General features: G+C 44.9%; 3 protein-coding genes across 3 annotated transcripts; 1 reads left to right on the top strand and 2 right to left on the bottom strand.

Moving 5' to 3' along the window:
* Positions 1-17,720: 17,720 nt before the first annotated feature.
* On the bottom strand, positions 17,721-71,884 carry PRPH2 (peripherin 2). The gene is made up of 3 exons (XM_082250028.1): positions 71,080-71,884; positions 32,919-33,165; positions 17,721-18,471 (listed from the first exon to the last, which is right to left on the bottom strand). Exons 1-3 carry the CDS (start codon positions 71,658-71,660, stop codon positions 18,247-18,249), a joined length of 1,053 nt encoding a protein of 350 aa, XP_082106154.1. The 5' UTR covers positions 71,661-71,884; the 3' UTR covers positions 17,721-18,246.
* A 23,200-nt stretch (positions 71,885-95,084) lies between these two features.
* On the bottom strand, positions 95,085-96,319 carry TBCC (tubulin folding cofactor C). The gene has a single exon (XM_082248955.1). It carries the CDS (start codon positions 96,287-96,289, stop codon positions 95,333-95,335), a length of 957 nt encoding a protein of 318 aa, XP_082105081.1. The 5' UTR covers positions 96,290-96,319; the 3' UTR covers positions 95,085-95,332.
* Positions 96,320-96,402: 83 nt separating this feature from the next.
* On the top strand, positions 96,403-142,345 carry UTP25 (UTP25 small subunit processome component). Its single transcript, XM_082248863.1, has 12 exons — positions 96,403-96,559; positions 103,148-103,187; positions 104,843-105,131; positions 109,081-109,263; positions 112,099-112,187; positions 119,506-119,907; positions 121,863-122,079; positions 129,303-129,505; positions 135,359-135,541; positions 135,674-135,786; positions 137,439-137,684; positions 141,976-142,345. The coding sequence occupies exons 1-12, from the start codon at positions 96,450-96,452 to the stop codon at positions 142,220-142,222; spliced, it is 2,322 nt and encodes a 773-aa protein (XP_082104989.1). The 5' UTR covers positions 96,403-96,449; the 3' UTR covers positions 142,223-142,345.
* The last annotated feature ends 1,644 nt before the right edge of the window (positions 142,346-143,989 follow it).

Raw genomic sequence — 143,989 nt, 5'->3', positions numbered from 1 at the left:
AATATTTCATTTGCAGTGTCACCTGCTGTTGAAATCTAGTATTTGGCTGCCCTTGTCTTTTGTCAGCATATGATTGTCACGGTCACTGATTTTAAACAATACAAGTTCAAATATGTAGTGCAAGTCACCCTTCTGGATTAAATAGGGCTCCTCTACTTTGGTTTTCAGCATGGACTTTCTTTAGTCGCACAGGCCTCTGCAGATGATAGTGAGAATATAATTCACCAAGGAATTATTCAAATTTCTGTAGCCACCATAGACTATTGGAAGAAGGGCTGAAATAAATGTAATGGAGGACATCCTAGGTCTAGATTTCTCCTCACTTCCTGTTGTTTCCCTTCGTTTGTAAGTAGGAGTCGTTTGTAACCCGGGGACCGCCTGTAACACCCCAAATAATTTATATGAAGGGAATATCAGTTAAAGTGTCTCTAATAGTTCTGACTGCTTATTTTTACGAGAATGTTAAGGGGTTAATACTTTTTCTTTTAATGTGAGTATGTTTATATATGCAAAGATTGTGTAACTCCGACTGCTACAGGGCAGCCGTTCTGTGCAGAATCATCGCATATATACGTAATTCTGCACTTTTAGGTAGGGCGCGCTCCACTTCTGCTGTGATTAGTCATAGCAGAAGCTGATCAGCGGGTGCCGGCCAATGGATGTCCCCCGTCTCCTGCTGATCATCAAGGAGAGAAGCTGAACGGAGCTCTGCCCATGTAAACAAAGCAGAGCTCCATTCTAGACAGTGAGGATGTGATGGATTTCCCAAAATCCATCACATCCCTTAGTAAAAGCAGCACACACAGTACACAAAAACACTGGTTAGGAGCACATTTAACCCTTTGATCTCCCTAGATGTTTAACCCCTTCCCAGCCAGTGTCAGTACAGTGACAGTGCATATTTTTTAGCACTGATCACTGTATTAGTATCACTGGTTCCTGCAAAAGTGCCAGATTGTCCGCTGCGATATCAAAGTCCCACTAGAAGTCGCTGATCACTGCCATTACTAGTATAAAAATAAAAATTCCAGTATATATCCCATAGTTTGTAGACGCTATAACTTTTGCGCAAACCTATTAATATACGCTTATTGGGATTTTTTTCACCCAAAACATGTAGCCGAATATTTATTGGCTTAAATGTATAAAGACATTTTGATTTTTTTTTTTCATTTTTTTAATTGGATGTTTTATAGCAGAAAGTAGAAAATATTAGGGGTTTTTTTTTTGTTTCAAAATTGACTATCGTCTTTATTTATAGCGCAAAAAATAAAAACCCAGTGGTGATCAAATACCACCAAAAGAAAGCTTGATTTGTGAGATAAAAATTACATGAATTCTATTTGGGTACAGTGTTAAGTGACAGCGCAATTGTCAATTTAAGTAATTTTGTGCCACATTATAAAAAATGGCCTGGTCATGAAGGGGGGTAAATCTTCGGGAGGTCAAGTGGTTAAAGATCATTTGGGGTAGAAACAAAGGCTTGCACAAAAACGGCTTACCCATTCCACTGCAGCGCTCATGTGGAGGATTTCCATCTTATCCATGCAGATATTCGACCTTACTTGCTGAAGCACAAGAATCAGTGTCTTACTTTAGTTGACATTGTTCTGCAGGCTGAAAATTCGGTCTGACGTGTTTCCTTAGCAAATTCTGTTCTTGACGTTGTTTGGAGAGGTCTGTGGTTAACTAGAGAAAAAAAAAACACTTCTGCTCCTCCCTGTTTTGGCTGAATCCAGTACCTATATGGAGCTATATAGATAATAGAACTAAATAGGTTGTTTCTTTAGCCTTCAAAAAAGGGGCCTTTTTGTCCACTGATATCCAGTATAATCGCCTACCTTCAGCAAATCTAAGTATTGTCCTTCTTAACTGCTGAAAGGGGTCCTATTACCAACACCAAATTTGTAATTGTAGCTAATATTGGGTACCATAACTTGTCTACTCTTGCCCTAGCTTTATATATTTTAAGGTGATTTCTACAGACCCCAGAGCTCTGAATGGTACACAGTACCAGTGACTTTGTACTTCATTTAGAGTTTAGGCAAATCTACATCTTAAAATGCAGTGGGAAAAATTTGGCTTGTGGTCTATGGGGGGTAGTAGTCAATAATTGTGTGTCATGCCTGCCTGTGTAACATACATACACACAGATACTGATGTATGCGCAGGCACCTTCTGGCCACATCTATCACTTAGGCCTCTTTCACACAGGCTTTCCAAATCGGGTCCGCCTGTCAGTTTTTCAGGCATACCTGATCGGATGCTCCATGTACCTCTATGGAGCAGCAGATGTCAGAGGAGACATGTCCGATGACACCCGCTGCTATCCGATTCGATCCTTTCCGTGAAATCCAGACGGATGGAAACCCTATTTTCTATCCGTCTGGAGGATCGGATGAAAATGGACAGGAGGTCCGTTTTCATCCGATCTCCCATAGAGGAGAGCTGGGATTTGACAGGTCTGTCTCTGCAAAATAAGCGAAGATGGAGCTGCCATCCACCTGCTCAGCGGGGATCGACGAATCCATCCCCGCTGAGCAAAATGGAGTCTGCCGGGTGGAAAGTCCCGTGTGAAAGGACCCTAATTGTTTATTTACATTAGTGCCAGCTCCAGTTTTTTTTTTTTTTTATGGATTGATGACAGATTTTTTGCTTTCTGACAAATCTTATCTAGAAGATTAGCGTAAGTAGTACAGGCAGTCCCCGGGTTACAAACAAAGGTTTTGTAGGTTTGTTTTTAAAGTTTTACTAAACCCACAACAGTAAAATCAGTCTGTATATGCTGTAAGGCATGCTTGTTTTACTCACTGTGAAACCTAAGGTGTTAATCCTCCGCATTGTGTAAAAAGGCAGTTTGATCCGGCCTTCTCTGATCTTCCCCTTCTCCCACTGTCCCCAATTTATCTGCTTATAGTACAGAGCCTTGCAGGCACTCTGTACATGCTCAGTTTGGTGTGTATAGCTAGAGAGTTTTCTTCTTGGGAGGGTGCATGTGATCAGCACAAATCCAATCAGCACTGTCTAGACAGCCTGCAGCCTCATAGGACAATCGGGGGAGAATGAAAACTCCTCCTACAAGCTTTAACCAGACTGATGGCAGTCACAAGATTGCCATATACTGCTGGTGAGAAAAGGTATTTAGTTAATATTTTCGAATATAATAACATTTCCATGTTCTTGGGAGATCAGATATAGTGAATGCAGGCTCCTGGGTTTAGTAACACTTTAAGTTGAATTTGTATGCAAGTTGTGTAGTGTAACTCCAGCCAAAAAAATATATATATAGGTTTTTTTTTTTTAGATAGCATAGGGAAGAGTTAACACCCCTGTAACATTTGTTTTGCTCTCTGTGCCCCTGTTCAGAAGATTTTACCTCACTTTCTGTCCCTATGACAATTGGATTTTTGGGTTGTCGTTGAAACAAGGATTGGTGATAAACCTTCAGTAGAGACACCTTTTTCCCATGAGAACTCTCACAGGAGCGAATTTTCCTTCCTAGGGGTAGATTTCCCCTCACTTCCTATTTCTCCCTCCTTTCGTAAGTACAAGTCATTCGTAACTCGGAACTACAGCCAAGTTTGTGGACAGTTGACCATCACAACTAAATTAGCTTTTTAGAAATCCTTTTCCAAAACCATGGGCATTAAAATGACGTTGCTGCCCTCTCCCCTCCTACCCTTGGAATATTAACAGTCTTCACTCTTTTGGGGTGGATTTAAACAATATTTTGGATTATAAATATGGGAATTTGTGCCCATTCAGCCCAAAGAGCATTTGTGGGATCAGAAACTGAAGTTAGACAAGTAGACCTGGTTAAGCGATCAGTTTATTCCAAAGGTGTTCCGTAGGGTTGAGGTCAGGCTGCAGTGAAGGCCACTTGAGATCTTCCAAGATCCTCCACACCGATCTCATCAGATCTTTATGGATCTGGCTTTGTGCACAGGAGCAGTCATACTGGAATATGGGGATGCACCGATACCAGTTTTTGGAAGACTGAGTACGAGTACCGATACTTTTTTTTCAAGTACTCGCCGATACCGATTACTGATACCTGTTTTAGAGTCCTTCTCTCCAAAAGACCGCATTCACACATGTGCAGTCCGGTTATTTCTGCCCCCTCCGGTGTGACTTTGTTCAGTGGTTCATGTGTGGTTCAAGTGGGAATTGTCAAAGTGTATGACAATAGAAATCACACCTAAAACGCATTTTAAAATGGTACCAAACTCGTTTTAAAAATGCCCTGCGCCCAGCCCAGCTCTATTGAAAAGGCTGCAGGTTCACATTTCATGCCAATCGGATGGGTTTCAAAACGCATTTAATTTGCATATACGTGAACTGGGTTAAAAAGGCGGCGGTTACAGTCTATGGACTTGAAGGTATCGGTTTTAGTATCGAAGCATTTGTACAAGTACTGCTGTAATTGTTTAGTATCAGTGCAACGCTACTGGAATAGAAATGGGGGTTCCCCAAACTGTTACCATGGATTGTGAGCACACAGTTGTCTAAAATGTCTTTGTATGTTTGTAACAATACCTATTCGCTGTAAACATCTGAGCTCCGTTTTGGGGGGGGATAGCTGCATAACGTTTGACCATATAGTGGTGTGATGGCCAGCTGTCCAAAATGTTTTGGCCCTATAATACTTGTATAATGAAGTTCCGGGATCCTTGTGACCATGGGGTCATGGTTCATGAGACATTTTTGCTTTTTTTAGACAGGTAATGGCTGTAACTTTTATAATCTCGTCCCCACACCCCACCTGTGGTTTGAAATGAGGCTTTCATTAGAACGCACATCACCGAACTACCATATAGTTTACCTTTAAAACTCGTGTTTGTAGAGGTTTTGACCAGGGTAGCACACAGTACACCAATTCACTTTCTGTAGGGGCTTTTATGAGAATTAAGTATAAAAGTGTATGGGTGTTTGGTATCAATAATTTTCCCTGCTGAAAATGAATGATAAAAATCGAAATCCCCAATAGTTAAATACAAACAAAAAAAAAGGAGAAACTTATATTGCACACCAAAATAAACTCTGGATATACCACCCTGGATATACCACCATCAACACTGGTGGAATTTGACACACATGTTGGATTGCTAAATGGACAGTGTTTATATTTTGGTGTGCAATATAAGGCCCCTTTCACACAATTAGACCAATCAGGTCCACCTTTTTCAGGCGGACATTATCGGGATACCAATTCTCCTCTATGGAGAGGCGGATGTCAGCGGACATGTTTCTGCTGACCCCCGCATGGCATCCGAAACAGACGGAAGGCAATACATTCGCCTTCCGTCCAGCTGGTCGGATCGGCTGTTTGTCTTCATCCGATCTCCCCATAGAGGAGAGCGAGACTCTGACAGGTCGGTCTCAGCACAGTGAGCGTAGACGGACCTGTCATTCGCCTGCTCAGCAGGGATCAACAGAGCTAGCAGAGTCTGCCGAGCAGATCCGCCCCATGTGAAAGGGGCCTTAGCTTCGTATTTTTTATTTTTGGTATTTAAATATTGGTAATTCAGATTTTTATTATACATTTGCACTGGAGATAATTATTGATACCAGCACCCATGCACTTTTATACTTAGTTTTCCCACTTGTTTTTATAACACTGGTACATTTATGGTTTTGCAGCTGGGTATCCCTACTGATGTAGATCAATCTTTGGCGCGGTGACTTAAGTAACAGATAACTTTTATAAGAATTTTTTATTTGCTTCACAACCTTCCACCTAAATTTGGCACATTGATGATGTAGCTCTGAATGTTTTAGATAATTTGTAGTCATTCGATTGTTTGACTTGTAGACAGAGGTTCTCGTTTACTTACATTTGTTTAGCTGCGATTTCTTGCACATGTGGTGGCAGCCACTCCGTGGCTTAAAAAGAACCTGTCAATTTATTTGAAAAGAGGGAACTCTTTAAGGTGCTAAAGGGACAATGCCTCAAAGAGTATATTGTAATATACCTTATGTGTTACTGCGGCCTAATAAATCTGTGGCTGTATTCTTTAGTGGTTCCAGGCCCTTAGACAAGAGATGCATGTTTTGGGAAGGTGATAGTAAACCGATACAGTGCTCCTTGTATCTCTGAGACTGTGTAGCAATTTTCTGAAAAGGTTCCCAGCTCCACCCCCCTGACATTCATTGCAAAGGGACTTTAGCAAGAATATGAAGACCTTGAGGTGGTCAGAGTAAATCTTGGGAAATTTTGGTAGGAAGATCTTATAACTAAATTCCCTATGAGATATGGGAAAGCCACTAAGTGATTCAGACCCTCTTTCCCCAGACACCACCCAGAAGTGAAATATTAGTTCTAGGTGGGCTGACCTTTTTCCCTAATATGTCGTATCATATAGGCCTCCCCTTTTTATTTTTTTTCCATCTCTCGTTTTTTTTCTTCAGTCCATGCAATATTCGAGACGCTCCTTTCTTGAAGCATGTATTGATGTTTCATGTAGAAATTTTCATGTAAAAATATGTATGAATGGAATTCAGCCTGAAAGACTTTTAATTCTTTAATATACGTTTAAATCCTTGTAATATTTGAATGTAATATATGTATAAAAAAAACAAAGCTACACAACTTATCCAGAATAAACGCATTGGTTGTCCTTGTTTTTGGTTGTCCTCTTCTTGACCTGGCATCTGTTGAGCTTGAGACGCTGTTGACTAGCTCAGCGCTAAGGTAGCCCAGATATGTCAGTGATAAGCTGTGGATTACCTGAATACCGGTGCCAATGGCAGGTACAAGGACAGAATGGAAAGGTGATTAGGCTATTAGCACTGGGGCAATCCTGCTAACGCTTGCTCATCAGTTTCACTGATTAAAGAGTGGGCACTTTCATTGGGATGGCTATAGATTGCTGTGGGGATGATTGTTCTAAGGATACCAGCTTCCCTTTGTCTTATATGTAACGTGTGTGCTTAGAGGTTGGTCAAAGGAAGCTATGTGCCTCTGAAATTGTCATTTATCTTAGTTATACCTTGTAATTCCACCATTCTCAGAGGCTCCAGTTGTGTCTGCCCCATCATGGCACTATATGTCTGCTAAAGCATGCTATAAGCAAGGCATTTTGTAAAGTAGAGTAGGGACTGGCCTTTAAAGGGATTCATTTGCCGCAGTTGGCCAGCTTGAACATGTATTGCAAGATACGCAAACCAAAAAATCCCTGTTTTTTATGCAAAAAAATGCTGGAAATATGTAAAGGGGGGTGTAAAGCAGTATGCAAAGAGTTAACTTAGAATTGTTTTTCTGTTCAGCCTGCAAAATAAATGGAAAAAAAATGTATGTGTATGGCCAGCTTAAGTCTGTCCTAATAGAAAGACTAAAGGCCCGTACACACGTAGCGATTGTCGGCCGTAAATATTCGGCCGCCGAACGATCGGCCGATTGTCGGCTTGTTAGTATGATGCTTCCGACAACCGACAGCAAATTTTCGGCCGAACAGAATCTGGCGTGCAGACTTTAAAATTTTTGTTGGCCATCACCAGAACGGCCGATTGTTCGCCAGTCAGTACAGAAGACTGGGCATGCTCAGAAAAGAAAAAAACACACGGAAAGTTAACCATCACATGACATCACTTCTGCAGTCGGCTGTTGTTGGCCGACAAAATTCATGTGCAGTCTTTAGCACTTTTCAGCCAACAGGACAGCACCGGACAAAAGACGGCCGATCGTTCGACCGACAATAGCTACGTGTGTACGGGGCTTAAGGCAGGCCAGGTTGCAGGAAAGAAAATTACTCAATCCTGTTGAAGGGAGATTCAAGCGATTTTCTTTCCTGCAACCCGTGGTGCAGGAAGGAAAATGACATCTATGGCCTGCCTTAGTCTTTCTATTGGGACTGACTTAAGATGGCCTCCTGTGGAGCTATTGTGTTCTGGCGCGGGGAGCCTTCCCTGTCGGGAAAACTGTGATTATTGCTAGCAGCTATAGCCACTGGCAATATTCACATGTAAAAATACAACATGGTGCTTGTACCCAAGTTGATTGATTGACTTGGGTACATTCAGCCTGCCCCTACATGGTTTGAATTTCAATCGGTCCCTGCTGAACTGGCCGAGATTCAAACCATCTATTGTTGGCTTTAGGATAGGCTGAGCTTATTCTCATTAACAACAATATGCAGCAGACCAGCTTCTAAACCTGTACCACGTTGTTAGGACACACTGGGAATTAATTAATGCTGTTGCGCCACTTATCTGGCATTAATCCCTCTTCTTAATGTATTGTGCCAAATTCATCAAGCATTTGTGATACTTTTGGTTATGACAGCAACTCATGCACCAAATTCAGGTAATTCTAGAATGTGCCAAATTCAAAACAAAATACAGACAGTTTGTATCTTATGAAAGTGGAGCTTATTAAGACCCATTCTTTTTTGGCGTACAGAGAGAGAAATTGGCACAGACAGATTTTGCAAAAGTTTCTCATGCATTCTGATAGTGGCACAGCATGCGCCAAATTCAAGTACAAGTTCTAGACAAGTACAAGTTCTAGACAAGTATGAATTTGGCGCATGCTGAAAACTTTTAATATGCATGAGACACTTTTGCAAAATCTGCTCAATTCTTTATGAACTTCAGGAACAGTGTTCAAATCTAGCTTACAGCTGATAATGAGATCTGCCAGCACAGACAGGGTTCCATATGGCAAACACAACTCCTCAGCTTCCTCCTACACAAAGAGAACTTGGTAGGTTTTTTTTCGTGCTGGAGTTCAGAAATTTTTTTTTATTTAATTATCCTATGTGAATGAGAACATGTTACAAGTAAAAAGTAGGTGCTATCCAAGTTTGGCTGCAACTGTGGAAGTGCACATTTAGGCTCCATTTACCTCCTGTCCTGCCAGTCCCACCCCCAATCCTTGCTCTGTAGGAGTTCTACAAGCTTGCTGAAGAGTCACCATCTAACACTTTATGTGAGTGTTGGACACCTGGTCTCCCCGCTGAGTGATGTGGTTTCTTCCGCCATATCCGTGTCATAGCTGTGTCCTGTAATGATGTAGGGGTTGGTGGACTAATCCACAGAGTGCAGAGGGGCACCTGACACTCCCAGAAGTGAAAGAAAGTTCTTCAATAAACTTTAGTGCTTCGAGAGAGTGAAGGTTAGCTGCACAGGCAGTGGGACAGGTTAAGTATTATTATTATTATTATTATTATTTTTTTATTTATTTTTTTTTTTTTTTTACAGGCTGGGCAAATGTTACAATTTTTTTTTTTGTTCATTGACGGACACAGTTCCTGATATTCTTAACCATTGGGTTATACTGCCCCCTACAGGAGTAGGACACTAGGCAGAAAAAAGTCTGGCTACTCCCATGGGCAGTCCCAGGGGGTATGCTCCCTCTCTCTGCTATAGGCACTCTTTTTTTCTGTCTAGTCAGGGGTGAGGACCTAGCCCCTGCTGGGATCTTTGGTCCTAGCAAATTTTTTCCTTTTTAGATAGAAAATATTTTTCCTAGATTTTTCCTGAGAGATCTACAATCAACTGCCGGACTGGGCGATGGGCTGGATAATCTAAATCCAGTGGTCACCCCAGTCTGGCCAGCGAGCGGGCACAGACCTCAGCTCGCGCTAAGTCGGCCGCAACATAGCCCCACTGGACGAGCTGGCCTGTGAGTTAAACACCTTGTGAGGTCGCATACAACCCCCCATTGCGATGGAGAGGGGTTCTGTCTGGAGCGGTTCCTGGTATGGTGAGTAGCTGTCCCCCTCTCCCCCTGGAGGGTTTTGGCCCTCCTTTGCCGAATTGGCGGACCAGCTGGTACAGGGGCTGCAGTTTATCTTTGATGCCTCTTTGGATGAGGCTCCCCTAGTGGCTCGGCTCTCTGTTTTGGCAGTGGTCCTTTGGTGTGTCTTTTGGCTCAAGTGCTGGTCTGCGGACCCGATTTCTAAAAAGGCCTTGACTGATCTTCCTTTTTAAGGAGATCGCCTGTTTGGAGTTACCTTGGATGATATCATTAAAGGTCTCACACGGGGATAAGAGTACTTTTCTTCCGCAGGCTACTAAGGGCAAGGAACCTAGTCATAGACGTGGGCCTTCCTTCTCGGCTCGTAAGAAGTTTTTTCGTCCCTCAGGGTCGACTGACAAGGGCTCCAAGCCCTTCTGGGCCTCCTCTGGAGGATTCTAAACGAACCTGGTCTGGCAAGCCAAGAGCCCTGGTGCAAGACAAGTGGGTCCACAAAGTCATTCGGTCCAGCTACAAGATCGAGTTTCGCTGTTGTCCCCCGGCAAAATTCTTTCCTGCGCCTGTCCCTGGAATGCTTGCAGGGCCTGTTTGGGGTGGTACAAGACCTGTTACTTCACAGGGTGATTGTTCCGGTTCCGACTCCGGAACCTTTTTTAGAGGTTTTACTCAAACCTGTTCACAGTCCCTGATATGGTGGCTTCGTTCTTCGGTGCTTCAGCTGGGCAAATCCTTCCTCCCCTTGTATTGGACAGTGGTCACCACGGATGCCAGCTTGTCTGGCTGGGGAGACCACCTCGGCAAGCATTCTGCTCAGGGAATCTGGACGCTGGAAGAGTCCAGACTACCGATCAATGTTTTGGAACTCCGAGAGATCAGACTGTGCCTGGACCATTGGACGGATAGTCTTCAGGGGCTGTCCAGTGCGCATTCATTCGGACAACGCCACAGCCGTGACTTATGTCAATCACCAAGGGGGCACAAGAAGTGTCCTGGTGGCTCTAGAGGTAGTCGGCATTCTAAGGTGGGCAGAACAGTTTGCTCCAGCCCTCTCCACCGTACACTTTCCCGGGGTGGAAAGTTGGCAGGCGGATTACCTCAGTCGGCAGGTGTTGGACCAAGAGGAGAGTGGTACCTTCATCTGGAGGTGTTTCCTCAACTGTGTCTCCAGTGGGGTACTCCCGAGGTGGATCTGTTGGTGTCTCGGCTCAACGGAAAGGTGCAGAGGTTTGTGGCTTGGTCAAGGGATCCTCTGACGGATGTCACTGATGCGCTGGCGGCCCCGTCGGGTCAGTATCATTTGATGTACGTCTTTCCTCCTCTCAAGCCTTCTCTGCAGGATCGAGGCAGAAGTGATTACGGTCATCTTAGTGGCTCCGGACTGGCCTTCCCGAGCTTGGTACGCTATTCTGGTGCAGCTGGTCGCCGACGTCCCTTGGAAGCTTCCTCTCGGGGAGGATCTGCTCTCCCAAGGACTGATCTTCCATCCTGCTTTACAGTCGCTGGCTTTGACGGCTTGGCTGTTGAACGCCAGGTGATGAAGCATAGGGGTTTATCTGAGTCGGTGATTCCTACCCTGTTGAAAGCTAGGAAATGTACTTCTAGGAAAATCTACCATCGTACGTGGAATACGTACATTGCGTGGTGTGAGTCTCTTGGGATTCATCCTCACTCCTCGGTGGCTCGGATCGTTACCTTCCTTCAACGGAGGTTGAACAGAAATTGGCCTTGAGTACCATCAAAGGCCAGGTGTCGGCTTTGACCCTTGGCCACACACTCCCTGGCGTGTACCTTTCTTCAGGGTATCCGACAGTGGTTCCTCCGGTGCGGGCTCCGTTGTCGCCTTGGAATCTCAATTTGGTGCTTTCGGTTCTCCAGAAGCCTTCCTTTGAGAATCTCCGGGAGATTCCCCTGCTTATGCTGTCCCAGAAGGTGGCCTTTTTGGTGACTATCACCCCTGCGGGCAGGGTGTCGAAACTAGCGGCATTATCCTGCCGTTCACCTTACCTGGTGATCCACAGGGATAAGGTGGTTCTTCCCCCTGTCCGTCGCTCCTTCCAAAAGTTGTCTGTTTTTCATTTGTATGAAGACATTGTATTGCCTTCCCTGTGTCCCAGGCCTAAACATCCAAAGGAAATTGCCTTGCATACCTTGGATGTGGTCCAGGCAATTAGGGTGTACCTGGCAGCTACGGAGTCTTTCAGGAAGTCACTCTATTTGTGCTCACGGATGGACCTCTTAGAGGGTTGTCTGCTTCCTCTGCGACCATTTCCACATGGAGATGGTGATTCAGGCCTATTCTATCGGGAGTCAGGTTCCTCCTTTCCCTGTCAAGGGATACTCTACTAAGGGCGCTTAGTGCCTGATCCTCTTTGAGGGTGTATTGTTTTTTCAGGTGGGCTCCAGTTAGTTTGGTTGAGCTCCTGTTTACCTGGTTGGCTATAGTTTATGCTTGGGAATTTATTTTTTGTTATTCCAACCCCTTATGTTTTACACTGCTTTGGGACGTCCTAATGGTTATTAATACCAGGAGCTGTGTCTGTCAATGAACGAAAGAGAAAATGAGTAAAATCCATTTCTCTGATGTTCACTGACGAACACAGCACCAACCCCTCTGTGGAATTGTAATTCTCCTGACACTGCTTGTAACTAAACTAAGTGGCTATTATAGAGAGAGGGAGAATACCCCCTTGGACTGCCCATGGGCGTAGCTAGACTTTTGTTTCTGCCTCGTGTCCTACTCCTGTAGGGAACAGTATAACCCAATGGTTAAGAATATCAGGAACTGTGTCCGTCAATGAACATCAAAGAAATGGATTTTTTATTTTAGCGTCAGAGTTAATATTAAAAATGCACAGGATTGCCCATATTTTGGCTTTTACTTGGCTTTTACTTGGCTTGTATTTTTCAACTGCCTGACCCATACAGACTGGCTTCCAGCTCCTGAGTGATGGAGAAAAATAAAAGTTTGTTTATCTCTGTTACTTGATAGTCAGAAGCTGACCCCCTGCTTATTGCTGAAAAGAGCTTATATTAAATGAAACAAAGAAAAGGGGGTACATACGCAAATGCATTAAAGTGGTTGTAAACCTCAGACATGAAATATGAACAAAGAATATCCTAATTTAGTGTGTACTTGTCTTAATTAAATGCACAAAGGGTCATTTCTGGTTTCAGCTGTGTCACTTCTGACAAGTTTTCCTGACACCAAGAGAACAAAGGTGACCGGGGCGGGACCTCCAGCTGATTGACCGCCTCAGCTCTGTTGCTGTGTGAAGGGGGGGGGGGGGTTGTCTCTTTCCTCCAATTAGCTCTCAGAGCTCTCCTCCCAGAGCTCTTCACAGTGTAACTTCAGCTCTCCGCCCCCCTTTTTTTCTGACCGCTCAAGCAAGTTGTAAAAATTCGGGGCTTTGAACAGATGTAGAGAAGAGAAGTTCCTCTAGATAAACAGGTACAACTTATGTAGGATGATTTGTTTGATCTCTGTGTATCACCTGAGGATAGCTCCCTCACTGGGGATTTTGTTTTTATTTATTTTTTTTCGATCCTTTGGCCAGGTCACTGTATTCTGACAGTGGGACCCATTGCTGTTAGAATACACTGATCAGCAGCTGCATCCCCTGATCTTTAAGTGTTCCGACTTGTCTGTATGACGGAAATCAACTCAAAGATCAACTTCTGTGGAATAGGGAGGGTTTGAAATTTGAAATTCAGCCAGTCCCTAAAGATTTCCATCTTTTTGTGGCCAGTTTAAGATTGCAGAATGAAGATATTTTAAAACTGAACAAATGGCTGAATTCAATCACTGATGTAATACATATATAAGAACTGTATTTCCTGACAAAGAAATTTGTATTGTCCATCCACTCCTGAAATTTTTACACCTTTGGCGGGGCAGGAGACCTGAATTTTCCCTGTCGCAGTTCTGTAACATTTGCAGGTCATGTCCTTCCCCCCCCCAACCTGTGATTTGTTAGTGAAGGAGAAGATGCAGACTGATGAGCTCGTCTCTCTGTCACTTTGCTCTCTCCTCTTTTTAACATGTTCTTTGTTAACACGTGAGCACTGCAGCACATTTTTGGCTCATTGTGCTGCTTTTCCCGCTCTGATGTTCATGGGGTTTCAAGTGGCTGACGCCAAGTCACTCAAGCCACGTACACACGTACCGATTGTCGGCCGTAAATATTCGGCCGACGACCAATTGGCCGATTGTAGGCTTGTTAGTATGATGCTTCCGACAGCCGACAGCGCATTTTCGGACGAACAGAATCTGTCGTGCAGGCATTAAAACTTTTGTTGGCCAACACCAGAACGGCCGATTGTTCGCCAGTCAGTACAGATTTCGGCCAACAGACAGCAGATTTGCAAGACTGGGCATGCTCAGAAAAGAAAAAAGACAGGGAAAGTTAACCATCACATGACATCACTTCTGCAGTTGGCTGTTGTTGGCCGACAAAACTTGTGTGCAGTTTTCAACAGACACGACAGCCCTGGACAAAAGACGGCCGATCGTTCGGTACGTGTGTACGGGGCTTAAGACTGCTTCTATGTAAAAAAAAAATGTGATGATGTAAGAACAAATTTAGAGCTGCCCAAAAAAAGCACCATGGTGGCTTCTGTTGCCAACTTTCCCCTCTGAAAATACTTGTTACCTGGCTATCATGCTGTGACTTTTGCAATTTGCATGCTTTGTTCTATGTCCGTGTCCCAAAGTGAGGATGCCAGAGATAGCCAGGCACCTGGTGTTCCTCCGCAAATTTAGCCTGCATATTAGTCGTGAGACAGGTTTCCTTAAATTCCCATGCAACATAAAATATTCCGGGCACTTTTGGTTCAAACACAATTAAGGCCTAAGGCTGGATAGACACTATACAAATTTTGTTGTTTGATTAGATTTACCTTCAACTATGTAGTGCAAGGGTCTGCCTGATTGCATACAAATTGAAAGTGTTTGGGTTTGACCTCCATAATATATGGTTTTTAGTAAATCTTAGGGCTCTTTCACACGGGCGTTCCGATCAGATCCACCTGTCAGTTTTTTAGGCGGATCTGATCGGATGCCCCATTCAGCCCTATGGAGCAGCGGATGTCAGCGGTGACATGTCCGCTGCCATCCGCATCCGATCCTGTCCGTGAAGTCCGGACGGATGGAAACCCTATTTTCCATCCGTCCTGGGGATCGGATCGGATGAGAGCGGACAGGCGGTACGCTCTCATCCAATTCCCCATAGAGAGCAGCGGGGCTCTGACACTTCCCTCTCCGCACACAGAGCGGAGACGGAGCTGTCATCCGCCGGCTCAGCTGGGATCAGCGGATCGATCCCCGCTGAGCAAAGCACGGTCCGTGTGAAAGGGGCCTTACGGAAAAAAATCTACAGAAAATTGTACAGTGTGTATCCAGTTTAAGTTTTTAGTAAAAAAAAAAAAAAAAAAAAACATTTTCAAATCCGCACATGGCACAGTAATTAATTACTATACTATACCTTGCACTAGATAGGTATTGGTAGATTTAAAGGTGATTTTACAATCTGATTGTAATGTGTGGTGAGCTTTGGTCATGGCGCTCACCTGATTAAAGAGCACCTGTGTCGTAAAAACAATCACAATGCTGTGAGGGGGGAGGGAAGAAAACCCAAGCTTGTTTTTTCCTGTATTAGTGTATTCTGGATTTATCATGCTAAGGCCAGCTCTAGTAATTTCTCCCTTATATTTGTCTGTCAGAACATGAGGTGGGGTTTAAGTGGCACTATTGGTCAAATCAAAAGTAAACTTATCTCTGTCAGACAACTAAAAACTGCTGCTGTAATGCTTCGGAGTTCCCCTGTAACATAGCTTCATCATTTGCTGATCCTGCCAGTACAGCTGTTCTTCCACTTCCTTTAACACGCCAACCTGTCCACCAGAAGCAGCAATTAGGGCAGGTTCACAACAGAATGCAGGGCTAGAAACACGCATGCTGTGCGCATTTGCCACACCGCGATCTGCTTTGGGTGTCAATAAGCTAATAATACCCCAAACGCAGTGCGTTTGCCCGCACAAGATCACATGGTACAAAAGTGCCCCATTGTTAGTGTCAGCGGAAGGAATAGTGTCCTATTGTTGGTTTCAGTGGAAGAATTATGCCCCCTTGTTTGTGTCAATGGGAGGAATTGTGCACCCTTGGTGTCAATAGAATCAATGGTGCCCCCTCATTAGTGACCATAGAAGCATTGGTGCCCCGTCAGTGGAAGGAATAGTGTCCTATTGTTGGTTTTATTGGAAGAATTATGCCCCCTTGGTGTCAATGGGAGGAATTGTGCCCCAATGTTGGTGTCAATGGGAGGAATTGTGCACCCTTGGTGTCAATAGAAGCAATGGTGCCTCCTCATTAGTGACAATAGAAGCATTGGTGCCCCGTCAGTGGAAGGAATAGCGTCCTATTGTTGGTTTTATTGGTGTCAATGGGAGGAATTGTGCCCCCTCGTTGGTGTCAAGGAAGCAACGGTGTCCCATCGTTTGTGTCAGTGGAAGGCATGGTGCACCATCGTTGGTGTCAATGGGAGCAATGGTGACCCATTGTTGGTGTCAGTGGAAGGCGTGGTGCCCAATCTTTGACGTCCATTGATTGAATGGTGCCCCAAGGGCACAGATAAAGGCAAGCAAAGGGCCACAGCTTGGTGAACACTGAGCTACATAAAGTAAGCAGTGCTGTGCTCCTAGAATAGAAGAGAGTCGGGCTGAATGCTTCTCCACTATTTTAGAGAGGCCTTGTATTTTTTATCAAATACAAGGCTTCCTCTAATTGGTCAATGTGGAAATTGTAATGTGATCCACCTGCCTCTCCACTTCGGCCATTGGAGGATGGAGGTTGTCCTTAGCTGCCCGGCCCCATCTGACCTCTTCCATCCCTACAGCATGAAACATTCAAGAGGTAAAACTACTTCCACCAGTTATTTTGTGGTCTGTAAGAGTTCATGGACCAGTAACTATCGGAAAATAGCTTTGTTGATGGAGACCAGTCATCAATAACTGTAAAACCACACAGGTCCTCCTTTTCATCTTGCATTGCTCAGTTCTGGGTATTTTTGTATTACATTGTGCACTTTTCTCTTTTCATTTCCCATGTTATCGTAGAGCCGATCGAGCGGCTGCCTTGAATTTAGTTTGTGACACAATGTAGGGGTTGGATAAGCACAAATACAGCACAGGTTACACTGAGTTGCATCCATTCTACGTATCACTGGTACATGTTTTATTTGTGTCACTATCATCCATAAAGCTTGCAGTGTAAAGTCAGGTGAACAAACAGAATTCTTTAGTAAAGTCATATTTACATTTACTCCAAAATTCAGGCAGTGATTTTCAGCCACAAAACGGGGTCAGTACACACAAACTTGTCCGACTATGTATAAAATGATGTTTGACACAGAAAGACCTACTTGTGATGCAAGAGCCAGAATAAAGTAAATATACAAACTGTATTTATTAATCAATTAGACCTCATTCACATGGGCGCTGAGGCCCGTAGACCATATATGGGCTGTGTTTTTATGTGGCTTAAGCCTCAAGGTGCTGTGTGCAAGCAAGCCCATTCATGTCTATGGGGATGTAGTGGGTGCATGGATACAGCCGCTTGTCCCAATTTTGCAGGCATGCTAATGTGCAACTCCATACGCAGACATTGTGCGTTCGGGGCTGCTCACCTGTACCTGCAGGCCTGTCAATTTGGCGTCCCCATAGACTTGGAGGGCCTGCCTTTCAAGCAGCATTAACACACGGCCTATTGAAGGACTACGGTCGTCCTCAGTGCCCAGGTAAATGGGGCCTTGCCAGATGACAAAATGGCAGCTGGAGAAACCAATTAGCTGTGTCTAATCCTATTATTTGTTCATCTGTGTTACCCATGGGCCTCTGTGCCTCAGCTTTTAGATTTTGTTACCCAATTACAGGCAGCAATAAAATTCTAATCGAGTGTATGCACAACCCGGGTTACAGGTGTAGCCTAAACCATTTTTTTTTTTCCAGATTTTTGGAAACTAAGTGACTCAAAATAATGTTCCCATTTCTAGAATAACCAGCTATAGCTCTGTGTTCTAACAAACAAGCCTTTATCTGATATAATGTTGTACAACATCCCAGGCCGTTATGCAGTCAGTGGTATTTTAGCGCTTAACAGACCTGTAATAATTAATGTAAATGCAACTCTATACAGAAAAACCTTCTTCTGTCTCCATCTGATATAAAGGAATTCCTTTTCAGCACATTTATGGTAGCAACTTGAAGGGGAGAAAAGCTAAATAATAATGCTAGTCCAGTCCCCTTCATTGAATGAATTCTTACAAAATGTTGGGAGGTTGGGCAATTTTTAATATCATTTTTTTGGCAGAGACCCTCTTTAATTTGGATATGTGCGATTTAGAATAAGAATTGATAGTGAATGCAGCAAATACCGCTGCCCAATGGAGGGGGATGTCTGGACATTTTAGCAGATGCGCACTTTTTTTTTTTTTTTTGCGCAGCAATAAAATTCACGTTGGTAAAGATGTCTTCTCAGTCCCTGCTGGTCCTGGAGTTCAGCTGACTGTGGCGACTGATGGACCCTTGTCTCCTCCATCACCTTCCGCGTTCTCTACTTGGTTCAGCTTACCCATACTTTTCAGGAACTCCCAGAATGATGAAAAAGTCTCTTTCACGCTCTTCTCTAGCACCCAACCTTCGCTCTCACATTCGGGGTCTTCAGGGTTGTCTATGGTTTCCAGACATGTGTGCAGATACCTCAGCCCAATCATGACGGCCATCTGTGGGATGTATTACAACTCCATTAAAACTGCATTGCATATTCCTGACTAGTTCTAATTTTTAAAAATATTCTACATAAGCCATGGCACTACAGCTCCAGGAACTTCTAGATGTGCCCCAAGGGAAAATTTTACATATGTTATAAGAGCAAGTTCAGACCCACTGTATTAAATAAAGTATATCTTCTTAAAGCTGAAGTTTAGCTAAAAACAAATTCTCTACAGCTTTAGTCACATCACTTATCTCTGGTGAAGGATGCCACACGATGTGCAGGCAGACAGATTCTGGAGAACTCTTCACTGAAGGATGCCTGTCCTCTTCCTGACTCTGAACTTCTGGCACTGCAGTATTTAACAGCTTCAGGTCTTCAGGCAGAACAGCAGTGCAGATGATCTGACAGGGACATCCCCCTCCTTCCTCCTCCAATCAGCAAAGTTCTTTTATTGATTTCACAGCTTGTGACACTATCTGTGAATGGGGGAGAGAATCCCATGTTACAGGCAGTGTAACCAATGAAAGAACTTTTCTCAGTGAAGGAAAAGGTAGGTAGGGATGTGTCCCCAGGGAACAATCTCTACTGTTCTGATTGAAGACCTGAATCTGTTAACTATTGCAGCGCTGATTGTTCAGAACCAGGAAGAGGACAGACACCCCTGCTGTGAGGATTTCTCCAGGATTCAGGTGCCTGGACAAGGTAGGACATACTTCATTACAGGTAAGTGATTTGACTAAAGCTGTAGGGATTTGTTTTCTCTTTTTAGCTGAAAGCTCTTCAATCCTTTTTTCATCTTTCCTTCTATTAAATCCTCTGCCCTTGTTGTTTTAACTTTAGATAGTAAAAAAAAAAAAAATGTTTCTGCCAGTAAATACCTTCTGTAGCTCACTTCCTCTTTTATTGTCTAGACATTAGCCTTGGCCAGTGATGGAGAACCTTGGTACCCCCGATGTTTTGGAACTACATTTCCCATTAAGCTCAACTACCTTGCAGAGTACATGAGCATCATGGGAAATGTAGTTCCAAAACATCTGGGGTGCCAAGGTTCGCCATCACTGGCCTAGGCTAATGACATCATGCACAGCTCTCTCTCTCTCTCTCTCACTCTGGTGAGAGTTTGCCAGCAAGGGAGGAGGGGTGAGTTATAGGAGAGACAATGAGAGCTGCAGAACTGAAGGGGTGGATGAAGGCTGAGATAACAGGAGATTGCAGGGATCCAAGAGTATTCATCCAGAGAGGAGAGATGTGCAGACAAGCAGTGGTGTGTGTCTGTGTGTATATATATATATATATATATATATATATATATATATATATATATATATATGTAAATCCAGGAAGTGAACAGTCCTATACAATCAAGGGGGAAAAACCTGCGCTAAATATTTACAAAAACAAATGGTAAATTGGTCCTAAATATTAGCAGCTAAACACTGGACCTATAGAAATCCAAGCAAAAATGTGTATCAAAATAGTGTAGCGCTAATAACAACTAAAACAATAAATGTATCACATTGGTCATGAGTGCAGTGATGAAAACAAGACCAAAAAACAGAAAGTCCATAGGGGTCATGAATCCCAAAAATGGATAGTAGATGAAAGGTTGTAATCCAAAAGATTGAGTCCCAAGGTATGGTGAGCAGGAGGAAGACACCCGTGGTAGGTAAATGAGAAATGGCTGCTTACCAGAGGAAGTGGGCCCCCAACTTAATGGACAGGCCACAAAGGCTATGGCAAAACCACTCAGAATATACTCTTGCCTCCACACATATAGGATTATGGACATGGATCAAATACTCTTGTAACCAATCTCGACATCCAAAGGTACAACACAATGCAGCAGTAAACCAGCAGTACAGCTCCGGTATTAAGTGTTAACCATATAGGAAGGAAGATAAAGGGAGACCATAGCGTAATCCAGCATTGACAATCAAAAGAGTTTATTTAAAGGTTCCACTTACATCAGTGTACACAAATGCAGGCAGACTGCTTTAAAATTGCGGCGTCCCGCGGAAGTATAGTGAGCCGGCGTTGAGAGGGGCGTGACGAATGTGGTGTCTGGTACCGCCCGACCGGTTTCGTCAGATTAGACGTTGTCTGGGGCGTGGTTACCGGGCACCACCATCACGCCTATAAATCCCCTAGTCATCCGACACTTCCGCTCTCTCGGCCAATCACTATTAACTGAGGGCGGAAGTGACGCAATAGCACCTCAACACTTGCGGGCGGAAGTGACAGAGTAACCAAAGCAGTTTATTAAACACAGGAAGTGTCGACTTAGAAATACCAAACAAGAGATATTATGCCAAAAAGCAATATTGGACATCTAGTATCCACATCTAATGAGCCCAGGAAACATCCTATAACGCACTATGATATAAAATAGGCAATGTTAGGATATATTTCATAAAATTAAGTGATTAATAAAGGGCTCCATCTAGTGGTCAAATAGACCATTACTAATAAATTATTGTTAGATAGCAATCATAAAGGACATAGTATAAGGTGCATATTGCAGCACTCCCTATTTAACATAATAAACCACACACGATAAATATATTAAATCCATAAGAGCTTGAAAAGGAGCTTGAAAAGGATTAATGAGAACAATGGATAGAGAGTATATATAAAACCAATAAAACAATTGTAGGATACATAGTATAAAATGCATGATGCTGTGCTCTCTAATAACATGATAAACCAGACACTATAAATATTATAAAAAATCCATATTAGTTAATCGAAATAAGAACATGGAATAAGAACCATAAATATATAAAACCATTGATCATAATATATTAGTAGGCAATCTAAAAAGTGCATAATCTTAAAAAGTACATATTCCCCTCGAAGTAAAATTAGCTGTTGATGAAACAATTGATGTCCCATTCAACATTAAGCCCGAAGGGAACATACGTTTTGAGAATATAGATCCAACGTGTTTCAGCACGAGATAGTTCAATCTTAACATTAGCTCCTCGCCAATTAGGAACATAGCGGTCAAATGCTACGAACGGAGTATTGCGAGGGTGGCACAAGTCAAAGTGTTTCGTTCCCGTGTTGGAAAATACGCAGATGAATTCCTCCAACCATTAGTGTCACAAATACCATCTTATCTTAAGGACACCACCCATGTTCTTAATATTATTAAAGATGTGACATGGAAAGAGGGTATGATTATGGCTACGGCCGATGTAATGTCTTTGTACACTATTATTCCCCATCAATTAGGAATTGAAGCTGTACAACATTACCTTAACACCCTCAGTGGCCTAGACATCGAACAAATAACATTCATTTTAAACATTTTAAACTTTGCTATGACTCACAATTTTTTTTGGTTTAATAATATTTATTACTTACAATGTCGTGGTGTGGCCATGGGGGCAAAGTTTGCCCCCAGTCTGGCCAATTTATTCATGGCCAGATGGGAGGAGGATGTCATCTATAGGGACCGACCGCCACAGCTGGTTCTGTGGGGCAGGTATATAGATGACATCCTCCTCCTCTGGGATGGAGATCCAAATTCTCTAGATTCCTTTATGTCTAATCTCAACATTAACGACAGAGGAATCAAACTAGATTGCACTAGTAGTACCACAAACATCAGTTTCTTGGATTTAAACTTGATGTTGATGGTGACAGGTTGGTCACATCCACATACTTTAAAAAGACGGACCGCAACAGCTTCATCCCTGTTGACAGCTGTCATCATAAGTCTTGGTTGCAGGCTGTCCCCAAGGGACAGTTTATGAGACTGCGACGAAACTGCACTCATCTTGATGGTTACCTCTCGCAAGCCTCGCAATTGAAGACCAAGTTCCTTGATAGAGGCTATCAACAGGATTTTTTGGATAAAACTATCAGGGAAGTCGCTGATATGGAAAGATCCGTTTTGTTGGCCCCAAGTGTAAAAACTAATCATGAAAACAAACCTTTTAAAAATTGTTTTGTCACTTCATTCAGCACGCAACATTATGCGATTAAAAAAATCATACAGAAACATTGGGCTGTAATTAAAAATGATAGGATTTTGGGCCCTGCCCTTCCCGAACAACCCAATGTCATTTTCAGAGGAGCCCCTTCTTTACGACATCAGGTGGCTCACAATGTTATTGAAAGACCTCAGAAACCCCTATTCTTTCCGGAATTTAAAGGCTTTTATCCTTGCAAGAAATGTAACATCTGCTCTCTCAATGTATTTAAAGGCAGAAAGATAGAAAAGATTAGATCTCAGGTTACCAGAAGAGAATATTCTATCAATTCTTTTATTACCTGTTCGACACCGAATGTTGTCTACATGCTCCAATGTAAGTGTGGAAAACAATACATTGGTCGCACTCTGCGCACCATGCAAATACGCATAAGGGAGCATGTAGCCAACATTTGAAAGGGTTTCCCAGGCCATAGTGTCTCGAAACACTTTGACTTGTGCTACCGTAAGGACCCTCGCAATACTCTGTTCGTAGCATTTGACCGCTATGTTCCTAATTGGCGAGGAGCTAATGTTAAGAGAGAACTATCTCGTGCTGAAACACGTTGGATCTATATTCTCAAAACTTATGTTCCCTTCGGGCTTAATGTTGAATGGGACATCAATTGTTTCATCAACAACAGCTAATTTTACTTTCGGTGGATATGTACTTTTTAAGATTATGCACTTTTTAGATTGCCTATTAATATATTATGATCAATGGTTTTATATATTTATGGTTCTTATTCCATGTTCTTATTTCGATTAATTAATATGGATTTTTTATAATATTTATAGTGTCTGGTTTATCATGTTATTAGAGAGCACAGCATCATGCATTTTATACTATGTATCCTACAATTGTTTTATTGGTTTTATATATACTCTCTATCCATTGTTCTCATTAATCCTTTTCAAGCTCCTTTTCAAGCTCTTATGGATTTAATATATTTATCGTGTGTGGTTTATTATGTTAAATAGGGAGTGCCGCAATATGCCCCTTATACTATGTCCTTTATGATTGCTATCTAACAATAATTTATTACTAATGGTCTTTTTGACCACTAGATGGAGCCCTTTATTAATCACTTAATTTTTGGAAATATATCCTAACATTGCCTATTTTATATCATAATGCGTTATAGGATGTTTCCAGGGCTCATTAGATGTGGATACTAGATGTCCAATATTGCTTTTTGGCATAATATCTCTTGTTTGGTATTTCTAAGTCGACACTTCCTGTGTTTAATAAACTGCTTTGGTTACTCTGTCACTTCCGCCCGCAAGTGTTGAGGTGCTATTGCGTCACTTCCGCCCTCAGTTAATAGTGATTGGCCGAGAGAGCGGAAGTGTCGGATGACTAGGGGATGTATAGGCGTGATGGTGGTGCACTGTAACCACGCCCCAGACGATGTCACATCTGACGAAACCGGTCGGGCGGTACCGGACACCACGTTCGTCACGCCCCTCTCAACGCTGGCTCACTATACTTCCACGGGACGCCACGATTTTAAAGCAGTCTGCCTGCATTTGTCTACACTGATGTAAGTGGAACCTTTAAATAAACTCTTTTGATTGTCAATGCTGGATTACGCTATGGTCTCCCTTTATCTTCCTTCTTATATGGTTAACACTTAATACCGGAGCTGTACTGCTGCTTTATTGCTGCATTGTGTTGTACCTTTGGATGTCGAGATTGGTTACAAGCGTATTTGATCCATGTCCATATCCCTATGTGTGTGGAGGCAAGAGTATATTGATATTCTGAGTGGTTTTGCCATAGCCTTTGTGGCCTGTCCATTAAGTTGGGGGCCCACTTCCTCTGGTAAGCAGCCATTTCTCATTTACCTACCACGGGTGTCTTCCTCCTGCTCACCATACCTTAGGACTCAATCTTTTGGATTACAACCTTTCATCTACTATCCATTTTTGGGATTCATGACCCCTATGGACTTTCTGTTTTTTGGTCTTGTTTTCATCACTGCACTCATGACCAATGTGATACATTTATTGTTTTAGTTGTTATTAGCGCTACACGATTTTAATACACACAAGTGAACAGTCATGCCCACAGTTAAAATGGTTGCCGCCTGACTTTGTGGAGGGAGATTTCTGCAGCATATTTGGCAAGTACAGAATTACAGTATATATACAAAATAATATAAAAAGTTGTTGGAGGGAAGCTTCAGAATGGCAAAGATGTTTTCATTACAAACTATGTGAGCAGGGAAAGGGTAGGGACACCTCTGCTATTTTGCTTTGTGGGGCTTAGATTGGAAACTGAGGATTTTCTCACAGTGGAAGTGCACCACAGTTCTATCTATGGCCACCCTCTTCTATCAGACACTGTTGCCAGCTGGTACACAATGTGCAGTGAGTTTCCCATTTCTGGCGCTGTGTTACAGGACGTGACCTGGTTACCTGTTGAACTGTTGTTTCGTCAAGACGTAATGTTATACTGCTGAGATCACAAGTAAACCTTTGCCGCTTCCCATATCACATGCAACTGTTACCGTTCTCTGTTCAAATACAACTGAATATTTCAGGTGGAGTGCCATTAATCTCTATTGGGTACCAGCACTGGGTTCTGCCTACAGACCTATGAAAAATATGGAAGCTGCTATTGGTGGCTTGCTTTTGTAGGTACCTGCTCCAGATTTCCTATCCCCCTTTTTTCTTCAATATTAGGTAAGTCAATGACATTTGGTATGCACTTGCTTGTTCTGCTTCAGTGATGCAGAAGGATGGGCGCCCAGGAACATGACATTAAAAATATATATCAGTTATGGCAGCTGCCATATTTCTGCCCTGACAGGCTTTGCAACTGAACTTTGGGCACAAAACTTTAACTAAAATATATTATTCAAAAGCCACAAACAATATAAATCCACTTTTTGCTGCACCAAATGCCTTTTCAAACACAAAGTAACAATGACATCATCCCTGTGCTTTACAGCCTGTGCAGAGCAAAGCTGTGGGAGGGACCACCCACTACAGGCTGTCTGCAGGAAATGACAGGAGGGGGTGGAACCAAGACCAGCCATCCTGCACAAGAAGAGAGAGCACCAGTGACCGGTCTTTATTACAGGAAGCTCCTGCACAGAAGGAAAGTGAATTCCTGCACAGATCTGGAAGAAATACACAAAGCACACCAAGATTCCAGTATGAATACACATTAGACAATACTTGCATTCAGAAAAAAGCAACGCATTGTACTAATCAAGTAAAGTTGAATCCTCTGACCTGGGTTCAAAGTGCATTTCGAATGGAGGTAAACCATACCTCCCAACTTTTTGAGATTGGAAAGAGGGACACCTATTAGAAAAAGTATGTAGGCATGGGACACACACCCTAAAGGTGAATTATACAAAAAAAAATTAGTTAAACCCACAAGTGTTTTTTTTGTTTTGTTTTTTTGTTGTTTTTTTTTTACCGCTACTAATACTTTATACTGGCTTTTGAAATTTACAAATGCAGCAATTTAGAAATTGGATGAAAGGTTTAGCACCTTTAGCGGGACAAAAAGTGCATTTTAGTTACAACTATAAAGATCAGCCCAAAATGAGGGACAAATGAGGAGGAAAGAGGGACAGAGGGACTTTGTTCCAAATCAGGGACAGTTCCTCGAAATCAGAAACAGTTGGGAGCTATGGGTAAGAGATGCACCCACGGAGCACAGACTACTCGTTCAGCACTTTAGTTTTTTTTAATGAAAACTTTTCTGTACTACACCAATCCACCCCCTTCCCTTTTGTCTTTCAACTGTTGATCCTGGAACATGTCTGCTTGTGATGCTGGAACACCCACTTGCTGCCTTGCACAGAAAACCTAATGTAAAAAAAAAAAGCCTCACTAAGAAGCTTCTTTCAGACACCAGGCTTTGACGTTTGAAAAGTGGAAATGCAGGAAGCAAAAAGCGAGAGATAGAGAGACATACCTTGATGGCATACCTTGTAACTTTTAGAACTTTAAGAGCCTGAGATTGGGAAGCTACTGGGACTATGGCAGACTGTCAGGATAACAGCAGCGACTTTAGTATTCCATAAGGGGTTGATAGGCATGCACTTAGTGTACCAGGACAACCTGGGGTTGCAATATAATGCATGTGCAATTGTTACAATATGTGGGCATCAAAAGGATAATTGTGGCAATAGATGGGAAATAACGGGAACTGGAGCCCAGAAGCCCACAATTCAAAAAACATTACAAATCTCTGAAATTTAGTGCAACAAGAATCCAGAGTGCACCTCACAGGGTCTCCTGTGAAGCCTGTGTTGTATAAATGCCTTCAAACCAAGAATTAATTCTCCAACTTGGGTATATTTATTAAATACAGGGTTTTCCATGTTGCTGGTTCATTCTACCAAGCAGGCTGGCTGACCAAATACATGCCCATTAACACAACATCTACTTTATAACAATGACCACAGGTTCCTTAAGTGTCCATTCACACTATGTCGGATCCGACTTCAGGGCGCCCTGTGTGATAAAATGAATGTCTATGCAAGTCGCTCCAGGTCGCCCCGAAGTAGTACAGGACCCTTTTTCTAAGTCGGAGCGACTTGTGTCACTCCTATTAGAACCGGTCCTTTACTACACTATGGGACGCGACGGTGCGTGACTTGTCAGGCTGACCAAGTCGCCTGACAAGTCGTACCAGTGTGAACGGAGACCTAAGCCCCGTACACACGCGTCGAAAATCGGCAGGGAATTTTCGTCCGACGACCGATCTGCCGATTTTCGGCTTGTTAGTATGATGCTTCCGACAACCAACTCCGACTTTTCAGCCGAAAAAAATCTGGTGTGCAGACTATTAAATTTTTGTTGGCCGTCAACACAACGGCCGATTTTCGTGCAGTCAGTACAGATTTCGGCAGGGAAAAATCTTATGAGCAAGTCTGGGCATGCTCAGAGAAGAAAGAACACAAAGAAAGCAACCCAACACATGACATCACTTCTGAAGTAGAATTTTGTTGGGCAAGAAAATTAGTGTGCAGTCTAGGCACATTCCAACCAACAAAACACCACTCTGGACAAAAGACGGACGACCGGTCGGCCGATAATCGTTGCGTGTGTACGAGGCTTAAAGGACAAGTTCACTTTTAAATAAATAAATTCACCTTTTTTTTTTTTTTTTTGCAGGTAAAAGAAATGTGCATTTACTATTTTTTTTTTTTTGCATGAGCCTGGAAAGCATTGCAGATGGCTGGTGCAATGCAGGACTCCTGCAGACTGTCAGTGTGTGCTGTCTGCCTGTACAACGTACATCGTATGGGCAGGCAGTTTCACACTGAAAAATCAATGGACTACCACAGCACTCAACAGCGTCTTGCTAGTTCATTGAGAACTACAAGTCGACAGCCGCAAAGGCTGTTACCTTATAAAGGTTAATACACGGCGATAAGAGATACCGGCAAGTTGTCGGCCACTGTGAAACACCGCTGTGTACCTCTTATCGCTGTGTATTAACCTTTTTTTAAAGTATTTCCCTATTGTTTTAAATAAACATCATTTCTTTATCCTTGACGGTATTCACTATGGGATTTTGTTTATTTATCTATTTTTGAGCATATGGATTCCCACACCTGCAGTTTGCCTTTCCATCCATGACATCCATCTGCCCGTTCTGAGCGGATCTCACCATTATTTATGATCTTGGAATTCGGTAAGAGGCGCATGTTGGTGGTGGCTGGTGATGGTGATTTCCATTCTTGATCTTCAATCTTATCACATCGTTATTATTGATTTTCTCCAACTCATTGAACTTTATATGGATTTGCACATTCTATAGATTTATTTTGAAGTGTTTTGCACATTATTTTTAGTCATTAATTAGCGCATTGTGAGCGCGTCAGCGCTGCTTTATTTTGTTTCACCTAACTACTTGGTTTTGATATTTGCATTTTCCATTTTTCAGTGTTTGCGCATCAATTATCAATCAGCGCGTAGTGAGCGCATGAGCTGCTTTATTTTGTTTCACTTAATTCCTTGACTGGTATCACAGTTTTATAAGTGGCTGCTTTCCTATTCTTATTTTTTGAGTGTGGATATTCCTATTTTTATAAAGGAGAAGTACAGCCAAAGCTCGCTTGGCTGTACTTCTCCTGTGGATCACAAGAGGTTCATTCTGCACTCCTGTGACCCATTCTTAGCAGACAGCTGATGTCCCAGAGCCGGTCCAGGCTGGGGAAAGATCAGAAACCAATATGGTCGGGATTTTCCCACATGCCTGGACTGGCTCAGCCTCTAAGCGAGCTGCTGAGAGCCTGAATCGGCCGCTCCCTCCCCTTCCCCCTCCATGGCCCAGCGCTCCAGTGAGCGTGTGGGGGGGGAGGGGGCAGACCAGAAAGCCAGTCACCAGCTCTCTGCTCAATGAGCACTGAGAATCAAGCGATCTGCGGTTTTTGATCACTCAGATCTCAGTCTTCGAGCCGGCGGGGGACAGATGAAGCATCCACCTAGGTAAGTGTGATTCAAGAAAAAAAGAACATTTCCATATTTCTCTTTTAAACCCTAGTAATTAACTTCTCTTATTTGCTCCTTTAAATATACAATGGAAAGTGTTTTGTTATATCTGTTTAAAAAGTACAAAGAAAAGAAAAACAAACCTGTTGATCCTGCCACAAATCTTGTAAGCTAATAAATTCCTGAGCTCCTTGCCTGTGCTGACAATTATTGACTACATTGTTCCAAGCTGTCCCTGTGTACTACAAAACACCTCCCCCTATGTTATGGAGAAGAGAAGATGTGGAAGTGTTCTGTAGTCCAGTCCTAAGGCGACAACGCTGTCCCTCCCTAGATACAATATGGTGAGTGAACGTTGTCACCATAAGACAAGAAATGTTTTATTGGCAGGATCACGCAGGTGATATTAAAGCAAAAGAAAGTCTGCAAAAAAGGAAAACAAATGCAGCTACCGCATCTAAGGAGTGGGTAGCTACAATATATTTTTAATGTGCATAAAGAAGCCAAGGAAATTGGAAAATCTCCAAAAGGCATCACATTACAGATTAGACATTCTTATAATATGTCAACAAAAGTTAGATTTTATTTCCATCATTTACACTTTCAAAATAACAGAAAACAAAAAAATGGCGTCTGCAAAAGTTTGGGCACCCTGCAGAGTTAATATCTTGTACTGCCCCCTTTGGCAAGTATCACAGCTTGTAAACAATTTTTGTAGCCAGCCAAGAGTCTTTCAATTCTTGTTTGAGGTATCTTTGCCCATTCTTCCTTACAAAAGTCTTCCAGTTCTTTGAGATTTCTGGGCTGTCTGTCACGCACTGCTGAAAAAAATCTGCTGAAATTTGATTGAATCCATTTTTCCTTCTACTCATGAGATGTTCTCTGTGTCACTGGCTGCAATACAACCCCAAAGCATGATTGATCCACCCCCATGCTTAACAGTTGGACAGAGGTTCTTTTCATTAAATTCTGTGCCCCTTTTTCTCCAAACATACCTTTGCTCATTCCGGCCAAAAAGTTCAATTTTAACATCATCGGTCCACAGAACTTGTTTCCAAAATGCATCAGGCTTGTCTATATGTTCATTTGCAAAGTTCAAACGCTGATTTTTGTGGTGAGGACGTAGAAGAGGTTTTCTTCTGATGACTCTTCCATGAAGACCATATTTGTACAAGTATCTCTTTATAGTGGAATAGTGTACCACAACTCCAGTGTCTGCCAGATCTTTCTGGAGGGATCGTGCAGTCAAATGTGGGTTTTGAATTGTTTTTCTCACAATCCTGCGAGCTGTTCTGTCTGATATTTTTCTTGGTCTTCCAGATCTTGCTTTAACTTCCACTGTTCCTGATGACTGCCATTTCTTAATTACATTCCGAACAGAGGATATTGACATCTGAAAACTATTTTCTTTCTTCTTATAGTCTTTTCCAGCTTTGTGAGTGTCAACTATTTTCAGTTTCAGTTTTCTAGACAACTGCTTAGAAGATCCCATGGTGCTGATTGTTGGGGCAAGGTCAGATGAGTCTGGGCATTTAAAACCTTTGAGATTGACATCACCTGGTCTTCCCAGACGATGATGGAGAACAATCCATGACACTGGCAGGTCTCAGCCTTGCAAAGGGGGCAGTGCATGCTATAAATTCTGCAGGGTGCCCAAACTTTTGCAGATGCCATTTTTTTATTTTCTGTCATTTTGAAAGTGTCAATGATGGAAATAAAATCTAACTTTTGTTGACATATTATAAGAATGTCTTATCTGTAATTTGATGCCTTTTGGAGATTTTTTCATCTTTCCTTGGCTTCTTTATGCACATTAATACAAATTTTTACCTGGGGTGCCCAAACTTTCAATCACCACTGTATACGTGATCCTGCACTTTCAGGTAGCAGGCGCGATCAGCTGATCAGCAGGTCCCGCCGACCCGATGTCCCCCAGCACTTACTGATCATTCTGTACACAGGCAAAACGTCAGTCTGTCTATGTAAACAAGGCAGATCGTCATTCTGTCAGTACAGAAGGCATGTGTCCTGTCTTCCTGTAAAGCAGAAACACAGATTCATGCCTTCCACTAGTAAAAGCACCTCCCCCACCACACTGAAACATTAGCTAGGCTCAAAGTTAACCCTTTGATCGCCCCTGGTGTTAACCCCTTCCCTGCCAGTGTCATTAGTACAGTGACAGTACATATGTTTAGCAAGGATCACTGTAATAAGGTCACTGGTTCCCAAAAAAGTGTCAGTTAGTGTCCAATTTATCCGCCACAATAAGTCACTGGTTGGCGCAATTACCGGTTAAAAAAATAAATAAAATAAAAATATCCCATAGTTTGTAGACTCTAACTTTTGTGCAAGCTAATCAATATTCACTTATTGGGATTTTTTTATTAACCAAAAATATGTAGCAGAATACATATAGGCTTAAATTGATGAAGAAATTTGAATTTTTACAATTTTTTCATTGGATATGTTCTATAGTAGATAATAAAACTTTTTTCAAACGTTTTTCAAAATTGTCAGTCTTTATTTGTTAATAGCAGAAAAAATAAAAAACGCAAATATCACCAAAAGAAAGCTCTTTTTGAGAAAAAGGACATACATGTTAGTGTCAGTTGCCTTTGAAGTGTCCTCTAGCTTTAGTTATCTTTTTGGAATAATGCTGTGATTTGTAGATCCCTGTTTTTTGTCCCCTTAATTCCTTACCTCTTCTACCCCATTGTCCATCATAAAGTAGAGAAAACTATAATAGGAGTTATGGCACCACCTTGTATTGGAAGTGGGCTGTGCGGGCAGCTTCATACTGGAGGCCCCAAGATATAATAGAAGTCAGGCAGGGATTCAAGTTGCTTTAGTGTGGACTGACGCTTTAAAATGTGGTATTGATTAGTTACAATGGTGTGTCGGAACTGTTTTATATGACTAATAAAGAAGATCCTTTCTAATGAAAGATAATTAAAAAACACACCCACACGTGTACAGTACTTGGCCGTCCAGTCTGACTCGTTTGGGTCACTGGTGTCTTTATGGTCTGAAGATCTGATAACTTCAAGTCAATATTACTCCTGAGTGGAACCAAGATACTGGTTGCATGAATGCAGAGAAGTGGTGGAAGGGGTTGGGATTGTAGAATATTAGACTCATATGGAACAATGGTTTGGCAAAACCTCTACCTCCTTTTTGGGTCCTAATAGACCAGGGGCATATCTGGGCACACACATTATAATATTCAGAGGCTCGTAGAGTACCATGATAATCACTTTATTTTACCTAAACAAAAATGTATTGGTCTAAAAAGTGTAATGTCACATCATTATTACAAAATAATCAACAGATGGGGTGAAATTGTATTGTGTGTCTACTCAGTGCCGGGAGAAGATCATTTAGTGCCCAGTGCAAAAATGCCAAATTGCACCCCCCATCTCCCTTCATTATGTGCGAGCTTATAAGGAGGAGGAGGGGAGAGAGAGCACAGCCTGCACCTCCTCCTCTCCTCACCGCTTCCAATGCTGGGCTGACAGAAGTAGTGATGCCATTGTCACTACTCCTTTCAGCCTTATAGAAGAAAGAAACTTGAGGTGCCCTCATCCCCCACAATACATGCTTTGGCCAGGGCAGCCGTCCCTTCTGCCCACCCCTTGTCCTGGCCCTTATGTCTACTGTATAATGGATAGAATGTATCATATTCATCTATCAAAGGAGACCCAGGCACATGCCCTGGGTGTCAGGGTCTAGCAACGCTTCTGCATGACAGTACCCACCTCTTCTACTAAGCTTCCAGAGGTTTTCTTGCAACCAATCTCCCTGCCCCTACGCCAAACTGTTGGGTTGAGGCTTTCTTTTTCCAAAGAATAATGTTAATGTATTGCATATTCCAGTACATGTGGAGCATAAAAGAAGCAAATTCTCATCATTTCAGACCAAGGTCAATGTTTTACTTAAAGGAATATCCCGAAAAGTATAAGGAAAGGAAAAATAGCAAACCAGGAGATTCTGTTTTTGAGTGCTATTGTTATTACCTCCATGATCCAGACGAGAAGCACAAGGGCCCCCATTGAACTTATCATGCTGGTGTAGTAAGTGAGAAGAGCTTCCCTGCAGCCCCGGGTCCACAAATTGAGCTCCTCCGTCTGGTGGTCGTAGCTGTAGTGGGCGGAGTTATTGGTCATCTGGTACTGGATGCACGGCCTGGGAGAGTTGGGGTTGCAGCAGCTGAAAGGGACTCCGTCAATCAGGTATTTTCCATCCACATTACTTTTGATCCGGCTGCATTGAAAAACGTGAAAGTTAAATGATTACCCAGAAATCAGCGGCATGCCTAAATATTGTCCAATATAACCACTATTCACCAGCACTAGGATCTATAAGACACGCACCAGCTGCTCTATTCAAACATCCAAATTTAGTGCTCAAAAATGATAAATTACCATATACACAGTGCTAAAATGTGCCTTATTCAGAAACCAATAAATATCATACAACATCAAATATATTAAAGTGTCAATGCATTAATAAAGTGTCAATGCAGAGAATATTTTAAAACTGTTCTGTGCTGTGTAGATATCCTCCAATAATATCATTCCATTTTTTATCCTTTCCTGTGCTTATCATCTGTGATTCTCCACCACCATACCAGAGAACCAGCGGATGAAACCTGCCAGGGCCACTTCCACTCTTAACGTAGAAATATAAGCAAAACTTTTTTTTTTTTCATTTTGGATAGAGTAAGGGAGATTTCCCTTCATTTCCTGTCCCATAGTCAAACAGAAAGTGAGAGGAAATCTCTGCAAATTAGGATATTCCTTGGAGACCCCCATATCACCAGAACTAGTGTCCCCATTGGAAGATTTTCCCTCTATTACTTTTCTAGGATTTTCTTTTACTTTTCTTTCAATGATAACGGCAAACAGGGCAAATAGCAAGGATGAATCTCCCTTATGGGGGCACAGACTGCAATAAAAATTGGAAAGTGTTCTAATCCCTCTCCACTCTATCCAAAACTTAGTAAATATACCAGAGCTACCCACCACATATATTCCCCAGTGTTACCCACAACCCCAGACATAAACAGAAAAACAGAAAAATTAGAGATGCTGACCGCTCTAGCAAAGTGCAAATCTCTCCATGATTAAGTCTGTTGAAGCCAGACCCGGATTAGCCAACCAGCTGCCCCACACCTTTTTGAATTCAGATGGGTTGCCCCTGTGCTGGTATATACGTTTTTAAAACATGTAACATGTTGCTCACCTGACCAAGCCCCATTTTAGATGTAGGAGGGTCAGATGAGGTCCAGTGTAGAAGTCTACGGGCCTGGAATAAAGCCCTTGCTGCCGCCCTCCTCAAAAATGTATCCTGAATAACAGTATCAAGTATGCCCAACACAGTTTTTAGGTACCATTGGAACAGATACCTGTTGTGCTGTAATATTTTCCTGAAACCACTGTACTCCAATAGCGGTGAAGCTTCGGACATCTCCATAGCAGATGAATCAGGTCTCCTACATCACTTTCACACCTGCTGCATAGATAGTTTGGGTGTAGACCCATACTGTGGAGCCTAAGCGGGGTACGCTAAACCCTAAGGAGTATATAAAGCTGAGATACTCATGAAATATTCAATGAACATAACCGGACAGTTTCTAGGGCCTCTTCCCATTGCTCCCCTGGTATCTCCCCAACATCTTTTTCCCATTTATCGCAAGCCTAACTAGGAAACTTCTCCAAATACACTCCCAAAAGGGTGGCATAACAGTTAGAGATAAAACCTTTAGTGGAGCTAGATTGTTGTATAAGAGAAAAGACTGGGGTGAGCGAGAACGCTAGTTTCTCTATTGACCTCTGGGCCAATATAGCGTGTTTCAGCTGCATATAATAAAACTCTAATTGTGCAAAAGATAACAGTACGCCATGGTTAAAAATATGTTTGAGATGTGTCACTCCAAGAACTTGCCACTTGGCGGCATACTGTAATTTGAAGTTCTGTAACTGGTATAACCTAACACTTTTTGCAACTGTTTGGCTTTTTCCCATATCTTTTGAAGAAGTCTATAAGTTGGATATTGTTTATTGGTTTTGGAGAAAAGTTGTGCTTCCAATCCCTCCGCTAACGTGGGTACCCCGCTAAACTGTAGCATTGTGGTCAATGTGGAGTTATACGTTTTCCTAGTTAGTCCTCCCACCATATATCAGAGCTGAGGCGCTAAATAATATAGCCACGGATTCAGGAGAGCCAACCCTCCCACATCCTTGGACTTTTCCAGCTGCTCCAATTTGATCCTGGCTGCACCTCCCTTCCATAGCAGGGTCCTAAACATAGAATTAACAATATTAAAATATTTTCAAGGGAACCACTATTGGGGAATTGTGAAGGTGGTATAGTAACTGTGGCATTAAGATAATTTTGATCAAATTCGCTCACCTGGCAACAGAGAGCCACATTGTTTTCCATATCTTGACCTTATCTCTAAATATCACCAGTAACGGGAGGATGTTCAAACGGCAAAATTCTAACGGCAGTGAGGATATTACTACTCCCAGGTATTTTAAGGAAGTTATTACAGGTACCAGACAGTAGGTTCCCGTTTGGGGGTGTGCACCTTGATCTAATGGCAGGAGGCGGATTTGGACCAGTTTTTTGTGAGCCTGGACTGGAGAATCGCCCAAAATCTGTAATAATTGACATGATGGTTTTGAGGGGGGGTATCAGTGTCCCCAGGAGCGGCGAGAGGGGGCAACCCTGCCTGGTACCCCTTCCCAAGCGGAAACTGTCAGATATTTTCCCTCCCTCTCTAATAGATGCCTGCAGCTGACAGTATAGCAAACGCACCCAGGATAGAAACTTGGGACCAAACCCAAACGTCTGCAGTACTGCCCATAAATATCCCCATTTAACGCTGTCAAATGCCTTATTGGCATCTAGGGACAGCAGGGCCCTATCACCCTCGTTGTTTGCTGGAGTTTGTATAATGACATACAGCCTCCTGAGGTTAACAACCACCGACTTATTTGGCATAAAACTTGCCTGGTCATCATGGTTAATACTGGTTATGACAGTGTTCACTCTCCTAGCAATAACCTTCGCCAGTAGTTTGACGTCCGCTTGGAGAAGTGAAATGGGCCTGTAGGAATTCAGCTCTCTAGCCGGCTTATCTGATTTGAAAAGCAGTCATGAAGAGAGGTAACCTTTGTCTAAGTCTGGCTTCATTATACCTCTAGTAACCTGGGCAATAATACGGCAGAGTAGGTCTGGTACACCTCCATTGACAACCTGTCGCCCCCAGGGGCCTTGGAAGTAAGAAACAGGCCAACCGCCTCCTGTAGTTCATCCGGAGTGAGGGGATCTTCTAGACTAAGCCTTTGGGATTCCAAAAGCTGGGTTAAAGATACCATTTGTAATTAGCAGTGCAAATCCAGTGTAAAAGACACCTTGGAAGCATATACGTTAGTATAAAAACTGAGCAGCTTGGCCATAACACCATCCTGTGTATTGACCATTCGGCCGTTCGGTAATTTAAGAGCCCCAAATGTGGGGACCAAAAGGCATACACTGACAATTTTGGCTAGAAGTCTGCCGGTCTGTTCCCCCTCCTCTTAAAAAGTCACCCTAGAGATAAAACGTTTTCTCTCTGCCTTCAAATTATTCTCTTTAGTCAAGGCATCCTGGGCAGGGAGCCAAGAAGCCTTTAAATATACAGTGGGATTAGATATATACTCCTCCTCCAACCTACGAGTGTGCTGGGTCAGCTGTTCCTCATGGGCTTTTGTAGTAGACTTAATACTCTTTTTAGTAGAAATAAAGACACCCATGAGGAAGCACCTAAATGCATCCCATCGGACTAGGCCATCATCATGCAAGGCGTTATCGCCAAAGAAGTGTTCAATTTGAGGTTGAATGTTATTTCCCATGGGAAGTAATTTCAACCAAATGGTGTTTAACCGCCAAGGGGCTCTCAAAAGACTGACCTGCAATTTAGCCTTGATCCATACCACAAAAGGAGAATGGTCAGAGACTCCTCTATGTGAGGTATTCTATTTTGTTCACTAGGGAAAAAGCAGATGCGGAGCCCACACATAGGTCTATGCGTGAGAGGGAGGAATGTGTTTTAGAGAAGCATGAAAATTGAATCGTAGTGGGATACTTTATACGCCACATATCTATGGAATCGTAGTGGGATACTTTATACGCCACATATCTATCCAGCCCAGTTCCATAAGGAAGCGGAAGAGAGCTTTGCCCCTGGGTAAGGCTGTTAAAACGGATGGAGGGTGCCTATCCAATTTCAGGCCCAGGACACCGTTAGTGTCCATTCACACTAGTCCGACTTGTCAGGCGACTTGGTCAGCCTGACAAGTCACACACTTTTGAGGTCCATTGACTGGTACAGGAGCTGTTCTAATAGGAGAGACACAAGTCGCTCCGACTTAGAAAAAGGGTCCTGTACTACTTCGGGGCGACCTGGAGCAATTTGCATAGACATTCATTTTATGAAATGACTATCAAATATGGAGACAATCCATAAGTAAAAATGGGGATTTAGTCCCACCATATGGCCATATCGTGCTCAAGCCCACCACTATGTCAAAGTACCCCATTATCAGTGGGTCCTACACTTTCCATAAAAAAGGGGTGAATCCAGCCTCTCTAACCCTTGGAGACAACACTCCTTGCTGGGATAGATGTGCTAATGCTCTACAAGAGACTACTCCTATATCTACTTGATAGTGGACACTGATAGAGTACAGGTGTGTGTGGGGGTGGGATGCTCAACCTCAGAAGTCTGGTTAGACAGAATACATAATAAACAAGCAAAAAATTGGGGAAGCAAGCCCTGAACATGTATATCTAAAGCCGGTGCAGCTATGGACCAAGCAACATGTATATTAAAAAAGAATAGCGCACACATGCAAAAGAAATGACTATCAAATATGGAGACAATCCATAAATAAAAATGGGGATTTAGTCCCACCATATGGCCATATCGTGCTCAAGCCCACCACTACGTCAAAGTACCCCATTATCAGTGGGTCCTACACTATCCATAAAAAAGGGGTGAATCCAGCCTTTCTAACCCTTGGAGACAACACTCCTTGCTGGGATAGATGTGCTAATGCACTACAAGAGACTACTCCTATATCTACTTGATAGTGGACACTGATAGAGTACAGGTGTGTGTGGGGGGTGGGATGCTCAACCCACTGATAATGGGGTACTTTGACGTAGTGGTGGGCTTGAGCACGATATGTTGCTTGGTCCATAGCTGCACCGGCTTTAGATATACATGTTTAGGGCTTGCTCCCCCAATTTTTTGCTTGTTTATTATTCATTTTATGAAGTCCGTGCAAGTCGCGCCGAAGTCGCGCTGCACGCGACTTCACAGGTCGCCCCCTAAGTCGGAGTGACGTAGTGTGAACCGAGCCTTAAAAGTCTCCCAGCACATAGACAGGGACATCGGGTTTAGTAAGCGTGAAAGATACCAGGTCTCGCAACACTACAGAGGAGAGCAGAGGAGGAATATATATTACCGCTAATATACATGTGACAGTATACAGTCTGCAATATAAGAATACACAACGCCCCTCCGAGTCAATGTGCGATTAAAATTCCTGGAAGTCAAGGGATTTGTGTACCAGAACACTGACCCCCCCCCCCCCTAGAATAGGATGTGTGAAGTTTTGCCTTTAGTTATACTTTAAGCCAGGATGCATCTACTTCTTGCCAAAAAATATCAGCTCACATAGAGAGTTCCATGGAAAGAACAAGAAAGGCCTCTAAAACCCTTTTATCTCTTTTTTTTAAACTTCTTCTTTAAAATCCCATAAAGCAAAGCCCACTCGCATTGCAAAGTTCATTTCCCTGCAGAGATGCCAACTCCACAAACAGCCTGTGGGAGTGTCTCCCTATTCAGACTTTTAATGTGGGTGTACCAACGTCATTTCAGGGAGTAACATGCGGGATGACGTCACTCTTTTATGTGCACGGTTCACACCTCTGGATTGCAGTGGTGTGTGGGAACAGTGCGCTGAGAAAAAGTACTGCATGCAGTACTGTTCTTCAGAGTAGCGCAGTCCAATGCAATCCACTGCCTTGCACCGTGTGCCTCGCAATTGAATTTTATGAGATGTCTTTGTGACATCTCAATAAAGTTCTTTAAAAAAAAAAAAAAGGAAAAAGAGCGATGCGTCAAGCTCAGTGCATCATTACTGTGCTGATCTCGGCTCCACTACACCGGCACCGCACACCAGCTGCTGCATTGCAATGCAGCAGCAGGTGTGAACAAGCCCTCGATGAAGTGAAATCTTACCATGTAAGATAATTTGCTTTGGATTATTCAACTTTAATGCCCCATACACACGTGCAGATTATCTGCAGACTTTTGTCTGCAGACTTACCAAAACCATATAATATGAGGTCAAACCTAAACACTTTCAATTTGTATGCAATCCGGCAGGCCCTTGCACTACATAGAAAAGGTAAGTCTGCAGACAAAAGTCTGCAGATAATCTGCACGTGTGTATGGGGTATAAGACCCAGAACATGCTAGCGACCAATGATGTCAAATCTGCACCCTTGTTCTGTATTTCGCTCTGCCGCTGGGCTAAACGCTGCTGAATCTCACTCACTAGCGATAGGAGCGGAATCTCACTGTTTCAACTACAGACAAAGTGATCGCGTTCGGCACAATCAGTTAGCCTGTTAGTGATCCTGCTGGTGATTTCCTCAATCTGACATCCTCCTAATATTAGTTAAAGTACAACTAATGTTCTGCTGCCACAAACTGTGAGCAGGCAGGATTTTATTGCATGCAATGTCTCTTCTGCGATAAAATGCACCCGCTCGCTGTCTTCTCTGGCATGTAAACTGAGCTACGTACGCACAGCTCAGATTACATCACTGGCACGGTCCCTGTTTGCTGGGGTGACTGACTCTTGCGCATGTGCAGGAGTGATGTCACCCCACACGACCATTGAAGCCAGCTGAAGACCAGCACCCAGCAGGCAATTCCTGCGCCGGTGAAAGACGGGGACTATTGAAGGAAAGGTACATTTAGCTCAACTTTAAAGTACAAACTATGCAGCAATATATTCAAAAATAAAACATGTTTGACAAAAAAATTCTTTAAGTATATAAACAGTAAGAAAGCGAGGCCAGAACACATTGGCCCCATAAAAGATGACAAAGGAAATATGGCCACAGAGGACAGAGAAAAGGAAGTGTTAAATCACTTCTTCTCTTCAGTCTTCACAAAAGAATTGGGGGGCTACACTAACCCAGCTTGTAAGGCCAAACTAAACAACACACCTCAGGAAATACCGTCATGGCTAACAGAAGATTGACTTAGAACTAAACTAGAGAAACTCAACATAAATAAATCACTGGGACCGGATGGCTTGCACCCGAGGGTTCTTAAAGAGCTCAGCCAGGTGATTGCCAGACCATTATTCTTGATCTTTAAGGATAGTTTACGGACGGGTATGGTGCCAGCTGATTGGAAAAAAGCCAACGTGGTACCAATATTTAAGAAAGGGCAGAGATATATCCCGGGTAAATTTAGGTCGGTCAAGCTAACATCTGTAGTCTGCAAGATTTTGGAGGGGATGTTAAGAGACCACATACAAGACTTTAGTAATGAAAACGGTATTATTAGTAGTAATCAGCATGGATTCATGAAAAATCATTCTTGCCAAACCAATCTATTAACCTTCTATGATGAAGTGAGTTGCCACCTAGATAAAGGTAAGCCTGTGGATGTGGTGTATCTGGACTTTGCAAAGGCCTTTGACACCATTCCCCACAAATGCTTACTGTTCAAACTAAGGAAGGTAGGTATGGACCATAAGGTGAGTACCTGGATAGAGAACTGGCTCCAGGGGAGAGTCCAGAGGGTGGTGATTAATAGGGTGTACTCGGATTTGGCGGGTGTGGAAAGTGGGGTCCCCCAGGGTTCTGTCCTGGGACCAATCCTGTTTAATTTATTCATAAATGATCTAGAGGAGGGGATATTGAGTACAATCTCAGTATTTGCGGATGATACTAAACTAAGCATGCCAATATCTTCTATGCAGGATGTGGAAACCTTACAAGCGGACCTCAACAAAATAATGGGGTGGGCAACTACATGGCAGATGAGGTTTAATGTTCAAAAATGTAAAGTAATGCACCTGGGTGCCAGAAACCAGAAAGCAAGCTACTCACTGGGGGGGGGGGGGGGACCTCTGGGTGAGTCTAGGATGGAAAAGGACCTGGGGGTACTGGTAGACAACAGGCTTGGCAGTGGCATGCAATGCCAAAGCCAACAGAATACTGGGATGTATAAAAAAGGGGATTCACTCCAGAAATAAAGAGATTATTCTCCCACTATACAAGACTCTGGTCCGGCCACATCTGGAGTATGCTGTCCAGTTCTGGGCACCGGTCCTCAGGAAGGATGTGCTGGAACTGGAGAAAGTCCAGAGAAGGGCAACAAAAATGATTAGGGGAATGGAGGACATCAGCTATGAGGAAAGACTACAAGCACTGAACTTATTCTCTCTGGAGAAGAGACGCTTGAGAGGGGATATGATATCAATGTACAAGTACTGTACTGGCGACCCTAGCATAGGGAACAAACTATTCAGAGAAAGGAAATACAATAAGACACGTGGCCACTCACTAAAACTAGAGGAAAGGCGGTTTAACCTTAAAATACGTAGGGGGTTCTTCACTGTAAGAGCAGTAAGGATGTGGAATTCTCTTCCACAAGCAGTCGTATCAGCAGGGAGCATTGATAGTTTCAAAAAACTATTAGATGGGCACCTTAAAGACCTCAACATACAGGGGTATACAATGTACGGTTAACAGCAAACACACACAACCTCACTAACTATGTAACTATGTGACTATGTAACAAAAAGAAAAAACTCTGAGATGGCTAATAAATACATGTATGTGCAGACTGGTCATTGGAGACAACGAGCAGAAGAGTGTGTGTGCACTTGGCTGTGTGTGAAAATACCTGGTATCTTGCAGCAGGATAATCAGAGGGAGACCCATGTTAGATCTATACTCAGTGACCCCCTACAAGGGCAGTGTTACATATAAAAGCTGTTTTACCTGCCAAATGATTTGTATTTCTGTCCATCCAGTCCTAAGATTTACACATCTCTACCACACAGCAAAGCCCTGTCTGGCAGGGGGACCTAATTTTTCTCCACCACAGTTAAAGTGGTTTCAAAGTCTAATGCATTGTTTGTATTAAGGTAAAAAATGTTTGGGTATCAGTATCGCCCACTCCCCCCCCCCCCCCAGTACTTACCTCACTCAATCCAGCGATGTGCCCATCTACAGCGGCTCTCTCCTCTCACTTCCTGGTCTCACAAGCTTTGCTGAGGTAGCAGGAGCCGACGGCTGTCAAATCTTGTGATGAGGGAGCAGGATAGTGCATGGACACAGACAGCGGGGCTCGGGATTGAGCACATAGGTGTACCATGATAGGAAGTGGCTTCCAATAGTGGCACACCAAGAAGAGGAGGAACCAGAAGCGCTGGTGGGGAACAAGAGAAGATGAGGTTCAGGGCCGCTCTGTGCAATTCCATTGCACAAGGCATGTAAGTATAAACCTGTTTGCATAGGTGTGTGTAGCCTATTGCATTAGGGTGTGCATCTTAAACTCAAATACACATGGGCAGTAGAGCAGTGGATGGTATCAGTAGAGCAGTGGACGGTGTCAGTAGAACAGTAGACGGTGTCGGTATGGCAGAGGTTGGTGTCAGTAAAGCAGTATACGGTGTCAGTAGAGCAGTGGACGGTATCAGTAGAGCAGTGGATGGTATCAGTGGAGCAGTGGACGTTATCAGTACAGCAGTGGATGGTATCAGTAGAGCAGTGGACGGTGTCAGTAGAGCAGTGGACGGTGTCAGTAGAGCAGTGGACGGTATCAGTAGAGCAGTAGACGGTGTCAGTAGAGCAGTGGACGGTATCAGTAGACGGTATCAGTAGAGCAGTGGACGGTGTCAGTAGAGCAGTGGACGGTATCAGTAGACGGTATCAGTAGAGCAGTGGACGGTATCAGTAGAGCAGTGGACGGTGTCAGTGAAGCAGTGGACGGTATCAGTAGAGCAGTGGACAGTGTCAGTAGAGCAGTGGACGGTATCAGTAGAGCAGTGGACGGTGTAGGTAGCAGGAGCCGACGGCTGTCAAATCTTGTGATGAGGGAGCAGGATAGTGCATGGACACAGACAGCGGGGCTCGGGATTGAGCACATAGGTGTACCATGATAGGAAGTGGCTTCCAATAGTGGCACACCAAGAAGAGGAGGAACCAGAAGCACTGGTGGGGAACAAGAGAAGATGAGGTTCAGGGCCGCTCTGTGCAATTCCATTGCACAAGGCATGTAAGTATAAACCTGTTTGCATAGGTGTGTGTAGCCTATTGCATTAGGGTGTGCATCTTAAACTCAAATACACATGGGCAGTAGAGCAGTGGATGGTATCAGTAGAACAGTGGACGGTGTCAGTAGGGCAGTGGACGGTATCAGTAGACAGTATCAGTAGAGCAGTGGACGGTGTCAGTGAAGCAGTGGACTGTATCAGTAGAGCAGTGGACGGTGTCAGTGAAGCAGTGAACGGTATAAGTAGAGCAGTGGACGGTGTCAGTAAAGCAGTGGACGGTGTCAGTAGAGCAGTGTATGGTGTTGGTAGAGCAGTGGGCGGTATCAGTAGAGCAGTGGGCGGTATCAGTAGAGCAGTGGACGGTGTCAGTGAAGCAGTGGACGGTATCAGTAGAGCAGTGGACGGTGTCGGTATGGCAGAGGTTGGTGTCAGTAAAGCAGTGGACGGTGTCAGTAGAGCAGTGGACGGTATCAGTAGAGCAGTGGATGGTATCAGTGGAGCAGTGGACGGTATCAGTAGAGCAGTGGATGGTATCAGTAAAGCAGTGGACGGTGTCAGTAGAGCAGTGGACGGTGTCAGTAGAGCAGTGGACAGTGTCAGTAGACGGTGTCAGTAGAGCAGTGGACGGTATCAGTAGACGGTATCAGTAGAGCAGTGGACGGTATCAGTAGGGCAGTGGACGGTGTCAGTGAAGCAGTGGACGGTATCATTAGAGCAGTGGACAGTGTCAGTAGAGCAGTGGATGGTATCAGTAGAGCAGTGGACGGTGTCAGTGAAGCAGTGGACGGTGTCAGTAGAGCAGTGGATGGTATCAGAAGAGCAGTAGACAGTGTCAGTAGGGCAGAGGTTGGTGTCAGTAGAGCAGTGGACGGTGTCAGTAGGGCAGTGGACGGTATCAGTGGACGGTGTCAGTAGAGCAGTGGACGGTGTCAGTGAAGCAGTGGATGGTATCAGTAGAGCAGTGGACGGTGTCAGTAGAGCAGTGGACGGTATCAGAAGAGCAGTAGACAGTGTCAGTAGGGCAGAGGTTGGTGTCAGTAGAGCAGTGGACGGTGTCAGTAGGGCAGTGGATGGTATCAGTAGACAGTATCAGTAGAGCAGTGGACGGTGTCAGTGAAGCAGTGGACGGTATCAGTAGAGCAGTGGACGGTGTCAGTGAAGCAGTGGACGGTATCAGTAGAGCAGTGGACGGTGTCAGTAAAGCAGTGGACGGTGTCAGTAGAGCAGTGGACCGTGTCAGTAGAGCAGTGGATGGTGTCAGTAGAGCAGTGGGTGGTATCAGTAAAGCAGTGGGCGGTATCAGTAGAGCAGTGGGCGGTATCAGTAGAGCAGTGGACGGTGTCAGTGAAGCAGTGGACAGTATCAGTAGAGCAGTGGATGGTGTCAGTAGAACAGAAGATGGTGTCGGTAGGGCAGAGGTTGGTGTCAGTAAAGCAGTGGACGGTGTCAGTAGAGCAGTGGACGGTATCAGAAGAGCAGAGGACGGTATCAGTAGAGCAGTGGACGGTATCAGTAGAGCAGTGGATGGTATCAGTAAAGCAGTGGACGGTGTCAGTAGAGCAGTGGACGGTGTCAGTAGAGCAGTGGACGGTATCAGTAGAGCAGTGGACGGTATCAGTAGAGCAGTGGACGGTGTCAGTAGAGCAGTGGACGGTATCAGTAGACGGTATCAGTAGAGCAGTAGACAGTGTCGGTAGAGCAGTGGACGGTGTCAGTAGGGCAGTGGACGGTATCAGTAGGGCAGTGGACGGTATCAGTAGACGGTATCAGTAGAGCAGTCGTACGGTGTCAGTAGAGCAGTGGATGGTGTCAGTAGAGCAGTGGATGGTGTCAGTAGAGCAGTGGACGGTATCAGTAGAGCAGTGGACGGTATCAGTAGAGCAGTGGACAGTGTCAGTAGAGCAGTGGACAGTGTCAGTAGAGCAGTGGACGGTGTCAGTAGAGCAGTGGACGGTATCAGTAGACGGTATCAGTAGAGCAGTGGACGGTATCAGTAGAGCAGTGGACGGTATCAGTAGAGCAGTGGACGGTGTCAGTAGGGCAGTGGATGGTGTCAGTAGGGCAGTGGACGGTATCAGTAAACGGTATCAGTAGAGCAGTGGACAGTGTCAGTAGAGCAGTGGACGGTATCAGTAGAGCAGTGGACGGTATCAGTAGAGCAGTGGACGGTATCAGTAGACGGTATCAGTAGAGCAGTGGACGGTATCAGTAGAGCAGTAGACAGTGTCGGAAGGGCAGAGGTTGGTGTCAGTAGAGCAGTGGACGGTGTCAGTAGGGCAGTGGACGGTATCAGTAGTCAGTGGACGGTGTCAGTAGAGCAGTGGACGGTGTCAGTAGAGCAGTGGACGGTGTCAGTAGAGCAGTGGACGGTATCAGTAGAGCAGTGGATGGTCAGTAGAGCAGTGGATGGTGTCAGTAGAGCAGCAGATGTTGTCAGTAGAGCAGTGGACGGTGTCAGTGAAGCAGTGGACGGTGTCAGTAGAGCAGTGGACGGTGTCAGTAAAGCAGTGGATGGTATCAGTAGAGCAGCAGATGTTGTCAGTAGAGCTATGGACATATCAGTAGGGCAGGGGCTGCTGTCAGTCAATAGAGCAGTTTACAGTGTCAGTAGGGCAGTGGACTTTGTCAGCAGGACAGAGATTGGTGTCAGTAATTCTAATTTTTATAATTTCATTTTTTTTTTTTTCAATTACATTTTTTTAATTATTTTTTACAATCTAATTTTTATTAATTATTTTTTACAATATCATTATTATTATTAATTATTATTATTCTTTTTTTATAATTTGTTAGGGGCCTCATTGGGGGCTTTGGTGAAATAGCAGGGGTCTAAACAGACCCCTGATGTCTCAATTTTTACAGACAGAGAAAGGGACTGAGGACAGAGATTCCCCAGTCTCTTTCTCTGTAGCCCCAGCTGCCGGGGGGGGGGGGGGGGGAGCAACATCGCTGAGGGTGATTAGGGTGTGCCTAGGCACATTGGCACACCCTGTGCACAGGCATACGCCTGTTTGTTTTTTTGTTTTTTAATTTGAGTTTACAATACCTTTAAGTAACACTAACAGGTTTGTCCTTCCCCCACGCTGAGACTGGACAGTGAAAGAAAAGCAACAGACTGATAAGCTCACTTCTCTGTCACTCTGCTCACTACTCCTAAAAGCACCGCTGGATAACTGAGGCCATTCACAAAAGGCCTTTCTATTTGCGGTGCAACACAATAGACCATAAATTGCTGCTGCAGCGGGCTTTGCTAGTGCACCAGAATGCATGTTAGTGCGTTAGCACACATTGTGATGCATTTGGGAAGCCATTCACAATGAAGGACACTGCAGGACACTGCAGCACACCAATTCATGGTATAGTAGCCCAGTAGTGTTAATGGGCCCTGATTGGTTCTTGTGCTGCCTGATAACGGAAGCTATTATACAGTTAGGAATTGACCTTATATGTGACTCTTGACTATTGCTGAAAAGACACATTTGTGGTAAATGAAGCAATGTAAAGGGAGGAAATATAAATCATTTATACATAAAGTGACATTCTCTCAGCCTCACCCTCTGCAGAGGTTTTCCAGCTTAGGGGAAAACAATCTAAAAACCACCAGAGTGACCATCACTGGAACAGGTCAACCAAGCAAGTAACCCTTCACACATACACACGGCAGCCACCACCAAGTGTTTAATCCATCGTTGGAGTTCTGTTGCAACCAATAAAAAAATATCTATCACTCGCTACCACACCCAGAGGGGAATGTAACGGAGTTTACACTATGCTAGCTTCTTCAGAGGCAGAGTTATTAATTTTAAGGTTGAGTATTCAGAAATTCAACTTCGATTTCTAAATAAAAACAGTGTGAGAAACATTAAGATATTACAAAGCAGACACGAGCAACAATAACATAAATGGGTTTAAAAGTGAAAAAATACTTAAATAAGTAAAATAAAATAAAGTGGAGCTTTACTCTGCAAATTGGTTTGAGGACCATGGCTGTGCACCTCTCCACAATTATAACACAGTGTGTTTTTTTGGGGGGGGGGTGGGGTATTTCTTTTTTTTTTTATTTAATTTTTCTAGGCAGCTTTACCTTCACTGCCATTCTTGTCATATACCCATGAGGCCGCAGGAGCCCATTCACAGATTGGCTGGCTGTTTGAACCCGGAAGATGCAGCCAACTGAAGAGAACCAAGATGATGACATGGGACACCGGCTGTCACATCACAAGTTGCAAGAGTCACTGGTCCTCTTAATGTGACTTTCGGGAATTTTTAATTTTTCTGATAATGAAACAAAACCTCACAGCTGAAGTGTTCTATTTTGCCCAGCAGATACTCCCTCTATGCCAACTATCCTGGGTTTAACTATGTTTTCATATGGCAAGTTTTCACAATCCAAAAAAACAGAAGAATGAAATTATGATTAGTTAGGCACCAAACTTGATATAAGGTCTACGATTAATCTTTCACCTATGAGGTCTAATGTATCTTAGCTTTCTGAACCTTGTAATATAGGTGTACTTGGTGTCAAATCTTATTCTGTTGATAGCACTCTGATGAGCTTCATATTCAGAAAACACTTACAAGCCATTGATTTAACAAGTTTCAGTTTACATTTTCAGTAGTTGTCTGACACAGGTAAACCTCTGCTGCACCTTCTAAAAGTATAACTTACTACAAAGTTACAGTGTTGCAGTCGGATCACCTAGGGAGAGGAGACCAAGGAAAGCTTTTATCCTGAATCATCTCAATGTAGGCAAAGTAGAATTCTTCTACTTACAACTAGCTGTTGGCTGCTGCTCCCCCTCCCCAGCTGTTACATCATCATGCTCTCAGGACAGCTATTAGCACAGCTCCAAAGAAAGTATGTTGTTGGAGCAGAGGTTATGTCCAGGGTAGGAGCAGCAGTAAGTGCAATGACACTTAAGGATCCATTCACATGGGCTGCAGGCTCTACTGACTCTTCGAATAGACGTGTAGTAGATTGCTTTTTCAAAGCTGGTTTAGAGCTGGTTACAGGCACTCCGGATGAGGATGGTACCTGAACTTCCTCTAATGTGGCCATTCCGGGCAACTCAAACACCACATAACTTACAGGTTCCAGGGTCCTCAAGGCACCAACCCAGGAAGCTACATGTTGTGCCACGTTAGGCCTATCATACAAATGAATAGCTGTATGTGGGAGTCTTGTAAACTCTGATGCTACCTTGTATCTGCGTTTAACTACACACGCAAGTCCAATGTACTGTATTTCCCAAACTTCCTTTTTGGGAAATATGCCAGATCCACATGCGCAGCTAAACACCAATGCAAAGAAGCATCTGCATTTACAAGAGTACGGCTGAGTACATCCATCCATCACTTGTATGGCAGGCTGTATATGGAACATGGGACTCCCGGGGCACAGAAATGCACCAGGAAATTTACACTCGGCATTTGAAATGCCTATACGTCTGTGTGCATGAACCCTGATTCTTTATAGACTAGCATGTAGGCAGGGGCAGTTTCTCTTCCCTCCAAAAGGTGGTGCTTCACAACTGTACAGATTCAGCGAAGGCTTGGAGAAACATTGTCTCTCTATAGACTCCATAGGTGTCTCAGAGGAAGCAGCTGTCTGATTGGATGCTTCAACTCATGATGACCTTTGGTGGCCATCTTAGCTGGGGCAGTCCTAATAAATAGTAGTGCCCTGCTGGGTTTGGTGCTTTTCGTGTGAGTGCTGGATGGGTACAAAATAATAGTCCAGTATTTTAGAAAATATATATCACTATAAATGGTGGAAATGAAATATGCAGTTATGGGGGATGTTGCTCTGTATCTCTTTGGATGGTGGTCAGATAGATGGGTGGTATGGGTACAAGATTGCATTATAATGTAAGTTGTCAGCTCAATCGGTTTGGCTCAGACTACAACTTTGGATTTAAGTCGAATTGATCTCCAATGTTGTATTACAATTTTGTTCCCATCCAAACCCACAGATCTGATAGCCTATGTTGTATTACGATTCTGTTCCCATCTTTCTGACTGCCATACAAATAATTTGAGAACATTGTCCAAGCAATCAATAACTATATATTCCTATGGATCGCTGTATGTTCTTTTTGTTCTTCAGCCCATAGAAAGGGAGCGCTTTAATTTGCTGAAATGCATTGGCTGTATGTGTTTTATCTGGCTACCAAAAGGGATTGGATCTTAACCACCAAGTCGTATGACTTTCAATGCAACTTGTTCCACCAATTTCTGAATAACCCGTACCCACACTGGTAACTACAGAAGTTGAGCAGCCATGTGATCCAACAGGTCTCACACTGAACTGCCATCTGAACCTCACTTTACTGAGCTCAGACCCTGGCAGGGCTGACTGGTAACTTTTGGCCCAGGGGGCAAGTACAAACCAGAAGCCCATGGTGCAGCAACTTGGCCCTCCTCCAACTCTCCCTTTTCCTGGCCTCCTTCTGATCCCCCACTTCGGGTGCTTTCTACTCACTGGCCGAACTCATGGCTGGCCAGGGGAGGAGAGTCTCCAGTGGGGCATGGAACTGGCCTCTGCTCAGACACAGTTTGCACCATCCATGGTGTGGGGGGGGAGACCTGCGCTCTGTCCTTGTCTTCATCCCGCACTCAGTAAGTTAGCGGTGGGGAATTTTTACTTCTCTTCACCAGAAATCCTTTAGGCATGTCTGTGGCAGAAGTGGGGCAGCCTTTTTATGGGGCATCAGAGCGGAGTGATGCCTGCAGCTAGAGGCGTCACCCCCTGGTACCGGCATCCATAGCCGACGGTCGGCTGAATGGTAATGACAACCGATGCGGCTGGGAAGCCGCTCGGCTGTCATTACAAGGAGCGGGAGGGGACTACCCCCCCCTCCCGCTGCCTTCCGCGGCTCGCCCGGGTCTCCTGTCCCAGCGGTAGACCAGGGAAACCAGCCTGCACGGCCGCCGAAGACCCAATCAAAGCCACATTTGGCTCTGATCGGGTCTCCATGTAAAAACCCATAAGTGATGTCATGAGTGACATCACTACCGGGTACTGTCTGGCGCCAGATTTAAAAAAATTACAGCATTCAAAACAGCCAAACTTGGCGTTTTATAATGCATTTAAGTGCAGAGGAGGGGTTTGAGGTATTTTAGACCCCCAGATCCCTCCACAAGAGTACCTGTAAAGTAAAAAAAACATTTTTAAATGTACAAAAATATCGGCCAATATCGGCCGATATGCAATGACCAAAATATCGGTATCGGCAATGAAAAAACGATATCGGTCGATCACTACTATTTACCCTAAGGTCTGTAAAGAAGACACGCAGCCATACTGCATAAGAGGTTCTTTACTTTTAGAGCGGTGAAGTTGTGGCACTTCCTTCCACAGTTGGTGGTGTCAGTGGAGAATGTAGACAAATTCAGAAACCTTTAGACGTGTTTCTTGCAAATGAAGAATATGGAAGATGGGAGTGACATAAACATACACACAGGCTGAACTGGATGAACAGGTCTCTTTATTCAATCTTACCAACTATGTTTCTATTTATTAATGGGGTTTCAACACAGCTCAATGTTAAAAAACACACCTGCAATATTTTTTTACAGTGCAGCACACCACACCACAACAGTGCTGTAGTGCACTTTAGCACAGGTGCATTGTTTTCTACTGTATAAGTGAATTGACGTGCCATTTAGAATGAATGGCAATACTACACAAAGCACATAAGCCTGCAAATTTCCACAATGCAAAGTGTGAATCTGCCCTAAAGCTTTATCCACATGGTGCTTATACGAAATCCAAGTCTTGTGAACAGAACAGCTAGAGTAGACCTTTCACATACACTATATTATCAAAAGTATTGGGACGCCTGCCTTTACACGCCCATGAACTTTATTGTCATCCCAGTCTTAGTCTGTAGGGTTCAATACTGAGTTGGCCCGCCTTTTTCAGCTATAACATTTTTGCTTCTTCTGGGACAGTTGTCCAAAAGATTTAGGAGAGTGTCTATGGGAATGTTTGACCATTCTTCCAGAAGCGCATCTGTGAGATCAGGCACTGATCTTGGACGAGAAGGCTTGGCTCACAGTCTCCACTCTAATTCATCCCAAAGGTGTTCTATCAGGTTGAGGCCAGGACAGTCCAATTCTTCAACCCCAAACTCACTCATCCATGTATTTTTTGGACCTTGCTTTGTGCACTGGTCTAAATCATTTGGTGGAGGGGGATTATAGTGTGGTGTTGTTTTTCAGGGGTTGGGCTTGGCCTCTTAGTTTCAGTGAAGGGAACTCTTAAGGTGTCAGCATACCAAGACATTTTGGACAACTTCATACTCCCAACTTTGTCCTTCCTGTTCCAACATCACTACACACCACCGCACAAAGCAAGGTCCATAAAGTATGGATGAGGGAGTTTGGGGTGGAGGAACTTGACTGGCCTGCACAGAGTCCTGACCTCAACCCGATAGAACACCTTTGGGATGAATTAGAGCGGAGACTGCGAGCCAGGCCTTCTCATCAAACAGTGCCTGACCTCACAAATGCGCTTCTGGAAGAATGGTCAAACATTCCCATAAACACACTCCTAAATCTTGTGGACCAGCCTTTTTCAACCAGGGTGCCCAGGCACCCTGGGGTGCCTTGAGGTTCCTTCAGGGGTGCTTCAGTAAAATGCGTAAAAATTGCCCAATAATTGTATACAAGGTGGCGTGTGGATGAAGCCTGCTTTTGAGTTACACAAAGCCACAGGTCTTCATTGTACACCATTAGGAACTTCTAGCTGCCAACCTCCTAACAACCAATGGCATCATCAGTTGATAAGGAGGATTTATAGAATCCTTGTTTGACTATCCCCTGCCTCTCTCCATCAGCTTTGGGGTCACATTAGCCAAGTAATGGATGTAGCACCACCCCCGCAGGAGCTGCTGATTATATTATTGGGTCTACACCCTGCCTAACAACCCAATCAAATTGGCTCGATCCCTCCTCAGGCATAACTGACCCAGAATAGGACTGGACTATCAAATAGATACACAGGTTGGAATACAATACTTCACTATGCAACAATACCTTGTTACCTTCTTGAATAGTAGTCCTTCTGGGTGACACAATGGAACAACGCACAAGATTGTAATTAACCAAACTTAGTTTACTATGTATCAAATTGAATAGGGGAGATACAATACAATACAATACAAGTCCATAAAAGGTTATTTAAAACAGCTTTAAAAAGGTAAAAGAATACCCCCACACTCCTCCTGCATTAAGGCTAGACACAGTACCAGGTAGGTGGGCCTATCTGAGTCCCTCCCCCAGAGTTCTCTTCTTTCTTGTTGATCTTCGCTAGCAAGGTTATTGAATAGAGCTCATTTGTAATCCAGATTAGGAATAAAGATCAAGAAAGAAAAAAACAACGAGCTGTTAGTTGTCACCGCAGGGTGTCTGCGTAACTGAGCAATAACTTCTGCGAGAGAGATAAGCCTCTGGCGACTCCTTTACAGACCTTATTGTTTGTCTATGAGTCTCCTGAGAGAGTATGGTGATAAACCCCGGGGTTTTATCACCTCCTGCTGCGCTACCGCTATCTGTAGATAAAACTGTCTCTTCAGCAGATAAAGTCAGTTATTGGGCATGTGCCCTCTCACCAACAGAAGTTTCTCCTTCGCGCGCTTCCACTGCGGTCTCAGTCCTTTGGCTATATGCCAGCCGCGCGGGGTCCTTCTGGCGGATGACTTCCGGTCTCGGCAAACAGCAGTATGACCTCCAGGAATGTACCTCGTGCTTGAGATGGGACGGTTCCACGTCGTCCCTCCAGGCTAAAAGGCTCTGGCCCAATATCCAGTGTCAGTCCTTCACTCTCGCTCGCTGGTTCCTCAGAGTCCAGCGCAGAAAGGCCCCCCCCCTTCGCGCGCTTCTCTCTTCCTTTAAATAACCTCCCCCATAGTGCCGTGCGGTGCAGCCGTGCACCCTGGATCTTGCAAAGCAGCCTGGGAGATGTAGTTTCTTCATCTTGTGAAAAGGAAGTCACAGCCCGGGAAATTCCATGCAGCTACCACTAGAGGGAGCCTAGTTCCTGGATCTTGCAAAGCAGCCTGGGAGATGTAGTTTCTTCATCTTGTGAAAAGGAAGTCACAGCCCGGGAAATTCCATGCAGCTACCACTAGAGGGAGCCTAGTTCCTTCCCACATATCAAACAGTGTCTTTAGGCATGTTTAACCCCGCTACACACTCCCCCCACTTGAGAAACTTTGGTCCCCAAAGAGGTCAACAGTATGTACCCTAGTGCATAGGTTGGCATTATACAACAAAAACATTAACATTTTGCTGAAATAAGTCAATCTGAATACATCCAATTTTGTATTCTAATAGCAGTGCAACAGTAAAACGATAAAGTGCAATTAATAAACAAATAAGTGATTTCTACAGTGTTAATATAGTGCTGATTTCTAGTGCTTTTATATAGTGCTCCTTTAAAAAGCACATGTGCCTTTGCAATTTCTTAAACACTTACATCTTAAAGTTTGTGTTGAAAAAAAAAACATCAAAAGGTGAGAAAGAGAAAAAAACATATAGTGAGGTCAGAGCAACAAAATGTGCGCAAACATTAACTCACAAAGTAAACCAAATTGTGAACATCAAAAACTGTGCTTATTATAATGGCCAAACCCAATATCCTTATGTACAAACTTAAATGCAAACGTTTTCTACTTCAATACTTTGTTCTCATGATCTCTCACAGACCCCCCAAAACTTGGGTGGCTTGTACAGTTGTGCCTGGGGGTGAGCTAGGGTTGTCCCCCACCAAATCTACAGTGGAGGAACTAGGCTGGTCAGGAGATCTTTTGGAGGTAAAAACAGCTTCTTCCGAACATTCACCCAATTGATCATAGGTCAGTCTCTTAGGTGGGTGAATGACTCTCCTTTCCCTCTGTTCCCGTGGAGGCATGCTCTCAGAGGTGCTAGGATCAGGCACTTCTGAGGATTCTTCAATGTCCCCCTCCTCATGTTCCAACACAGAGGAACCTGATGGTTCAAGAGAGGTCAGTTCTTCTTCAGAGAAGGGTGCAACCTCCTCCTCAGAACCTTCATCCTCAGCTGCTTCTTCTGGAAGCATATGAAAGGGTATGAATTCAGGGGCTTCTGCCCGAAGGGCTCCTCTATCAGCCAAGTCAGATGAAGACAGGGAGGCAGGTGTGGGTTCTGGCAACTGAGATGACCACAACCAGTCGGGTACCTCCTCTTCATCTTCCAAATCTTCAGATGGAGAACTTCCCTCTCCCTCATCTGGGAGCGTCGTCTGAGATCTGGTAACTGGTCTGGATCGGCGAGAAGTCGAAGGGGCCTCTGACAAGTCTTCCACAGGGGGCATACGAACCGCTTCAGAGAGAGGCAGCAAATGGTTCCGATGCCAAGCCTTCAATGGACCCACACTTCCTTCAGGCCGAATTTGGTACACAGGAAGGTTTGGCAGTTGCTTGCAGATAACATAAGGTTGGGACTTCCAGCGGTCTGCCAACTTGTGTTTTCCCGGGACACCCAAGTTTCTCAACAAAACCCTGTCCCCTGGTTGCAGGTCATGGATCCGAACTTTTAGGTCGAAATTTTTTTTATTCCGCAGTCCACGTTGATCAGATGTGGCCTGAGCCTTGTCATAGGCCGCTTTCAGACTCTTCCGCAGTCGGTCCACATATCCTCTATGCGATGCTGAAGAGGTATGATCAGGCGAAATGCCAAAGGCCAAATCCACTGGCAACCGAGCCTCCCTTCCAAACATCAGCCGATAAGGGGAATATCCAGTAGCATCACTGACAGTGCTGTTGTAGGCATGCACAATGGCAGCTACGTGCTTGCCCCAATGCTGTTTCTTCTCTGAGCTCAAAGTCCCCAACATATCCAAAAGAGTCCTGTTAAATCGTTCAGGCTGGGCATCCCCCTGTGGATGGTAGGGAGTGGTTCTAGTCTTTTGAATGCCTAACATATCTAACAGTCTCTTGATCAGTCTGCTTTCAAAGTCCCTTCCCTGATCAGAATGGAGGCGTTGTGGTAACCCATAATGTACAAAGAACTTCTCTACAAGAACTTTGGCTACCGTTGAGGCCTTCTGATCCCTTGTTGGGAATGCTTGAGCATATCTGGTAAAATGGTCTGTTACCACAAGGACATTCCCCTGGCCACTCAGATCAGGCTCTAAGCAAAGGAAATCAATGCACACCAGCTCCATGGGTCCCTGACTTTGTAGATGGCCCATTGGGGCTGCTTGACGTGGCAGAGTCTTCCTCTGTATACACCGGACACAAGAATGACAGTATCCTTCAACTTCGGCCCTCATACAAGGCCAGTAGAACCTGTCCCTGACAAGCTGAAAGGTTCTTTCGGGCCCCAGATGGCCATGATTATCATGAAGAGCGGCCAGAACTCCCTCTCTGTACTTAGCTGGTAAGAACAGTTGCCACTTCTCCTCCAGATCTTCAGATGGACCTCTCCGGTAGGCCACTCCTTCTCTGATCTGTAACCGGGTCCACTCTCTATGCAACAGACGGGCCCCCTGAGGGGAGTCAGTTAGAAGCAACTCAGGGCTCTGGATCTCCAGGGCTTCCAAGAGAAGTTTTCCCAAAGGGTCTTCCAACTGCTCCTTCCGCAAGTCCCTTTTGGACAGCCGGGGCAAACCCTCCCCTTCAACTTGGGTCACCTGGCAGTAGCATTTGGGTACTCCGATAGCCGAAACCCCAATCTCTTCTGCTCTTGACCCTCCTCGGGATCGAAATTCAGTTCCCTGATATAGGGCACGCACCCCTTCTGGAGCCAAATGAGTCCATTCTTCCGCAGGTTCCTGTGGAACATGCAACCTTCTGGATAGGGCATCTGCATCCCTATTTCCGATTCCTGGCCGATACTTCAGGCTAAAATTGAAGCTAGAGAGGGCAGCCAACCATCGATGTCCTGTTGCATCCAGCTTGGCCGTAGTCAACAGATAGGTGAGGGGATTATTATCTGTCTTGACAATGAATTCAGCTCCGTACAGGTAGTCTTTCAATTTGTCAACCACTGCCCACTTCAAGGCCAAGAATTCAAGTTTGTGAGTAGGATAATTCCTTTCAGCAGGCAGTAGGCTTCTGCTCACATAGGCAACAGGTCGCAGATGACCCTCATGCTCCTGATAAAGTACCCCCCCCAGCCCATCTCGGCTGGCATCAACATGCAGTTCATATGGTTTTGTGGGGTCCGCATAGGCCAACACAGGGGCAGTGGTTAGGGTTTCCTTCAGCTGGACAAAGGCCCCTTCGCATTCCGGGGTCCACTGATCCTGGATGGATTCCTTAGCCTTCCGGGGGCCTATGGTGGACTTCGCCGGCTTTACCAACTCAGGGACATCATCTTCTTCATTCTTCAGGAGCTCATTTAGGGGTCGGGCAATCTGGGCGAACCCCTCCACAAACCTCCTGTAATAGGAGCAAAAGCCCAAGAATGACCGGAGTTCGGTCACATTTGTGGGTCTCGGCCAGGAAGCAACAGCATCCAGCTTGTCCGGGTCAGTGGCCACCCCTTCTTCAGACACGATATGGCCCAGGTAATGGACCGAGGACTGATAGAATTGGCACTTCTCAGGAGAAAGTTTCAGACCTTCTTCATGTAGCCTCTTCAAGACCTTTTCCAACCTCTCCTCATGTTCTTCTAAAGTTCTGCCAAACACGATAACATCATCCAAGTATACCAGTACCTCTATCAAATTCATATCTCCAACGGTCCTCTCCATCAGCCTTTGGAAGGTAGCAGGGGCCCCGGACAACCCCTGAGGCATGCGATTGAACTCAAAGAACCCCACAGGGGTGATGAAGGCTGTTTTCTCCCGATCTTCAGGGTGCATGGGGATCTGATAATACCCACTCTTTAAGTCCATCACACTGAACCACTTCGCCCCTGACAGACTCTGTAGGGCATCTTCGATTCGAGGAGTGGTATACTGGTCTGGGATGGTTCTTCTGTTCAGCGTTCGGTAGTCGATACAAAGCCTCAAAGATCCATTTTTCTTCCGGACTACCACTATCGGGGAAGCATACGGGCTCCTGGATTCTCGGATAATCCCGATCTTTTTGAGCTCTGCCAGCTGTTGACGTAGATCTTCTAAGTCACCTAAGGGGACTCGCCGGACTCTCTCCCTGAAAGGCTTGTCCTCACTCAGGCGGATCTTATGAGTGGCGCTCCTGGCACATCCCACGTCAAACTCGTCCTTAGAGAATATTTCCCTACATCGAGCAAGTTGTGCCTTGGCCCTCTTCACCCATTCCGGCGGGAGGGCAGCGTTTCCAGAGCAAAGCTCCTCTATAACCGCTTCACCCTGTTCCTTTTCTTTGAAATCAATGGGGGCAACTGGGGTAGCCGGGTTGACTTGGCCCAGGAGCACTCTGGCCGGTACCTTCACTGGTGTAATAGAGGTGTTTCTGACACTCACTAAAACCCTTCCACGGTTTTCCTGTAACACCTTCAAAGGGATCACCTCAGGGATCACTTCTATCCCTCTCTGTCTCTCCTTTTGACCTGATTCAAAGATAATGAAGGGACCCGGCTGTTGCCATGTGAGTTTGACAGAAGCCTTAAAACAGGCCACCTCTCCTGGCTGTAAGACCTTTTCTGCTCTATCCAGCTTCCAGAGTCGTCCAACTCCTTCTGCGGGGGTCTCTTGCTCCAACACTAATCGTTGGTAGGCCTGCCGTAGCATGGGATGGATCCTTGGCGCCTGAGCATCTTGTCCCTGGACCAGTTGTATCAGAAGGCGCCTTACCAGGTCAGTGTTTGTTCCTACGATGAGAGAGCTTTTGTTGGCCCCTGGTGGACGAGGACAGACCACCGCTAAGGTGTCGAAGGTTTCCGCTTCACCAGCCACTGATGGATCAAAGGTCAACTTGATTGGCAGATACCCGTCATAGGGAAAACTTTGGGTCCCAATACCCCATATCTCCAGATCTTCCAACTTCTGCAAAGGTAGATGGGTAAGATATTTATCATAGAAGTCTCTATACAAAAGAGTCACCTGGGCCCCTGTGTCAAGGAGGGCTCTTGTGTAAATTCCTTCCACCTGAACCGAGACCACTGGGGAGGGCCCGACCAAGTTAGTTGGGAATTCTCTTGATGTAGCCTGGTTGTCTGATTCAGTTCTCTGTACCCTGGCCCTCTTCTCCTTTTTCTTCCTTGATCTGGGCCCCCGCTGAACCCGGTGTGCATTGACTTTCCTTCCCTCAGTAACCCGGAGTCTAGAACTGGGGGTATTATATTTGGGTCTGACCCCCTGACTCAGTTTCCCTGATCCTGCACCACTTCTGGAGTCCCTTAAGACTGGCGGACACCCGGTTGACTCCTTCACCGGTGTCCTCTGAAGTTTCCCGCTGGCTCGCGAGGTTTCGCGGCAGCATTTCCTGAGCTGGGACATACCCTTCTAACATGCCCAACTCCCCCGCAGTTGAAACAAGTTAACAATCTTGCAGGCCGTGGCTCTGGATCTGTGCTGAGACTAACAGGTTCATCTGGCCTCTCCGATATACTCCCCTTGGGTAGAGTGGATACCTGACCAATCAGGATGGACACCATTTCTATCAACTGAGACACTTGGGTCTTTAGGAGTTCAACTTGAGAGTCACCCTCTTCCACACTTATCACTCCAACCCGGGCAGTTGAGTCAAACTGCCGACTTTTCTTCTTGTTGTCCAACATAACCTCTTCCTCTCTGACCATTCGAATCAGATCGGGGTATTCTAGAATGCCGCCATCTCGACGAGTTCGTAACAGTATGGCAATGGGATCTAAAGGTTGAGCCCCTTTCAGAACCTGTCGTGCACGAGTCTCATCTATTTTCCGGTGGTCTATTCCTTTCTTTAGCAGAATCTGGTGGATAATCCTATCCAGACGTTTAATGAATTCGGACAACTTCTCCCCCTCTTCTTGATAACAGTGGTCCAACTGGTAGAGAAGTTCAGCCGCGTTCTCCGTCCGACCAAACACATCTTGCAGAATGTCCAAATAATCCTGTGCAGTGCAGTTCTTCTTGCTAAGCTTTAGATTACGTACAGCCTCTAATGCAGGTCCCCTTAAACTCTCTGTGATTCTCTGCTTCTTGTGCTGTTCTGGTACCTCCCATTCCTCCAAAGCCTGAGTGGCGGTATCTAACCACTCTTCGAACCCATCTTCTGCTGAAGGCACAGGCTGTTTCCCAGAGAATGTCCGGAGCTTCCTATATCCAGTCATCAAATAGCTCGAGGAGTCCCTACTACATTTTGCCACAATCTCCCCAAGAACAGCACACAGTTCTGAGCTAAAAGTCGACAAAGGTGATGACTCAGGATGCCCTTCTTGGACACCTTTTTCTTGGCTGGATACCCCAGGGGTGGTGGATGAGGGACCCGCAATAGGAACTCCTGGATGTATCAGGAAAAGTTCTGTTTGGTCAGTAGTTTTTACACTGTTTCCGTTGAAATAATCAGGGACCCCCTTCCTCCACTCACACAGTGCATACGTGTGTGGGACAGTGGTGTCAGTTTTCATGTCAATCACCCAAAATTTCCTGTCTGTGGATAGTGCCCTCAAAACAGGGAGGAGCTTTTCTTCAGTCCAGGCTTCTCCCTTGATTTCAACCACCAGGCCATTTTCCACTATGACATTCTCTTCCTTGCACCACTCAGCAGCAGCGACAGGATCCATTTCTGCGTGGGAGGGAATTCTATGGCTGAGAGGGTTGTATTGCAGGACTGTAGAAATCCCGGACGAGCCCCCACGTCTAGCACCACCCCCGCAGGAGCTGCTGATTATATTATTGGGTCTACACCCTGCCTAACAACCCAATCAAATTGGCTCGATCCCTCCTCAGGCATAACTGACCCAGAATAGGACTGGACTATCAAATAGATACACAGGTTGGAATACAATACTTCACTATGCAACAATACCTTGTTACCTTCTTGAATAGTAGTCCTTCTGGGTGACACAATGGAACAACGCACAAGATTGTAATTAACCAAACTTAGTTTACTATGTATCAAATTGAATAGGGGAGATACAATACAATACAATACAAGTCCATAAAAGGTTATTTAAAACAGCTTTAAAAAGGTAAAAGAATACCCCCACACTCCTCCTGCATTAAGGCTAGACACAGTACCAGGTAGGTGGGCCTATCTGAGTCCCTCCCCCAGAGTTCTCTTCTTTCTTGTTGATCTTCGCTAGCAAGGTTATTGAATAGAGCTCATTTGTAATCCAGATTAGGAATAAAGATCAAGAAAGAAAAAAACAACGAGCTGTTAGTTGTCACCGCAGGGTGTCTGCGTAACTGAGCAATAACTTCTGCGAGAGAGATAAGCCTCTGGCGACTCCTTTACAGACCTTATTGTTTGTCTATGAGTCTCCTGAGAGAGTATGGTGATAAACCCCGGGGTTTTATCACCTCCTGCTGCGCTACCGCTATCTGTAGATAAAACTGTCTCTTCAGCAGATAAAGTCAGTTATTGGGCATGTGCCCTCTCACCAACAGAAGTTTCTCCTTCGCGCGCTTCCACTGCGGTCTCAGTCCTTTGGCTATATGCCAGCCGCGCGGGGTCCTTCTGGCGGATGACTTCCGGTCTCGGCAAACAGCAGTATGACCTCCAGGAATGTACCTCGTGCTTGAGATGGGACGGTTCCACGTCGTCCCTCCAGGCTAAAAGGCTCTGGCCCAATATCCAGTGTCAGTCCTTCACTCTCGCTCGCTGGTTCCTCAGAGTCCAGCGCAGAAAGGCCCCCCCCCTTCGCGCGCTTCTCTCTTCCTTTAAATAACCTCCCCCATAGTGCCGTGCGGTGCAGCCGTGCACCCTGGATCTTGCAAAGCAGCCTGGGAGATGTAGTTTCTTCATCTTGTGAAAAGGAAGTCACAGCCCGGGAAATTCCATGCAGCTACCACTAGAGGGAGCCTAGTTCCTGGATCTTGCAAAGCAGCCTGGGAGATGTAGTTTCTTCATCTTGTGAAAAGGAAGTCACAGCCCGGGAAATTCCATGCAGCTACCACTAGAGGGAGCCTAGTTCCTTCCCACATATCAAACAGTGTCTTTAGGCATGTTTAACCCCGCTACATGGAGAAAAACTGAGGAAAAAGAGAAACATTAGAATACTAGTCAGTACCAGTTTGCACCTCTAACATTGGGTCTCCTACATGTGTGGATATTGTTGCTTCATGTAAAACTAAAAGAATAGTGTTTACATTTTGGATGGGGTGCCTCAAGACTGTTCATAATTTTAAAGGGTGCCGTGAGACTGTCCATAATTTTGGAGGTTGCCTCCAGACTGTCCATAATTTTCAGGGGTGCCTCGAGATTTTCCTTAATTTTAAAGGGTGCGTTGACGAAAAAAAGGTTGAGAAACACTGTTGTGGACAACCTTCCCAGAAGAGTTGAAGCTGTTATAGCTGCAAAGGGTGGGCCAACCCAATATTGAACCCTAGGGACTAAGGCTGGGGTGCCATTAAGCTCATGTGTGTGTAAAAGCAGGCGTCCCAATACTTTTCACAATGTAGTGTTCTTCCGTTTTTTGCACCCTAAGACCAGTCCTTTTGTAATATACGTTCTAGTTTTAAACCTAAATGCATGAACTGGATAAGACTTGAACGTCCATCAGGGCCGCCATCAGGGGGGTACAGCCCATACACATGTAGGGGTCCCGAGGGGCCCCACACAGGGTAGGGTTGCCACTTATTCTTGCAATACCATTCAATTGTAAGCTCCACAGTTCCATTGCAGATTGGCACTATGTGGGGGTGCTGCCCCTCGCACACACAGCTGTAGGCCCTGCCCTCCCCTGTTCTCCAGCTGTTTACGCCTGGACAGAAGGGGCGGCATTTACTAGAACCATTCACTTTTATTTTCCTGGGATGAAGGAGATGGGACTGGAGGAGGAGGAGGACATGGGATGAAGGAGATGGGACTGGAGGAGGACATGGGATGAAGAAGGACATGGGACTGGAGGAGACGGGGGACATGGGACTGGAGGAGACGGGGGGACAATGGGACTGGAGGAAATGGAGGACAATGGGACTGGAGGAAGCGGAGGGCAATAGGACTGGAGGAGAAGGAGGACATGGGATGAAGAAGGACATGGGACTGGAGGAGACGGGGGACATGGGACTGGAGGAGACGGGGGGACAATGGGACTGGAGGAGATGGAGGACAATGGGACTGGAGGAAGCGGAGGGCAATAGGACTGTAGGAGAAGGAGGACATGGGATGAAGAAGGACATGGGACTGGAGGAGACGGGGGACATGGGACTGGAGGAGATGGAGGACAATGGGACTGGAGGAGGCGGAGAGCAATAGGACTGGAGGAGAAGGAGGACATGGGATGAAGAAGGACATGGGACTGGAGGAGACGGGGGACATGGGACTGGAGGAGACGGGGGACATGGGACTGGAGGAGACGGGGGGACAATGGGACTGGAGGAGGCGGAGAGCAATAGGACTGGAGGAGAAGGAGGACATGGTAGGTGGGCTCTGGGAAATGTTGCTGGTCAGGCCGGGGGGGGGGGCCCAGGGCCCAGGCCTAAAACTGTGTAAGGGGCCCCAAAATTTCTGAGGGCTGCCCTGACGTCCATATACACAAGTCTAAAGCTACCCATATAGGAGTTGATGTTTCTCAAGACTGACAGGCAAGAAGGCATTCGCCTGTCCCCTGTAACGCCAGCCTGGCTCACAAGACTCATTCTTTGGATGCAAGTGTGGAACGTTCAATTAGCACCTTTATGTTCTAATTAGGAGAAATAAAGGTCACACCGAGATTTTCCAACATGCTAGAAAATCCTAGTGAACAATAACAAGTTGTTCTGACATTTGGAGCTGCACATTTTTGCCACCCCACGTGTAGCACTCCAGGGCCAGTCCTTATCCGTGCGTCTTATGAGATCAGATTGGGGTGAGATTGAGCCGTTTATGGCCAGTGGCCATCCTTAGGGGTTAATATACTTTCCATCTATTCTCTCAGCATGTAGCAACTCCATCGCAGCACAATGCATTGTGTGTATTTACTGCCAGATTAACCCACCCCTTAACCAGGGATAATAATGAGCTAATCACCCAGCTCTGGACTATATATATCTCACAGCAGCATGTCCACTGCTTACACTGCACTTCTTAAACCGACTTTTATAAATATTGTCTTGGCAAATCCCTTATCATTGTGTAGAGGTATAAGAGACAATACGAACAATATACCAAGGAGCTAAACCTTGTTGGCCAGCAGTGACTGAAGTAGTCCCAATAGTCCTACTGCTGTAGAAATCCACTTTAGGGTAGAAGAAGTCAAAAGGTAACACAGTAAAACACAGCGCAAAGACCTTAAAAGTATACATGGTGTCCTAATAAACAACCCAGATGGTGGTGCTGATGTCTTTATAAATGACCAATTGTGGACTAATTCCAATGCCACACATAATGCTCAACTTCATGTCCAAGCAATAAACACTCTTAAGCCCCGTACACACGATCAGATTATCGAACGATCTGTCGTCCATTTTTTGTGGCATGCTAGTCTGATGTAGAAAGTGAAGAGGTTATTTTCATACAAATTTTCCCATACGACAGAATTCTACTTCAGAAGTGATGTCATGTGTTGGATTGCTTTGTGTGTGTTCTTTCCTCTCTGAGCATGCCTAGTCTTGCTCTTAAGATTTTTTTCCATCAAAATCTGTACTAATGAGATGAAAATCGGACGTTGTTTTGACGGACGATAAAAATTATATAGCCTGCACATCAGGATTTTTTCAGCCGAAAAGTCAGAGTCGGCTGTCGAAAGCACCATACTAACAATCCGAAAATCGGCAGATCGGTCGTTGGACGAAATTTCCCTACAGATTTTCTTATCGTGTGTACGGGCCTTTAGTGTTGAATTAATGTGCCAATCTCATATGAAATCCAATGGACACTTTATTGAGTCAATAAGGGGTTAAAAACAAAGTCTATAGTGACTAAATGGTATCCACGTTTTTAACCTCTTATTGACTCAATAAAGTGTCCATTGGATTTTATATGAGATTGGCACATTAATTCAACACTAAGAGTGTTTATTGCTTGGGCATGAAGATAAGCATTATGTGTGGCATTGACATTAGTCCACGATTGGCAATCACAGTCAAGTAATTTATAAAGACATCAGCACCACCATCTGGATTGTTTATTAGGACACCAGATGTATAAGATGTATAAGATGTATAAGATGTATAAGGCCCTATAGAACTTGGAATTTACAGATAGGAAAACCAATGAGAGATAATAGTGCTTATCTACGCGTTTCTGAAAGACATGATATTCTAAGTCAGGGTAGAAGAATAATTAATGTCTAGATGGTCTCGTAGAGCCAATTGACATCTAAGCATAGCTGGAACATGCACATTACCACAAGGCACGATAGTGAACGTTATATGCATTAACACATTGTAGTGCCATTTAATTTGAATAGCAGGCCAACTAAGGCAATGTACATGTGCACCATAACGCATTGTGATGAGATGCAGTGAAGATTTTGTGGCACATGCGATATTTTGGACATTTTGGCAGCCCATTGTTTGCTTTCAAGGGCTGCCCTAATTTAATGCATGCAGTAATGCATTACACACATTACATTACAAATGTAAATTGGCTCTTAAAGTATTGACTGGGACCAATGAGGAAGCTCATAGGTATGCGCAGCCTATTGCATTAGGGCACAGGTGTCAAATGCGGCCCCCCAGGCCATTTCATGTGGCCCTCGCACCTCTCCTGCAGCTGCGGCACCCCTCTTGTCTCTGCCCCCACCTTGTCTCTGTAGTGGGCAGCAGAGAGGACAAACCTCCTTTGCCAGATCCTGTGCAGCTGCAGAAAGGCTTGTCTCCCCCCCCCTTCTCAGCAGTCTGCAGCAGAGAGGAGAGAAGAACTCCTCCTACAGATCCTTCACCTCTCTGTGCAGCCGCAACACCACCTTTGCCTCCCCTGGTCTCCACATTCAGCAGACTCTGGAAACTGACTCCAACCCTCCTTTGGTTCTCCTCCAGACCCTGTACTTCTTCCCAGATCCGCCCACATCTTCTTCCTGGCAGCAGCACAAGGTAAGGGGGTGCATTGTGATGCAAGGAAGGGAGGGTGACTCTTGACTTCTGATGGTGCAGGGGTTCTTGACATCTCATGTAAGGGGGCATGGGGTGCTCTGGACATGTAATCCTACAGATGTAACCGGCCCTTTGAGGGCAACCATAATGCTGATGCGGCCCGTGATGAAATTGAGTTTGACACCCCTGAATTAGGGTGTGCACCCCAAAGCTCAAACACACATCCGTGTGTGTGTGTGTGTGTATATATATATATATATGTATATATATATATATATATATATATATATATATATATGTATATGAAAAATATAAAAGGGTGCGCTGATATGTGAATAAGCTGCTACCAGAAATAAGTAAATATGGTGTGAAATGAATTGGTGCGCTAAATTTAGCGCACCAATTCATTTCACACTATATATATATATATATATATATATAAAACACAGTTTACTATACTTCAGTCATGTGTGAACACAGAGAGTGATCGGTACTGATTACTCACTGTGTTCATTCACAAAAGGAAGAGGCCTGTAAATGACGTAGTGGCCCAGGCAGCAAGGGGAATCTGTGCCTCATGGCGTGTTTAGGGTATGCCCAGGCACATCTGGCACACCCGGTGTGCACGCCTATGAGGAAGCTTCAAACTGTACTTGTCATATGGGAGTTGTGTACGTGTATAATATAAGGTATGAACACACCATACTTAAAGTAGAACTATCAGCAAAACTTTTTTTTCTCATTTTAGATAGAGTAAAGGACGATTATAATGCCGGTAAGATTTATTTTTGCCCTCTTTGAACCAATAGGGAGATTTCTCTTCACTTCCTGTCCCATAGCCAAAACAGGAAGTGAGATGAAATCCCTCCAAATTAAGGGAATCTCTTGGGGACCCCCCAGGTCACCAGAACTAGTGTCCCCATCGGAAGATTTCCCCTCTATTACTTTTCTGGGGACAACCCAAAATTTGAGATTTCTTTTTCTTTCACTTTTAACCACTTTACCACCGGAGGATTTTGCTGTCTTCCGTCCAGGCCACTTTTTGCGATTCGGCGCTGTGCGACTTCAACTGACAATTGCGCGGTCGTGCGACGCCGTACCCAAACGAAATTTACGTCCTTTTTTTCCCACAAACAGAGCTTTCTTTTGGTGGTATTTGATCACCTGTGCGATTTTTACTTTTTGCGCTATAAACAAAAAAAGAGCGTTTATTTTGAAAAAATAACAATATTTTTAACATTTTTTTATATGAAATTCCCCCCAAAAAAGATGTAAAAACCAATTTTTTTAAAAATTTTTGGCCAATTTGTTTTATGCTACATATGTTTGGTAAAAAAAAAATCGCAATAAGCGTATTTTGATTGGTTTGCGCAAAAGTTATTGCGTTTACTAACAAAGGGAAAGATTTCTGTCATTTTTGGTGTTTTTTTTTTAACGCGTAATGGCGGCGATCTGCGATTTTTTTTGCGGGACTGCGACATTGCGGCGGACAGACCGGACCCCTGACTGACATTTTTGACACTTTTGGGGGTACCAGTGACATTACTGCAGTAATCAGTGCTATAAATATGCACTGTTACTGTAAAAATGACACTGGCAGGGAAGGGGTTAATTTTATTGGAGAGGGAGGGGTTAATGTATGCCTGGTGCTTACTGACGTGTAGGGGGGGAGGTGACTGTGTGAGTCATGGACAGATCGGATGTCCAGCTATGCTGAACAGTCCGATCTGTCACTCCCTGTCACTATGGAGATCCGCCCGCTGTGTTTACACACAGCGGGCGGATCTCCAGACTCGATCCCCGACGATCGGGTAAGAGCAGCGGCGATCGCCGCTGCTCCTCCCCTGGCCCGACTCCCGCTGTGAATGAAAACAGCGGGAGCGAGCCTCCGGCGGCGCGCAAGCGCCGCCCAGAAGGGGGAGTGTCCAATCACGTTAATACTACGTCGCTGGACGATAACGAACCACTCTGCCGCAGTAGTATTACTGTGAGCGGTCGTAGAGTGGTTAATTATAATGGTAATCAGGACAAATAAAGAGGGTAAATCTTCCAACGTTGACACACAGCAATAAAAACTGACCGGTGTTCTAATCCCTCTCCACTCTATCCAAAACTAAAAAAAAAAGTTATACTTTAACTTATAAATAAGCCTCCACACTACAGCAAAGACATGAAGATATCTGATGGTTATGTGTTTATGTGTTATAGTGCTACTAGGCTAGGGACTGGTAGATTATACAGTCCTAAAACTTGTCCTCTTCAGTTTAATCTGCACAAATACAGAGTGCAATGTGGCCACATACACTATGCCATGCAGAGTAAAAGCAATATGCCAAGTAAAGTAACTCATTACAACCAACTGAAAAAAATCTGGTATCAATCCCAATATAACAAAAGGAAATTTAGTTCCTATGGCTTACTTCATTGTATTTAACTACCAGTGCTGGGACAAGGTCATCCAGCGCCCAGATGCCAAACTGCACCCCTCCCCCCCTTTCCCTGAAGGTACGGTTACGGTAATAATAAGCCATTGCGCCCTGGGCAGCCGACCCTGCTGCCCACTCCTTGTTCTGGCTCTGATAACCACTGCACAATGCATCGCAATCAAATACTTTAACGTGTGCAAAATGATCAAAGCAAAGGTTAAAAAGTTTGTTTTATATAGTCTTTATACGTAAGAACATTGATATTGTTATCAGCTCAGTACTGTGTCAGGCTTTAAGTGGCAAGTACAATCTACTAAACAATACAGTTAATTAGAGGCAATTTGTTCCCAAGAGCAGTTGAATATACAGCAGTTCACTCATTAGATACCATGACTGACTGCCTGTGTCTAGATGAATGATACAATATAATGCTGTGCTTATTATCTAGGGCAGTGATGGCGAACCTTGGCACCCCAGATGTTTTCTGAACTACGTTTCCCATGATGCTCAACTACACTGCAGAGTGCATGAGCATCATGGGAAATGTAATTCCAAAACATATGGGGTGCCAAGGTTCGCCATCACTGGTCTAGGGGTATGCCATGTGATTGTATCCTTGAGGGCACTTTTTGTATGCTTGTAGTTTCCCCCTTGATCCAAGGATGGTTCCGGAGCGAATCGCACCAACGGCAATCCTGGACACTATCTTTATGTTCTCTGAGCCTTTACTGTGCCATCCGCCTCCAGTCACTAAACCGTTCCAATTGTCCTTGATTACGGAGAGATACTGAGGTGGCCCGCACGGTTCTCTCTCCTTTCATTGGGGGCAGTCTAGTTTTTTGACGTTGACTGTATCTCAATTTGCTTAGTATTTTTGTTTTTCTTTGTTCCATTCTGGCTATACACATGCAGGTAGTGGAACTGTATTACGACCCCTGAACTGTTACTGAGCTTTTTAAATCCTTCTGAACCCACTGCTGTTAGTCTTGCACATATGATCTATGATATGTGTTGAAGCCTTCATAAAGTTAGTTGTGAAACAAATGTAATGCTATGTCTAATGTGGACATGGCTTCACCCAGGATGCAGCCATTTGTGGATGATTATCCAGAGCAGGGGTCTCCAAACGTTCTAAACAAAGGGCCAATTCACTGTCCTTCATACTTTGAGGGCCTGGACTATGGCCAGTGGAAGTAGAAAATGCCCAAGCATCAGTGGGAGGAATAGTGCCCCAAGGACCAGAAGAAGGCAAGCAAAGGGCTGCACTTTGGTGTCCAGAGGCCAAAGTTTGGAGACCACTGATCTACAGCAAACTTTCTCAGCCTTTATACCCCAGAGGACCACTAAAATAAGTTTAGGGTTTCAGAGAACCCTTACTAAAACTAGTTCATTGGCGCCAATAGGAAAAATTCCACCTACATTGGTTTTCGGTAGAAATGATGCTACCCTTGCAGAGAACTAAAAAGATCATTAGTGTCATGGTCCTGGCTTTGCCAAGTGGCTTTGGACCTGGAACTATACAGCACCATCAGAAGGGAGGTCAATCAGCCACATCTCAAGAAACCCCTAGCAACCTCTGGAGGAAACTTAAGCCTCGTACACACGCACCGATTGTTGGCCGACCGATCGGCCGTCTTTTGTTCAGTGTTGTTGTGTTGGTTGAAATGTGCTCTAGACTGCACACGAATTTTGTTGGCCAACAACAACCAACTTCAGAAGTGATGTCATGTGATGGTTTACTTTCCGTGTGTTTTTTCTTCTCTGAGCATGCCCAGTCTTGATCATCACATTTTTGTCTGCCGAACTCTGTACTGACTGAGGAACAATCGGCCGTTCTGGTGACGGCCAACGAAAATTTTATAGCATGCACACCAGATTTTGTTCGGCCGAAAAGTTGCAGTCGGTTGTAGGAAGCATCATACTAACAAGCTGACAATCGGCCGATCGGACGTTGGCCGAAAATTCAAGGCCAACAAACGGTGCGTGTGTACGAGGCTTTATTGTTCCAAAGATCCCTGGTTGGGAATGACTCATAGGTGTGTGCAGCCTATTGCATTAGGATGTGCACCCCAAAGCTCAAACACATATGTGTGTGCATGTGTATATATATATACTGACAGTGTCAGTCGGGCAGGGGTTGGTGTCAGTAGGGCAGTGGATGGTGACTAGTTTTTTTCATTAATTTTTTTAAATAATTTTTTAGTTTTATTTATTTCTATTACTTTTTTACAATATTTTTAGGGTCTAAACAGGGGGAATCTGTGCCACATAGGATGATTAGGGTGTGCCCAGGCACACCTGACACACCCTGTGCGCACGCCTATGGAATGACTTATCTGCAGCGTTCAAAAATCACAGCATTGGTGATAGCTCCGTTTCCTATTCAGTCAGTTCATTCAATGAAAGGTGCTGAAGCTGCTGCTTTTCTACTACTGATTACTTAGAATAAGTTTGTGAGAGTGAATTTGATTTATGACATTATTTTTTACTACACTGCTATCTTGCTTCACCCATGACAGATACAGGTATCCATTCAGACTTGTATACCATAAATCAGTATGACCCTGAAAAAAATGTATGAAAAAAATATCAAGTTTGCTACCTTTTGTTAACAAACCGCGTGTTGAGAACGTTCTCCAAGTGAATAGAACTCAACAACTTCTGAATTAGAGAAAAGGATTATAAAAAGTAATTGTTTATAGAACAATTACCGTATTTTTCGGACTATAAGGCGCACTGAAAATCCTAAAATTTGATCAAAAAACTGTCAGTGCGCCTTATAATCCGGTGCGCCTTATATATGAAAATAGTTTGAAAATTTACCGTTAACTGGATGGTTTGACCAAAGGGGTGCAACCACTGGACATAAGTGTCAATCGTTCCTTCAAGGTGAAACTGCGAATCACGTGGGAAAACTGGATGATGGAAGGAGAGCACTCTTTCACGAAGACCGGGAGGCAACGTCGGGCCAGTTATGCCACTGTGTGCCAGTGGATAGTGGATGCCTGGCATAAAGTATCCACCAGAACTGTCATCCGAGGGTTCGCGATGAGCACCTGCCAGTAAACCTCGCGCGGATCAACGTTCCAAAAAAAAAAGTGCGCCTTATAATCCGGTGTGCCTTATATATGAAAATAGTTTGAAAATTTACCGTTAACTGATACTGCGCCTTATAATCCGGTGCGCCTTATAGTCGCGAAAATACAGTACATAAAATATTTATTCTGGTTGTATCTGAGAGCCTGGATGACAAGATTTGAGACTCAGCAAACCTTAAACAGTTGGGGTACTATTGGCGTTTTTAAACCATACAAGGAAACTAAAAACTACTTACTCTTTCACCTCCTTAGAGCTGAAGTCCAGGTATCGGTTACTGACCCACTGGATTTCGAACCAATCCCGGAATCCATTGTTTCCACAGCATTTGAACTCAATTTGGAGCAAGTCGATGGTCTTCTTCATGAAACATCTGCCTGGTGTGTCTGTGTCCTTGTAGTACCTCATGCCATTCTTTAATCCGTGAGCCAGAGTACTCTCCAAGGACCCCCTGGTCACCAGACACACCACAGCGATGAAGAAGGTGAAGATATTGAACAGCAGACAGATAATCAGATAAGGTTTTAGCATAGGCTTCCACCTTGCAAATTTTGCAGGATCCAGGGAATCGTAGCAGATTTTCCCAGCAAATGCGTTGAGGGAACAGGCCAGCACACCAATAAATATGAGAGAATTGGGCACAAAATGGCTTTCAACATTATCCATCACCTCGCTCCTCTTCCTGAGCTCGATTTTTAGGAATATTCCCATGGTGAAAAGGGCAATGCCAGCTAATACACAGCACCAATTCATCAGCCATAGCCCCTGAGCCAACTTGACTCTTTTCCTCTGGTTAAATTTAATCTTCATCAGTGCCATGTTTGCAGCAGGCAAAGAGTGGATCTCTTGGGAAGTTCAATAGTTGGTTGACAGAATGAAGGAAAGATGTCTGGGGTCTCCCCTCATTCCAAGAGTGACTTCATTACTTGTGGTTCTTCCATGTTTGCTACCCTAATCTAAAGACGGAGAAGACACGACAACTACTCTTTCCTGAGTTATTAATAGCTTAGTCATTAAAGGGTAATTGGCTGAAGGCAGCTACACCTATTGCTGGTGGCCCAGTCCCACCGAAGGAGAAGGAGCATGAAAGTTTCAGACGATTAAACCTACATGTACAAGACGTCATCTAAATACTTCTAATCCTCTTCATCCCATTTGCAAGAATCTCTGCCAGCTCTGATAATCAGCAGATATAATCCTCGTTTTACTGGCTACTGAATTTCTCCCTTCACAAAGCGAGATACGTTTATACCAGCTTTTACTAGCTGGCAAGTACATTTTATTTGTTTTTGGATATGGTAGGAAAAGAATCAAAACCCCTATCAGGTTATATTTTACTGCCTGTGTCTCGCTAGGGAGATTTCCCCTACATTCTTGTCTTGGGGACACAATTTTTTTCTAAAGTGAACAGAAATCCTATCCTAGAGTTGTCAGAGTGACGGGTGTCCCCTTTGGAGGATTTCCCTCTAGTTTTTGTTCTGGTGGCAACTGTTACATTTGGGATTTCCCCTCACTTTCTCTTTTAGTGACAGTGGTCACCAGGGCAAATAAGGTGGGTCAACCAACCCAACTGGGACACAGACAGCATTAAAAACCTGACAGAGTGTCCTACCCTTTCCCCACTTTGTTTAACCACTTGCCGACCGCCGCAAGTACATATACTGCGGCGGTCAGCCCCGGCCAGGCAAAGTGACGTACCGGTACGTCACTAGCCTGTCACCGGCTTGTGAGCCAATAGCGGGCGAGCGCGCGCCCGCTGAGGCGCGTGCCCGCCCCGGCTTGTTCCCTAAGAAGTCAGTGCGTGTGACCGGCGGACCCGATGTCCGCCGGTCACTCACGATCGTTCGCCAGGAAGGGAGAAAGGCAGGCGGCTAATGTAAACAAGCCGCCTGTCATTCTCCCCTGTGTAAAAATGGAGATCAGACGGTTCTACTATGTAGGACCGTTGATCTCTGTTTTTACACTAGTAGCCATGTCCCATCACAGTTAGAAGCACGCTCCTAGGACACACTTAACCCCTCCCTCTCCAATACAGTTAACCCCTTTCCTGCCAGTGTCATTTTTACAGTAACAGTGCATATGTATAGCACTGATTACTGCAGTAATGTCACTGGTAACCCCAAAAGTGCCGCAATGTCGCAGTACCGTAAAAAAAATCGCAGATCGCCGCCATTACTCGTTAAAAAAAAAACACCAAAAATGACAAAAGTCTTTCCCTTTGTTAGTAAACGCGATAACTTTTGCGCAAACCAATCAAAATACGCTTTTTGCGATTTTTTTTTTTTACCAAACATATGTAGCATAAAACAAATTGGCCGAAAATGTTAAAAAAATTAGATTTTTACATATTTTTTTTGGGGAATTTCATATAAAAAAATGTGAAAAATATTGTTATTTTTGCAAAATTTGCGCTCTTTTTTTGTTTATAGCGCATGATCAAAAAATCGCACAGGTGATCAAATACCACCAAAAGAAAGCTCTGTTTGTGGGAAAAAAAGGACGTCAAATTCGTTTAGGTACAGCGTCGCACGACCGCGCAATTTTCCGTTAAAGTCACGCAGTAAAAAATCACAAAAAAACCCTGGTCAGGAAGGGGGTAAAATCTTCCGGGGCTTAAGTGGTTAAAACTAAAAAAAATAAATGTTGCCTTTACACACTTTAGATAAACATGATGTTACATGATTGTTTAAAGAAACATTTTCCAAAAGTAAAGTTTTATTTAAAAAAAAAAACATATTTTTAACTTGCTCGGTCATCAGAGAATGTGTTCCGTATCTCTGCCAGGGCCGGACTGAGAATAAAATTCAGCCCTGGAAAAAATGTCATACCAGCCCCATAGCATTATTATACCGACCCAACAGCATAGCGCCATTATTTCCTTGTTCATAAAAGGGAAAACCATACATTTTAAAGCAAATTTGAAGAGTGTACTATCATAGATAAGATAGATATGATAGATAAAAAAAAAAAAGATATGAAAGCATATAGGGCTTTATATATAAAAGAGCAAATTCTAGTTAAAAGTGGTAAAAGTGCGGACATGGTAAAGGAGATGTCATAGGCTGTGCGGACATGGTACAGGACATGTCAGAGGCTGTACGGACATGGTACAGGAGATGTCAGAGGCTGTGCGGACATGGTACAGGAGATGTCAGAGGATGTGCCGACATGGAACAGGACATGTCAGAGGCTGTGCGGACATGGTACAGGAGGTGTCAGAGGCTGTGCGGACATGGTACAGGAGGTGTCAGAGGCTGTGCGGACATGGTACAGGAGATGTCAGAGGCTGTGCGGACATGGTACAGGACATGTCAGAGGCTGTGCGGACATGGTACAGGACATGTCAGGGGCTGTGTGGACATGGTACAGGACGTGTCAGAGGCTGTGCGGACATGGTACAGGAGGTGTCAGAGGCTGTGCGGACATGGTACAGGACATGTCAGAGGCTGTGCGGACATGGTACAGGACATGTCAGGGGCTGTGCGGACATGGTACAGGACATGTCAGGGGCTGTGCGGACATGGTACAGGACGTGTCAGAGGCTGTGCGGACATGGTACAGGACATGTCAGAGGCTGTGCGGACATGGTACAGGAGGTGTCAGAGGCTGTGCGGACATGGTACAGGACGTGTCAGAGGCTGTGCGGACATGGTACAGGACGTGTCAGAGGCTGTGCGGACATGGTGCGGGAAGTGTCAGAGGCTGTGCGGACATGGTACAGGACATGTCAGAGGCTGTGCGGACATGGTACAGGACATGTCAGAGGCTGTGCGGACATGGTACAGGAGGTGTCAGAGGCTGTGCGGACATGGTACAGGAGGTGTCAGAGGCTGCGCGGACATGGTACAGGAGGTGTCAGAGGCTGCGCGGACATGGTACAGGACATGTCAGAGGCTGTGCGGACATGGTGCAGGAGGTGTCAGAGGCTGTGCGGACATGGTGCAGGAGGTGTCAGAGGCTGTGCGGACATGGTACAGGAGGTGTCAGAGGCTGCGCGGACATGGTACAGGACATGTCAGAGGCTGTGTGGACATGGTACAGGAGTTGTCAGAGGCTGTGCGGACATGGTACAGGAGATGTCAGAGGCTGTGCAGACATGGTACAGGAGATGTCAGAAGCTGTGCGGACATGGTACAGGAGATGTCAGAGGCTGTGCGGACATGGTACAGGAGATGTCAGAGGCTGTGCGGACATGGTACAGGAGATGTCAGAGGCTGTGCGGACATGGTACAGGAGATGTCAGAGGATGTGCCGACATGGAACAGGACATGTCAGAGGCTGTGCGGACATGGTACAGGAGGTGTCAGAGGCTGTGCGGACATGGTACAGGACATGTCAGGGGCTGTGCGGACATGGTACAGGACATGTCAGGGGCTGTGCGGACATGGTACAGGACATGTCAGAGGCTGTGCGGACATGGTACAGGACATGTCAGGAGCTGTGCGGACATGGTACAGGACATGTCAGGAGCTGTGCGGACATGGTACAGGACATGTCAGGGGCTGTGCGGACATGGTACAGTACATGTCAGGGGCTGTGCGGATATGTTACAGGAGATGTCAGGGGCTGTGCGGACATGGTACAGGAGATGTCAGAGGTTGTGCGGACATGGTACAGGACATGTCAGGGGCTGTGTGGACATGGTACAGTACATGTCAGGGGCTGTGTGGACATGGTACAGGAGTTTTCAGAGGCTGTGCGGACATGGTACAGGAGATGTCAGAGGCTGTGCAGACATGGTACAGGAGATGTCAGAAGCTGTGCGGACATGGTACAGGAGATGTCAGAGGCTGTGCGGACATGGTACAGGAGATGTCAGAGGCTGTGCGGACATGGTACAGGAGATGTCAGAGGCTGTGCTGACATGGTACAGGACATGTCAGAGGTTGCAGACATGATGAGGGGGGTGGGATGAGTGGAAGCAGGGGTGGTGGTGAGGGGGGTGGAATCAGTGGAAGCGGTGGTGATGGTGAGGGGGGTGGGATAAGTGGCAGCAGGGGTGGTGGGATCGGTGGCAGCGGTGATGGTGAGGGGGGTGGGATCAGTGGCATCAGGGATGGTGGTGAGGGGGGGTGGGAATCGGTGGCAGCGGTGGTGGTGATGAGGGGGGGTGGGATCGGTGGCAGCGGTGGTGGTGATGAGGGGGGGTGGGATCGGTGGCAGCGGTGGTGGTGAGGGGGGGTGGGGTCGGTGGCAGCGATGGTGATGAGGGGGGTGGGATCGGTGGCAGCGGTGGTGTTGATAAGGGGGGTGGGATCGGTGGCAGCGGTGGTGGTGAGGGGGGTGGGATCGTGGTGGTGATGCGGGGGGTGGCAGCGGTGGTGGTGAGGGGGGTGGGATCGGTGGCGGTGGTGAGGGGGGTGGGATCGGTGGCGGTGGTGAGGGGGGTGGGAATCGGTGGCGGTGGTGGTGGTGAGGGGGGTGGGAATCAGTGGCAGTGGTGGTGGTGGTGAGGGGGGTGGGAATCGGTGGCAGTGGTGGTGGTGAGGGGAGATTAGTGGCAGTGGTGATGGTGGGTGCCATCCTCCCCACCGCCACTGCTTCCCCCCCATCCTATCAGGGATAAGATCTGTGGGGGTGGTGAGATCAGCAGGGGGCAGTGGTGGGTGGTGGTCTGGTGGAGGTCGGAATCAATAATTGCACTGCAATTACTAACTTGGTCAGACTGACAGTCGGACTCGATTCCCCGGGTGCGATCATGCTGCTGGGCTGGCGTCTGTGTAGTGGGACTCTCACTCTCGGCGCCGTCACCGTGACAGTCCGTCTTGCTGACAGTCACATGATCCACCGCCGGCCGGGGCCGCGCAGCCGCTCCCGCCAGATCTGACGTCATGCCGCTCATAGCGGCTGACGAAGGAAAGACTTCACCAGGGCTGCAGCGGCCATCACAGCGCGGCCGCGGCGCGGTCCCAATAGCGGCAGCGGCGCGGTCCCAATAGCAGCCGCGTCTTAAAGCGGCCACAATCTTAAAGCAGCCACAATCTAAAAGCGGCCCCAGGGCCGGCGGCCCAACGGGAAATTTCCCGGTATCCCGATAGGCCAGTCCGGCCCTGATCTCTGCGTGACCATAAAAAAGTATAGTAAAACTGCTTGCATGTATAGAGTGTAGACATGTAAAGATACCTACGGTAGCTTTAAAGCCCCACTGACTCACCCACAACCACTCCTGTTGTCCCCCTCAGCAGTATGTTATCCTTTATTTTTTAATACTTTTTCTAGATGTTTTCAGGCAGGTTAGGGTACACAGGGTGTAATGGTGCTGGTGGCTGAGCCTGATGTGCAGAGGTAGCCTTGTGGGATCCGGTAAAACAGGAACACGGACGGGTCACACTGGTGGTAGACACGGGCTAGCCCGAGGTGCGGAGTCTAGGTGACAGCAGGTCTTCACCAGAGCCTCTGATGGTGAGGATGGATTTTGCTGTGTGCTGAACACCAGGTCGCGGTCCTCAGGGTTGCCCCACCAGGAGGTGAACAAGTCCAGAACCGGAAGCAGATAAGCCGACAAGGATAAGGCAGGAGAGTGGTCACAGCCAAGGTCAGGGCGGGCAGCAAGCAGACGAAGTAGTGGACAAGCCGGGAGGTCGATCAGGAAGTCAACAGGAAACAGCAGGTTCAGGATCAGGAAGTACAGGTAAAGCTGCAGACAAGACAGCAAAGACACAGTGCTGCTGAGGTGTTTAAATAAGGCAGCCTGTTGCCAATTACTGCAATTAGCCTGCACTAGGTTAACTCTTAAGTGGCAGATTCATGACAGCACTTCAGTGTGCACAGGGAGTGTTCCTAACACAGGGTCTCCTTCCTCTTCACCATCACTCTGCAGTCCTGCATGATTCATAGAGCAGTGCTCTAGTCTATGGTCCATAACACCTGGTCCTCCTATGTGAGCTATAGTTCCATCCACCTAAGTTGCTACTGTGTAATGCAGTGACATAAGGGCTGAAGAATGGAACCACAGAACTTTTTTGATCTAGCAAAAGTCACTGTAGAATTGCTTGATATGAACAACTTGCAGCTCCTCAGCTGTGGATGAAGTACAAATCCCAGTGTGAAGATGGCAGATGGGATAACTGGGACTTGTAGTTCCTGAGCAGCCAGAGAGCCACATGGTACCTAAAGACTCAGACAGAACATTTTAAAATACAGTGGTAAAAATTTAAATGTCAGCATCTACAGAAAATTAAAAGATTGTAATTAAGGTTTGCAAAATAATTAAACGTGCACTCTAGAATAATGATTTCAAAAATGATCTACAATAATGATTTTAAAGAATTAAATTAAATGATAATCAGTACCAGGTAAGACCTCCCTTTGCAGCAATATAAGCAATTCTGTAATGCATTTAACTGAAAAGGATGAGGGATTGTTTCCTGAGTAGAGCTTTTCCAGGCCAATGCAAAATTGAAACTGTTAAATCCAAAGTGCAGAAGCCATAACACCAATCAGAATCTGTCTTCAACTAATCTCAAACTTCCAGGATATAGTAGTAATGCTGGGATCTCCATGTTGCTTTTCATCATGGTACACCATTTCTAAGGACTGGTAAGCTGCAATATTTTACATTTTAGTTTCAGATTTAGATACGCTTTTAGTGTTTGGGAGCAGTTAGAAGGTATTCATCATAAGATATATTTTCCACTCGCCTGCTAGCATTAGGCGAGTAGAAATAAGCTGAGGGCGAGTGTGGAGCCGTATCATATCAACTTGCATCTTGGCCAAGTTGATCTGGTCAACAGGCGGCTCATTGGTGCAGGGGAGGCTGCCTGTAACACTCCCGTGCCATCCAATCAAGTTGGGCTGTCCCTCTGGGATCTTCAATATCTCCAGAGGCAGCCTGAGTTGGTGGGCAGAGCCAGGGGTATGGCTGCCTAATCCACTCCTCCAAAGACTCGTTCACTCAGGAGGAGAGACCACAGCAGCCCCAGGAGTGTTTATATCCAGCAATGCTGTAAGTGACTGAGCATATTGCCATGGCATACAGCCCTAACCTGCCACTATTTCACCCTATTCCAATCCAAACCTGCCACTATACCACCCTATACTGCCCAAACCTGCCACTATACCATCCTATACTACCAAAACCTGCCACTATACCACTCTATACTACCCAAGCCTGCCACTATACCGCCCTATACTACCCAAACCTACCCAAACCTGCCACTATACCATCCTATACTACCAAAACCTGCCACTATACCATCCTATACTACCAAAACCTGCCACTATACCGCCCTATACTACCCAAACCTGCCACTATACCGCCCTATACTACCCAAACCTACCACTATACCACCCTATACTACCCAAACCTGCCACTATCCTGCCACTATCCTGCCCAAACCTGCCACTATACCGCCCTATACTACCCAAACCTGCCACTATACCGCCTTATACTGCCCAAACCTGCCACTATACCGCCCTATACTACCCAAACCTGCCACTACACTGCCTTATACTACCCAAACCTGCCACTATACCACCCAAACCTGCCACTATACCACCCTATTCTACCCAAACCTGCCACTATACCACCCTATACTACCCAAACCTGCCACTATACCGCCCTATATTGCCCAAACCTGCCACTATACCACCCTATATTACCCAAACCTGCCACTATACTACCCTATATTACCCAAACCTGGCACTATACCACCCTATACTACCCAAACCTGGCACTATACCACCCTATACTACCCAAACCTGCCACTATACCATCCTATACTTCCCAAACCTGCCAAATAGTGGCCAATCATATTTTATTTGTCACAGTCAGATCAATAAAATATACTTTATGTTAATATTGTTAACATTATCAATATTTATTTTTGTAACTTAATTCTGCATAAAACATTTAACAGTGTAATTTCAATAAATATTTTACGAGGGCGTGTTTATTGGTGGAATTAAGGGCGGGGTGGGGCAACTGGTAGAGAGTAACTCTTAAGACCTGGCTAGTAGCTCAGGACTTGAAATTTTGAGCCCTGTACTAAATAATGTGTAAGTATAACACGTCTAGCTATCTATAACCAGAGTTTACAGTACTCCCTATGACAACGCCTTTATCGGCTTTTCTCTGCAGTTTTCACTGCAATTTTTTTTACAAAAAGTCTTATTTTTGTGCAATTTATGGTTTCATGAATTAGGGACATAATTGGGGGACAATAAAGACGGGAAGAGTGGAAACTATTTAAGGTAAGGTCTCTAAGGAAGACTTGTGGCCAAGTTGTTCAATCTTAAACTGGGTTCTGTTACAGCTGTACAGATGTGGCACTTCCTTCCACAGTTGGTGGTGTTAGTGGGGAGTATGGGTAAATAAAATAAAAAAATTGTAGACGCACACACTTAGGTTTAACTGGATGGACTGGTGTCTTTTTTTCAACTCTGTAACTATAATTTTAGTTCTTTCAAACATGATTGCTCAGCATGTGGGTGTTAGCTAGGGCGATCTTCATTCAAATGCTGTCTGCCTAGGAGCACCCACTCCTCCCGACTGATGTCCACCCATCAGGACATTTTTATATTTGCATAACATACCCCAAGAGCCACAGCTCACTGCTTGCACACCAAGGCTGAGGGCTTTTCAGAGGAGTATTGAGGTACGATGTTGTGATTTTTCAGGAAGCGATGTACAGCACCCTACTAGCCCTTCCCACCAGCCACAACTTGCCTGCATTGGATAGAGAAGCAAAGAGGCCCAGTGATGACATTAGTGGACCTAAAATATGCTATGTAATTAAAATGGAAAGGTTCATGTCCTGCACTGTGTCACTGTGTGGAGGTGGCCATCTTGGTAGTGGCAGAGCTTTGCTGCCTCATGTCAGATCCTCCAACAAGGAAAACAGTGAGCAGCACAGTAGTGACATCACCAGAAATTGAAATCTCCTGAGACTAGCAGTCAGTTGGAATGGTGCCTTAGATTTACACAGCAAATATACAGATAGGAGGCTGCCGAGAGGAATGCAAGACAAAAAGGTAAAGTTTTCAGAGAAATGTTTTTTTCATAATTAACAATTCTAGATGATCACTATTTCATAGGAAATGTTCACTTTTTAACCACTTAAGCCCAGGAGGATTTGGCTGCTCAAAGACCAGGGCCTATTTTGCTATTCAGCACTGCGTGACTTTAATGGACAATTGCGCGGTCATGCGACGCTGTACCCAAATGAAATTGACGTCCTTTTTTCCCACAAACAGAGCTTTCTTTTGGTGGTATTTGATCACCTGTGCGATTTTTACTTTTTGCGCTATAAACAAAAAAAGAGCGACAATTTTGAAAAAATAACAATATTTTCACCTTTTTTTTTATATGAAATTCCCCCCAAAAAAATGTAAAAATCAAAATGTTTTAACATTTTAGGCCAATTTGTTTTCTGCTACATATTTTTGGTGAAAAAAATTGCAATAAGCCTATTTTGATTGGTTTGCGCAAACGTTATTGCGTTTACTAACTAAGGGAAAGATTTATGTCACTTTTATTGTTTTTTTTTTTTAACTAGTAATGGCGGCGATCTGCAATTTTTTTTTGCGGGACTGCGACATTGCGGCGGGCAGATAGGACCCCTGACTGACATTTTTGGGGGCACCAGTGACATTGCTACAGTAATCAGTGCTATACATATGCAATGTTACTGTAAAAATGACACTGGCAGGGAAGGGGTTAGCTTTATTAGACATCCAGGGGTTAAGTGTGTCCCTAGGGGTGTGCTTCTAACTGTAAAGGGGCGTGGGTTTTGATGTAACCACAGAGACATACGATCCTACATAGCAGGATCGTACAGTCTCTGCAGTTACACCAGGAATAATGACAGACGGCTTTGTTTACATCAGCCGCCTGCCTTTCTCCCTCTGCAGTGGGAGATCACGAGTGACCGGCAGACATCGGAGCCGCCGGTCACTCGCGCTGGGATGGCAGTGAACGAGCGGCGGTGCGCGCTCACCCCCTATTGGCTCGCGGGGGAGTGACGTACCCATACGTCACTTTGCCCAGGGGGGGCTGACCACCGCAGTATATGTACTTGCGGCGGTCGGCAAGTGGTTAAGTTCAGTTCCACTGTAGAAGTATAGGCAAACCTATTTTTTGTGATAGAGAAAGGGAGGGCTGTAACCCTGGTTTCTTTTTTTTGCCTTTTGTGTCCCATTGGGGAGATTTACCCTTACATCCTGTCCCATAGCCAAAAGAGGAAGTGAGAAGGAACACCTACAAATTAAGGACATTCCTTGGGGCCCCCCAAAGTCACCAGAACTAGTGTCCCCATTGAAAGATCTTCCCTCTTTTACTTTTATAGAAACATCCCAAAATTTGGGATTTTCTTTTACTTTCAATGATAATGGTAAACAGGACAAAAAGAGAGTGTGAATCTCCTGTCTCCACTCTATCCAAAACTAAAAAAATTGAAAAAGTTTTGCCTTTAGTTATACTTTAACCGCTTGCCGACTGCGCACAGTATATTTACTGCGGCAGTCAGCCCCTCACAGGCAGAGTGACGTAGGTCTACGTCGCTCGCCTGTGAGGCTCTGGGGAGCGAGCGCGCGCCCGTGGAGGCGCGCTCCCGCGCGGTCACGGACCCCCCCGCGCGTGTGACCAGCGGACCCGATGTCCGCCGGTCACTCGGCGATCGGCGGGGGAGAGGGAGAATGTCAGGCAGCTTGTGTAAACAAGCCACCTGTCATTCTCCTCGCTGTAAAAACACTGATCACATGGATCTACTATGTAGATCCGTTGATCAGTGTCCTTACAGCTCAAGCCACAGCCAATCACAGTAGAAAGCACGCCCCTAGGGATACACACAGCCCCTCCCTCCCAAATAAAGTTAACCCCTTCACTACCAGTGTATTTTTACAGTAACAGTGCATATATATAGCACTGATTACTGTAGAAATGTCACTGGTAACCCCAAAAGTGTCAAAAATGTCAGTCAAGGGTCCGATCTGTCCGCCCCAATGTCGCAGTACACAGTACCGCAAAAAAAAATCGCAGATCGCCGCCATTACACATTAAAAAAAAAAACACCAAAAATGACAGAAATCTTTCCCTTTGTTAGTAAACGCGATAACTTTTGCGCAAACCAATCAAAATACGCTTTTTGCGATTTTTTTTTACCAAACATAGGTAGCATAAAACAAATTGGCTGAAAATTTTAAAAAATTTTGATTTTTACATTTTTTTTTGGGGAATTTCATATAAAAAAATGTGAAAAATATTGTTATTTTTGCAAAATGTACGCTCTTTTTTTGTTTATAGCACAAAAAGTAAAAATCGCACAGGTGATCAAATACCACCAAAATAAAGCTCTGTTTGTGGGAAAAAAAGGACGCCAAATTCGTTTAGATACAGCGTCGCACGACCGCGCAATTGTCTGTTAAAGTCACGCAGTGCCGAATCGCAAAATACCCCCTGGTCGTTTAGCAGGAAAATCCTCCGGGGCTTAAGTGGTTATAACTTTGTGGCAGATTCCCTTTAATTTGGATGACAACATATATACAATACAATCTGGTGCAATTTGGCACTTGTGTGTCTTTTAAAACCCGAATGGTTTTATACCCTTGCTAAATTGCTAATAAACAGTACGTACCATTTTTAACCACTTGCTGACCAGCCGCCGTCGATATATGTCGGCAGGTTCCCGCGAATCGTTGTACCTGTACAGCAGTTTACGGGAGTGATCCTGGGGGCGTGCGCGCCCCCCATTCACCAGCCGGAAAGCTGATTCACGGGGCTGGCGGCCACATTTGCTGGCGGGCACTCGCGATCGCACCCCTTGGAGAGAGAGAACGGTGGTCTGCTGTTGTAAACACAGCAGACCGTTGTTCTCTCAGGAATCAATACAAAGCTCCTGCATTCCTCCTATTTAGGAACATAGGTCTCTGTGTTGATTAAATAAGCCCCCCCCCCCACAGTTAGAAAACACCCCCTAGGCTCACATTTAACCCTTTGAGCGCCCCTGGATTAATCCCTTCCCTGCCAGTGTCATTATTACAGTAACAGTGGATATTTTTAGCACTGATTACTGTATTAACGTCACTGGTCCCCCAAAAGTGTCAAAAATCTTGCAATCAATTTTCACAAGATTCTCCGCGCCTTTAGAGCTCACACACCCCCAAAATGTGAGCCACCACCATGCTTCGCAGTGGGGATGGTTTTCTTGTCACTATGGGCCCTGTTGACCCCTCTCCAAAAATAGCGCTTATGGTTGTGACCATAAAGCTCTATTTTGGTCTCGTCACTCCAGAATACAGTGTGCCAGAAGCTGTGAGGCGTGTCAAGTTGTTGTCAGGCATTTTGGAACTGGCTTTTTTCTGGCATTGGCACAGTAAAGGCTTCTTTCTGGCAACTTGACCATGCAGCTCATTTTTGTTTAAGTATCCTCCTATTGTGCCCCTTGAAACAACCACACTGCCTTTTTCCAGAGCAGCCTGTATTTCCTGTGGGTTTTTCTTTGTATCCCGAACAATTCTTCTGGCAGTTGTGGCTGCAGTCTTTCTTGGTCTAACTGACTTTGGCTTGGTATCAAGAGATACCCAAATTTCCCACTTCTTAAGTGATTGAACAGTACTGACTGGCACATTCAAGATGTTGGATATCTTTTTATATTCTTTTCTATCTTTATAAAGTTCCATTACCTTATTACGCGGGTCTTTTTACTGTTCTTTTCTGCTCCCCATGGCTCAGTAACTAGCCTGCTCAGTGTATCCATGTGAAAGCTAACAAACCCATTGACTATTTATACGCAGACACTAACTGCAAATTAAAAATCTACAGCTGTAGTAAATTACCCTTTAATTGCCATTTTAAGCTTTGTGCGTCACCTTGTGTGTCTGTACCAAGGCCAAACATTCCAGCGGATGCAAACTTTTTTATCAGGATGAATTCTGTTATCATTATGATTCAATCACTTCCGGACCGCCCGCTGCAGTTTTACATCAGTACTTTGACGTTAAATACCGGTGTGATGGCAGCAGATAGCTGCCATAACCCCATTTTTTTCTTACAGGGCCAGCGGTCCCTTTTCACATAAAAGTGGGCCCAGCGGCGGATTCGCCGCAAGATCACTTTTTTGGGCAGCGCTTACCGGAGCCGTCGGTAGCGGGGAAAACGATCCAGTCCTTCTGTGTCCCAGGCAGGAAGTCGAGTGTGGGCAAGATGACCCCCACTCGACTCTATGGCCTTGGAGGACCAGAGCGACGTCATATGTCGCTTCCGCCCAGCTGCCCTAAAGGGCCCGTTTTTTTTCTTGCTGACAAAAATACATTTTTTCCTCTTTTTTTTGCTTTTAGGTGTAGATGTGAGATCTGAGGTCTTTTTGACTCCAGATCTCACATTAAAGAGAACCTGCCCTGCTTATTTCTATTACAAGGGATGTTTACATTCCTTGCATTAAGAACAAAAGTGATCAAAAACGATTTTTTTCTTAAAAGGGACAGGGTAAAAATAAAATATAATAATAATAATAAAATAAAAACAATAATTAAAAGCGCCCCATCCCGCTAATACGCAAGTCGCGCCCACATATGTAAGCGATGTTCAAACCACATGTGAGATATCGCTGCAATCGTTATAGTGAGAGCAATAATTCTAGCCCTAGACCTCCTCTGTAACTCTAAACTGGTAACCTGTAGAAATTTTTAAAGCGTCACCTATGGAGATTTTTTTAGGTACCAATGTTTGTCGCCATTTCCACACAGTTTTGAAGCATGACATGTTGGATATCTATTTACTCAGCGTAACATTTCCCTTTCACAATATAGAAAAGAATTGGGCTAACTTTACTGGTTTATTTTTTTAATTCCAAAAATGTTATCTTTTCCCAAAAAATTGGGTTTGTAAGACCGCTGCGCTGTGACAAAGTATTGCAATGATCTCTAATTTATTCTGTAGGGTCTCTTCTAAAAAGAGTATGTTTTGGGGTTCTAAGTAATTTTCTAGCAAAAAATACTGATTTTAACTTGTAAACAACAAGCCAAATATGTGATAATAAATGGCTTCATACTATGCTTAAATAAAACATTTTTGGTGTGAGCAGCCATAATTTTCAATAGCAATGCCAAAATGTCACGATTTTTGCCAGGGGATGCAAACTTTTGAGCACAACTGTAAGTACAAACCACGTGTGTTTGTATACAAGAGCCATAGCAATCCGGACGTATATTACACGGAGGAGGCGGTATTTTTGAGTACAGAAGGCGTTGCATGCAAGCAGTGGAGGTTAAGCCTGTAAAAGGCCAGCGCTAAGGACACCCATAAGCTAACCTCGGTAAGCCTGTGACCTGGTATACATTCTGCTTGTGATTAGCAGGTAGACAGATAAGTGGCAACTTCCACAACCAGCTACTTGACCTAATATTTCACCCCGTCTCCTAACAACATTAGAATGAAGAACTCTCACTTCACAGAGATTTAAAGGAACTTGGTCTCTAAGTAATTTAAAATTAGCACATATAGGCGCAATTCACTCAGCTTTGATACAGGTGTTATTTGCTGTACCAAGCAGGGATTCGGATTACTATGGGGACAGCTTTTGGGCTCATTTTCTTTTTTTTCCAATTTAAAAGGAACTTGCCTCTATGGGTAAGGTACATTACAACCTATGTTAAAGTGAATGGATTCATTCATAAGAATTATAGCATGAAAAAAGGTAAATTATAACAAATAACATTCCTGTTCATGATTCTGGGATAGTGAGAAAATGAACTTCTGGCCAATACACGAGATATGAAAATCAGATGAAAATTTCCTTAAGAAAATCAGTCTATTATCTGTTTGTTAGTATAATACTTTCCACCGGTAATTCCGACCGTTTAGATGAAAAAAAAAAAAGGAAGTTGCAAGCTAGAACATTTTTCTTACTAGTTAACACATCTGATTTTCGTTCAACGTGTACAGTAATGCCTCGTACACACGCATCGATTATTGGCCGGGAATTTTCGGCCAACGTCCGATCGGCCGATTTTCAGCTTGTTAGTATGATGCTTTCGACAACCGACTCAGACTTTTCGGCCGAATAAAATCTGGTGTGCAGGCTATAAAATTTTTGTTGGCCGTCAACACAACGGCCGATTTTCCGTCAGTCAGTACAGATTTCGGCAGACAAAAATCTGATGAGCAAGACTGGGCATGCTCAGAGAAGAAAAAACACACGGAAAGTAAACCAGCACATGACATCACTTCTGAAGTAGAGGTTTGTTGGCCGAGAAAATTTGTGTGCAGTCTAGGCACATTCCAACCAACAAAACACCACTCTGGACAAAAGTCAGACGATCCGTCGGCCGATAATCGTTGCGTGTGTACGAGGCTTAAGGCCCCTTTCACTTGGGTTGTCCTATCAGGTCTGCCTGTCAGTTTTTCAGTTGGACTTGATCGGATCTTGCACTCTCCCCTATGGAGCAGCAGATGTCAACGGTGACACCCGCTGCTATCCGATCAGATCCTGCCCGCAAAATCCAGACAGATGGTGGCCCAATTTTCCATCCATCTGGTGGATCGGATGAAAATGGACAGCCGGTCTGTTTCCACCCGATTTCCTTATAGAGGAGAGCAGGACTCTGTCCGTCTCTGCACAGTGAGCAGAGACGTAGCTGTCATCTGCCTGCTCAGCGGGGATCAGTGGAGCGATCCCCGCTGAGCAGAGTCCGCCAGAGGCGCCCGTGTGAAAAGGGCCTAATTATATGGATATAATCAGACATATTTGGTGGACATGACTGGAAGGGTCACATACGCTAAATCGCTTCCTCTGCTACTACGCTAGTATGTAGCTACATTTGCCTTTGTTGTTTGAGAATTTTCATACAAGTTAGACCTCGTTCACACTGGGGCGACGCTACTTGCCGGGGCGACCTCACAGGTCGCGGTGCGCAGCTCGCATCGCGACCTCGGAGCGGCCGGCACGGACTTGATATCATTGAAGTCAATGCAGGTCGCTCCAGGTCACCCCAAAGAAGCTCCGGACCCTTTTTCTAAGTCGGAGCGACTTGTGTCGCTCCTATTAGAACGGGTCCACAGCTTCTCTATGGAAGGCGACCTGTCAGGCGACCAGGTCGCCTGACAGATCGCCCCAGTGTGAACGGGGTCTTAAAGTGATTGTGAAGTCTTGTTTTTTTTTCTATAAAAATAACAAACATGTTATACTTACCTCCTCTGTGCAGTAGGTTTGCACAGAGCAGCCCAGATCCTCCTCTTCTACGGTCTCTGGCTGGAGCCCCTGGCCCCTCCCTCTTGTTGAGTGCCCCCACAGCAAATAGCTTGCTATGGGGGCACCCACACCGAGCTGCGGCTCCATGTATCCATTCAGACATGGAGCTGCCATTTGGCCCAGCACCTCTTTCTCCTGATTGGCTGAGTTTATTGACAGCAGCGGGAGTCAATGGCACCGGATGACTGAAGCACTCATGGACATTGCTGAATAGAGAGGGGACTCGGGTAAGTATGAGGGGGATTGCTGCACACCGAATGCTTTTTATCTCAATGCATAGAAGGCATTAGGATAAAAAAAAAACCTTCTGACTTTACAACCCCTTTAATATAATTTTTTGTTACATCGTGATCTGCACCTTCATCATTCTTCAGATTTTCTCATAGTGTGTACTAGGCTTTAGTCTGGATTCACATGGGAGGTCCTTGACAATCACCTACTACATGGTGGGGCTGACATAGCAAATCAGAATTGAAGTTCACAAATGCATGGTCATCAGGCAGTGTGATCCAGAATTTTTTCTTGGAGGTTCAGGCTTTGTCTACAGGTGTGTTGCATGGCTCCGCTACATGCACATTATATATTGCAGAGCAGAGGTTATGTAGTTACTATGCCAGCTATGACACAGTGAGCACATGCAGGCTGGAAGCTTCATTCACAACATAAGCTTAAAGCCTGCAAATAGCACTACAACCAAAAGATGTCAGATACAATTACAGTATTAACATTTTTTTTTAGTAAAACTATACAAAAAAAAAAAAAAACATAGGCTTTAATAGTCAGCAGCTCTCTGCCCGGGGAACTGTGAGAACCGAGCGACTGGGGGTGTTCGATTGCTCGGTTCTCAGTCTTAGAGGCGCCGGGGGAACCGATGCTGCATCCACCTATGCAAGTATGATCCTAGAAAAAAAAACATAACCCCATACTTTGAATGTAAGTATTTTATTACATTAAGGAAAGCCTTTATTAGAGAACATTTTAAGCAAATGTGTTCCTTAACAGATTACATTGTGTAATAAATTAACAGTGAAAATAAGTCAACTTTAAAATCCAAAATGTTACACTAAATTGGTTATAAAATAAATTGAAAACCAGTAAGGACAGAAATATGGAAGCCTCAATTGCTGCAAAGAAAAAAAAGGTTTCAAGCAGAACGGAAGGTAACCAGAGAAAAAAAAAACAGCTTACGAACAGGCAGGCTATATATCTCAGAAAAGAACTGCAGTGTCTCTTCTGCAATAATATACACCGGCCTGCCTACTCGCAGTCTTCTGTGACAGTAAAATGAGCTGCACATGGATAGCTCAGTTTAGATCATCAGCACAGTCCCTGTCTGTTGGAAGGACTGAATCCTGTGATGGAGATACCATCATCCTTACATAGGACAATTAAGAGGGCCAAAGACTGGCACCTGGAAGGAGATGGGGAGAAGATGCCAGCGCCAGTAAGGGACCCCTCCTGGCCTTCAGACTATGGAGAAATGGTAAGTATGATAACAGTAGTTCCACTTAGGCTGGGTTCACACCTAATACAGATGTGACTCACAGCAGGGGTCCGGTGCATCCCTGTTCTCAATTTCAGGGACGAATCAGGCCCAAATATTTGCCTGAATGTGGACCTGAAACTGAGCTAAAGACTCATAGGACCCTTGTGAAATCTGCTCCACAGCCGCCACGGAGATGTGTGAACTGGCTCCAATGAGAGCCGGTTACTCTCCTGTTGTGCAAATTGGATGCGGAGAACCCACATCCAATTGGCATTAGTGTGAACGCAACCTTAATGATTTTTCTTGACTTACCAACTGAAGATTACAAGCAACAACCACCAGCAGGGGTGTGCTAAACCCATGCACCAAACCTACCATGGCCTATAACATAGGTTTTATTCATAACTATCTAAAACCTATGATATAGAAATGGGAGGAATTCATCAAAAATGCCAGGTGTAGAACTTTATAGGGCAATGTGGAAATAGTGTATGAATTCAAAATGCTGGCACAAATATACAACTGCCTTTCATCCTATGGGCACTTTGTTTATTGGGGTGAAGTGGATTTAGCTGCAGAAAAATAAGGGAGATTATTGTAGAATGGTGGAGATAGTGGATTGATAGGAGTATTTTGTACCAGGCTGGTAGGGCACTGTGGTATAACTGATGGGAAGCTGACCATTGGAGTAACCACAGTGACCCTCGGTATTAATCCATGCCTTTAGGTTGTGGTATGTGGCCATAAAACCGCACCCTACCTTATACACATCTCCAGACAGAAAGACTGACCAATGGCAGCTAAAGACATATTTGCTGTCTGGTTGCTATCTCCCTGTAATGAAGGCAGTTGTATATATTTGTGCCACCATTTTGGATTCATGCACTATTTTCGCATTGCCCTATAAGGACCCCTTGCATTTTTGATGACTTCCTTCTATTTCCTAGCAAAGTTTTAGGTCAAGGTGGGTTTGGCGCACCCTTGCTGATTGTTTTTTATGTTTCCCACATAAAGACAAATATTACAGTACAAGTATACATCAGGTTGTTTTCAAGTAACACGGCAGCCACCAGCACAAGGAACACATTTTATTTATTATAAAGTACCATCCATGGTGCAGATAAAAAAAAAAAATACACATTTCACTGAAGCTAAGCATTAAGTTCTGCAAAACACAACAAATTTATATATTTCTTTTGAACCCCTGGGAAAAACATAATTGAAGTATACATGGCAGTGTAAAAAAAAAAAAAAAAGTTTTTTTTAACGGCAAATTGATTGGTTGGCAGTGTAACTGACAGCATTTCGTTGGTGGGAGACAGGTTAAAGTGACTCAATTGCTAAACTGAAAGTTTAAATCCGAACCCAGGGCACAAAAACGTTACATTTAAATATACTGTACATAAGCCACAAGGGATATAAATCTACCCTGGGTGCACCAAATGCAAACCTAGATATTACCTTCTAAGAAGCAGTGAATCATCACTGTGCTGTACATGGCTTATGCAGAAAGCAGAGCTGTGGGAGGGGCCCACCAGGCTCCCTCAACTACAGGCTGCCTGCAGTGAACTACAGGAAGGGGAGGAGACAAGACCAGTGACCCTGCACAAGGAGAGAAAGCAACAGTGACCAGTCTTTGATACAGGAAGCTTCTGCACAGAGGGAGAGTCTCACACTGGATCACTGCACAGATCTGAAATATGCAAAGCACACCAAGTTTAAAGCAGGAACATATTTGTTGCATTTAGACAATATTTGCTTATCCGAAAGATAATGTTTAAAGGATAGGTTCACTTTTTGGAACATGTAACATATTCCAGCTCCAGCCGCCAATTCCACCAATCCCCCCTGCTCTGTGACAGTGGGCAGCGGATCTTCTCCCCCCTACTGCTGTCACTTTTTGAAAAGAATGCGGCCATGCTGGGTTCCACTCCCACAGCCGCCTCATTTATGTACAGTTTCCTGTGAATTAATGAACTACAACTACCATCAGCCATTGCAGCTGGTGGCTTGTAGTTCTCAATGAGCTGTGAGGGTGCCGGTGAGCGCCTTTGTAGTTCATTAATTCTTCCTGCTCTCATCTAACTGCCTGCCCATACAAGGTACAGGTAAACAGCTAATATGAGCGTCTGCAGGAGCCCTGCATTACACCCATTACCTGCAAAAAAAAAATGTGCATTTATTTTCTCTTTTAAAAAGGTGAACTTATCCTTTAACCACCTCCATACCGCCAGCCATCATTTGATGTCCTCAGGTGTGAGTGGAGTTATGTGAATGAGGAGTGCAGCAACAGGCATCATTCAGATATTTTTTCTGCGGGGGATTCCCTGCACAGTAAAAACAATCCTAGCGGCAGTTCAGCCTCTTGATTGTTTTTATAGGCGGCAGGAGGGAACACCCCCCCCCCCTCCTGCCACCCTCCAGTGCTTCTACTGGCTCGCCCGTGTGATCATCCGCGAGCAGGAGAAGGTATCAGTCAGTGGAAGTTTACCATAGAGCTGACCGAAGACCAGATGGTCCACAGTCATCTGCATGACTCTGAGGCTGGGCGCGACGTTATAATGGCATGCTCAGCCCCGGCAGTTGTAAACACTGCCATGTGTTCGGTTGGAAAATGTGTTATTTATTTATTTCAAGCTTTCCAGCATAGAGGAGAGATGTGGGGTCTTATACACCCTACATCTCTCCATAAAGAGGACCTGTCATGCCCTATTCCTATTAAAAGGGATGTTTACATTTCTTGTAAAAGGGATAAAGTGATCAAAAAAAAAAAAAAGGGAATGTGTAAAAAAAAAAAAAAAAATTAAAGTGCCCCCGTCCCCTCGTGCTTGCACGTAGCAGCGAATGCATATGTCGCATCCACATATGTAAACGACGTTTAAACCACACGTGAGGTATCACCGCAAACGTCAGAAAGAGAGCAATATTTCTAGCACAAGACCTCCTCTGGAACTCTAAACTGCTAACCTGTAAAAATATGTTAAAGTGTAGCCTATGGAGATTTTTAGGTATCGAAGTTTGGCGCCATTCCATGAGTGTGCGCAATTTTAAAGCGTGACACATTGGATATCTATTTACGCATTGAAAAAATTGCTGTGCAAATATCGTGCAAAATAATAAAATAGCATGACCACCATTTAATTCCCCTGGGCAGTGATGGCGCGCCCCAGATGTTTTGGGACTTTATTTCCCATGATGCTCAACCAAACTGCAGAATGCATGAGCATCATGGGAAATGCAGTTCCAAAACATCTGGGGTGCCAAGGTTCGCCATCACTGCCCTAGGGTCTAAATTCTCTACAGAAAAAAAAAGTAAATATTTCGTCCACTGACCGCACAACCAGACTCCACTAATATAGAACAATCATCCATCCCAACATCCCTTTGGAATCACTTCTACCCTCACCTGTAACTATCTACTTTCTTCTATTATGTGAACTTTAGAGTTTAGCAGCAGAGTCATTTAGGGTGTGATGTTGCCCATTACATTACAGCCCCAATGGTTTTATATATTCCCCACAGACAAGTCCTGCATGGCATCTTTCAGTAAGCAGTAATCCAGCAGTTGTTTCTGGAACAATGTTTGCTACTGATGGAGTAACAATTCAGGCACCTCTGTTAATATATTGAATATAAAGCTTTATTTGCATTAATCAGTGCTGCACTGTATAACACAATAGTTTAACATTTGTCTAAACACACTGAGAGGAAAAGAGCAAGATACTTCATTTCATGGAATGTAAAGTGAGAACTTATTAGGGGTAGCTCCAGGTGGAGAAACCCCAAAAATAACTCCAGGTGAACAGAGCCCACAGGAGATCTGCAAGAACCAGGAATATCTCCAGGTGAAGGGAGCAAATTAATAGATCTGCAGGGACCCAGGACAACTCCGCGTAAACAAAGCCCACAGGTCTGAAACCCAGAGCAGCTCTAAATAAAGGGATCTAGAGTAGTATTTTGTATACAATGCAGCCTCGGCATTGTAGGGGAGCTCTGCTGTGTCAATCCAGGATGAATGCAGTGCAGTCTGTCAGTGTGCTTCTCCAGGAGCGGTTCAACCCCAGTCCAACATGGGAATGGCATAATCTAAAAAACAACAACAATAGGAACGGAGTGTCTTTAAGAGTAGCTGTCAGCAATGTGATCCCAGGTAGCTAATGAATATATCCACACCTTGTTTTATGGCTGTTAGAATACACATGTGTAAAACAGCAGACAGACCTATTATACAGGTACGGATATCATCGTTAACTAACTGTGATCACATTGCTGATAAATACTATTGAGCTGGAAACACAAACAAAGCTCATTTTCATTCAACCTGTATGCTGAACAAAAGAATTTGAAAAATACCCCATCCATGATGTACAGAATAAATGGAGGAATATCCCGCTATTGTATTCTGACAGCTTCAGCCAGCACCCCTCAGAATACCTGAACAGTGGCTGCATCTAATTGGAGCTGCAGTTGGCCTGAAAATTTTCTGCCCTGGCTTTTTGGATTTAAGCAGTCGTGGCATGTTGGGTAAAAAGTGGCTGATGGGTCCACCCACGTAGCAATGCAATTCAAATAGTGTGTACCCAGATTAAGAAGCACCCCTTTCTTATATGTGATTTTTTTTAGTATAGGACCCCACTGTAGCTACAATCAAAGGAAGCCAACACAAGATCTATAGGGCCCCAGAGTAGCTCTTAGTGGAGGGAACCAATTGAAGATCTGCAGGGCCTCAGTGTAGCTCTTGGTGAAGGGAGCCAATTGAAGATCTGCAGGGCCCCAGAGTAGCTCTAGGTGGAGGGAACCAATTGAAGATCTGCAGGGCCTCAGAGAAGCTCTTGGTGGAGGGAGCCAATAGAAGATCGGCAGGGCCCCAGAGTAGCTCTAGGTGGAGGGAACCAATTGAAGATCTGCAGGGCCTCAGAGTAGCTCTTGGTGAAGGGAGCCAATTGAAGATCTGCAGGGCCCCAGAGTAGCTCTTGGTGGAGGGAGCCAATTGAAGATGTGCAGGGCACCAGAGTAACTCTTGGTGGAGGGAACCCATAGACGATGTAGAGGGCCCCAGAGAAGCTCTTGGTGGAGGGAGCCAATTGAAGATGTGCAGGGCACCAGAGTAGCTCCAGCTGAAAGAAGTCCACATAATATATGCAGGGCCCCAGAGTAACTCTTGGTGGAGGGAGCCAATTGAAGATGTGCAGGGCCCCAGAGTAACTCTTGGTGGAGGGAGCCAATAGAAGATGTGCAGGGCCCCAGAGTAACTCTTGGTGGAGGGAGCCAATAGACGATGTGCAGGGCCCCAGAGTAACTCTTGGTGGAGGGAGCCAATTGAAGATCTGCAGGGCCCCAGAGTAGCTCCAGCTCAAAGAAGTCCACATATGATATGCAGGGCCCCAGCATAGCTCTTGGTGGAGGAAGTCTACAGAAGATATGCAGGACCCCAAGTAGCTCCAGGTGCAGGGAGCCTACAGAAGATATGCAGAGCCCCCGCTTAGCTCCAGGTGCAGGGAGCCTAGAGAATATGTGCAGGACCCTAGGGTAGTTTTTGGTAGGGGGAGCCCATAGAAGATCTGCAGGACCCCAGAGTAGCTCCAGGTAAAAGTATCAATCAAATGTTCTGCAGGGTGCTAAAGTAGTTCCAGGTGAACGAGGCAACAGAAGAACTGCAAGAGGCCAGAGTAGCTGTAAACAAAGGTATCCATCAGAAGATCCATGCAGTCCTCCTCAGTGTCCAGCTCAGTTCTGATTGAATTATTCATGGCATATTGATTTCTATGCAAGTAAAGCACAGCTGAGGCACCTCAGTGAACACAGCTCGGCATGAGATTTCAGTTCCAGTGGGTGAGTCTCTCCTCCTCGGGGATCACGCTCCAGTTTGGGGACTTTTCCCCCATAGCCAGCCAGTTGAAGTCATCCACCTGGTCCCAGTTGTTGCGGCTCCTGTCGAGCCCGGACACCTGGTAGTCCTCCAGGATCTCGGGGTAGCTCCAGGTAAAGGGGGCGAACATAAGGTTGGTGCAGTCCTCGATGATGGCCCGGCTGGTGACGTGCAGGTAGAAGCGGCTGTCCCGGGTGCTGTGGGTTCGCAGCTGCTGGCAGGGGAAGGCAAAGAGGCAGTCGTGACAATTGTCCACAAAGATGGAGGTGGAGACGGGTCCGCTCAGCACCCGGCACCCGCTCAGCTCCCTCATGTGCAGGGTGGAGGGGTTGCCTCTCAGGGTGACGGTACAATCGCGGAGTTGGCTGAGTTGGACGTCCTGTTGGCGGATCTCCTGGGCATCCATGAACAGCACCTGGCCGGTGAGGCCCTGGAAGCCGCACTGGGCCGCCGGTTCGGCTCGGACCTCCTTACTCACGGCCGGGGCGGCGGGTTGGGCAGCGGCGGTGTCGGTGGGCACACCTTCCTTCTTCCGGGACTTGAAGGTGAATTTCTTCTTGGGTTGGATCTGCAGGCGGCGGGCGTCCAGGGCGCTCTGCAGGCGGGTCAGCTGATCCTGGGCCTGCCGGGTGTCATAGGAAGGCAGGAACATAATGCTGTCATTCAGCAGCTTCTGCAGCCCATAAATCCGCCCTGCGGCCTCTTCCAATAGCTCGGCACCCCCTTCCCCGCCCAGAGCCTCCTCTATGGCCGCCCTCTCCTGCCCGAAACTGGCATTGAAGTAGCCGCTCTTCTCCTCCACCACGGCCTGCTCCTCCTTCTCCTGCCGCTTCTTCCCCACCTCCCGCAGCCGCTCCTCATCCCTCCGCTGTAGCCGCTCCGGTACACGAGACCTCTCCGCTTCCATAGTGACAGCTGAGTAACCGCCGCGCTTCCCGATGACGTCAGGTGACTCGGCACGGCGCCTGCGCTTCTGCCTATCTCCGCTGTGGCTGCACCCGTGACGTCATCTGTAGGCGACTGGACTCCTGTGCATAGGGGAGCTCACGTGTGTGTGTGAGCTGAAGATGGGGAAGCGAAGGAGGCAGAGGAGGGGGGACGAGGATGTCAGCACACTGAGCAAGAAGCATAAGAAGCATCTGAAGGAGTTTGGGGAGCAGCATCCATTCTATGACAAGTGAGCATGGACTGAGTGTTAAAGTGTACTGCTACTCATGTTATTATGGACTGAGTGTTAAAGTCTACTGCTACTCATGTTATAGCTCAACTTTAAAGTGTGTGTGTGTGTATATATGCAGTAAAGCATGCTTGTTATACTCACTGTGGAACCTAAGGGGTTAATTCTCCACATTGTGTAAAAAGCTGTTTGATCCTGCCTTCTCTGATCCTCCCCTTCTCCCACTGTCCCCAATCCATCTCCTGATAAGACAGATCCTTGGAGGTACTCTGCACATGCTCAGTTTGATGCGTGTTGCTAGAAAATTTTCGTTTTTTTCTTGGGAGGATGCATGTGGAGGAAAGGGCTAGATCAGGGTTTTCCACACTGTTGCAACAAGATGCCAGTTCACTGCCCTTCACTTTTAGGGGGGCTGGACTACAGCTAGTGGGAGTAGAAAATGCCCTGGCATTGTTTGAAGTAAACAATGCCATAGGCATGGCGGTCAGTGGGAATAAAAAAAAAAAAAAAAAATGACATCAGTGGGAGGAATAGTGCCCCATCATTGGTGTCAGTGGGAGGAATAGTGCCCCATCATTGGTGTCAGTGGGAGGAATAGTGCCCCATCATTGGTGTCAGTGGGAGGAATAGTGCCCCATCATTGGTGTCAGTGGGAGGAATAGTGCCCCATCATTGGTGTCAGTGGGAGGAATAGTGCCCCATCATTGGTGTCGGTGGGAGGAATGGTGCCCCATCATTGGTGTCGGTGGGAGAAATGGCGCCCCATCATTGGCGTCGGTTGGAGAACTGGTGCCCCATCATTGGCGTCGGTTGGAGAAATTGCGCCCCATCATTGGTGTCGGTTGGAGAAATGGTGCCCCATCATTGGTGTCGGTTGGAGAAATGGTGCCCCATCATTGGTGTCGGTTGGAGAAATGGTGCCCCATCATTGGTGTCGGTTGGAGAAATGGTGCCCCATCATTGCTGTCGGTTGGAGAAATGGCGCCCCATCATTGCTGTCGGTTGGAGAAATGGCGCCCCATCATTGCTGTCGGTTGGAGAAATGGCGCCCCATCATTGCTGTCGGTTGGAGAAATGGCGCCCCATCATTGGTGTCGGTTGGAGAAATGGCGCCCCATCATTGGTGTCGGTTGGAGAAATGGCGCCCCATCATTGGTGACGGTTGGAGAAATGGCGCCCCATCATTGGTGACGGTTGGAGAAATGGTGCCCCATTATTGATGTCGGTTGGAGAATGGCGCCCCATTATTGGTGACGGTTGGAGAAATGGTGCCCCATTATTGGTGTCGGTTGGAGAATGGCGCCCCATTATTGGTGTCGGTTGGAGAATGGCGCCCCATCATTGGTGATGGTTGGAGAAATGATGCCCCATTATTGGTGTAGGTTGGAGAATGGCGCCCCATCATTGGCGTCGGTTGGAGTATGGTGCCCCATCATTGGCGTCGGTTGGAGAAATGGCGCCCCATCATTGGTGTCGGTTGGAGAAATGGCGCCCCATCATTGGTGTCGGTTGGAGAAATGGCGCCCCATCATTGGTGACGGTTGGAGAAATGGCGCCCCATCATTGGTGACGGTTGGAGAAATGGCGCCCCATCATTGGTGACGGTTGGAGAAATGGCGCCCCATCATTGGTGACGGTTGGAGAAATGGCGCCCCATCATTGGTGTCGGTTGGAGAAATGGCGCCCCATCATTGGTGTCGGTTGGAGAAATGGCGCCCCATCATTGGTGTCGGTTGGAGAAATGGCGCCCCATCATTGGTGTCGGTTGGAGAAATGGCGCCCCATCATTGGTGTCGGTTGGAGAAATGGCGCCCCATCATTGGTGTCGGTTGGAGAAATGGCGCCCCATCATTGGTGACGGTTGGAGAAATGGCGCCCCATCATTGGTGACGGTTGGAGAAATGTCGCCCCATCATTGGTGACGGTTGGAGAAATAGTGCCCCATCATTGGTGACGGTTGGAGAAATAGTGCCCCATCATTGGTGTCGGTTGGAGAAATGGCGCCCCATCATTGGTGTCGGTTGGAGAAATGGCGCCCCATCATTGGTGTCGGTTGGAGAAATGGCGCCCAATCAGTGGTGTCGGTTGGAGAAATGGCGCCCCATCATTGGTGACGGTTGGAGAAATGGCGCCCCATCATTGGTGACGGCTGGAGAATGGCGCCCCATTATTGGTGACGGTTGGAGAATGGCGCCCCATTATTGGTGACGGTTGGAGAAATGGTGCCCCATTATTGGTGTCGGTTGGAGAATGGCGCCCCATTATTGGTGTCGGTTGGAGAATGGCGCCCCATCATTGGTGATGGTTGGAGAAATGATGCCCCATTATTGGTGTAGGTTGGAGAATGGCCCCCCATCATTGGCGTCGGTTGGAGTATGGTGCCCCATCATTGGCGTCGGTTGGAGAAATGGCGCCCCATCATTGGTGTCGGTTGGAGAAATGGCGCCCCATCATTGGTGTCGGTTGGAGAAATGGCGCCCCATCATTGGTGACGGTTGGAGAAATGGCGCCCCATCATTGGTGACGGTTGGAGAAATGGCGCCCCATCATTGGTGACGGTTGGAGAAATGGCGCCCCATTATTGATGTCGGTTGGAGAATGGCGCCCCATTATTGGTGACGGTTGGAGAAATGGTGCCCCATTATTGGTGTCGGTTGGAGAATGGCGCCCCATTATTGGTGTCGGTTGGAGAATGGCGCCCCATCATTGGCGTCGGTTGGAGTATGATGCCCCATCATTGGCGTCGGTTGGAGAAATGGCGCCCCATCATTGGTGTCGGTGGGAGAAATGGCGCCCCATCATTGGTGTCGATTGGAGAAATGGCGCCCCATCATTGGTGTCGGTTGGAGAAATGGCGCCCCATCATTGGTGTCAGTGGAAGGTAAAGTGCCCCAAGGGCCAGATAAAGGCAAGCAAAGGGCTACATCCAGCCTGCTGGCCACAGTTTGGAGACCGCTGGGCTACACTGGCAAGTCCAGCAATATTCTAGACTGCTCTGGGAGTCCAGAAAGCACTCTGGAACCCCTCTGATGGCTCATCACTGTGATGGTCCCTGACTTGTAGTGAGATGCAGAAAGTGGTGGGATTAGATGGCAGTTCCCCCTTTGTGCAGGACAGTTGCCCATTTAGCAGAGTGCTCTGCGCCCTCTAGATCCTGCCAGGAGGGGCAGCACACTTTTCAATGCTGAAAGCTATAGTACGGCTTCTATTAATGGAGGGGGGGGTGTGGAAAGGGTGGGCATAGTTGGCATTCTTTGAGTGCCTTTGACAGGTCACTTGGCTCTATTAACCCCCGCAGCACCAGAAGATTACTGCTGCAGGGTATTGGGGGAGAGCAGAGGAGTTGGAGTTCAACTATAAAAGCTGACGCCACCACAAGCGACCCTTCTCATTAAAGCTGGGGTCTCAAACCGGCGGCCCTCCAGCTATTGCAGAACCACAAAGTCCCATCCTGCCTCTGCCTATGGGATTCATACTTGTAACTGTCAGCCTTGCAATGCCTCATAGGAATTGTAGTTCTGCAACAGCTGGAGGGCCACCAGTTTGAGACCCCTGCATTAAAGGCTGGGTTCACCTTAAAAGAAAAATGCAGAAACATTTTATTTATTATTTTCTACAGGGGCCTACAAAGCATCCCCTGATTGATGGAGCTTTACACTGCACCACAAACTCTTTCTCTAGCTCTCTCCCCATATTTTTGTGCAGGGTTTCAATTAGAGAGCTGGAGGAAGATTCGCTGGACTACGAGTGTGCTCATTGCCACACTTATAATCCATTGAGAACTACAAGTCTGTCTGCTATGCTGGGAATTGATGAGATTTGTAGTTAATTCATTCACAGGTCCCTTTTTAAGTGTGGCCAGGGCGTGGGGGGGGGGGGGGGGTTGCTGTGCTATTTTAGGTTAAGGGTGGCAGTAAAGCTGTGACTCAGCTGCCTATCGACAAACGTGTGAATGAGCCCTAAGACAAGTGTTGCTGGCCAAATCACCCAAAATTCATACAGGATAAAAAAGAAAATGAATGCAGCCACCACATCCAAGGACTGGCAAGCTATAATATATCACATTTCAGTGTGTAGATTTACTATATAGGATACCAATGATTAATATGCAATGACTCCTATTTAAAGCGGTAGTATACTAAAAAAATAAAAACCTGCAAGACAAAGGCATAATAAGCTAGCATGCACCGCATACTAGCTCATTATGAAATGCTTACCTTAGAACGAAGCCCCGACACGGACCCTGGACACCGCTGTGGGAGCTGACATGATCCCTCGGCGTCTCTTCTGAGTTCGGCGGCTCCGGTGCTGTGAGTGGCCGGAGCCGCAATGACGTCACTCCCGGCAAGGAACGCTAAAGGTCCGCCGGACCTTCAGTGCGCATGCGCCGCTCGCGTCAGCGGCTGCATGCAGTGCAAATATCTCCTAAACCGTGCAGGTTTAGGAGATATTAATTGTACCTACAGGTAAGCCTTATTATACAGGTCCTTCTCAAAAAAATAGCATATTGTGATAAAGTTCATTATTTTCTGTAATGTACTGATAAACATTAGACTTTCATATATTTTAGATTCATTACACACAACTGAAGTAGTGCAAGCCTTTTATTGTTTTAATATTGATGATTTTGGCATACAGCTCATGAAAACCCAAAATTCCTATCTCAAAAAATTAGCATATCATGAAAAGGTTCTCTAAACAAGCTATTAACCTAATCATCTGAATCAACTAATTAACTCTAAACACCTGCAAAAGATTCCTGAGGCTTTTAAAAACTCCCAGCCTGGTTCATTACTCAAAACCGCAATCATGGGTAAGACTGCCGACCTGACTGCTGTCCAGAAGGCCATCATTGACACACTCAAGCAAGAGGGTAAGACACAGAAAGAAATTTCTGAATGAATAGGCTGTTCCCAGAGTGCTGTATCAAGGCACCTCAGTGGGAAGTCTGTGGGAAGGAAAAAGTGTGGCAGAAAACGCTGCACAACGAGAAGAGGTGACCGGACCCTGAGGAAGATTGTGGAGAAGGACCGATTCCAGACCTTGGGGGACCTGCGGAAGCAGTGGACTGAGTCTGGAGTAGAAACATCTAGAGCCACCGTGTACAGGCGTGTGCAGGAAATGGGCTACAGGTGCCGCATTCCCCAGGTCAAGCCACTTTTGAACCAGAAACAGCGGCAGAAGCGCCTGACCTGGGCTACAGAGAAGCAGCACTGGACTGTTGCTCAGTGGTCCAAAGTACTTTTTTCGGATGAAAGCAAATTTTGCATGTCATTTGGAAATCAAGGTACCAGAGTCTGGAGGAAGACTGGGGAGAGGGAAATGCCAAAATGCCTGAAGTCCAGTGTCAAGTACCCACAGTCAGCTTCAGTCAGCTGCTGGTGTTGGTCCACTGTGTTTTATCAAGGGCAGGGTCAATGCAGCTAGCTATCAGGAGATTTTGGAGCACTTCATGCTTCCATCTGCTGAAAAGCTTTATGGAGATGAAGATTTAATTTTTTAGCACGACTTGGCACCTGCTCACAGTGCCAAAACCACTGGTAAATGGTTTACTGACCATGGTATTACTGTGCTCAATTGGCCTGCCAACTCTCCTGACCTGAACCCCATAGAGAATCTGTGGGATGTTGTGAAGAGAAAGTTGAGAGACGCAAGACCCAACACTCTGGATGAGCTCAAGGCCGCTATCGAAGCATCCTGGGCCTCCATAACACCTCAGCAGTGCCACAGGCTGATCGCCTCCATGCCACGCCGCATTGAAGCAGTCATTTCTGCAAAAGGATTCCCAACCAAGTATTGAGTGCATAACTGAACATCATCATTTTTTGAAGTTTGACTTTTTTTGTATTAAAAACACTTTTCTTTTATTGGTCGGATGAAATATGCTAATTTTTTGAGATAGGAATTTTGGTTTTTCACGAGCTGTATGCCAAAATCATCAATATTAAAACAATAAAAGGCTTGCACTACTTCAGTTGTGTGTAATGAATCTAAAATATATGAAAGTCTAATGTTTATCAGTACATTACAGAAAATAATGAACTTTATCACAATATGCTAATTTTTTTAAAAGGACCTGTAGGCTTACCTGTAGTTAAAAGTCACAAAAAACGGTATACTACCGCTTTAAACGACTAATAAAAAAAAAAAAAATGCAAATGTTAAAAGTTCCGACCACAAATAATAAAGAAAAAATTCAGTGCAATATCATAAGTTGCAAAGTCTTGACATGAGGTATATCCATACAATAATTATCAGTGGTACATAACAAAGATCCACACTAGGAACACTCAAACAGAGCAATTCCAATTACCCATAAACTCACAGGGTACAAAACCACAAAGAACATTGTGTTGTACAATAACTGGTGCTCATCCATACTATCAGTTGATTCAAAAAAACAAAAAAATATTAAGCCAGCATTGGTTTGAACTTTTTTTTTTTTTTCCAATTACGATTTCCTTATATTACAATATATTCTAGAACAGATCAAATCCAACATTGAAGAGTTTTCCTTATTTTTATTTATTTTACAATGATGATATGGGTGACATTGGGACTGAATTGGTGTTTTTGCTTTGATTGCAGAGTTTCGCAGAGAGCAGAGAGGACTCAGGTTGTCCAGCTGGTAAGTGGTTTATATTTGTCTGATTGGCTTAAAGGAGGACTTATTGGAGGAATATTAATAACACTCAGCTCAGCAGCACAACTCAAGGCTGAAAGGAAGCCGCAAGAGCAAACAAAATCCTGGTACATATAAAATAAGACCGGGGATTTGTGTGAATCACCCGTAAGGTCGGATCTAGAAGGTTGTGGTTTTGGACATATATTTTGCCGAGAGTTTAAAATGAGAGCATTTGTTAGGCTCCTTGTGGGGAAAAAATATTTCTTACAAACAACTATGTTCAAATATAAGTCCATTATCAAGATGTGATAGTTTATCCTTTATTCGAAAGATTGTACATAGGGCATCATTTACCTGATGAAGATTAAAAAAAAATAATCACTATAGGTTGGGGTTCTTTGCAAAAAATGTGGAATGCTCTCCCACAAGAGGCACCAGTGTTACCTAAAAGCCATTGGGTCAGGGTGGCGGTCTACTAGCAATTACAGAAGGATTGGTCAACTTGAAAAAATGTAGGTATGACTGTCAGCACAGGTTCCTTTAACTCCTTCTGTCCTGCAGCCCCAATGTTAATATTCCTTAGCATTATGGACTGTATTAAGGATGCATTAATAGACATCCTTTTTTAAAATATTACCAACTGACACTTTGCATGACTGGTGGCTCTCAAACCTGACTGTTGCTGACACCTTAGGTCCCAAGTAATCATTGGGAACCAAACAGAGTTTATCCCATTAGTGTGATCACAATATCAGCTATGGCTAAGTTATAACATATAAGCTAGGGTGGCATCATTCAACCCACATCTTTTGAGCCCAGGTCGTTCTGGACCTACCCCAGTCTGTGACTGTACAGTGAAATGAGAAGCATCACAGTGATGAGTTTATCTCTGTCACACTGCTTTCTATTAGCATGCTTCTTTTCAGTACATAAGCCGATGGACTCCCTGTTCTGCTTCCTCCTCTCAAACTCCGGCCCTGCTGTACTGGGACTGTAAAAAACTTGACACCAGGTAAAATTTGGGTACTTGGACTGCTTGCATGTTAAAATACATTTATTGATGTATTAATGATTTCAGAGCTGCATTACTTTGTGTCCTTTATATCTGCCATGAGTTCAAGCTTTAGTTCACAAAGTAACCTTCAGACTGCTTATGACAATGCAGCCTGAAGGTGGAAGTGTGCATCTGTTTATTCTTGTACTTGTTGTGTACAATTACAGTTATAACAAAAAAACACAGCAGGCTTTTTACTAAAATACTGACTCAAGGAAAGCCTTATTAAAAAAATGATGTAGGTATGCAAATTAGTCAGTCATTTTTGTGTTAAACAATGCACGCTGACCCTTTAATGTGTTAATGGAAGAGTTAAAGCTATTGTGGTGCCTAAAAGAAGAAAGCAGCTGGCATTTAGCAATTATTAAGCAATTTTGATTTTATCAGATTTTGTCTGTTGCTGAGTTTTTGTAGGTTGGTCCCGTCTTTTACCTGATATTTAGGATGATGAATCCAAAAATAAACAAGTCGATAATAATACGTCTCCAAAAGAAAGCGCTGAATGAAAGTTTATAGTATCGGGCCATTAGGTTTTTTACATTTCCAAAGTGAGTATTATATTTCTTATGATTATTTAGCCTCTGACAATGTGATTTTTGTTAAGCCTGAAAGCTCAGATGAAGAGTCGCATGAGAGTGGAAGCGAGACTGAAAGCGAGCCAGAGAAGGTCAGTGTGTATCATCAGCTGCTGGCCACATTAAAGCATGTCTCTGATGACGAGGAGGAGGAGCAGGATGAAGATAAAGATGATGATGATGATGATGTTGAAGAAGCAGAAGAGCACAGTGGAGCAGAGGAGGAAGGAGAGGCCTCTGAAGAAGAGGATGAGGACAATGGAGAAGAAGATGATGCGGTAGCAGTCAAATTCTCTGGGGAAGAGGCAGAGAGAGAAAGTAAGTGATTTTGTTTCACAAGCAGGGCAAACTCATAGTGTGTGTGTTTTTTTTATTTTTTAGAGTATGTATACTGCATCGTTATTGTAAATTTTGAAGTTGACTTTCTGTTCATATTTTCTATTATCAGATAAGCGCTGAGTAGCTGCTGCAATACATTGAGTACTTTTTTCAGTCCATCTGAGCTGGCTTGCACTGCAAAGAACCAAAAAGCACATTGACTGTGCATTAGTAAGAAGCATAATGCAGATCTGCATATGCACAGCTCAAATGTGGCTGCTCCGCATATGCAGGCATCCGTAAACTATACATAAACTATACATGGGTTTCTCTTGCTGTTTATTAGAGACACAACATTATGTTCTATATGCCCGATCTTTAGAATGGTGAGCGCTAATTAGGAGTTGCTCCATACTTGTGGGCTCTACTTCTACCTTTAAAATGGTTGTAAACCCTACATATACCCAGTGAAATGACTGGCCTCAGATAATACACAGAGCTGAAATAAATCTTTTTACATAAGTTGTACCTGTGTAACTACATTCGTCTTTCCCCTACAGCACAGGTGTCAAACACAAGGCCCGCGGGCCGAATGCGGCCCCCCCAGGCCATTTCATGTTGCCCTCTCCTGCAGCTGCGACACCCCCCTTGTCTCTGCCCCAACCTTGTCTCTGTAGTCGGCAGCAGAGAGGACAGAAATCCTTTGCCAGATCCTGTACTCCTCTGTGCAGCTGCAGAAACGCTCATCTTTGACCCCCCTTCCCCCTTTTCAGCAGTCTGCAGCAGAGAGGGGGGGCAGAACTCCTCCTGCAGATCCTAAACCTCTCTGTGCAGCCGCAACACTACCTTGCCTTTTCCTCTCCTGGTCTCAGCATTCAGCAGACTCTGGAAGCTGACTCCAGCCCTTCTGGTTATCCTCCAGACCCTGCACTTTTTCCTAGATCCACTCGCATCTTCTTCCTGGCAGCAGCACAAGGTAAGGGCGTGCATTGTGATATAAGGAAGGGTGGGTAACCTTTGACTTCTGATGGTGGGGGGTTCTTGAAATCCCGTGTAAGGGGGCGTGAGGTGCTCTGGACATCTAATCCTACAGTTATTACCGGCCCTTTGAGGGCAACTATAATGCTAATGTGGCCCTCGATGAAATGGAGTTTGACACCCCTGCCCTACAGCCATTCAAAGTGCAGAATTTACACAGGATCTCTCAGCTCTGAAGTTACATCAGTGAGGAGAGCTGATTGGAGGGAAGGGACACACCCCCCTTCACACAGGAACAGGGTTGAGGCTTTCAATCACAGGTTGTGCCCTCCCCTTTTACCATTTTTCTATTGGTGTCAGGAAAACTCATCAGAAGAGACTCATACAGATAGCAGAGGGACAAGCCAGTGGACAGAAATTACGCTTAGTGCTCTAGATTGAGACATGTACACACTATAGAGTGATATGCTTTGCTCATATTCCATGTCTGAGGTTTACAAGCACTTTAAGTGTAAACTTACAAGGCTTACGTTGAATGATCTTGTCAACATAGCACAACATTCTAAAAGAAGGTGCAGGAGAGGAGCTCTTATACTCGTCTCTCCTGTGGTCCATGTCTTTTACCTTCCCTCTGTTCCAGCAACGAAGCCACAAAAGGACTCTTCTGGGAGTGCCAAATACCTTTACCTCCACTACCTCAAAGGTATGGTTCCATCCTTCTACCCTTAAGTCCTGTAGTGACATAGGGCTCAGAGAATGAGACCAAGGTGTACAATATGGGGGAACACAGCCATTTGGCACTCCTGGAAACAGAGCTAAACCCATCAATTCAACTTTTCCGGGAACAGTTACATTCAAGGCATGCGGTCAATAATAACTGTTACAGTTGCTCAACTAAACAGTCAAACCATCAAATGGCTGGTGTCATAACTGATTACATGTACAGCATTGTGACAACTGCCGATCAAACCGGGGCTAAGATGGCAGCTTCCTTGACTGTAAAGGTAGATGGGTTTAGTGATTTTTATGTTCTTTTTTGATTTTGCATCTTATTGCAGAGCTTATCACAATATTATGTTCATATAATGAATTATAATGCGTTCTTTGAATTTCTGGCTGCTGCCGCAGCTTTTCTGTTACTTCTCCCCCATTATAGTGAGCGGCAGCGTCCCTGCAATGTCATGATTTTGTGCAGCACCTCTTTCTTGCATTGAGAAACTACATTTCCCAGAATAGACTGTGATCACTGTCACTGTATGAGGTGGGTCCTAATACTTTAGATGCCGAGAAGCTGGACAGAACAGTAATAGGGGTTCAGGGTTTGGCATGTGGCTACAGAGAGAAAATATTGGGAGACACTGCAGGAATTTAGCAAGGCTGCCATGGTAAGCTGGCTGGATCTTCAAGTACATTTGGAGCCTGTTAACACTAGAATGCAGTGCAGGAGAGCCGTGTTCCCGTGCAGCTTTCCACATTGCATTCCAATCACACTGCCCTTGCGATCTGCTTCGGGGGTCAGTTCAAAGTTAACGACCCCCCAAATGCAGGTCGCAAACACAGTGCGCTTGCCTGCATTGGATCGCATGGTACAAAAGTACCATGCAATGCGGTTGCTGTACATCAAGAAATGTAGCACATGCACTACATTTGGTGTGGTGCGGTGCAATTTTAGCCCATTCAAATTTAATGGGGCTGAAGTCACCGTTCACAGAACTGCACAACGTTCCTGTGCGATTCAGATGCAGTTCCCAGTGCGAATGGGCCCCTAGAGAAAGCACTATTATCTTCGAGGAAAGTATAAATATTGTATATACTACACATCATTTTAATTTTTGATGAGAGATACACTTTAGGACTACAAATCTTGTTTTAAGGAACAGTCAAGTATTTAGAAATCGTATACATGTTTTATTGCCTTATTCTGATAATTATTTTAGTTAGGTTGATGGAAACGTATATTTGATTTGAATTTTTTACATTACACGGAGCTTCATGTAACCCCAGCGTGAACATTTTTGGAGCTAAATGATAAGGCTACCAGTTTCTACAAGCCATTTCCACCATTATCTTCCCCTCTCACACATTTCTTCATGTTACTCTTATATTAAAGTGATATTAAAGGCAATTTAAAAAAAAAAAAAAAAACCACAAACATGTTCTGCTTACCTAAAGCAGTTTTGCACAGAATGCCCCCTATCCTCCTCTTTACGACTCCCCCACTGGTGCTCTTGGCCCCTCTCCTGCCAGCCAAGTGCCCCCAGAGCAAGCAGCCTGCAGTGGGGGCACACGAGTAGGCTGCCTCCTGAGCCATTGCTCTGTGTGTTAATTCACACACACAGCTGTGGCTCGGCCCTGCCCCCTCTTTCTCCTCATTGGCTCACTGGCTGTATTTGACAGCAGCAAGAGCCAATGGCACCTGCTTTTGTCTCAGCCAATGAGGAGGTAGAGTCCCCTGAGAGCCGCGGCTCTTGTGCACATCGCAGCAGGAAGATTGGGCTCGGGTAAATATTAGGGGGGGGTGGCTGGGGGAGCTGCTTCACACTGAAGGTTTTTTACCTTTATGCATAGCCTTTAGAACCACTTTAAGTGGGCGGGTAGCTTGTGTGTCTCTTAATTTATGGCTCATGACGTCTCCCATGTGTTCCTATAAAATTTGAGCAGATGCTACGGAGCAGAAAATGTTTACTTCAATGGTATTTTTTTTTTGTTATTCTAGCAGGCCAGGAATAAATTGGTATTGTTATGCAAGTGAGTTTTATAGTTTTGCACATCACATGCTTGGGGACACAGGCGTTCAGGTGAGGAGAGAGCTGACAATGTCAGCTCCAAGGCTGCACACAGCTATGGTTCCATGGTGTTTGTTTTGTCCTTTAGCTTGTTCTAGGGATATTGTATACATTATTGTGTGTTTGTTTGGGCACATTTGTATGTATTAAAAGCAAAATAGTATAATTTGACCTTTTTGTTCCAGAACTTGTGGCTGAAGAAAATGAAGACAAAGGTGACAAAGAACCTGAAGATCCAACCCAGGAAGGAGAAGAATTTACAGATACCAAGCATGAATCTGCTTTTAGTTTAGAGACAAATTTTATAGACTATGACATGGAGGATCACAAGGACAGACCTGCATCACCTTCAGCTGTTACCTCTGCAGGTATACCTATAGCTTGCCTTTTTCATGCAGACCTGTTCTTAGCTAGCAGCATACAATATATAGTGCTTGCATGTACCTTTTTAATTGTTAGTAAATTCACCGATCTGTATGTTGGGACCCTTGCATTCAGCCATACATGTATCTAGAAGTCTTGACTTCACCTTACTGACATATGAGGCTCTTCATCTTTGTACATTGAGGTACCCTGGGAAAAGTACTCCTGTAAAACACCTGAGACAGGGCTTGTGTTTCTGCACAGTGCACCCTGGTTTATGGATCTTTGGTGGCAAAGAACCAGGTTTTTGAACACTCAGAGATACGCGAGGGCACTGAATTGTACCATATGTCAGGATTTATTATAACTTCAAGTTTAGAAGTGAATTACAGCCCGAACTTCAGCTTTTAACCAAAATTTCTTTCAGCAAGCTTTTTTTTTTTTTTTTTTTACATTTTTTTATTTAAATTGTAGAAGTAACATAGTGGGGGAGATTTACTAAAACTGGTGCACACAGAATCTGATGCAGCTGTGCAGAGTAACCAAGCAGCTTCTTGAATCAACTTTTAGCTTGTTCAATTAAGATTTGACAATAAGCCCTCCTTCACATCAACGTGGCTTTGAAATGGTTTAAGTTCATCAGGACTCGCACAATTTCAAAGCCGCATTTCAGTCCGCCTTAGGGGGCGACTTGAAAGACATCTGTGCAGGTTCATACACAGATGTCTATTGAAATTGTCCCCGAAGTCACCAAAAGTAGTGCAGGAATTGGGACATTACCTTTGCAAGGAATAGGCTGCAATTTGACCTGTCAAATCACACAGGTGTGAACGGGGGCTAAAACCTAGAAGCTGATTGGTTACTGTACACATCTGCACCAGATTCTGTGTGCACCAGTTTTAGTAAATCTCCCCTATGTCTGCCATTGGGCAGCTGGCATATTTCATAGCACTGGAAACTGGTAATTTCTGGGGATGTATGGGTGGCAGCCAGAGAGCCGAATAGACTACCTATCCCTTTGTGTCAGGCAAGGAAATGGGTGTCCCAGTTAGCTGTGGGAAAGAGACACATGCATGTGATCTAATATGTTGTCCTCTTTAAGAAGGCTGTGAACACTGCCAAGACAATGGTAGGTTGTGGCTGATATACAATATGGGGACACTTAGTTGAAAGCTTGTCCATTTTAACCACTTTACCACCGGAGGATTTTCCTGCTTTACGTCTGGGCCACTTTTTGCAACATGGCACTGCGCGATTTTAACTGACAATTGCGCGGTCATGCAACGCCGTACCCAAACAAAATGTACGTCCTTTTTTTTCCCACAAACAGAGCTTTCTTTTGGTGATATTTGATCACCTCTGCGCTTTTTTATTTTTTGCGATATTAATAAAAAAAGAGCGAAAATGTGGCTAAAAAATTGACATTTTCTACTTTGACAGTTAAAAAATATCCAATATATTAAATTTTTGTCATATTTAGGCCAAAATGTATTTAGCTACATGTCTTTGACAAAAAAATTCTCAATGAGTGTATTTTTAACCGCTTTAAGACCAGAAGATTTTACCCCCTTCCTGACCAGGCTATATTTTGCGATTCGGCACTGCGTTACTTTAATGGACAATTGCGCGGTCGTGCAACGCTGTACCCAAAATTTATGTCATTTTTTTTTTCCCCACAAATAGAGCTTTCTTTTGGTGGCATTTGATCACCTGTGCGATTTTTAATTTTTGAAAAAATGAGCGACAATTTTGAAAAAAAAAACCTATATTTTTTTCCATTCTGATATAGAACATTCCCCAAAAAAATGTATAAATCAAATTTTTTTTTTTTTTTTTTTTTTTTTTTACATTTTAGGCCAATTTGTTTTCTGCTACATATTTTTAGTAAAAAAAATCACAATAAGCGTATTTTGATTGGTTTGCGCAAAAGTTATTGCGTTTACTAACTACGGGAAAGATTTGTCATTTTTATTGTTTATTTTTTTTTCTAGTGATCTGGCGGTGATCTGCTTCTTTTTTTTTTTTTGCGGGATTGCGGCGGACAGATCGGACCCCTAACTGACATTTTTTACACTTTTGAGGGGACCAGTGACATTACTACAGTAATCAGTGCTATAAATATGCACTTTTACTGTAGCAATGACACTGGCAGGGAAGGGGTTAACTTTATTGATGATCAAGTGGTTAAATGTATGCCTCATGCTTACTAACGTGTGTGGGGGGAGGGGACTGTGTGACACAGGCACAGATCGCAGGTTCAGCTATGCTGAATCCTGTAATCTGTGACTGTCTGTCACATAGGAGATCCGCCTGCTTTGTTTACACAAGTGGGCTGATTTCCACACTCAATCCCCGACGATCGGGGAAGAGCAGCGGTGATCACCGCATCTCCTCCCCTGGCCCGACTCCCGCTGTGTCTTAATACAGTGGGAGCGAGCCTCCGGCGGGGGGAATGTCTGGTGATGTAGGTCTACGTCGCTAGACGATAACGAGCCACTGTGTCGCAGTAGAGGCACAGTGAGCAGTGCTAAAGTGGTTAAAATGAGACAATATTGGGTTAATTTTCCGTGTTCTATCCAAATAAAAGATGGATTAGTATGGAGGAAACCTGGAATTGTCAGCCATAGCAACCAGTTAGAGTTTGACTTTGTCACCTGCACTTAGAAATGACAGCTGGCTTATGACTAATTGCTGTGAGAATCGCCCCCACTTTCTTTCCTCCAGGTTCTCTATCAGCCCACTTTGTAGTTATCAATTTTTCTGCCAGGATCATTATACTTTTGAGCAGTGAGTGACACAGAAACCCACATCTGAAACAACTTTTTTATTTCTCCTCTAAGATCCTTTCAAAAAGCACGTTGATCGAGAGTTGGAGGAGGATGACATCACCCAGATTTCAACCAGCTCTAAAACCACCGTGTCTTCCAAGGTAAAGTACAGTCACCGGTGCACCTTTTATCAGTGCCTTGTTTATGTCTGTGCTACAGAACAGTGTAAAGCCTTCAATAAGGCTTGGTTCACACTGCCACGACGGGAAAGACGTGAAACTTTGCTGCGTCCTTACTGCGGCTTGCTTGCGACCTAATTAACAGAAGTCAATGCATAACATAATTAAGTCGCCTCAAAGTAGCATAGGAACTTTTTTTTAAGAACTTTTTTTTTAAGTCGCTCTGACTTGAGTCACACTGATTAGAACGGTTCCATTGCAGATATTAGGGTGCGACTTGTCATGCGACTGTGAACTCTCAAATGGCGGCAGTGTGAACTGAGCCTAAAAGACTTCTGGGCCTAAAATAAAAAACTTAAGCCTAGTACACACTTTTTTTTTCGTTCAACCCAGCAGGGCTGAAAAAAAAAATCTGACAGCTCAGGAAGTGCCGCTGTACTAACAATCCAATGTTAGTACAGCAATCTACCCTTCTGTGCTATTGTGTTCTGACAGGGGGACAGACCTTTTTTTGGTCCTGCCCCGTTTAACAGAAGCTGGTCGAATGGCTACAGTACAAACAGGCCGAATGTCGGCTGGTTTCTATTGAACTGGCTATCGCCATCCAACATTTGGCACTAGGCTTTAGTCTTGGTTCAAGTGTGCATGGGCATTTGTATTTGGCTTCTTGGCGTAGTCTGTGATGCATTTATAAAGGATATCAAATGCAGTGTTTGCATTTCAGTTGGATCCTATTGTTGCATTGTGACCTCAGCTTGATTTCACACCAATCTCATAAGCCAGACAAACCAGTAACCTTCGCTAGTATGAATATACAACCCCCCCACACTTATACAGAAATTATTATTTCTAGTACTCAATGTGTTTCGGATTGAATGGGGAAGATTAGGACCCCTGGCAGGATTTACTGCTGTCGGGGAATCCCTTAGAGCGATTTCCCTCTCTTTCTATTTCTGGGGATGACCTTGCACCAGATATTAATCAGTAGATTCATCAAATTTTGTTGTGTATATGCCCTAACTGGTTATTTATTTACTTATTTTATTGTATTTTTACAGGTACTTGTATAGCGCCATCAATTTACACGGTGCCCTACATATTTATTATACATTTCCATCAGTCCCTGCCCTCAAGAACCTTAGTCTAACTCTCATTCATACATGCATATACTAGGGCTATTTTAGGCAGGAGCCAGTTTAGCCTACCAGCAGGTCTTTGGAGTGTAGGAGGAAACTGGAGTACCCAGAGGAAACCCACACAGGCACAGAGATAACATGCAAACACCTTGCATGTAGTTCCATGGTTGGGATTTGAACCACTGACCTTAGTGCTGCTAGGAGGAAGTGCTAACCATTTAGGCAACTTTTCACGCGGGCTTTCCACCTGGCAGATCCCGTTTTTGCTCAGTGGGGATCGATCCGCCGATCCCCACTGAGCAGGTGGATGACAGGTCTGTCTCCGCTTAGCTTGCACAGACAGACCTGTCAGATCCCCGCTCTCCTCTATGGGAGATCGGATGAAAACAATCTGGCTGTCCGTTTTCATCCGATCCTCCAGTCGGATGGAAAATATGGTTTCCATCTGCCTGGATTTCACGGACAGGATGGGATCGGATAGCAACGGGTGTCAGCGGAGAGATCACCGCTGGCATGCGCTACTCCATAGGGGTGAATGGAGCTTCCGATCAGATCCACCTGAAAAACTGATAGGCTCACCTGATCGGAAAACCCGTGTGAAAGGGGCCTTATTCCCTGTGGGGTTGATGTGCAAAATCTGGTGCAAGTGTGCATGGCAGCCAATCAGCTTCTAACTTCAGCTTGTTCCCATAAGCTTTGACAAGAAAACCTGGAAGCTGATTGGTTTCTATGCAGAGCTGTACCAGATTTTGCACTTTCCAGTTTTTGTAAATCAACCCCAGTTGTTCTATCTTTACATCTGCCTGACTAGCCCTTCTGCCTTTTTACTACACTTAATCTAGCCCTCTCCTTCATCCCATACATCAGAACTTCTCCAGCCACTTTAGTTTGTGCAGTGCCTTGTCAGGAGGTTGATGTTCCCCTTTGTTACCTGATTGTGGCTTTGAGCTTCTTTGGCTTTTGAACCTGTAATTCTAGCAGACCCCACAGATGTCTGTCAGCACTCTTTAGCAGGGGTAGGCAATCTACCTGAACAACATGGGAGAAGTCAAAGATCATCGGGCACTGTGTTGCCCACTGACGCTTCCTTACACCTGATTTGAACCTAATTGCTGTACTACCATGTCACAATCACGTGCTCATGGTTTTAAATCAGGTGGTGAGGAGGCAACTTATCGTCTCCCCTCCACCTGTCAAACACACTTTGATCGCTTTTCAGAGGAGCAGCAGTGCCTGCACTTGTGAAATGGGCCCTTAGTTGCAACGGGCAGCGGCAACCCTAGGGCTCTTTCACATGTAAAGTTGGGGTGGTGGTAAAACTCTGCTTTTGAGTCTGCATTTTACCGCCCCAAATCTCTACCCCCCTTTTAGCTGCTGAGGCAGCAGCCAAAGGTGTAAATATATCTCAGCAGGAATTAAGCCCCCTGTTGCTTTTGGTGGGTGCTACTGCCTGCCAAATCATGACCCATTCAAGTAAATGGGGCCACTCTGCAAGTGCCCTGCAACTGCATGTTTCTGCGGGGTTCAAGGGGTTAAAGCAGGTGGTAAGAAGGCAACACAATGCTGCCTGCTTTAACCTCTTATTTGCTGTACTGCACAAGGTTGCAGGGCACGTGTAGAGGGGCCTCATTCACTTTAATGGGTCATGCTTTGCAGGTGCTACACCCACCAAGCATGACAGCCCTATACTATTATGCTCAGTGTATTGCTTCAGACTGACCTGAAGATCTCTTCTTTCCTGCTGCTGGCACCACTCTGGAGACCGCTAGCCGGGATAAGAGGTGGAGTGCAGTTGATATCACTCAGCATGGGACAGGAGCCAGCACTACAGAGCAGGCATCAGCTTATGCAGTTCTTGCTCCCTACTACAGGTCCAACTTTACAAGTAGTCCCTCTGGATTGCACTCAGTTTAATGCTCTGGAATGGCGGGTCCTCAAGTCCAGACTGCGATCTATTGGTAAATTGCAATCTACAAGTTGCTGACACCCGGTCCTTGGGGTTCATGCACAAGCAAAAAATCCCTGCATTTGAGACAAAAACAGAAAAAATTCCCAGCTCAATTTACCAACCAGTTTGCTAACCAACCAAATTAACCTGTCTAACAGTGTGCGTTAAAAATAGGGGTTTAGTTGGCACACATTTGCAAACGCATGTGTAAGCTGCAGGGCCACTTCACGGCACCCTGTATTACCTGCAGTCCTAACTACTGTAAATTTATGAGGGTCTCCACAGTGGAAGCACTCTAATGGAGAGGTAGGGGGCAGGGGAGCCTGGAGGTAGCCCAACCCTCAGGCACTTGGGGGCAAAGTGGACGCCCAGCTCATAGTGCAAAGGCATCCAGTGTGTCCCCTCACCAGTATACATCAACAACAAACAAAAAGGCCCCTGTCCCCATCTATAACTGGCCTTCACAGCAAGGAGCACATGGAAGGGCAACGCATGTGAGACAAAAACAGAAAAAATTCCCAGCACAATTTACCAACCATCCTGCAACCAACCAAATTATCCTGTCTAACAGTATGTGTTAAAAACGGGAGTTTAGTTAGCACACAAATCCCTGCATTAAGCCCCGTACACACGTAGCGATTGTGGGGCCGAACGATCGGCCGTCTTTTGTCCGGTGCTGTCCTGTCGGTTGAAAAGTGCTAATGACTGCACACGAATTTTGTCGGCCAACAACAGCCGACTGCAGAAGTGATGTCATGTGATGGTTTACTTTCCATGTGTTTTTTCTTCTCTGAGCATGCCCAGTCTTGCTCATCTGCTGTTTGTCGGCTGAATTCTGTACTGACTGAGGAACAATCAGCCGTTCTGGTGTTGGCCAACAAAAATTTTAAAGCCTGCACAACAGATTCTGTTCGGCCAAAAAGTCGCAGTCAGTTGTCGGAAGCATCATACTAACAAGCCAACAATCGGCCGATCGGACATTGGCCAAATATTTACAGCCGACAATCGCTACATGTGTATGGGCCTTAACCTTCTTCCTTGTTCCTCTGCTCTCCTTTATGTACAGTGCCTTGAAAAAATTATTCCTACCCCTTGAAATTTTCCACATTATGTCAAAACCAAAAATGTAAATGTATTTTATGTGATAGACCAACAGAAAGTAGCACATAATTATGAAGTGGAAGGAAATGATAATTGGTTTTCAACATTTTTTACAAATATCTAAAAAGTGTGGTGTGCATTTGTATTTAGCCCTGCTGAGTCAATACTTTGTAGAACCACCTTTCACTGCAATTACAGCTGCAAGTCTTTTTAGGGATGTCTCTACCAGCTTTGCACATCTAGAGAGGGACATTTTTGCCTATTCTCTGAAAAATAGATCAAGCTCTGTCAGATTGGATGGAGAGCATGTGAACAGCACTTTTCTTCACTTACTTCACTTTCTCACAGTCTTGCCACAGATTCTCAATTGGATTTAGGTCTGGTCTTTGACTGTGCCATTCTAACACATGAATATGCTTTGATTTAAAACCTTTCCATTGTAGCTCTGGCTGTATGTTTAAGGTCGTTGTCCTGCTGGAAGGTGAACCTCCACCCCAGTCAAGTCATTTGCAGACTCTAACAGGTTTTCTTCTAATGCCCCATACACACGTGCAGATTATCTGCAGACTTTTGTCTGCAGACTTACCTTTTCTATGTAGTGCAAGGGCCTGCCGGATTGCATACAAATTGAAAGTGTTTAGGTTTGACCTCATATTATATGGTTTTGGTAAGTCTGCAGACAAAAGTCTGCAGATAATCTGCACGTGTGTATGGGGCATAAGATTGCCCTGTATTTGGCTCCATCCATCTTCCCATCGACTCTGACCAGCTTCCCTGTCCCTGCTGAAGAAAAGCATCCCCGCAACATGATTCTGCCACCACCATGTTTCACGGTGGGAATAGTGTGTTCAGGGTGATGTGTAGTGTTAGTTTTTCGTCACACATAGCGTTTTGTTTTTAGGCCAATTTTGTTTTTAGTTAATTTTGGTCTCATCTGAGCAGAGCACCTTCTTTCACGTTTGCGGTGTTCCCCACATGACTTTTCGCAAACTGCAAACAGGACTTCTTATGGCTTTCTTTCAACAATGGCTTTCTTCTTGCCACTCTTCCATAAAGACCAGATTTGTGGAGTGTGCGACTAATAGTTGTCCTGTGGACAGATTCTCCCACCTGAGCTGTGGATCTCTGCAGTTCTTCCAGAGTTACAATGGGTCTCTTGGCTGCTTCTCTGATTAATGCTTTCCTTGCCCGACCTGTCAGTTTAGGTGGACGGACATGTCTTGGTAGGTTTGCAGTTGTGCCATACTCTTTCCATTTTCGCATGATGGATTGAACAGTGTTCCGTGAGATGTTCAAAGCTTGGGATATTATTTTTAACCTATCCCTGCTTTAAAATTCTCCACAACTTTATCCCTGACCAGTCTGGTGTGTTCCTTGGTCTTCATGATGCTATTTGTTCACTAAGGTTCTCTAACAAACATCTGAGAGCTTCACAGAACAGCTGTCTTTATACTGAGATTTAATTACACACAGGTGGACTCTAGTTACTAATTAGGGGACTTCTGAAGGCAATTGGCTCCACTGGTTAGGGGTATCAGAGTAAAGGGGGCTAAATACAAACTTTTCAGATATATATATATATATATATATATATATATATATATATATATATATATATATATATATATATATATATATATATATATATATATATATATATATATATATATATATATAAATATAATATATATTTTTTTTAATTTATTTTACATTTTGAAAATCATTTATCATTTCTCTTCCACTTCACAATTATGTGCCTCTTTGTGTTGGTCTATCACATAAAATCTTAATAAAATACATTTATGTTTTGGTTTTAACATGACAAATTAGTAACATTTCAAGGCACTGTATATACACTTTTAAAAATAAAATGAAAAACACTTTGAAAATGCATCAGATCTCTGTAGAGCTCTGGCAGTCCTTATCCTGTTCCTCCTTGCACAAAGGAGCAGATACCGGTCCTGCCGGTGGGTTAAGGACCTTCTGTGGCCCTGTCCAGCTCTCCTAGAGTAAATGACTGTCTCTTTGAATCTCCTCCATGCTCTTGAGACTGTGCTGGGAGACCCAGCAAAAATGTCAATGGCATATATTGATGTGCCATCCTGGAGGAGTTGGACTGCCTTTGCAACCTCTATAGGGTCCAGGTATCGCCTCATGCTACCAGTAGTGACACTGACCCTAAACAAATGCAAAACTAGTGAAAAACAGTCAGAAAAGATGAGTAGGGAAATTTTTTTTATTGTCCTCCACCTGTAAAACCATTCCTGTTTTGGAGGTCATCTCATTGTTGCCCATCTATTGCACCTGTTAATTGCATTAACACCAAAGCAGCTGAAAATGATTAGCAACCCCCTCTACTACTTTACTGACCAGATCAATATCTTAGGAGTTTAATTGTCTTGATGCTATGAAAAAGTGTTCCCTTCAGTTTTTTTTTTTTTTTTTAGTTTTTTTTAAGCAGTGTAGTTTTTCACGAGGTTGCTATTTCTTGGTTGTACTTTTGCTTGTTTTTTTCTGCTGGTTATACCATTTTTATTTTTGTGATATTTTTTTTTTTTACTTTCACTCCGTAAACATCCATATTGCACATACTCCTTTAGTGACATACCTGTCACTAAAGAAATCCAAAACTTCATACCATACTATGCAGATTTCTCGTAAATCCAGGCATGATGGTGTGGGTGCTGGTTGGTGTACACAGTGATGTCACATAAATCCAACAATGCAAAAAAACGAGTAAAGGATTTTAGACTGGGCTTTCTGCATCTAGGATGCAATGTTTCAAGAGACCCACTCATGTTCTTGTTCAGGTTTGTATCATTTCTTACCTCCACTTCTACTACAACCTCCTGACTGGTCTTCCATGAAGATTTTCATGCTTTACTTTCAAAATACTTCACAACTCATGTGGCATTTCTGATCTGCACAGAATGCTCCCACAGAGCTCTCCCCCTCTGACTCTCTTCTCTTGTGTAATTGCACCTCTTCATCATTTTTACAGTACCACCCTCCTAGTTCTTTACCAATAAAGGATAACATATGTTTATTCCAACCAGTATTCATTGTTTGGTAGGACTAAAGTACTAATAATTTCATTTTTTTTTTCTTTCCTTAGTGGCCAACGTTGGGACAGTTGGCATTTACAGCTACATTCAAGGAAGCTCTTCCCGTAAAACTAGACAAGGAAAATGACCTGGATAAGCTTTATCTACGAAAGCCTTTGGATTCCACCTGGCCTAAAGTGAACAGTTTGTATTTACCAAACCAGACTGAACAGAACTTTAGCTCTTTACAAAGGGAACTTTTTACAGTTATGAATTCCTACAAGGACTTTTATTACCCATCCAGGCTGGCAACAGCACAAGGGGAAGAGATTAGACATGTGTACTGTCTTCATGCCCTGAATCATGTGCTGAAAGCCAATTCCCAGGTCCTCAACAACAACACCAAGAAGAGAGATCAGAAGAGCGGAGTTGACGAAGAGGCCCTCCGGGACCAGGGCCTGACCCGACCTAAGGTATTCCAAGTTCTTGGTGCTCTCGACATAGTGAAACACTGCAAGAAGAACTGTCTGAGATATCATTGACAACCAATGGTCTTCATCTATCTTTTCTGTATCTTCAAGTGTCTGGAGGAAAAGTTGATTGGTTGTTACAGATAAAACGGGCAGTTCTTCATGTAGACAATTCTTATCATATATGCCAGTAATTCCAGGTAAAAATATGAAAAGTTTTGACTTTAGATATACAGAACTTTTAACTGATTTTCATTTGTTACCTGAAATCGCCTTGTCATGCTTTACTGTAGTATCAACAAGGCCTGTAGCACTTGGGCTTCAGCTTGTAGAAGAGCAATGTGAACAGCAAGCTTTGACAAAGAATGTGCAGAGCTTTTAGCAAGCTTTGTTTTGAAGCTTTTTTTTTTTTTTTTTTTTTCAATTTCTTTATTTAAGAAGCGGTTGCAGTATAAACAGAGTTAAGGCACATCAGGAAAAAATGAGAAAGTACAATCTGACAACAACATCGTAAACATCGTTTTGTCAAAAAGGTTACATTAGTTGGAGGATGAACATGGTCAACTGGACCAGAAAGGTGGGGTCAAACCCCTCCCGGACGTGTATAGTAACTGACATATCAAATGAAACAAGGGCTGATGGATTAGTAAACCACCTCAATTATACAAAACTTGTGAGTGTCAGGTACCAGGGTAGTACCGACGAACGGGCTCCTGTACAGAACAGGAGCGAGAAACCACGACTCCTAACCATGGAGTCAGTCAGGGAGTGAACAAGCAGTTGAGTATAAGTTACAGAAGACCCCAGACTTGGGGAGAAAGTGAGGATACATACAGAGGGGAGAGTAGGGGGAAGGTGGCAGGAACCACAGGGTGTAGAGGAGAAAAGCACAAGAGGGAAGGAAGGAGGGAAGAAAGAAGCAGGAAGGAAGCTGAAGGGGCTGGCATGACCCGATTCCCTGGGCCCATACCCCCCGCACCCTAGCCAGAGAGAGAGCTCTCGCAGGTAGGCGTCTGTACACTGAAGTGATCCCACGCTCTCCATTTGTCCCGAAAAGCCTGTTCCTGATTGTGCAGAGTAGCCGACAAGTCTTCCATGTCCCGAAGCTCCTTCACCTTAGAAAACCATAAAGATCTCGTGGGTACAGCAGGCAATCTCCAGCAGAGGGGGATGCAGGCTTTGGCAGCATTTAAAAGCTGAATAGTCAGAGCGTATTTTTTAACTGGTCGTTGGGTGAGGTGCAGTAAACATGCTGCAGGATCATCCTTGTTTAAAGATTTTAAATTGCCATGCAGCTCCAGTTTTTTTGAGCACAAATCCTAATGGGAGTGTTGATTGCTTCATTAAGAAAGCTGCTAGCAGGCTTCAAGACTTCTTGAAGCCTATTGAAAGCTTGCTGAAGCCTGCTAGCAGCTTGCCCAAAGTGGCAATCAACACTCTTTAATACAAGCTGAAGCTGGTGTGAAACAGGCCAAAGAAAGTGATTCAATATTAATTATTTTCATGTTGGATAAAAATTAAAACCCCTGTCTTTTTTTTTTTGCTGTCTGTGTCCTATTGGGGAGATTACCCTTTCCAAAGTTGAAAGAAATCTGTACAGTAAATTTAGGTAACTCCCCTCTTGACTGTTGTCACCGGAACAATTGTCCCCAATTTTATTACTCATTTTCTATTCAAGTGACAGGTCACCAGGACTTGGATAAAGAATGAATTTAACCAATAGGGACACAGCCAGCAATAAAGACATGACAGGGCCTCTAACTCTCCATTACTCTATCCAAAAAACAATTTTGGTTGTAGGTACACTTGAACCACTCAAATTTAGTTTGTTTATATGTAATCCAGTGCATCTCCCACGTGATGCTTCGTGTGACACTGTAGCATCTTGCTGTTTAATTCTGTGGTGTTCATCCCCCATCTCTATTCATGTAATATACAGTTCTCTGTGATATCTTCAGGTCCTTATTGTTGTTCCATTTCGTGAGTCCGCCCTGCGAGTGGTCCAGATTCTAATCAGCCTCATGCAAGTCCCTGATAGGAAAGTGGATGTGAGCAACAAAAAGAGGTTCAAAGATGAGTTTGGCTGTGCCCCCGAAGACCGGCCTCCCAACCTGAGGAGGCCAGATGATTATGAAGCAGTGTTTGCTGGGAATATCGATGATCATTTCAGGATAGGTAAGGTTGGGCATGTCTAACTGTCACAAGCATACGGTAATTTCCTGTTCTCTGCTGTCTGGTTGCTCTATTATGATAATTGGGAGCCAGCAGCAGCCATGCTGCACCTACCATCACATAGACAGCTATGACACCTTTCACTGATGTACGACTGCAAATATTGTGATTGTAAATAAGTATGTTTACTCCTTCACTGACGGGCACAGCTGAGGCTGCACTAATATGCAGCACTGATGGGCACTGACAGGCATCGCTGATTGCCTCTGAAAGGCATCACTTATGGCTACTAAAAGGCATCACTGATGGGAACTGATTGGCATCACTGGAAACTGGTGGGCGTTGATGGGGCTGCACTAAAAATCTTTACTCTGATTATCTGTGGAGACCCTTCCTGTCAGGAGAGCCGATTATCAGCTCTATTCTACTCACGCCCTGTCAGTGTGAATAGTGGAATGCCGATAACCTGCACTTCCTAGTTATGCTGTGATTGGACACAGCTGATCAGATGGTAAAGAGCCTATGTCATACTGGGTTTACTGTGTTTAGAGATGCGGTGTGTCAGGGCGACACACACCACTACCGATCGCCTTGCTGCGCACCCCTGGAGGCACGCACAAGTGGCCTATTCTGAAGGGCGTCATATGATGTAGTTAAACCCATACTATGAAAAACACAGGGGCGCACTGGACACCCAGCATATAGCACAACCCACAGCAAAAGTGTCCAATAAGTCCTCTTACCAGTATTCCAACAGTACAAACAAATGCCAACTGCCCCCCCCCCCCCCATAACTGGCCTTCACAGCAAGGAGCACATGGAAGAGCAACGCATGTAAAACAAAACCAAAGAAAATTCCCAGCTCAACTTACCAACCAGCCTACAAACAACCAAATTCATTCTCTACTCTATCCAAAGTAAAAAAAGGTTTTCTCTTACGTCCTCCGACAGTCGCCGCCTCTTCATATTCGTCACAATGGGGTATTAGACTTTGCTCCGAAGGAGTAGCTAGGCAACACAATATGTTAACATTAAAGCTTTTAACATATCCCACCCTCAAGGGGTGGTCCCCTCAGTCAATACCCTCCTACTTCCTGCAACCATATCTCAGTTTCAATGTCTAGCTTGTCAGGAGTAGCTGGATCTCTCTGTGCTGGGGCTTTGTGCCCCAGCCTCTTTCTTCTTTTTTGATTTTTTGTTTGAGTTTTTTCTCTCTCTTTACTTAGCTGTTCTTTTTGTCAGCATTAGTTAGTTCTCCTGACGAAGAGGATCATGCGGGCTGGGTCTCGGGCTGATCCCCCCTGGTCGCAGGTCGTGGATCAGTGGCTTCCCAGCCTGCCATCGAGCGGCTGGCACAGTGAACGACCCATCCCTGTTCGGTGCAGGGATGCTTGGTGAGGTGGCTACCTCACTGGACGCTGTGCGGTTTCTTAACCCCAATTTTGTGCGTCTTGTATGCGACTCTCCCTGCCTCATGTGCAGCGACTTGTTCGCCTGTGCGGGTCCCCCACGCAATTGAGAGGTAAGTGTATCTATGTGGGGACCTGTCTGTCGGGGGGGGGGGGGGTGTCAGTCTGGGACTGTGTAACCTGCCTCTGTTCACACTGTTTGTCTCCCTATCACTCTGCTGCATGCTGCGGGCTGCAAGGGGGGGGGGGAGCTGTGTGACACTGTCTGTGTCAGCCTTGTTCAGTGTGAGAAGCTGTGTGCTGTGGGGCATGTTTTGTGGCATGTTGGGGCACGATACAGCGATCGCTGCGGCGATCTGCCATGTTTTTTTATATGGTTGGTGTTATATGCATAACTGTACTGTAGGAGCGGCGGTTTCGGCGCCAAACGGCGCCATTTTGCCTGCACTCGCTCCGGCCGCATGTTCTCCATGCAGGCGGCCATTTTCTTGTAGCCTCCCATAGGCTTTAATAGAGCGCCCTGGTTTCATCACTTCCTCTTCTCCTGGGTACACCGATCGAGGCGGCAGCAGCAGCGGCAAGGGTCTCCTCAGGTTTTATCCTTCTGTTCTTGCTATATCCATTGCCTGTGTTCAGTTTATTGTTCCCTGTGGGGGTCTCATTGTGCTTGTGTGTGGTGCGGTGGGCTGCGCTCACCGCGCTTGTTAAGGGGGCAGTTAACCCTTTATTCTCCGGCATATCATATTGGGGCAATGGATTCTCAGGAGGGCAAATTTCCTGCCACCTTGGTGAAAAGCCAGGAGACCGCTGTTTCTCCCCCAGGGGGGGATTTGGCCACTATTGTGGCTGGCCTTGCTGCTCAGGTGCAGATGCTGGTGGCTGCTCAATCTACTAAAAGACCCAGAGTTTCTATTTCCTCTGATTCTGAGGGTGAAGGTGATGGGACTGTTATGGCGGGGGTCTCCTTATCGGGGTCCCGCTCCTCCCTGGATCTCGTGGGGTCCGAGGTGGAGGCTGAGGTTGAGGGGGTTGATAATTCTCCCCCTGGCTCGCCTGAAGAGCTTGCAATCATGGATGAATTGATTGCTTCCATAAAACAAACGCTGCGTTTGCAGGATGAAGTGTGTCCCCCCGCTGCCTTGGCGGCTTATGGGACGCAGAGAAAACGCAGGACGCCGCAGGTTTTTCCCTGCAATGATGATTTTCAGCGCGCTGTTAAGGAACAATGGCGCAATTTACGCAAACCTTTTGCTGTGCCAAGTAGTTTCAAGCTGCGTTATCCTTTTTCGCCTTCCACTGATGAACGGTGGTGTGTGCCACCCCCGGTGGATCACGCAATTGCGGTTTTGAACAAATCCACTGCGATTCCTGCAGAGGATTCCCCGGTGTTCCGTGATGCCACGGATAGAAGACTGGAGTCTCTTGCCCGTCATACTTATTCTGTTACGGGTTCGATGCTTAAAGCTCTGTTTGCCTCTCTTATGGCGGCCCAGGCTGTCGCAAGTTGGATGCAGATGCTTAGGCGCGTCCTAGTGGCCGATTCGGCCTCGCCGGCGACCCTGGATATGGTGGATCAAATCCACCAGGGTGTCATGTATCTGTGTGATGCGGACTTGGACTTAGTCCCGTTGGCTGCACGTGTACACAGCGTGGCGGTGTTGTCTCGCCGCCTGGTTTGGTTGAAGTGTTGGTCGGTGGACCAATCTTCGCGTAAGACCTTAGCCAATCTGCCTTATGATGGGTCTCGCCTTTTTGGGGAGTCCTTGGATGCGTTGATTAAGGGGATCACCGGAGGTAAGAGCACTCTCTTGCCCCATTTCCCCAAGGCTAAGGGGGCTTCTGGGAAGAAACATGCTAATTTTCGGCCTCCTCAGGGGTCCTTTCGTGCCTTTCGGTCGCACTACAAGGGCAAACCGTTCAAGGGACAGGGCTCTCAAAAGAAGCCCTGGTCTGGTAAACAGAAGTTCGGTCAGTCCGGACCCGCTGCCCATAACAGTGCGGCCTGAAGGGGCGCCCTCACCCAGTTTTGGGGTGGGGGGACGCTTATTCGGTTTTCTTCAACCCTGGTTGGCCCGCGTGCGGGACCGGTGGGTTCAGGAGATCGTTCGATCTGGTTACAAGATCGAGTTTCTCTCTCGGCCGGCGAGCAGATTTTTTCCCTCAAATCTTCAACTGTCTCCAGAGCGTTTACGGGACCTGCACCTGGCAGTGCGAGACCTGAGGGCTCAGGGAGTAGTGGTTCCGGTGCCTCATCGGGACAGATTTCGGGGGTTTTATCCCAATCTGTTCACCGTGCCCAGGAAGGAGGGCAAGGTTCGTCCAATTCTGGACTTGAAGGCTCTAAACCGCTCTGTGCGGGTTCGCAAGTTCCGCATGGAATCCCTGCGGTCGGTGGTGGCTGCCCTGGTTCCGGGGGAATTCATGGCCTCCATCGATTTGAAGGATGCGTATCTTCACATCCCGATTTTCGAGGGTCACCAGAGGTACCTTCGATTCGCCATTGCGGAGGATCATTACCAGTTCGTGGCGTTACCTTTTGGTCTCGCCTCGGCTCCACGGGTTTTCACCAAGGTGCTTGCACCGGTTCTGGCATTGCTGAGGGCCCAGGGCATCTCTGTCCTGGGGTATCTGGACGACATCCTGGTTCGGTCTGCGACCAGCCAGGGTCTGGAAAAGGACCTGTCTGTCACGATGCAAACTCTGCAGGAGTTTGGTTGGACGATAAATTTTCCAAAGTCGACGCTGAGTCCGTCGGTTCGTCTTCCCTACCTGGGAATGATCCTGGACTCGGTTCAGGCAAAGGTCTTCCTGCCGGAAGACAAACTCAGGACTCTTCAGGAGGAAGTCAGGTCCCTCAGGGACGTTCCGCACTCGTCTCTGCGGACGTGCATGAGATGTCTGGGATTGATGGTCTCGGCCTTCGAGGCGATTCCCTTCGCCCAGTTTCACACGCGGGGTCTCCAATCGGAGATCCTGTCCAGGTGGGACGGGCGACCTCAATCTCTGGATCTTCAAATCTCGTTGGGCCATCGCACCAGAAGGGACCTTCTGTGGTGGCTCCAGTCCCCGATGGTGTCGGGGGGCAAGTCTTTTCGTCCTATCTCGTGGACGGTGATCACTACGGATGCCAGCCTGTCGGGCTGGGGTGGTGTTCTGGGCGTTCTGTCCGCCCAGGGAACTTGGTCGGAGGGGGGAGTCCTTCCGATCAGCATTCTGGAATTGCGTGCAATAAATCTCTGCCTTCATCATTGGACGGACCGGCTGCAGGGCTGTCCGGTTCGGGTGCAGACGGACAATGCCACGGCGGTGGCCTACATCAACCACCAAGGGGGCACCAGGAGTGCCCGAGCGGCTCGAGAAGTGGCCGACATTCTGTCTTGGGCCGAGACTCATGTCCCGGCGATAACAGCGGTTCACATTCCAGGGGTGGAGAACTGGCAGGCGGACTATCTGAGTCGCCAGACCCTGGATCAGGGGGAATGGTCTCTCCACCCGGCTGTCTTCCAGATGTTGTGCGCGAAGTGGGGTCTTCCAGATGTGGACCTGTTCGCGTCTCGTCTCAACAACAAGGTGAGAAGGTTCGTGGCAAGGACGCGCGACCCTCGGGCAGACGCGTCGGACGCGTTAGTGGCCCCGTGGCATCAGCACAAGCTGATGTATGCGTTTCCACCGATTCAGTTGCTGTCCAGGTTCCTTCGCAGGTTACACTCGGAACGCAGCACGGTGATTCTTGTGGCGCCGGATTGGTCTCGCCGGTCCTGGTACGCAGACCTCGTGAATCTGGCGGTCGACGCCCCGTGGCGTCTGCCTCTTCGAAACGATCTCCTGTCTCAAGGGCCGATATACCATCCTGCTTTACAGTCGCTGGCTTTGACGGCCTGGCTGTTGAGACCGAGGTCCTGAAGGAGAGGGGTCTCTCCCCTGAGGTCGTTCATACCTTGATCAACGCGAGGAAGTCTTCCTCGGGGAAGGTTTACTACCGTACTTGGAAGGCCTATTTTGCATGGTGTGAGTCCAGGGGGTTTTCACCCCCCACGTACTCGGTTTCTCGAGTATTGTCCTTCCTTCAAACAGGTGTCGATCAGCGTTTGGCGCTGGCTACAAAAAAGGGTCAGGTGTCTGCGCTGGCCGTTCTTTTTCAACGTCCGTGGCTTCCAACTCCTTGGTTGGCACTTTTGTTCAGGGTGTGCGGCATCTGGTTCCTCCTAGGAGGGAACCTCTGCCTCCTTGGGACTTGAATCTCGTTCTATCTGTGTTACAGCGTGCTCCTTTTGAACAGATCAGGGAGATCTCGTTGTCTATGTTGTCCAAAAAGGTCGCCTTTTTGGTTGCGATCACTTCGGCTCGCAGAGTGTCGGAGCTGGCGGCTTTGTCCTGCAAGTCTCCGTATCTGGTTATTCACTTGGATAAGGTGGTTTTGCGACCTAATCCTTCCTTTCTTCCGAAGCGAGTTTCGGAATTCCATCTCAATGAGGATATTGTCTTGCCTTCGCTGTGCGCGAAGCCTAAACATCCGAAAGAGGTGAGACTACATTCTTTGGATGTTGTTCGGGCGATTAAGGTTTACCTTAAATCGACTGAGTCTTTTCGAAAGACGGATTCTTTGTTTGTTCTTCCAGAGGGTCCTCGGAAGGGCATGGCGGCGTCGGCTTCTACCATCGCCAAATGGATCAGGCAGACCGTTGAACAGGCATATGTCTTGCAGGGGAAAGTTCCCCCTATGCCTGTGAAGGCTCACTCTACTAGATCTCTGAGTACGTCTTGGGCCTGTCGTCATGGGGCTTCTGTAGCCCAGGTGTGTAAGGCGGCGACCTGGTCGACCGTACACACTTTCACAAAATTCTACAAGGTGGATGTTCAAGCATCGGCGGATGCTTCCTTTGGCCGCAAGGTTCTTAGTGCGGCTGTTCCCTAGGGTCACCTGTTGGGATCCCTGGCTGTTGAGATAAGTTTTTTTTTTTTTTATCCCCTGGTTATTTGTTTTTCCTGGGTTGTTGCTCCTGTTGAGCAAGTTTTTTTCCTATTGCCCAGCTGGTTTCCTTCCTTTGGTAAGGTTCCTTTCTTTGATGCGGAGACTGCGTTGCCTTACGGCGCGGATGCGTTTCCCACCCCTCATGTTTGCACTGCTTTGGGACGTCCCCATTGTGACGAATATGAAGAGGCGGCGACTGTCGGAGGACGTAAGAGAAAACGGAATTTTTGTAAAATCTTACCTGTAAAATTCCTTTCTCTGAGTCCTCCGACAGTCGCCGCCCCCGCCCCTCTTTTGGGGTTTTGGTTATATACTCTACTGCTATTCCACTGAAACTGAGATATGGTTGCAGGAAGTAGGAGGGTATTGACTGAGGGGACCACCCCTTGAGGGTGGGATATGTTAAAAGCTTTAATGTTAACATATTCTGTTGCCTAGCTACTCCTTCGGAGCAAAGTCTAATACCCCATTGTGACGAATATGAAGAGGCGGCGACTGTCGGAGGACTCAGAGAAAGGAATTTTACAGGAAAGATTTTACAAAAATTCAGTTTTGGCTTTACATATGAATTGAATTGAATGCTGCTTCATCATAAAAATATGCACTTCTTTTCCCATTGCTGTAAGGGGCAAAATAAACAACTGAAGCACTTTTTAGCCTTTAAAGAAAAAAAAAGCCAAAACGTTCTAAGGGAGAATCACAGAAGTTCTGTAGAAAGGTAAACGGCTATTTACAGATCTTGTATTTGTAGCTCAGTAATAAAGCAGGATTTATGTTCTCTGCTTGTTATTGGTTTGAGTCATTGTGAAGCACATTAATGTTGTCATTGCTCCATTGTTTGACAGGAGTGGCCATTCTGCAGAAGAGCATGAGACTTTACTCTCCATTCTACTCCTCCGACATCATTATTGCATCTCCTCTTGGTCTTCGTACCATCATTGGTAGTGAAGGAGAGAAAAAACGAGATTTTGATTTCCTCTCTTCCATAGAGATACTCATCATTGATCAAGCTGATATTTATCTGATGCAGAACTGGGAACATGTCCTGGTAGGTGGTAAATATTGGTTTAGATAACCTAGCACCTTTTCATAAGCATTTCCCAGAGAATGGATCTTCACATCCAACTCTTTTCTGTGATGTCTGTGTACAAACCCGATTCCAAAAAAGTTGGGACACTGTACAAATTGTGAATAAAAACAGAATGCAATGATGTGGAGGTTTCAAATTTCAATATTTTATTCAGAATACAACATAGATGACATATCAAATGTTTAAACTGAGAAAATGTATAATTTTATGGGAAAAATAAATTGATTTTAAATTTTATGGCATAAACACAACTCAAAAAAGTTGGGACAAGGCCATGTTTACCACTGTGTGGCCTCCCCTCTTCATTTTATAACAGTCTGCAAACGTCTGGGAACTGAGGAGACAAGTTGCTCAAGTTTAGGAATAGAAATGTTGTCCCATTCTTGTCTAATACAGGCTTCTAGTTACTCAACTGTCTTAGGTCTTCTTTGTCGCATCTTCCTTTGATGCATTCTTTGATGCGCCAATGTTTTCTATGGGTGAAAGATCTGTACTGCAGGCTGGCCATTTCAGTACCCGGATCCTTCTTCTACGCAGCCATGATGTTGTAATTGCAGTATGCGGTCTGGCATTGTCATGTTGGAAAATGCAAGGTCTTTCCTGAAAGAGACGATGTCTGGATAGGAGCATATGTTGTTCTAGAACTTGGATATACCTTTCAGCATTGATGGTGCCTTTCCAGATGTGTAAGCCACACGCACTCATGCAACCCCATACCATCAGAGATGCAGGCTTCTGAACTGAGCGCTGATAACAACTTGGGTTGTCCTTGTCCTCTTTAGTCCGGATGACATGGCGCCCCAGTTTTCCAAAAAAAAACTTCAAATTTTGATTCGTCTGACCACAGAACAGTTTTCCACTTTGCCACAGTCCATTTTAAATGAGCCTTGGCCCAGAGAAAACGCCTGTGCTTCTGGATCATGTTTAGATATGGCTTCTTTTTTGGCCTATAGAGTTTTAGCTGGCAACGGCGAATGGCACGGTGGATTGTGTTCATCGACAATGTTTTCTGGAAGTATTCCCGAGCCCATGTTGTGATTTCCATTACAGTAGCATTCCTGTAAGTGATGCAGTGCCGTCTCTAAGGGCCCGAAGATCACGGGCATCCAGTATGGTTTTTCAGCCTTGACCCTTACGCACAGAGATTGTTCCAGATTCTCTGAATCTTTGGATGATATTAGGCACTGTAGATGACGATAACTTCAAACTCTTTGCAATTTTTCTCTGACAAACTCCTTTCTGATATTGCTCTACTATTCTTCCCACAGCATTGGGGGAATTGGTGATCCTTTGCTCGACTTGACTTCTGAGAGACACTGCCACTCTGAGAGGCTCTTTTTATACCCAATCATGTTGCCAATTGACCGAATAAGTTGCAAATTGGTCCTCCAGCTGTTCTTTATATGTACATTTAACTTTTCTGGCCTCCTTATTGCTACCCGTCCCAACTTTTTTGTAATGTGTAGCTCTCATGAAATCCAAAATGAGCCAATATTTGGCATAACATTTCAAAATGTCTCACTTTCAACATTTGATATGTTATCTATATTATATTGTGAATAAAATATATAAGATTATGAGATTTGTAAATTAGTCCATTCCTTTTTTACTCACAATTTGTACAGTGTCCCAACTTTTTTGGATTTGGGTTTGTATATGCTTCACTTCCAGCTGCTACTTGGTACATAGTTTCATAGGTAATATAGTTGAAGAAAAGGCACAAAGGGGGAGATTTAGGCCTGGTTCACATTTTGTGTTTTCAGGTTTTTTTTTTTTTGGAAACTCACTACAGTCCATTTAGCATGGTTTCCTATGGGTCATGTTCACATCTGTGCGTTTTTCCACTGGTGCATTTTTTGGAAAGGGCCAGGGACTTTTTTACTCGCATCAGGTTGCGTTTTTGATTCCATGGACTTCAATGGAATTGCATTAAAAACGCTTTAAAAGCACAGTACTTGCATTTTTGATGCATTTTTGCTGGTTCCTCCAGTAATACAACAGACCCCTCCCAAAAACACAATGCATTAAAAACGCATCAAAAACACGTGTAAAAAAAAAAATGCACCGGTAAAATGCATCCACTGTATATGGAGATATGTGTTGCACTTAACCCAATAAAAATAGTGAAATAATGTCACCAGGTGATGCTCAAAAAAATTATATAAAGCATAAAATATAAATGAACAGTTGTGAATTGTGAGTCCTTGATAAATTAATAAAAAGTCCAATTAATCGTGCCAATCCAAAATAAGTGAAATATGGATATGAAGAACTACAAGTCCCAGCACATATGCGTCACTATGTTTGCTAGAAGAAAAAACACTCTAGGGTATGTTCCAAAGGCTGCTTACCAGATGAAAATGGTCATCCAATTTAATGGATAGACCTAGGTTCGCTTAATTGATGATAATGAGATCCACCAGGTGTAATTCAATATAATATGCAATAGAAGGTATTCAATGGCAGAAGCTCAGAGACCATCAAAACAATCTGGTCACTCAATTTAATGGATAAAGCTCAAAATCAATAGAAGAATCCGCCAGGTATGGTTCACTTATAGTATAATGCACATGTACAGAGATACTCATGATGGGAGTTCAGGTGCCATGAAAATAAAAATGGACAAAAACATAATACCGTACACACAATCCCAAATTAAAAAGAAAAGTGTTGCACTCACATGAAAATATCAATATTGAGCATATATTCCGTGCAGGAGAAAAAAAACATGAAAAAGGATCACAAGTCTCAGCAGGCAAGATACCACTCCATAGGTAAGTGTAAAAGAGGTAAAGCACTCGTGATCTGATCACCAAAGGGTATCCAAAGAGGCTGCTTACCAGATCAATATGGTCACCCAAATCAATGGATAAACCTTAGCTAGCTTATTGTCTGCCGAGAGATCCACCAGGTGTAATCGCTTGTTGCATGGAACATCTGTATGGAGATGTTCAATGTAGAAAACCAGGCTAGAAATGGGCAAGAACATAGTGTGATACTGTACAACTAAAATGGTTTATTAAAGATAAAAACAGTGCACTCACATATACAACGCCAGTTAGAGCATGTATTCCCATGTAACAGATGTAAAAGAGCAAAGATACAGCGTCCTCACATGCGATCGTAGGCCGGCTCTGGGGACGTGGTTACGTCAGGTCTGACTCCACCCAGGGTGGAGTCAGACCTGACGTAACCATGCCCCCACTAGGTGGAGTCAGACACGTTGTAACCATGCCCCCACAAATGTTCACCACATATCGGTAACGACCCGTGCAATAAGTTCAGAAATGAAGTTATGTGTAATAAAATGGAATGACACAGGGAAAAAATATTGAACACGTGAAGAAAGGGAGGTGCAAAAAGGCATGGAAAGCCAAGACACCAGCTGAATCTATCAGTAATTAGAAAGCAATCCTGCCTCTTGTCAGTGAAAATTAATATCAGCTGGTTCAGTCTCAACTGATGGCCTATAAAAAAGGTGTCTGATTACCAAGGTGTCATACAAGAAACATCTCATGATGGGAAAAAACAAAGCGCTCTCTAAAGACCTGTGCAACATTATTGTTGCAAAACATGCTAATGGCATTCGTTACAGAAGGATTTCTAAACTTCTGAATGTTCCAGTGAGCACTGCTGGGGCCATTACCCGGAAGTGGAAAGAACATAATTTCCCCTTCATTTTACCATAAACTGGCCATGACCTGGTGTTCCTCGCAAGATTTCTGACAGAGGAGTGAAAAGAATAATTTGTGTAATTTAAAGCTTTTAATTGAATTTAATGTTGTGTATATAATGCCATTTTATACATTTTGTAAACTTTTAGTCAAAATAAAACTGAGCGAACACCATTAAAGTAGAACTATAGGCATTTTGTTTTTATTTTGGATAGAGTAAGGGAGGGTTATGCCCCGTCAGGTTTATTTTGCCATCTGTGTCCCATTGGGGAAATTTTCCTTCACTTCCTGTTTCATAGCCAAACAGAAAGTGATAGTAAATCCCTCCTTGTCACCAGATGCCCCATTGGAAGATTTTCCTTCTTTTCCTATTCTACTGACAACCCAAAATGTATCATTTTCTTTCACTCTCACTCTTGGTGATAGCAGTAAACAGGAAAAATTTGAAAGGGCGAACCTCCATAATAGGGGCACAGACGGCAATAAAAACTCAACGAGTGTTCTGATACCTCTTCATTCTTTCCAAAACTAAAAAAGAAAACAAAAAGTTTTGCCCTAAAGTCATGCTTTAAACTTCTTTCTAATTCATTGGTTCCCAGTCTTTGTTTGTTGTGTATCAACATCACATCCTTTTATATATAGGCAAGTGCCACATGGTCCTGGGCAATGGCATCCTGGAGCCCTTGCAGCTGTGATTTGTACACCCAGCCATATTCAGCAGAAGGATTAACTGTGGCACAATATACAGGGTAAAGCATTTCAAATAAACCCACCATAGGAGTAATAATGGGGCTTCCATTGGTGACCTGGAATTGCTAGCTGCTTAGCTTCAGTGTTTTCACTCGCTATCCGAGCACAAGTATAGAAATAGGGAAAGGTAGAGAAAAGTTTAAAATCCTATTTTTTTACAGTCAGTGTTTCAATGTATTAAAGCCAGAGGATCAGCTTGACAACCAGGCAGCTAACAATTTCAGATGAAGAGAGAAGTACTGTATTGTCCATACTGTCTAATAGAGCAGAATGCAAGCACAGTTCAGTATTTTGCTGTATTATAATTTTTGCACGGGGATGGGTAGCTATCTGTAAATTATATTAAAGTGTTACTATACCCAGGACTCTACATTCACTATATCTGGTCTCCCACAGAACATGGAAATGCAATTATTTTAGTAAATATAAACTGCTAAATATCTTTTCTCAGCAGTTTTATAGCAGTCTTGTGACTTCTATCAGTGTCTGGTTAAAGCTTGTTGGAGGAGTTTTAATTCTCCTCTGACTGTCCTACGAGGCTGCAGGACGCCTGACCCACTGTCTGGGCAGTGATGATTGGCCCTCTGCTGATCACATGCACCCCCCCAAGAAAAAGAAAAAACTCTCTAGCAATACACACGAAAGCTTAGCATGTGCAGAATGACTCCAAAGGCTATGTTCTAATGGGAGAGGGATTGGAGACAGTGGAAGAAGGGGAGGATCCGAGAAGACAGGATCGAACAGCCTTTTTACACAATGAAAAGGATTAACTTAGGTTCCAAGTGAGTATAACAAGCATGCTTTACTGCATATACAGACTGATTTTACTGTTGTGAGTTTAGTAACACTTTTTGAAGGAAATGTACAGCCAAAGCTTGTTTGGCTGTGCCTCTTCTATGGATCACAGGAGTGCAGCTCATTCTGCATTCCCGTGACCCATTTTCAGCAGAGAGCGGGCTGAAGTCTGCTCCCTGCTGACGTCACAGAAGTCGGTCCAGGCACCGCGTCATCACAGTGGAAGTCGGGATCCGCCAGATGCCTGCACTGACACCCCGCTCAGCCGGCCGCTTCCGCCCCTCCAAAGCCCAGTGCTCCAATGAGCAAGGTTGGGGCAGAGCAGAGAGCGGTGACTGACAGTCAGCAGCTCTCTGCTCGGGGAGCTGTCAGAACCGAGCGATCGGTGACGTTTCGATTGCTCGGTTCTCAGTGTAGAGGCGCCGAGGGACAGATACAGCATCCACCTATATAAGTATGTATGAGGAAAAAAAGGAAACCCCATACTTTTCTTTTATAAGTATTATATCTAAAAATAGGTTCTTCTTGTTTTAGGTTCAGAAGCTAAATGTGTTTTTCTTTTTAATAACTTTGTTGATTTGCCTTGTTTCAGCACCTAATGTCTTACCTCAACCTCCAACCAACGGACTCTCATGGAGTGGACTTCTCCCGGGTTCGTATGTGGAGCCTCAGTAACTGGTCCAAATACTATCGGCAGACACTGCTGTTCAGCTCTCTGCAGGAGCCCCAGATAAACTCTATATTTAATAAGCATTGCTTCAATTACAATGGGCAGGTAAGTTCACCAGAAGCCATTGGAGTCTTGCAGAGAATAGATCCAAGGACACAACGACCCTTTCAAAGTAGCAAGGTTTATTAGTGGCTGTAAGTTAAATCCTTTTTCTTTGCTTACTTTATTTCAATATAGGTAGCTGTGAAGAACATCCCTAAGACCGGCTCTATATGTCAGGTGCTGGTCCAGCTACCCCATGTGTTTCAGCGATTGGAGGCAGATAGCGTGATTTCTGTGATAGATGCAAGGTAAGGGTCCTAGAAGGCACTTTGACATGGCATGCAACCTTTTAAATGGGATTTTATTATTTTAAAGGTTATGTGATTGTAGCTTTAGCAATATCGAAGCTAAATAAAGCTGAAATGTGGCCTAGGCTTATAGGCAATTTTTATAACCCCCTTTTTTTTTTTTTTAAATTCTGTAGTATTCCAGCTTACACCTAACTAGCTTTAAAACATGCCCCTCCTATCACCTATGCTAACTAACCTGTGTGTGATGTATATACTCACCTACATTCGGGCTGCTCTGCTCCGGTCACGTGATCCAGCTCCCTTGTCACAGCTTCAAGGGAGAGGAGGGATCATCAACCACAAATGGACCATTGAAGCCTATGGGTGAAGCCCCTGCTCCAGGCTTTACTAGCTGTTGTCGGAGCTCTCTCCTCTTCCCTGTAGCCGCCACTGGCTGACACAGTACATCACAAGATAGAGGTATAGACACAAAAGGAGTTAGATCATCATCCCAAAGTTAATATAAATAGATAAAGAACAAAAATCCCCCTTGGGACTTTTTAAAGACCAGAGGTAATCAAAAAATAAAGATAAAAAGCTTAGCATAGTATATAACAGAGATACTATCTAAAACTATTTGGACAACCAATACATTTATTTAAAAACAAATTGCGACTGGTGTGATGATATGACATCAAACACTCAATCAAACATGAGAGGGTGGTCCACAGTCTCCATTAACAAGAAGGTGGTCATCCAGGACCAGTCAAATAGGTATATGCATCTTTCTTACGCAGGTTAGTCAACTTAGGTGGGGAGGGGCCAGTTTTGTGGGTAGTTAGTAAACTGTAAGCAGGAATTCCACGCAAGGATTTCAAAAATACCTGGTCCTATGATCTTCTGCTGTGCTGGTTTTGGGTATAACTGGTCAGCTGAAGCCCTTCTGTATGTGTACCCGAGCAGTCTTATTGCCACCTATCATGTTGGTACTATCAAGGATAGGGCCATGTTTTGTAAAATCTTGGATGAGAGCCTTCTTCCCTCAGCCAGAACACTGAAGATGGGTCATGGATGGGTCTTCCAGCATGACAATGACCCAAAACATACCGCCAAGGCAACAAAGGAGTGGCTCAAGAAGACGTACATTAAGGTCAGGGAGTCTCCTAGCGAGTCTCCTGACCTTAATCCTATAGAAAATTCATGGAGGGAGCTAAAACTTTGAGTCGCCAAGCGACAGCCAAGAAACCTTAAGAATTTAGTGCCGATCTGTAAAGAAGAGTGGACCATAATCCCTAATGTGTGCAAACCTGGTAACCAACCACTAGAAATGTTCTACCTCTGTGCTTGACAACAAGGGTTTCTTCACCAAGTACTAAGTCATGTTTTGCTTGGGGATCAAATACTTATTTTAATCACTGAATTGCAATTGCATTTTTTGGTTGATATTGTGTCTCTCATTTTAAAATACACCTAGGATAAAACTTATAGCCCCCTCAAACCCCCCCCCCCCCCCGCAAACTTACAAAATCTGCAGGGGATCAAATACTTTATTTTCCCCACTGTAGCAGTGTCCTGTGTGGTACGGTTTCCATGTCTGAAGGGATTGTTCTGTAAAAAAATTGTAAATCTTCTGTTTTCTCACTGGTAACATAAGTTTATTATTGCTACAGATTCAAGTTTTTCACTGACAAGATCCTGTCGCAGTACCGAGATGCCATCATGTCGCACACACTAATCTACGTTCCATCCTACTTTGACTATGTTCGTCTTCGGAATTACTTTAAAAAGGAGGAACTCAGCTTCACTCATATCTGTGAATACACTGACAAACCTGGGATTTCCAGAGCGCGACAGTTCTTTCTGAAAGGAGAAAGACAGTTCCTCCTCGTCACGGAAAGATTTCACTTCTATAAGAGGTGGGAGCATTACATTTGTTAACCTGAAAGTTTTTAGGGTGGATGATATCAGAGCATTTTATCATTCTCTGGGTGGATCGCTTTCTAAAGGCTTGTAATAGGTCACTTCATCTAGAAGTATATTCTGTTGGTATAAAGTGTGGTCTGGGGGGCATGTTTATTACATCCTTTGGCAGGAACTTGCCTACCATAGTTCCTTGTTTCTTCCCCTACATCTTGGAGTTTTGAATGTTCCTGTCTACCTTTTAGAAGTTCCTGTCCTACTTCTAATAAAGTCCCAGGGTTTGTGAGCAGTCAAAGTAAAGGATGACCTGTCACCTGCGGTTAGTGGTAAAGGATAATGTGCTATTATTGGTGTCAGTGGTAGGAATAGTGCCCCATCATTGTGACAGTGGTAGGAATAGTGCCCCATCATTGTGACAGTGGTAGGAATAGTGCCCCATCATTGTGACAGTGGTAGGAATAGTGCCCCATCATTGTGACAGTGGTAGGAATAGTGCCCCATCAATGTGACAGTGGGAGGAATAGTGCCCCATTATTTGTGTCAGTGGGAGGAAATGGTAACATAACATAGTAACCTAGTGAGTTTGAAAAAAAAAAGACACCAGTCCATCCAGTTCAACCTATGATAAGTGTTTGTCAATAGTACATTGTATACCCCTGTATGTTGTGGTCCTTAAGGTGCCCATCTAATAGTTTTTTTTAAACTATTGATGCTCCCTGCTGATACCACTGCTTGTGGAAGAGAATTCCACATCCTTACCACTCTGACGTTATAGAACCCTTTACGCTAATTTTAGTGAATGGCTGCGAGTTCTTTTATATTCCTTTTTTGCTGAAAAGTTTTTTTCCCCCTATGCTAGGGTCACCAGTACAGTATTTGTACCTTGATCTCATATCCCCTCTCAAGCGTCTCTTCTCCAGAGAGAATAAGTTGAATGCTTGTAGTCTTTTCTCATAGCTGAGATCCTCCATTCCCTTTATTAGTTTTGAGGCCCTTCACTGGACTCTCTCCAGTTCCAGCACATCCTTCCTGAGGACCGGTGCCCAGAACTGGACAGCATACTCCAGATGTGGCCGGACCAGAGTCTTGTAGAGTGGGAAAATTGTTTTATCTATGGAGTGAATCCCCTTTTTATGGATGTCAGTATTCTGTTGGCTTTGCCTGCATCAGCCTGGCATTGCATGCCATTACTGAGCTTGTCATCTACTAGGACCCCCAGGTCCTTTTTCCTTTTTAAATTCTCCCAGAGGTTCTCTCCCTATTGAGCTGTTTATTCCATCCTCTACATAGTTTATGAATACATTTTTAATAGGATTGGTCCCGGGATAGATCCTTGGGGGGAATCCCACTTTCCACACAAGTCCATTCCGAGTTCTCCCCATTTATCACCACCCTTTGGACTCGCCCCTGAAGCCAGTTTTTTATGGTGCTCCATCATTGGAGGTAATGGGAGAAATCTTGCCCCATCTTTGGTGTCAGTGGGTGGATAAATGGTACCACATCTTTGGTTTCAGTGGAAGGAATAGCATCTCGTCATTGGTGTCAGTGAATGGAGTAGTGTCCCATCGTTGTTTTCCAGTGGATGGAATAGTGTCCCATCCTAGGTGTCAGTGAATGGAATAGTGTCCCATCGTCATAGGGTGATAATTATCTGGACTTGTAGTTTTAAAGTGCAGTAAAAGCCTGGGACATGAGAGGGAGCATCTTGCGGTTGCTGTCCCAGGGAAGGTCAGGACACGAGGCGGATACATGCGGTTTGTGCAGATGACACCATGCTGCTAGACTGAAGCTTCCTAATGAGGGTTTACAAGTGAGGCAGGGTGTTGTGGAGTATGATTATATTTTCACCAAGAAATTTATGCCAAAGTCTGGGAGGTTAAGTATTGATTGCCGCTCTGAAGATTGCCTTTATTTAAGATGCTTTTTTACATCTTTTGCTGCTGTAGGTCTGCTGGCACCTGTGGGTTCCACAAGCCTGTGCTCTGCTCTTTCTGCACTGACTTAGCGGCTTGGCAAGCTTTTTTTTGTGACCCCCCATCCCCCCCAGCCACATTCTCTTTAGTTCGTACCTTCATTCAGGAGGTTTGACACGTGGATCCACCTGTACAGTCTCTTTTGCCGCCATGGGATTTAAACTTTCTGCTCTCGGTTCTCCAGAAACCTCCATTTGAGAATAATCGGGAGATTTCCTTGCCTACGTTGTCCTAGGAAGTGGTATTCTTGGTGGCGCTTACCTCGGCACGCAGGGTATTGGAGTTGGTGGCATTATCCTGTCCTAGTCCCTATTTAGTGGTCCATAGTTATAAAGTGTTTTTTCGTCCCTGTCCATCATTCCTGCCCAAAGTTGTCTCTGACTTCCATTTGATTGAGGACATAGTTACATAGTTAGGTTGAAAAAAGACACAAGTCCATCTGGTTCAACCAAAAAAAAAAAATTAAACAGTATTTAAAACCCAACCATACATTGTGTTGCCTTCCTTGTGTCTCATTCCAAGGAATTTGCTTTGCATACCTTGGATGTGTTTCGGGTGTATCTGGCAGCCAGAGAGTCCTTTCGGAGGTCAGACTCGCTTTTTGTGGTTACGCAAGGACCAAGGAAAGGGCTGGACGCTTCTTCGGCTACCATCTCCAGATGGATCAGACCGGCGGTGACTCAGGCCTATTCTTTTAAAGGTCAGGTTCCTCCTTTCCCTGTCAGGGCGCATTCTACTCAGGCGCTGAATACTTCTTGGGCCTTCCATCATCAAGCATCAATATCGCAAGTTTGCAAGGTGGCCAATTGGTCTTGGTGCATACGTTCACGAAATTCCACAGAGTAGATACTTTGTAGCCAAAAGAAGCATCCGCAGATGCCAAAGTTTTGCAGGCTGCTTTTTATGAGGGGCTGTTCCCTCTGAGTGGTGTTTTTCTTTAAATTTTTTTTTTTTTCAGGTGGGAATTCTGTGACCAGTTAAGGCTCCTGTGTCCTGGTTAGGGTTCGTATGTTTAGCCTTGGGTTATTTTCCCCACCCCCTTATTTCCTTTTTGACTGCTTTTGGACATCCCAGTAGTTATGATTTATGGAGCGCTGTGTCCATCGATGAACGAAAGCGAAAATTCGATTTTTTGTACTTACTGTAAAATCCATTTCTCTGGGTTTGATGGACACAGCACCCACCCCTCTATGGAGTTCTGATACTTCTAATACTACTAGCTACCAAACTGATTACATAGAGCAGAGAGGGGGGGGTTATTTAGCAAGCTGAGGACAGCCCATGGGCCATGTGTTTTTGTTCTGCCTAGTCCTACTTTTGGAGTAGGCAATAAAACCCAGTAGTTATGATTTACGGAGCGCTGTGTCCGTTGATGAACTCAGAGTAATAGATTTTACGGTAAGTACAAAAATCCCATTATTGGTGTCACTGGGAGAAATGGCTCCATCATTGGTAACACTGGGAGTAGTGTGTGTGTGTGTGTGTGTGTGTGTGTGTGTGTGTGTGTGTGTGTGTGTGTGAGAAATCGTGCCCCATTGTTGGTCTCAGTCGAAGGAATAGCACCCCATGGGTCAGGTAAAAGCAAGAGAAGGGCTGCATCTTTTGGCCCGCTGAATAAAAATATAATAGAAAAAATAATAATTAAAGCGGGGTTCCACTCATTTTTGTGTTTATTAAAAGTCAGCTGCTACGAAATGATTATCTGATGACTTTTAATAAATGCACACACTCACCTGTCCCACGATCCAGCAATGTGACCACCCGAAACCTCAATCCTCTTCCTCTCGGGCGGTGTCCGGCACCTCTAGTGTGGACACCCGGCTGTGACAGCTTGCGACTTCACAGCCGGGCGCGCACTGCGCATGCACGAGTCGCGCTGCGTGTTGTGAATGGCCGGGCAATCTTCTGGGACCTGTGACGTGTCCCAGAAGATTGCCGGGAGGGAGGGGGAAAGGAGAACGGTCGCCTAGGGGGCCCAAGCAGAAGTGGGGAGCGGGTACCTGTCAAATCTAAAAAAATGAAATGCGAAATGTGGCCTGTCAGGAGGTGAGCAGTATTTAAAGCGGAAGTTCCACTTTTGGGTGGAACTCCGCTTTAAGTTCTGTGCAGGTTAACAAAGTATCAAACCTTTCTGTTTTAGTTTTTGGAGACTGCAGACTAATTGGGGTAATTTTACATGGGATGGAGTGGCTACAGACAAAAGACAAAGTATATGAAGGTGTCTGCTCTTGTCTGTGTCCTGGCTTTTATGTGATGCTACAAAGCTGGGGAGATGTGAATAATGCTATTGTAAGAATATTTGTTTTGCTTTCAGATACACATTGAAAGGCATCAGGAACCTAATATTTTATGAACTGCCTACCTACCCGCACTTCTACAGTGAGGTGTGTAACATGATGAAGGCGTGGAATCAGGGTGAAGAAGCCACGTGGACTTGTACCGTTCTGTATTCGAAGTACGATGCTCAGAGACTGGCTGCCGTGGTGGGAGCAGAGAGAGCAGCGCAGATGTTGCAGTCAAAGAAGAACGTACATCTGTTTGTTACTGGGGAAAATAACTGAATACAGGGACAGGCAGAACTCCGCTTCATTCTACAAAGAATGACTATTGGTTACAGACCGGCAACATTCCCAAATTATTTTCAGCTCCATACTTATCGCACTTTGTACTTCATGGACTGCAGTGTATATATCGTCTTCTGTGAATGGGGATCCTTTGTCCAAAACGCTGCTGAAAATGATAACACAGTGCCTGGAAATATAAAGGGGTTGATTTACTAAGACTGGAGAGTGCTAAATCTGGTGCAGCTGTACATGGTAGCCAATCAGCTTCTGACTTCAGCTTGTTCAGTTAAGTTTTGACAATAATACCTGGAAGCTGATTGGTTTCTATGCAGAGCTGCGCTAGATTTTGTACTCTCTAGTTTTAGTAAATCAACCCCCATAGTGTTTATGTAACCTTTTGAAATAATACGATTTTCGGTTTAATTAAAAAAACATGATGCTTTTTAAGAGGAGGAGGTTTTTTATTACTACCGCTACAACTTGTTTTTAGTGGTGCACTGAAATGAAAATTCCTGCCCTGAAACTGAAAATTCAGGATGCACTTAGCCGAAAACCAAAACAAACTTTTTTTTAAAATGTTTTAAAATTGTAATTAATGTGACTGGTGTTTGTTGCATTGAAGTCAGTGGAACGCAATTTTGCATTGAAGTCAGTGGGACGTGATTTTTGCATTGAAGTCAGTAGGAAGCAGCATGCCATTATCGGCACTTTTTTTTTTTTTTTTTTTTGACAAATTGCAGATACCGTATATACTCGAGTATAAGCCGAGTTTTTCAGCATGTTTTTTCATGCTGAAAATGCACCCCTCGGCTTATACTCGAGTCACTGGCTAGAGTGTCTTTTTAAAAATGGCGCCGACGTGTCACTACGCATGTGCCGCATGCCCGGGAATAGCCGAACATGTTCGGCTTTTCCCGAGCATCGGCGGCGCATTTGCGGTGACATATTGGCGGCACTGGCTAGTGCGATTTTTAAATCGAAGACGGCACCTTACCGACAGGTAAGTGACACTCCTCCGCAGCCCCTGCATTTCCTCATGCAGTGCTGCGGGCATGGTACAGGACATTCTCCTGTACCATGCCCACAGCACTGCCTCTTCTGTGCCATGCCTGTACCTACTGTGCCATGCCTGTACCTACTGTGCCATGACCTGTGCAATGCCTGTACTATGACCTGCGCCATCTCCTGTACCATGCCCGCAGTGGTCCAGTTGGGTCCAGTAGCTGCTGCATTTCCCACCCTAGGCTTATACTTGAGTCAATAAGTTTTCCCACTTTTTTGTGGTAAAAGTAGGGGTCTCGGCTTATATTCGGGTCGGCTTATACTCTAGTATATACGGTAGCCCTATTTTCGGCTGATATATCATACCTTGTAAGGTAAGCTTAGGTAGTCTTCAGTTCATTACCTGACACCCCTGAAAATGTGTCTGTGTACACTCCCTCACTCATGTTGTTCAATTGATCATGCACACATCTGTGGAAAAACAAAAGTTGTGATTTTTTTTTTTTGAGTACATTTTTTTTTTATGCATCTATACACACAGCTGAATAAGGATGATGGAACTTTCGCTACTTTTAGATCCGTAGAAAAAAAGAAAAATTATGCATCTGAGGATATTCAAAGGGACCTTGTATGCTGTAGGCATGTAAACGTTTGCTAACATGTACAGCAGCACAAATGTTTTCTGTTGGGGTACAAAAGCCGCCTGTGTCCTAGCAACAAGGGATGGGAATGAAAGGAGGCAATGCAAGAATGGCCATCTGC

The sequence above is a fragment of the Pelophylax lessonae genome, assembly GCF_965119305.1.
Source record: "Pelophylax lessonae genome assembly, chromosome: 3".
Classification (NCBI taxonomy): Eukaryota; Metazoa; Chordata; class Amphibia; order Anura; family Ranidae; genus Pelophylax; species Pelophylax lessonae.
Note: the sequence above shows the minus strand (reverse complement) of the source record. Positions and strands in the feature narration are given on the sequence as shown.

Bases quoted from the DNA above. Each gene is read 5' to 3' on its own strand.
- TBCC (XM_082248955.1), bottom strand. From the start codon at position 96,289: ATGGAAGCGGAGAGGTCTCGTGTACCGGAGCGGCTACAGCGGAGGGAT.
- PRPH2 (XM_082250028.1), bottom strand. From the start codon at position 71,660: ATGGCACTGATGAAGATTAAATTTAACCAGAGGAAAAGAGTCAAGTTG. The intron at 33,166-71,079 runs GTAAGTAGTTTT...TTTTCAATGCAG, and splicing joins AGCTCTAAGGAGGTGAAAGA to CCGGATCAAAAGTAATGTGG. The intron at 18,472-32,918 runs GTAATAACAATA...TACATCCCACAG, and splicing joins TTCTCGTCTGGATCATGGAG to ATGGCCGTCATGATTGGGCT.
- UTP25 (XM_082248863.1), top strand. From the start codon at position 96,450: ATGGGGAAGCGAAGGAGGCAGAGGAGGGGGGACGAGGATGTCAGCACA. The intron at 112,188-119,505 runs GTAAAGTACAGT...TTCTTTCCTTAG, and splicing joins AAACCACCGTGTCTTCCAAG to TGGCCAACGTTGGGACAGTT. The intron at 135,542-135,673 runs GTAAGTTCACCA...ATTTCAATATAG, and splicing joins GCTTCAATTACAATGGGCAG to GTAGCTGTGAAGAACATCCC.